This window comes from Dryobates pubescens, chromosome 21, assembly GCF_014839835.1.
Source record: "Dryobates pubescens isolate bDryPub1 chromosome 21, bDryPub1.pri, whole genome shotgun sequence".
NCBI lineage: Eukaryota > Metazoa > Chordata > Aves > Piciformes > Picidae > Dryobates > Dryobates pubescens.
In genome coordinates, this window is record NC_071632.1 from 1,814,877 (window position 1) to 1,953,913 (window position 139,037).

The following is a 139,037-nucleotide window of genomic DNA, read 5'->3' on the forward strand; positions in this document are numbered from 1 at the left end:
TGTGTGCAGGCTCAGTGTGTGTGTGCAGGCTCAGTGTGTGTGTGCAGGCTCAGTGTGTGTGTGCAGGCTCAGTGTGTGTGTGCAGGCTCAGTGTGTGTGCAGGCTCAGTGTGTGTGTGTGCAGGCTCAGTGTGTGTGTGTGCAGGCTCAGTGTGTGTGTGCAGGCTCAGTGTGTGTGCAGGCTCAGTGTGTGTGTGCAGGCTCAGTGTGTGTGTGTGCAGGCTCAGTGTGTGTGTGTGCAGGCTCAGTGTGTGTGCAGGCTCAGTGTGTGTGTGCAGGCTCAGTGTGTGTGTGTGCAGGCTCAGTGTGTGTGTGCAGGCTCAGTGTGTGTGCAGGCTCAGTGTGTGTGTGTGCAGGCTCAGTGTGTGTGCAGGCTCAGTGTGTGTGTGCAGGCTCAGTGTGTGTGCAGGCTCAGTGTGTGTGCAGGCGCAGTGTGTGGTGTGCAGGCTCAGTGTGTGTGTGCAGGCTCAGTGTGTGTGTGCAGGCTCAGTGTGTGTGTGCAGGCTCAGTGTGTGTGTGTGCAGGCTCAGTGTGTGTGCAGGCTCAGTGTGTGTGTGCAGGCTCAGTGTGTGTGTGTGCAGGCTCAGTGTGTGTGTGCAGGCTCAGTGTGTGTGCAGGCTCAGTGTGTGTGTGCAGGCTCAGTGTGTGTGTGTGCAGGCTCAGTGTGTGTGTGCAGGCTCAGTGTGTGTGTGTGCAGGCTCAGTGTGTGTGCAGGCTCAGTGTGTGTGTGCAGGCTCAGTGTGTGTGCAGGCTCAGTGTGTGTGTGCAGGCTCAGTGTGTGTGTGCAGGCTCAGTGTGTGTGTGCAGGCTCAGTGTGTGTGTGCAGGCTCAGTGTGTGTGTGCAGGCTCAGTGTGTGTGTGCAGGCTCAGTGTGTGTGTGCAGGCTCAGTGTGTGTGTGCAGGCTCAGTGTGTGTGTGCAGGCTCAGTGTGTGTGTGCAGGCTCTGTGTGTGTGTGTGCAGGCTCAGTGTGTGTGCAGGCTCAGTGTGTGTGTGTGCAGGCTCAGTGTGTGTGTGTGCAGGCTCAGTGTGTGTGTGCAGGCTCAGTGTGTGTGCAGGCTCTGTGTGTGTGTGTGCAGGCTCAGTGTGTGTGTGTGCAGGCTCAGTGTGTGTGTGCAGGCTCAGTGTGTGTGTGTGCAGGCTCAGTGTGTGTGCAGGCTCAGTGTGTGTGTGTGCAGGCTCAGTGTGTGTGCAGGCTCAGTGTGTGTGCAGGCTCAGTGTGTGTGTGTGCAGGCTCAGTGTGTGTGTGCAGGCTCAGTGTGTGTGCAGGCTCAGTGTGTGTGTGTGCAGGCTCAGTGTGTGTGCAGGCTCAGTGTGTGTGTGCAGGCTCAGTGTGTGTGTGCAGGCTCAGTGTGTGTGCAGGCTCAGTGTGTGTGCAGGCTCAGTGTGTGTGTGTGCAGGCTCAGTGTGTGTGTGTGCAGGCTCAGTGTGTGTGTGTGCAGTCTCAGTGTGTGTGCAGGCTCAGTGTGTGTGTGTGCAGGCTCAGTGTGTGTGTGTGCAGGCTCAGTGTGTGTGTGCAGGCTCAGTGTGTGTGCAGGCTCAGTGTGTGTGTGCAGGCTCAGTGTGTGTGCAGGCTCAGTGTGTGTGTGCAGGCTCAGTGTGTGTGCAGGCTCTGTGTGTGTGTGCAGGCTCAGTGTGTGTGCAGGCTCAGTGTGTGTGTGTGCAGGCTCAGTGTGTGTGCAGGCTCAGTGTGTGTGTGTGCAGGCTCAGTGTGTGTGTGTGCAGGCTCAGTGTGTGTGTGCAGGCTCAGTGTGTGTGCAGGCTCTGTGTGTGTGTGTGCAGGCTCAGTGTGTGTGCAGGCTCAGTGTGTGTGTGTGCAGGCTCAGTGTGTGTGTGTGCAGGCTCAGTGTGTGTGTGCAGGCTCAGTGTGTGTGCAGGCTCTGTGTGTGTGTGTGCAGGCTCAGTGTGTGTGTGTGCAGGCTCAGTGTGTGTGTGCAGGCTCAGTGTGTGTGTGTGCAGGCTCAGTGTGTGTGCAGGCTCAGTGTGTGTGTGTGCAGGCTCAGTGTGTGTGCAGGCTCAGTGTGTGTGCAGGCTCAGTGTGTGTGTGTGCAGGCTCAGTGTGTGTGTGCAGGCTCAGTGTGTGTGCAGGCTCAGTGTGTGTGTGTGCAGGCTCAGTGTGTGTGCAGGCTCAGTGTGTGTGTGCAGGCTCAGTGTGTGTGTGCAGGCTCAGTGTGTGTGCAGGCTCAGTGTGTGTGTGTGCAGGCTCAGTGTGTGTGTGTGCAGGCTCAGTGTGTGTGTGTGCAGGCTCAGTGTGTGTGTGTGCAGTCTCAGTGTGTGTGCAGGCTCAGTGTGTGTGTGTGCAGGCTCAGTGTGTGTGTGTGCAGGCTCAGTGTGTGTGTGCAGGCTCAGTGTGTGTGCAGGCTCAGTGTGTGTGTGCAGGCTCAGTGTGTGTGCAGGCTCTGTGTGTGTGTGTGCAGGCTCAGTGTGTGTGTGCAGGCTCAGTGTGTGTGCAGGCTCAGTGTGTGTGTGTGCAGGCTCAGTGTGTGTGCAGGCTCAGTGTGTGTGCAGGCTCAGTGTGTGTGTGTGCAGGCTCAGTGTGTGTGTGCAGGCTCAGTGTGTGTGCAGGCTCAGTGTGTGTGCAGGCTCTGTGTGTGTGTGTGCAGGCTCAGTGTGTGTGTGTGCAGGCTCAGTGTGTGTGTGCAGGCTCAGTGTGTGTGTGTGCAGGCTCAGTGTGTGTGCAGGCTCAGTGTGTGTGCAGGCTCAGTGTGTGTGTGTGCAGGCTCAGTGTGTGTGCAGGCTCAGTGTGTGTGCAGGCTCAGTGTGTGTGTGCAGGCTCAGTGTGTGTGTGCAGGCTCAGTGTGTGTGCAGGCTCAGTGTGTGTGTGTGCAGGCTCAGTGTGTGTGCAGGCTCAGTGTGTGTGTGTGCAGGCTCAGTGTGTGTGTGTGCAGGCTCAGTGTGTGTGTGCAGGCTCAGTGTGTGTGCAGGCTCTGTGTGTGTGTGTGCAGGCTCAGTGTGTGTGTGTGCAGGCTCAGTGTGTGTGTGCAGGCTCAGTGTGTGTGTGTGCAGGCTCAGTGTGTGTGCAGGCTCAGTGTGTGTGTGTGCAGGCTCAGTGTGTGTGCAGGCTCAGTGTGTGTGTGTGCAGGCTCAGTGTGTGTGTGCAGGCTCAGTGTGTGTGTGCAGGCTCAGTGTGTGTGTGTGCAGGCTCAGTGTGTGTGCAGGCTCAGTGTGTGTGCAGGCTCAGTGTGTGTGTGTGCAGGCTCAGTGTGTGTGTGCAGGCTCAGTGTGTGTGTGTGCAGGCTCAGTGTGTGTGTGCAGGCTCAGTGTGTGTGCAGGCTCAGTGTGTGTGTGTGCAGGCTCAGTGTGTGTGCAGGCTCAGTGTGTGTGTGTGCAGGCTCAGTGTGTGTGTGCAGGCTCAGTGTGTGTGTGCATGTGTGAGCTTGTCTGCAGCAGATACTTGGGTTTGGAAGGATTGTCTGCCATGGAAGATTTCAGATCCCACCAGCTGATGGCCCAGCTTGGACCACCAGAGAGCACCACCGAATCAGAGAAAAGACTTCAGAGTTCATCAAGTCCAAACTTGTACCTAATACCCAACACCTCCTGACAACTAAACCATGGCTCCAAGTGCCACATCCAGTCCCCTCTTGAACACCTCCAGGGATGAGGACTCCACCACCTCCCTGGGCAGCACATTCCAATGATGAATGACTCTCCCAGTGAAGAGCTTTCTCCTCACCTCCAGCCTAAACCTCCCCTGGCACAGCCGGAGACTGTGCCCTCTTGTTCTGGTGCTGGCTGCCTGGGAGAAGAGACCAACCCCCACCTGGCTACAACCTCCCTGCAGGGAGTTGGAGAGAGCAATGAGGTCTCCCCTGAGCCTCCTCTTCTCCAGGCTAAGCAACCCCAGCTCCCTCAGCCTCTCCTCACAGGGCTGTGCTCCAGACCCCTCCCCAGCTTTGTTGCCCTTCTCTGGACACCTTCAAGTCTCTCAATGTCCTTCTTAAACTGAGGAGCCCAGAACCAGACACAGGACTCAAGGTGTGGCCTAACCAGTGCTGAGCACAGGGCAGGATGACCTCGCTGCTCCTGCTGGCCACACTCTTCCTGATATCCCAAGGACCACATCCAAAACACTTTAAAACACATCCAGGGTTGTTGACTCCAGCACCTCCCTGGGCAGCACATTCCAGTGCCTGACCACTCTTGGCATGAACAGATGTTTCCTACTGTCCAGTCTAAACCTCCCCAGTTGCAGCCTGAGGCCATTCCCTCTTGTTGTGTCACTCATTACCTGGGAGAAGAGACCAGCACCAAGCTCTCCACAGCCTCCTTTCAGGGAGTTGTTCTCCTCTTCTCCTGGTTTGTGTGTGTGTGTTGGCTCTGGCTGGCAGGGGACATTCCAGCTGTGTCACAGGCTCACAGGATGTAAGGATTTGGAAGGGATCTCTGAAGATCATTGAGTCCAACCTCCCTGCCAGAGCAGGATCATGGAATCCAGCACAGGGCACACAGGAACACATCCAGGCAGGGCTGCAGTGTCTCCAGAGAAGGAGACTCCACAGCCTCTCTGGGCAGCCTGCTCCAGGGCTCTGGGACCCTCACAGTCAAGAAGTTCTTCCTCATATCGAGGTGGAACCTCCTGTGCTATAGTTTATATCCATTGACCCTCATCCTATCCCAGGGTGCACCTGAGCAGAGCCTGTCCCCTCCTTCCTGACCCCCAGCCCTCTACCTCCCTCTACCTGAATGCCTTCTGTATGTCTATCTGTGAATAGGATCTCCATTTAAACTTGCACTCCAGCTGTGCTGAGTGTTCATTTTACTCCCCTGAACAGGAGACAAATCTCTTTTCTGTCCTCTGGTCCTGAGCAGCTCGTGGCTTGACACCAGGACAGGCACAGCTGTGGAGACATTGCCTCCAAAGCTGAGGTCAGGTAATGTATTCATCATGGTCTCCTGCACCTCTCCTGGGACTGTCTGCTAATGACCAAGACAAATGTGTTGGCTGAGTGCTTTAGAAGCACAGAATGTTAGGGTCTGGAAGGGACCTCCAGAGATCATCCAGTCCAACCCCCACTGCCAGAGCAGGAGCACCCAGGGCAGGGCACACAGGAACACATCCAGGTGGGGTTGGAAAGTCTCCAGAGCAGGAGACTCCACAACCTCCCTGGGCAGCAACAGAAGTTTCTCCTCATCTTGAGGTGGAACCTCCTGGGTTCCACCCTGTACCTGTTGGTCCTTGTCCTATCCCTGGGCACCACCAAACAGAGCCTGGCCCCTTCACCCTGACCCCCAGCCCTCAGCTATTGATAGACATTGATCAGATCCCTCTCAGCCTTCTCCTCTGCAGCCTGAACAGCCCCAGGGCTCTCAGTCTCTCTTCGCAGCAGAGCTCTTCCAGCCCCTTCATCATCCTCACAGCTCTCTGTTGGACTCTCTCCAGCAGATCCCTGCCTCTCTTGAACTGGGGGCCTGCAAACTGGATACAGGAGCCCCAAAATATGACCATCTTGAATCACACAGGTGTGTAGGTAAGATGAAAGGGGAATTTCCCCTGGACCTGCTTTTCTCTGGCTCTGTTCCCTTTCTCCCAGTTATTTCCTTGATTCCAGCTGGGTTCTCCCCAGAGTCTGCTCTGAATTCCTGGGCACCAGCCCAGCACAGGGTTGGTTTCTGGGCTCTGAGTGCACTTTGCTGACTCATGCTCAGCTTCTCCTCACCCAGCACCCCCAAGTCCTTCTCCTTGGCACTGCTCTCCAGCCCTTCTCTGCCCAGCCTGGATTCGTGTTTGGGATTGCCCTGGCCCAGGTGCAGGACCTTGCCCTTGGCTTTGTTGAATTTCATGGGTCAGCATAAGTGATGGATGGGAAGGCAGAGGAAGCTTTTTCCTGATCACCAATAACTTGCATCCATAGTTGTGCCCAGGTTTCTTGCAGCTCATCTTGGCACTTTGGAGAGACAAATGGAAAACCTCTACTGGTTATGCACCATGACAAGACAAAGGGAAAGTGCAGGCTGCCTTCTGTTGGCCTTTCAGCACTGTCCTGATCCTTGTCTGGAGGAGTGTGAAGGCTGCTCACGCCCTGGGTTCTTTTACACTGCAGTGTCTCTGCTGAGGTTTGGAGCTTGGCTTTCTTCTTTCAGGTGGAAACTCTGATCTTGGGACGTGGGGATTCTGGGTTGAAATCTAGCATCAGCTTATGGCAGGCTAAATGATCACAGAATTCCTTTCAGATTCCAATAGCAGTGTTCCTAGAGAATGAATTATTTTAACTTCTGTAGGCAAAGAACCAGCTGGAGCTGGATGGAGTCACCTCTGTGTCTCCTTGGGCAGCTGAGGGGTGGCTGGATGGTGATATCACAGAATCACAGAATGGTCTGGGCTGGAAGGGACCTCCAAAGCTCATCCAGCCCAACACCTCTGCACTCAGCAGGGACATCCTCCACTGGATCAGGTTGCCCAGAGCCCTGTCCAGCCTCACCTTGAATACCTCCAGGGATGGAGCCTCAACCACCTCCCTGGGCAACCTGTCCTGATAGGCTCTAAAGGTTTGTCTGCACATTGCTGTGTTTTTTGATGCCTTTGTGCTAAGTTTCTGTTTCCCCTTTCCTCCAGAGGAGTTCAGACTCCAGGGGGGAGGTGATGAATCTGCAGGCTGTGAGCATCACTTCCTGCCTGGGGGCAGAGCGCTGCGGGAACAGCGCTGACTCAGCACAAACCCAGCAGCCCTCCTTGCACCACACTTGGAAAGACTCAGGCTGTTGCCCTACCCTGCAAGGTGCTGCAGTAATTCTCAGCAAGCTCCTGGTTTTCTTCCCCAGTTAGTGGGCTGTGATGGGGTCTGCTCCAACAAACACATCAACAAGGTGGGGGGTTGAGCTGGATGAGCTTTCAAGGTCCCTTCCAACCCCTAACACTCTGTGATACTGTGATGATGAGGTGAAGGGCCAGGAGAATGATCAGAGGCCTGGCAGCCCTGCCCTGGGAGGAAAGGCTGAGGGCTGGGCTTGCTCAGCCTTCAGAAGAGCAGGCTGAGGGCAGACCTTATTGCCATGGATACAGGACATAAAGGGTGGCTGCCAGGAGCGTGGAGACTCCCTTGGTGCAAGGAGTGCCATGGAGCAGACAAGGGCTGATGGGGACAAGGTACTGCTGGGGAGGTTCCCTTTGGACTGCAGGGGGAAATGGTTCCCCAGGAGCACAGTCAGAGACTGGAATCATCTCCCCAGGGCAGCAGAGCAGTCCCCTGCACTGGCCAGTGTAAGACTCAGCCTGCCAGGCTGCTGGGCCAGCTCACTGCAACTGCAGCATCACCTGGACAGCTTGGAGCAGCTGAGCCTTGGGGTCCCTTCCAGCCTGGCATGCTGGGATTCTGTCAATCCTTGAAGCTGACCTTAGCCTGCTCTACTCTTTTCCAGCCTGTGTCAGCAGAAGGTCAGTAGCAGCCCTTCACCAAGCACCAACTTCTTCAGAGCAGAATTGGTTTCCTTTCCCCTGTTGCAACTCCTGGCAGCTTTGTTGCTGCTGGGGTGTTGCCTAGAGCAGCATCACAAGAAGTTACACTTCTCCTGCCTGAATACCAGGAATGTTTTCTCCATGTGCACATCTGAACACGGGAGCAAGGAGAGGTGGGAAGTCAGGCTTCAGACTGAAGCAATCCCATGCTGGGGAGCAGCAGAATCATTGAACCACAGAATTGTCAGAGCTGGAAGGGACCTCAAAGATCATTCAGTTCCAACCCTCCCTGCCATGGGCAGGGACATTCTCCACCAGGTCAGGTTGCTCAGAGCCACATCTATCCTAGCCTTAAAAGCTTCCAGGGATGAGACTTCTGCCACTGCTTTACTCCTGCCCCAGTGCAGCTATCTGGTGCAGAGTCCCTGACCATCTGATGCTGCGTTGAGGCAGCTCTCTCTTTCCTCCCTCTCTCCCCAGGTCTCAGTGTTGTTCTCAAGCTCCCATTCTCTCCATGAATGTGATCTTGCTGTACTTGCTGGCCTTCAGTTCCTGCTGCTTTCTCTGGGTGTTGCCAGGCTGGTTCTGCTCCAATTCCTTGTGTACCTTTTTAGACTGAGCGAGTTGTCCATCTGTGTCTGAGCCAGAACTGTACGATCAGGATGCCACACATGCAGGTCTCTAGGCTGATCATTGCCTGCAGCAGCAGCAGCTTCCAGGGAAAGCCCCTAAGGAGCATTTGCTGCAAATACAACATTGGAGAGGTCATCCCAAACCAGCCTTCACAGAAGGTGTGGGAACTGAAACTTTTCAAATGCTGTAAGAAAAGAGGGATGCAAAGGGTCCACAGGCGAGCCTCTGCACAGCTTCCAGAGGAGAGCCTCTGCACAGCATCCACAGGAGACCCCCTGCACAGCATCCACAGGAGACCCCCTGCACAGCTTCCAGAGGAGACCCCCTGCACAGCTTCCAGAGGAGAGTCTCTGCACAGCTTCCACGGGAGAGCCTCTGCACAGCATCCACAGGAGGGCCTCTGCACAGCTTCCACAGGAGACCCCCTGCACAGCATCCAGAGGAGACCCCCTGCACAGCTTCCACAGGAGAGCCTCTGCACAGCTTCCAGAGGAGAGCCTCTGCACAGCTTCCACAGGAGAGCCTCTGCACAGCTTCCACAGGAGGGCCTCTGCACAGCATCCAGAGGAGACCCCCTGCACAGCTTCCAGAGGAGAGCCTCTGCACAGCTTCCACGGGAGAGCCTCTGCACAGCTTCCACAGGAGGGCCTCTGCACAGCATCCAGAGGAGAGCCTCTGCACAGCATCCAGAGGAGAGCCTCTGCACATCTTCCACAGGAGGGCCTCTGCACAGCATCCAGAGGAGAGCCTCTGCACAGCTTCCAGAGGAGAGCCTCTGCACAGCTTCCACGGGAGAGCCTCTGCACAGCTTCCACAGGAGAGCCTCTGCACAGCATCCAGAGGAGAGCCTCTGCACAGCTTCCACGGGAGAGCCTCTGCACAGCTTCCACAGGAGAGCCTCTGCACAGCATCCAGAGGAGAGCCTCTGCACAGCTTCCACAGGAGGGCCTCTGCACAGCATCCAGAGGAGAGCCTCTGCACATCTTCCACAGGAGGGCCTCTGCACAGCATCCAGAGGAGAGCCTCTGCACAGCTTCCAGAGGAGAGCCTCTGCACAGCTTCCACGGGAGAGCCTCTGCACAGCTTCCACAGGAGAGCCTCTGCACAGCATCCAGAGGAGAGCCTCTGCACAGCTTCCACGGGAGAGCCTCTGCACAGCTTCCACAGGAGAGCCTCTGCACAGCTTCCACAGGAGACCCCCTGCACAGCTTCCACAGGAGACCCCCTGCACAGCTTCCAGAGGAGAGCCTCTGCACAGCATCCACGGGAGAGCCTCTGCACAGCTTCCACAGGAGAGCCTCTGCACAGCTTCCACAGGAGACCCCCTGCACAGCATCCAGAGGAGACCCCCTGCACAGCTTCCAGAGGAGAGCCTCTGCACAGCATCCAGAGGAGAGCCTCTGCACAGCTTCCAGAGGAGAGCCTCTGCACAGCTTCCACAGGAGAGCCTCTGCACAGCTTCCACAGGAGACCCCCTGCACAGCTTCCACAGGAGAGCCTCTGCGCAGCTTCCAGAGGAGAGCCTCTGCACAGCTTCCAGAGGAGAGCCTCTGCACAGCTTCCACAGGAGAGCCTCTGCACAGCATCCAGAGGAGAGCCTCTGCACAGCATCCAGAGGAGAGCCTCTGCACAGCTTCCACAGGAGAGCCTCTGCACAGCTTCCAGAGGAGAGCCTCTGCACAGCTTCCACAGGAGAGCCTCTGCACAGCTTCCAGAGGAGAGCCTCTGCACAGCATCCAGAGGAGAGCCTCTGCACAGCATCCAGAGGAGAGCCTCTGCACAGCATCCACAGGAGAGCCTCTGCACAGCATCCACGGGAGAGCCTCTGCACAGCATCCACAGGAGAGCCTCTGCACAGCATCCACGGGAGAGCCTCTGCACAGCATCCACGGCAGAGCCTCTGCACAGCTTCCATGGAATAGCCTCTGCACAGCTTCCATGTAATAGCCTCTGCACAGCTTCCATGGGATAGCTTTGTCTCTTCCCTACCCTCTAATTTCCTATATTTTTCCCTGCCATGAAGGAGAGCTGTGAGAAAATTGACCCCAGGAGCTAGCCAGAATGCCTGGGGAGAGGAGGATGTGCTTTAGGGGGTGCCAAGCTCCACAAGCTAGGTGATGGATGATGTGACAGTGTCCCTTCTCGGTGTAGTTTCCCTTTCTGGCAGTGGCTGCAGAGTCTCTGCTGTCCAGTTTCAGGCTCTCTTCTTCCTGGAGCTGTGTGGTTGCTGTTCAGAATGTCTTCAGCTGTCATTGTCTTTGGTTGCATTGCTCCTGGAGATCTCCATCAATGGAGCAAGAGCCAGGGGCCTCCTGAACACACAGGGCCTCTACAGCCCTGCTCTTTCCCGTCCAGCTGCAGCCATGGCAAATCCTGCTCCTGTCTGATGGCAATGTCATAGCTACCTGATTCACATCATTCCCTAGCCCTGCACTGATTGTGCTCAGGCTTTTTTTCATCATTTAGTGGCACAGACAAATCTTCCTCTTCTTTTTTACCTCCTCTTCTTTTTAACCTCCTCTTCTATTTTACCTCTCCCCTTTATCTTTGCTAGAGACACATTTTGTGCCACCCTTGCATCAAGGCAGCGATCCTGAACTGGAATCTCTGCCTCCAGAAACCCTCACTAAGAGCTTACCTCTTGGTTCTTGCTTTCCCATGGAACAGAAAACTTCTACAGAGCAGGGAAACCAGGTCAGAAAGCCAAGCTGATCCACTACAGGCATATTTGAAAGGGACTCACGTGACACAGTGCAGTTCCCTATTTGCAGCTCAGAACTTCCCTGTATCTGCTGCCTCTTAAAAACCCCAAAGGATTTGTCTGTCTGGTTCACCTCAGAAGGGGTTGCTGGCAAGGCACAGATGGGGTCTTCAGCATCACTTTGAGGAGTAGGGGGTGAGATATTTGGCCATGGCTGACTACCTGCTGCTGGTTTTTCTCTTTTCCTTCAGTGCCTCTCTTCAGATGCCCGGTAAGTCCTTGTCCTCTGCTGAGCAGGGAGGACTGCAAGCTCTTTCTCCTGCTTTTCTGATGGCCTCCTGGGCACACAGCGAGTTTAGAGCAGTCACAGAGTGTCATTTGGAACAGGTTGGCTCAGTCCTTGACACTGGTGGTATCTGTAGAGGCATTCAGTTTCCTTACCCCACTTTTCGAGGTGGGGTATGAGTGAAAGAAAAGGGCCAATGTGTGCGGGCACAGCACAGTGCTGAATCTTATCCAGGCAGCTGAATGCAGGTAACAGGTGGTTTGAAATGACACCAGTGGAGGCTAGAACTTCTGAGGAGTGCTTGGCAGTGTGCTCTCAGAATGCACAGAGCACTGCCTGAGGTGTGCTTGGCAGTGTGCTCTCAGCATGCACAGAGCACTGCCTGAGGTGTGCTTGGCAGTGTGCTTTCAGCATGCACAGAGCACTGCCTGAGGTGTGCTGGGCAGTGTGCTCTCAGCATGCACAGAGCACTGCCTGAGGTGTGCTGGGCAGTGTGCTCTCAGCATGCACAGAGCACTGCCTGAGGTGTGCTGGGCAGTGTGCTCAGGATGCACAGAGCATTGCCTGAGGTGTGCTGGCAGTGTGCTCTCAGCATGCACAGAGCACTGCCTGAGGTGTGCTGGGCAGTGTGCTCTCAGCATGCACAGAGCACTGCCTGAGGTGTGCTTGGCAGTGTGCTCAGCATGCACAGAGCAGTACCTGAGGTGTGCTTGGCAGTGTGCTCTCAGCATGCACAGAGCACTGCCTGAGGTGTGCTTGGCAGTGTGCTCTCAGCATGCACAGAGCACTGCCTGAGGTGTGCTTGGCAGTGTGCTCAGCATGCACAGAGCAGTACCTGAGGTGTGCTTGGCAGTGTGCTCTCAGCATGCACAGAGCACTGCCTGAGGTGTGCTTGGCAGTGTGCTCTCAGCATGCACAGAGCACTGCCTGAGGTGTGCTTGGCAGTGTGCTCTCAGCATGCACAGAGCACTGCCTGAGGTGTGCTTGGCAGTGTGCTCTCAGCATGCACAGAGCACTGCCTGAGGTGTGCTTGGCAGTGTGCTCAGCATGCACAGAGCACTGCCTGAGGTGTGCTGGGCAGTGTGCTCTCAGCATGCACAGAGCACTGCCTGAGGTGTGCTGGGCAGTGTGCTCTCAGCATGCACAGAGCACTGCCTGAGGTGTGCTTGGCAGTGTGCTCTCAGCATGCACAGAGCACTGCCTGAGGTGTGCTGGGCAGTGTGCTCAGCATGCACAGAGCACTGCCTGAGGTGTGCTGGCAGTGTGCTCTCAGCATGCACAGAGCACTGCCTGAGGTGTGCTTGGCAGTGTGCTCTCAGAATGCACAGAGCACTGCCTGAGGTGTGCTTGGCAGTGTGCTCTCAGCATGCACAGAGCACTGCCTGAGGTGTGCTGGGCAGTGTGCTCTCAGAATGCACAGAGCACTGAGGTGTGCTGGGCAGTGTGCTCTCAGCATGCACAGAGCACTGCCTGAGGTATGCTTGGCAGTGTGCTCTCAGCATGCACAGAGCACTGCCTGAGGTGTGCTTGGCAGTGTGCTCTCAGCATGCACAGAGCACTGCCTGAGGTGTGCTGGGCAGTGTGCTCTCAGCATGCACAGAGCACTGCCTGAGGTGTGCTTGGCAGTGTGCTCTCAGAATGCGCTGAGCACTGCCTGAGATGTGCTTGGCAGTGTGCTCTCATAATGCACTGAGCACTGCCTGAGGTGTTATCCCAGTCTTAAGGCAGATCCTCCCTTGCCTCCCACCAGGGCAGGAAACAATGAGACTCAGACAAACAGATTGCAGAAGTGTTGTAAAGTTTAAATGGAAAAGCAGTAAAGTGTTTCACAGAAAGGTGAATGTGCAGTGGCAAGAGAGATCCCAAACATACCCAGAAGCATCGCAGCACTCCCCTGTCCCCACCTGAGGGTATACCCAAAACCCCCTGGGCTTTCTTCCCCCGCTCCAATGTTAGGCTGATCTCAGCTGGCCATATCTGAGCTTGCCCTTCCCCCTTCTCCTCCTTGCCTTAGGCCTAGCCATGCCAAAGAGGCCTTGAGATAACTCCCCTTCCATTACCAGATATGCAGCATCTCCCACAGGAGCAGTGAGGGGAGAAAGAGGAAGTGAGAGACTTTGCTGATAGATATATAGGGAGCAGAACATTATGGGTATGAAATGCACAACTTCCTGTGTCCACCCACCAGGCTGGACACCCAGGGCACCGGAGGTGCGTCTTGTGTGGTAGCAGCAGGAGGCACCTGGCCTAAACTACCACACGCCACCCCTTATTTCATACCATAATTCCTGCACCCAAAACACATCATCAATTTAGAACTCTTCTGATGACATGTCTAGCAAAACTCCATGTCTTCATCTGGTGTCCTTCCAACCAGTCTCTCATTCAGGCCCTAGTATCAGCCAATTCCAGTTCTTCTTCCTCATCTGACGGAGCCTCCCAGCGATGCAGAATCATTTCTCTGCAGTGCAGGCTCTTCATGGACTTGATGCACATCCTGGTCACCTGGAAGCACCTCACAACTTCTCAGCCAAACCTTTATTTTCATCTACATCTCCCCAGTGGCATATTTCCACCCCTGGGGCAAGCCAGTCAGAACAATCAGGCTACACAACTGCTTTTCCACCCCTCCAGGACGCAGCACGCTGAGCCTCTCACAAACCTGCACGGACCTATCCCAAGCCCGGTGCTGACCGCTTCCAGCCGCGGCCCGAGGCTATGCGGACGCGTATCGCAGGCACACCGCTGCCCCGCTGAGCATTCGCGCACCGAGCCATGACAGCATCCGGCTACACAGCCCTCCCCCAAACGAGGCAGTGGCTGCACCACAACCCGCCGGGAAGAGAGGTGGAGCCAGGTGCTAGGTTCAGAGCACCTCCGAAAATGGGGGAAGAGATTACAGCTGCTGCCGCCTGAGCGCACGGCAGGGCTGCCGCTGGCTCCGACCCCGCGGTACAGGATCCAAGTCACCCCCACCCCTCGGGCACACACGCGGCTTTTCCAGCCAGAGACATGGATGCGTTTCCAGAGCCCTTGAGAACGGCTTTCCAGATGAAGTCCCCGCTCGCCTTCCCGGGTTTCGGCACCAAAACGACTGTGGTGGTTTGGCCCTGGCCTGGAGGCCAGCTGCCCACCAAAGCTGCTCTATCACTCCCCCTCTTAAGTGAACAGGGGGAGAGGGGGGAAAAATATAAGAGAAGCCAGGAATAGGGTGGGAGCAATTTAATAACAGCAACAAGCAAGCAGCAACAGACAGCAGAGAAGCACAAAGCAGAGAGAGAGCTGTTGGTCTCTACTGCCCAGCAGCAGGATGATGGTGGGTCTCAGGCAGCAGGGCTCTCTAAGCTTGGTGGTTACCTGGGAGGACAGATGCCATGGATGAATTCCCCACTTCCTTCTTTCACTTCATTCTTATACCTGAGCTGACCTCATGTGGTATGGAATACCTCTTTGGCCAGACTGGGTCAGCTGGCTCAGCTGTGTCCCCTCCCAAGACCTTGCCCACCCCTCAATGTACTCTTGAGCAGGGAAATGTTGAAAGCACACAGCCTGGATACTCATTCAACAGTAACCAAAACTCTGCTGTGATACCAACTACTGCTGCAAAACACAGCACTGGAAAGATGCTGTGAGGAGAATTAACTCCAGCTCAGTCCAAGCCAATACAATCTCCACCCCTTATTCCATACCATGGGCATCACGCTCAGGCTCTACACAGTCCCATACGTTTCACCATCTCATTTGATTCTTACACTAAACCAACAAAAATGTTTCTTGCTTACACTCACAACCTGATCTACATACTTAAACTTTCTCAATATCCAACATCTAGAGACTTAGATCAATGTCTCAGTCCTCTGCTCCTCCAGATGTTCCTTGGGAGTGTTCAGGATGGGAGAAGCAGGATGTTCTGTTCTTGGACACCAACTCCAGCTGGTCCCAGCCACTGGGTCGCTCTTGCTCCTTGCAAACCTTCATCAGGCTGGGTTCTCCTTTCTGCAACATGCAACTCACATTACTCACATTCCAAATTACCTTTCCCCCAGTGTTAGATCCCTTTGAGGCACACACTGAGTCTTCCCATCTTTTTTCATTGCCCACCAAGTACATCCAGGCACCTGAATAGAATAGAATAGCGTAGCATAGCGTAGCGTAGCATAGCATAGCATAGCATAGCATAGCATAGCATAGCATAGCATAGCATAGCATAGCATAGCATAGCATAGAATAGAATAGAATAGAATAAACCAGGTTGGAAGAGACATTTAAGATCATCAAGTCCAAGATATCATCCAACATCACCTAATCAACTAAACCATGGCAACAAGCACCCTATCAAGTCTCCTTCTAAACACCTCCAGGGATGGTGACTCCACCACCTCCCTGGGCAGCACATTCCAATGGCCAATCTCTCTCTCTATGAAGAGCTTTCTCCTCACCTCCAGCCTAAACCTCCCCTGGCACAGCTTGAGACTGTGTCCTCTTGTTCTGGTGCTGGTTGCCTGGGAGAAGAGACCCCAGCTGTCTACAACCTCCCTTCAGGGAGTTGTAGAGAGCAATGAGGTCACCCCTGATCCTTCTCTTCTCCAGGCTAAGCAACCCCAGCTCCCTCAGCCTCTCCTCACAGGGCTGTGCTCCAAACCCCTCACCAACTTTGTCGCCCAAGCAAAGAGATCTCTGAAATGGGTTTGCCTTTCCCCACAGGAGGAGCAACCCACACTGCCTTTCCTAGCCACTTTCCCATGTGTACTACAGGGACTTTACCTTCCCCCACAGCGTGCAAGGTTCTGTTTGGGCAGAGCCAGGATGGTTAGCAGATCCTTTACATCCCAGTGCCTCCATGCCCCATTACCCAATGCTTTCAGCATAGTCTCTAACAGTCCATTGCATCTTTCAACCTTCCCAGAGGCTTGTGGGTGGCAGGGAATGTGATACACCCATTCAATGCCATGCTTCTTGGCCCAGGAGCTGACGACATTGCTCCTGCAATGAGTCCCATTGTCAGACTCGATCCATTCAGGGGTGCCATGCTGCCACAGGATTGGCCTCCCAAGGCCTGTGGTGGTGTTCCTGGCAGTGGCATGATTTACAGGATACGTCTCCAACCAGCCTGTAGTTGCCTCTGCCATGGTGAGGATGTAGTGCTTGCCTTGGAGTGTTTTTGGCAGTGATCCAATGTAGTCAATCTGCCAGGCCTCACCATAGCAAACACCCAGCCCCCACCCTCTGTTCCAGGGAGACTTGGCTCTGGTGCAGCACAGGTTTCATGGTCATGTGTGACCTGTGTGATGGCTTCCATGGTCAAGTCCACCCCTCGGTCACGAGCCCACCTGTACACAGCATCTCTGCCTAGATGTCCTGATGTTTCATGGCCACATTGAGCTACAAACAGTTCACCTCCCAGTCTAGATCCACCTGAGCTACATCAATGCTGGCAGCCTTGTCTGCATGCCCGTTGCTTTGATGTTCTTCATTAGCATGACTTTTAGGTACGTGAGCATCACCATGACGTACCCTCGGAGTCACGTTCTCCACCCGAGCAGCAATGTCCTGCCACAATGAGGCAGCCCAAACAGCCCTGCATTGCCAATTGGTCTTCTTCCACTGCTGTAGCCATCCCCACAAGGCCTAGGAAGGATTGAGTCTCTTTCTTGTTGGATGGTGGAGACATGGCTGCTATCTTGTTGACCACATCCATAGGTACATGACGGTGTCCATCCTGCCACTTTATTCCCAAGGACTGAATTTCTTGTGGAGGTCTTTTGACTTTGCTCTTCTTTAGAGCAAATCCAGCCTTCAGGAGTATCTGAATAATTTTTTCTCCCTTCTTGAACACTTTCTTTGCTTGATTGCCCCACACAATGATATCATCAATGTGCTGTAGATGTTCAGGGGCCTCACCGTTTTCCAGTTCACGCTGGATTAGTCCATAACAAATGGTGGAGCTATGCTTCCACCCCTGGGGCAATTGACTCCAGCCTAAACTACCACAGGTGTGCTCAGCATGCACAGAGCACTGCCTGAGGTGTGCTTGGCAGTGTGCTCTCAGCATGCACAAAGCACTGCCTGAGGTGTGCTGGGCAGTGTGCTCTCAGCATGCACAGAGCACTGCCTGAGGTGTGCTGGGCAGTGTGCTCTCAGCATGCACAGAGCACTGCCTGAGGTGTGCTTGGCAGTGTGCTCTCAGCATGCACAAAGCACTGCCTGAGGTGTGCATGGCAGTGTGCTCTCAGCATGCACAAAGCACTGCCTGAGGTGTGCTGGGCAGTGTGCTCTCAGCATGCACAAAGCACTGCCTGAGGTGTGCTTGGCAGTGTGCTCTCAGCATGCACAAAGCACTGCCTGAGGTGTGCTGGGCAGTGTGCTCTCAGCATGCACAAAGCACTGCCTGAGGTGTGCTTGGCAGTGTGCTCTCAGCATGCACAGAGCACTGCCTGAGGTGTGCTTGGCAGTGTGCTCTCAGCATGCACAGAGCACTGCCTGAGGTGTGCTTGGCAGTGTGCTCTCAGCATGCACAGAGCACTGCCTGAGGTGTGCTTGGCAGTGTGCTCTCAGCATGCACAGAGCACTGCCTGAGGTGTGCTTGGCAGTGTGCTCTCAGCATGCACAGAGCACTGCCTGAGCTGTGCTTGGCAGTGTGCTCTCAGCATGCACAGAGCACTGCCTGAGGTGTGCTTGGCAGTGTGCTCTCAGCATGCACAGAGCACTGCCTGAGGTGTGCTGGGCAGTGTGCTCAGCATGCACAGAGCACTGCCTGAGGTGTGCTTGGCAGTGTGCTCTCAGCATGCACAGAGCACTGCCTGAGGTGTGCTGGGCAGTGTGCTCAGCATGCACAGAGCACTGCCTGAGGTGTGCTTGGCAGTGTGCTCTCAGCATGCACAGAGCACTGCCTGAGGTGTGCTTGGCAGTGTGCTCTCAGCATGCACAGAGCACTGCCTGAGGTGTGCTGGGCAGTGTGCTCAGCATGCACAGAGCACTGCCTGAGGTGTGCTGGGCAGTGTGCTCTCAGCATGCACAGGGCACTGCCTGAGGTGTGCTGGGCAGTGTGCTCTCAGCATGCACAAAGCACTGAGTTGTGCTTGGCAGTGTGCTCTCAGCATGCACAGAGATCTGCCTAAGGTCTGCTTTGGGTTTCTTTCACCATGGCTTGGTGCTGGTTGCATATTGGAATCTTGTGTCCAAGAAATGACATTAGGAAGGACCTTAAAAGTTTCTGTTTGTTGGATTTCAAAGGCTCTTGAAAGGAAAAGCAATGCTGCCATGCCTGAGGCTCTTTCCTGCAGGAAGCTTCCAGCTGTTCCAGTGCTGTTGCTTGAGTGGCAGCAGGGTCTGGCCAGTGCTGTTGTAATCCACACAGCACCCCAGAATCAACCAGCTTGGAAAAGACCTTTGGGATTATCAAGTCCAACTCCACTACAGGACTGTCCCCTGTGTGTGTTTTTGGGTGAGACCAAGCTGGCTCTTGGAGAGTTACCCTCTGCTAAACCCTCTCAAGTACCACTGCAGCAGGGGGCTTTTGCCTTGTTCAGGTCGCAGCCTTCCAGCAAAACATCACCGAGGCTGTTCCACTGCTCCCTGGCAGCTCTGGGATGGGTCGGGGTGGGATGGAGCTGCAGTTAACTGCTCCAATCCCTGCTGAGGAAGCTTGGCTGCCACTAAATCAGCACAGCAGAGCGCCCTGGGCGAGGTTGCTGTTGTTTGGGGGGAGCTAAGGGCTGCAAGGTGAGCAGCAGGAAGGGTCAGCGTTCGGGGCAGGCTGGAGTTTCGCTCCCTTTGTGAAGCTGCTCAAACCAACCCCTGCTGTGCAGGGGCTCACATTGCTGTTTACCACCGCCCCTGGGATACTCAGATCAGCTGAGCTGGGAACAGAAGTAATGACGCTGCAAGCTGTGGCTTCCTCCCCCGGAAACAAGTGGATCTCTAAAGAAATGACCTCTTGCAGTAGCCACAGATTGCTGAAATAATTAACCAGAGACAACACAAAAGCCCCAAGCTGCAAACCAACCTGCCTGCCTGTGGAGCTGGCAGTCACAATGCCCCTCTGGGCTGAACTCCGAGGGTGTAACCCATCTCTAATAGCTCTAGAGTCGAGAAAGTGCCTTTGCCTTTGAGAATGAGAGCCTGTTTGACATGCTGTGTAGTGGTGCAGCTCAGGGAATGCAGCACAGGTCATTTCTGAATGGCATTTTGAGAGCAGGGCACTTTAAGGAGCAACTTCTGTTTTCAGCTTCTGTGTTGCTTGCATGTTAAGAACATTTTGATGAATGCCCTTCACAGTGGTGATTAACATCCCTTGATTTCTTTGTCTGTGGACTATATTCATCCTACACTCGTGGTTTTGGTGTGCTAGACTGTCAAATAGCAAGTGACTGCACTGGCAGCCCAGAGAGCCAAGCAGAGCCTAGGCTGCACCAAGGAGGTGTGGCCAGCAGGGCAGGGAGGGGATTCTGCCCCTCTGCTCCACTCTGCTGAGACCACAGCTGGAGCTCTGGGGCCAGTTCTGGAGCCTCTGTGCCAGGAAGGCTCTGGAGGTGCTGGAAGGTGTCCAGAGAAGGGCCACGAGGAGGAGCAGAGGGCTGGAGCTGCTCTGCTGAGGGCAGACTGAGAGAGTTGGGGTTGTGCAGGCTGGAGAGAAGGCTCTGAGAAGACCTTCTTGTGGCCTTCCAGGATCTGCAGGGGGCTCCAAGAAAGCTGGGGAGGGACTTTTGAGGAAGTGATAGGACTGGGGGGGAATGGAGCAAAAGTAGAAGTGGGGAGATTGAGATTGGATGTGAGGAAGAAGTTGTTCCCCATGAGGGTGGTGAGAGCCTGGCACAGGCTGCCCAGGGAGGTGGTGGAAGCCTCCTGCCTGGAGGTGTTTGCAGCCAGGCTGGAGGTGGCTGTGAGCAACCTGCTGTAGTGTGAGGTGTCCCTGGCCATGGCAGGGGGTTGGAGCTGGCTGAGCCTTGGGGTCCCTTCCAGCCCTGACAATTCTGGGGTTCTATGACTCACCTCCTACACCACCTCTCCTCAGATGTTCGCATCCTCATTTTATTTTACAGACAGTGGAGTATTTTCACTCTACAATGAAGACAGCAAGCTCTGTGCTGAAGCTCAGAACTCCAGCTCAGTCATCACCACCACCTGTGATGAGCACAACGCGTTTCAGAAGTTCAGATGGGTCTCTGCTGTACAGCTACTGAGCGTGGCCCTCAAGCTGTGCCTGGGGGTCTTCACCAAGGAGGAGGAGGCTGCCATTACTTTGGAATCCTGTAACAGAACCAACGAGCTCCAGTGGTGGGAATGCAGAAATGAGATGCTTACAACCCATGGCAAGGATTTATTCTTCAATTATGGCAAAGGAAAGGGGAAGAAAATCAGACTGTCCAAAGGCTCAGGCAGAGGGAGCAGGTGGAAGATCCGGGGGACTGGAGAGAGTGTGTGCTCTCAGCGCTATGAGGGTGAGTACTGAGCACTGAACATGGGCAATCTATTTCTAGGGAGCTTGGCTGCCCCTCTTTACATAGAATACATAGAATAAACCAGGTTGGAGGAGACTGTCAAGATCATTGAGTCCAACCCATCAACCAATCCAACACCACCCAAACAACTAACCCATGGCACCAAGCACCCCATCAAGTCTCCTCCTGAACACCTCCAATGATGGTGACTCCACCACCTCCCCAGGCAGCCCATTCCAATGGGCAATCACTCTCTCTGTGTAGAACTTCTTCCTAACATCCAGCTTAAACCTCCCTTGGCACAGCCTGAGACTGTGTCCTCTTGTTCTAGTACTGGCTGCCTGGGAGAAGGGACCAACATCCGTCTGTCTACAACCTCCCTTCAGGTAGTTGTAGAGAGCAATAAGGTCACCCCTGAGTCTCCTCTTCTCCAGGCTAAGCAACCCCAGCTCCCTCAGCCTCTCCTCACAGGGCTGTGTTCCAAACCCCTCCCCAGCTTTGTTGCCCTTCTCTGGACTCGTTCCAGCAGCTCAACCTCCTTCCTAAACTGAGGGGCCCAGAACTGGACACAGGACTCAAGGTGTGGCCTAAGCAGTGCAGTGTACAGGGGCAGAATGACCTCCCTGCTCCTGCTGGCCACACTCTTCCTGATGCAGGCCTGGATGCCCTTAGCCCTCTTGGCCCCCTGGGCACACTGCTGGCTCCTGTTCAGCCTACCATCAACCAGTACCCCCAGGTCCCTCTCTGCCTGGCTGCTCTCAGCCACTCTGACCCCAGCCTGTAGCACTGCCTGGGGTTGCTGTGGCCAATGTGCAGAACCTGGCACTTGGATGTGTTCAATCTCCTGCCCTTGGCCTCTGCTCATCTGTCCAGCCTGTCCAGGTCCCTCTGCAGAGCCTCTCTACCCTCCAGCAGATCAACTCCTGCCCCCAGCTTGGTGTTGTCAGCAAATTTACAAAGCATTCCAATGCCTGGCTGTCACACAGCAGCCTCTTCCCTCCTGTGACCTCAGCAGCAGAGATGGCCACAGAGAGGATGTAAAGATGCATGGCCAGCAGGACTGTAAATGAAACCTGCAAAGTGCAGCTCTGTCACAGAGTCACAGTCTGCATTGTCTTGGAAGGGACCCTCCAAGGTCATCTTATCCAAGCCCCCTGCTGGCAGCAGGGACAGCTCCAGCTAGAGCAGACTGCCTGGTGCCACATGAAGACTGATCTTTGGGGATGGGGCCTCAAACACATCCCTGAGCAGCCTCTTCCAGTGTCTCACCACCCTCCCTGCACAGAACTTCCTCCTGATGTCCAACCTAACTCTGCCCTGCTCCAGTTTCAAACCACTGTCCCTTGTTCTATCCCCACAGCCCTTTCTGAACAGTCCCTCCGCAGCCTGCCTGTAAGTCCCCTGCAGATATTGAAATGCAGCTCTAAGGCCTCCCTGGAACTTCCTACTCTCCATGCTGAACAGCCCCAACTCTCCCAGCCTGTCCTCATGGTGCCCATTGCTGCCTCCTGTCCAGCTTCTCCCCTACCAGCACCCCCAAGTCCTTCCCTGCAGGGCTGCTCTTAGTTTCAAGTGGCAGAGGCCTATGGTGTGGCCATAAGGGAGAGGGAGGATTCTGTTTGGAGAGCAGCAGTGGGAGGAAATCTATGGCTCCTTCCCAACATGTCCAATTAAGTTGTGGAAGAGGAGGTGATTGCTGTATTTCACTCCTTACTGTGGCAGCCTCTTGGTTTGACAATGAACCCTCTCTGAGCAGGTGATTCCTGGTTCACAGAGCTGTAATCCCCTTTCTCCAGTGTCTGTGTGGTGTTTCCCAGGCCTGGCAAGAAGAGTAGTAGAAAAGCAAAAGGGAAATGGTGCAGGATGGTTGGGGGTGCAGCAAGCCCTGGCACTGGAGAGTCAGAACTCCTTTTCCTGCATCATTATCCCTCTCAGGCTGTGCAAAGTGCTCATCCAGGCTCAGGTGTTCAATCTCCTTTCTACTGTGGCACTGCTAGAGTGGAAAGTTGAATAACAAAGGATGATATTTTTTCCCCCCCTCTGTGCCCCACGAGTGAAATTTGTCATCATTTTGTTCAGAGAGGAGCAAATCAGGCTGAGTAGGGCTGGGTGGGTCACTTCCCAGCAGAGTCACTTCCACATTTAAGATATAAATTCCTCTCCTGAAGATGACTAAAAATATTCTGACATCTCCTTTCCAAGCCTTTTCAGTCAGACAGGGCAAAAAAACCCCACCCTAAACATCATCCAAGGATGCAAGAGTGAGAAGCTGAACCCTGAGGCCTCTGAGGAGATCTGGAGACCATGAGATTTACAGCTAAGAACAGGAGAAGAAAAAAATCTAACTGCTCCTGCCAGGCTGAATCATGAGATTGCTAACTAAGAAGTGAGGCAGAGATCAGTCTGAGGAGCAGTTAAGGCTTCAGGGTTGTTTTGAGAGTCTTCTTTCTTGTTTAGTCACACCTGGTTGGCACACCACCTTTGGAAGGCTGTGTGATAATCACAGACTCACAGAACACATCTGGTTGGATGTGGCTGTGAGCAACCTGCTGTAGTGGGAGGTGTCCCTGCCCATGGCAGGGGGTTGGAACTGGAGCATCCTCGAGGTCCCTTCCAACCCTGACAGTTCTGTGATTCCATGACCTTCAATGTCCCATCCAACATAAACCATTCTATGAATCTATGACTGATGTGTGAAAACTAAAAAGCTGAGCAGTAGCCAACTGGTCAGTCTAAGAGAACAGAATCACAGAATAGCTCTGGCTGGAAAAGACCTCCAGGCTCAGCCAGTCCAACCCCCACCCAGCACTGCAGGCTCAGCACCAAACCATGGCCCTAAGCACCAGCTCCACACACTGCTTCAACACCTCCAGGGATGGGGACTCCAGCACTGCCCTGGGCACAACATTCCAAGGCCTCAGAACCCTTCCAGGCAAGAAAGATTTCCTAGCAGCCAGCCTGAACCTCCCCTGGGGCAGCTTGCAGCCATTGCCTCTGCTCCTGGCCCTTGCCACCAAGGAGCAGAGGCTGTCCCCTCCTCACTGCAACCTCCCTGCAGGGAGCTGCAGAGAGCAAGGAGGTCTCCCTCAGCCTCCTCTTCTCCAGCCTCAACACCCCCAGCTCCCTCAGCCCCTCCTCCAGCCCAGGGGCTCCAGGCCCTTCTCCAGCCTGCCTGCCCTGCTCTGCACAGGCTCCAGCCCCTCAGTGTCCTTCCTGCAGGGAGGGCCCAGAGCTGAACACAGCCCTCCAGGGGTGGCCTCCCCAGTGCTGAGCACAGGGGGATGATCCCCTCCCTGGCCCTGCTGCCCACCCTGCTTCTGCCCCAGGCCAGGATGCCTTTGGCTTTCTTGGCCCCCTGGGCACTGCTGCCTCATGCTCAGTGACTGCCACCCAACACCCCCAGGTCCCTCTCCCAGCTGCAGCTTTCCAGCCACACATCCCCAGGTCTGGAGCTCCCCATGGGGTTGCTGTGAGCCAGGTGCAGGACCTGGCCCTTGGCCTTGTTGAACTTCCTCCAATGAGCCTTGGCCCATGGCTCTCACCTGCCCAGGTCCTGCTGTAATGATGAACAGAATCACAGCATTGTCAGGGTTGGAAGGGACCTCAAGGATCAGCCAGTCCCAACCCCCTGCCATGGCCAGAGACACCTCACACCACAGCAGGTTGCTCACAGCCACCTCCAGCCTGGCTGCAAACACCTCCAGGCAGGAGGCTTCCACCACCTCCCTGGGCAGCCTGTGCCAGGCTCTCACCACCCTCATGGCAAAATCTGGGTGCTTGGAGCTCTTGCACAAATCTGTCTGTGGGGAGCTGCCCATGAGCAGATGCTGTGGTGAACATCTGCTGGAGGCTGACTGCTGCTGTGTGTCTGTCTCTGCAGATATCTTCACGCTGGGGGGAAATGCCTTCGGTGCTCCTTGCGTCTTCCCTTTCAAGTTCAACGGCCGGTGGCATGCGGAGTGCCTCCCTCGGGCTGGGGATGCAGGCTCCCTCTGGTGTGCAACCACTTCAGACTTTGATAAGGACCAAGTGTTTGGAAGTTGCCCCCTAAAAGGTAATTTATTTATTGATAAAGGTTTCAGGGAAGACATTCAGCAAAAGCTGAATCCACTCTCGGTGTCACAACTCCTGGAAGCATCCACGGGCAAGCATCTGGGCTGCAGGCAGCCTCGCTCCCTGCTGAGCCATGCCGTGGCAGGGAGGCTCCTGCTCTTCCCTCTCTGCTGCTCCAGCAGAGGTGAGGATTGGCCCTGCTGTGCTCCCAAGCCTGGCACACACGTGGAGTTGTCTGAGAGTGCTGATTGGAGCTGATGGGAAGAGGAAAAGAAAACCCCTCAGAGCAGGGGAGAAGAACGTCAGGGCAAGAGTGGATGAGGCAGTGGATGAGGAAGGTGAGATACAGGGAAGCAGGAGCCAGAGGATGGAACAGAGAACAGTAGGACTGGAGCAAATGGAAGGGGGCAGGACACAGAGTGCCCTTCACCTGCCTGCAGTGCTGCTTACACCAACAAGCCACTGCAATAAGCCAGCATGAATTCCCTGCCCCTTCACACCCCCTGCACATCTGACTGACTGCAAGCTAGCATTTGTGCTCTGGGAGGCTGTAGGAGGCACCCAGCATAAGACACGGGCTGGAAGCCCAGGATTTGTGGCCTGGGGAATCACAACCAGGAGTGCACAGGTAGAATTGATCAGTGAGTGGGTGAATGTGGGCTGAACTGGGAGAGGTGTAGCTGAGTTACAGCAATAAGCAAGGCCAGTGTAGAAAAAAAGGAGGGTTGTAAGGAGAAATAATTCAGCATGGGATGAATATAGAATTAATCACAGACTCACAGAGTGTCAGGGGCTGGAAGGGACCTTGAAAGCTCATCCAGTCCAAGCCCCTGCCAGAGCAGGAGGACCCAGGCCAGGTCACACAGGAACACATCCAGGTGGGGTTTGAATATCTCCAGAGAGGAAGACTCCACAACCCCCCTGGGCAGCCTGCTCCAGGCCTCTGTCACCCTCACAGGGACAAAATTCTTCCTCCTGTTTCCATGGCACTTCCTCTGCCTCAGCTTCCACCACTGCCCCTTGTGCTGGCACTGGGCAGCACCCAGCAGAGCCTGGCTCCAGCCTCTGGGCACTCCCCCTGCACATCTTGAGCAACAGCAAGGAGCTCACCCTCAGGCTCCTCCTCTCCAAGCCACAGAGCCCTCAGCTCCCTCAGGCTCTCCTCCTGAGGAAGATCTTCCACTGCCTGCAGCAGCTCTGTGGCTCTGTGCTGGACTCTCTCAATCAGTTCCCTGAGGTCCTTCTTGAGCTGAGGAGCCCAGAACTGGACACAAGATTCCAGCTGTGGCTTGAGCAGGGTAGAGTAGAGGGGGAGGAGAACCTCTCTGACCTACTGACCACAGCCCTTCAAATCCCCCCCAGGATGCCCTTGGTGTTCTTGGCCACCAGAGCACACTGCTGGCTCATGGTCAACCTCCCATCCACCAGGACCCCCAGGTCCCTTTCCCATGCACTACTGTCCATCAGCTCAGTCCCCAACCTATCCTGCTCCATGGGGTTGTTCTTTCCCAGGTGCCAGACTCTACCCTTGCCCTTGTTGAACTTCATTCAGCTTTTCCCTGCCCTGCTCTCAGCCTCTCAGTCTCACTGGAGACACTGAAGAAAGCACACTTAAGGAGGGTGAATTTTAGGTGAAAAATCAGCCAGTGAAGGTTTCCTTCTCTGTATTCTCTTGTCTGTTGTTATGTTTTTGTAGACATCATCCACAACAAGCTCTGGAAAACCAATCCTGTGACACAGAACCACTACCAGATCAATGCAGGGGCACTTTTGACCTGGCATCAAGCAAGGAAAAGCTGCCAGCAGCAGAATGCAGAACTGCTGAGTGTCACAGACCCTCGGGAGGAGATGTATCTGTTAGGTAAAGCAGGGGAAACCCAAACAAATGAATGCCTGTGTTTGAAATGTGGGTCAGCTCCAGGAGCTTTAGTGTGGAATCATCAAATCAATTTAGATGGAAAAGACCTTCCAGCTCATCCAGCCCAACCATTCTCTACCTCTGCCAAGGCTGGGGCTGAACCATGGCCCTCAGCACCACAGCTCTGCCTCTGTGAAACACCTCCAGGGATGGGCATTCAACCTCCTCCCTGGGCAGCCTGTGCCAGGCTTTGAGAACCCTTTCAGGGAAGAAGTTTCTTCTAATGTCCAACCTAAACCTCCCCTGGGGCAACCTGAGGCCATTTCCTCTCATCCTGTCACTTGTTACTAGGGAGAAGAGACCAACCCCCACCTGGCTCCAGCTTCCTTTCAGGGAGCTGTAGAGAGCAATGAGGTCTCCCCTCAGCCTCCTCCACACTCAACACCCCCAGCTCCCTCAGCTGCTCCTCCCCAGCCCTGCTCTCCAGACCCCTCACCAGCTTCATTGCCCTTCCCTGGACACACTGCAGTGCCTCAATGTCCACCTCGGACTGAGCACCCCCAAAATGAGCTCAGTACTCAAGGTGTGGCCTCACCAGTGCTGTGCCCATGGGGACAGTCACTTCCCTGGCCCTGCTGGCCACACCATTGCTGATCCAGGCCAGGAAGCAGGTGGCCTTCTGGACCCCCTGGTCAGAAGCTGGCTCATCCTCAACCACTGCTGTTCAACACCCCCAGGTCTTTCTCTGCTGGGCAGTCTCTGCCCCAAGCCAAGAGTGCTCATGGGGTTGTGACCTAAGTGCAGGACCCAGCACTTGGCCTCATTGAATCTCATTGGCCTCAGCTCATCAATACAACCTGTCCAGATCCCCCTGCAGAGCCTTCCTACCCCCAGGCAGATCAACACTCTCTCCTGGCTTAGTGTCCCCTGCAGACCTACCAAGGGGATGTGGATACCTTTTAGCAGAGCTTCTTCCTTTCTCCCAGAAAGTACTAAAACAGTGGGGGCAAATCTAACCTATGTTGTACAAAAGAGATCTGCTGTGACCTTCTTTTGCTGTCTTCCATGTTTTTATTTCAAGTTTCACTGACTCCCTTGCCTGGTTGTTTCTCTGGGCCATGTAGGGCTCACCAGTGACCTGGGTGTCAATGCCAACCTCTGGATTGGCCTTTTCAATGCCCTAGACAGTGGCTGGAGGTGGACAGGGGGCAGTCCCTTCAGATACCTAAACTGGGCTCCAGGTAAGTGAAACAGTGGTCAGTGTCTGGCTCAAAATGCTCTTCTCTGTCCCAATTCCTTTTACCTAATGACTTTGGTTTCATAGAGTTTGCACAGGTTCCAGGGGACAATGGGAAAGGTAGGAGGGGGGTCAGGAGGGAGGGGACAGGCTCTGCTCACTTGCTCCCTGGGATAGGACAAGGAGAAGAGAGTACAGTAGAGTAGAATAGAACAGAATAGAATAGAACAGAACAGAACAGAACAGAATGGAATATTAACTAGGTAAGATAAGACCTTTGAGATCATCCAGTCCAACCTGTCACCCAGCACCATCTAATCAACCAAACCATGGCACCAAGTGCCTCATCCAGGCTCTTCCTGAACACCTCCAGGGATGGTGACTCCACCACCTCCCTGGCAGCACATCCCAATGGCCAATCTCTCTTGCTGGGAAGAATTTCTTCCTCACCTCCAGCCTAAACCTCCCCTGGCACAGCTTGAGACTGTGTCCTCTTGTTCTGGTGCTGCTTGCCTGGGAGAAGAGACCAACCCCCACCTGGCTCCAACCTCCCTTCAGCATCACCAAGTCCAACCACTGAGCCTACTCTACAAGGGTCACCCCTAAACCATAGCCCCAAGCACCACATCCAAAACACCTTTAAACACCTCCTGGGTTGGTGACTCCCCCACCTCCCAGGGCAGCCTGTGCCAGTGTCTGACCACCAGCACCACCCCAGTGGCTTTGCAGCTGGGACACTTGTGTGTTCCCTCCTGTGAGGGTGAAACTCCTCAGAGTTACCAGAGGGGTTCTGCAACTCTCTCCCCAGGAAGTCCCTCTGTGGAATCAGTGAAAGTGTGTGGGACCTTCCAAGGCAGGAATGGCAAATGGGAGAACCTGGCATGCAACCGGAAACTGGGCTACATCTGCCAGAAGAGGAACTCCTCCTGGGATTCCTCCACCATTGCCTCAGGTAAGCTGCTAAGGAAATCTGACTGTTGCAGTGAGAGAGAGGGCCTGGGAGAATGCCAGAGGTGAAAGCACCATGTCCTGTCAAAGCCAAAGGGTTGCACTTGTTGGCCTGGGTCAGACAAGAAGACTTTAATTTGCTGTCTCACCTTCAAGCTGAGGTCAGGATGTTGTTCACTCTGAATAAGGTACAAGGTTCTGCACCTAGGTTGGGGCAACCCTCAATATCAACCCAGGCTGGGGGTTGATGAGATGGAGAGCAGCCCTGCAGAGAAGGACTTGGGGGTGCTGGTGGGGGGAGAAGCTGGGCAGGAGCCAGCAATGGGCACTGGCAGCACAGGAGGCCAAGGGCAGCCTGGGCTGCATCCAAAGCAGTGTGGCCAGAGATGGAGAGAGAGGATCCTGCCCCTCTGCTCTGCTCTGGGGAGACCTCACCTGCAGGGCTGGGGCCAGCTCTGGGACCCTCAACATAAGAGAGACCTGGACCTGATGGAGTGGATCCAGAGAAAGGCAACAAAGGTGATCAAAGGGCTTCAGAACCTCTGCTATGGGGACAGGCTGAGACAGCTCAGGCTCCAGGGGGACCTTAGAGCTGCATTTCAGTATCTGCAGGGGACCTCCAGGCAGGCTGGGGAGGGACTGTTCAGAAGGGGCTGTGGGGATAGGGTGAGAGGCAATGGTTTGAAACTGGAGCAGGGCAGAGTTAGGTTGGACACCAGGAGGAAGTTCTGCACAGCGAGGGTGGTGAGACACTGGAACAGGTTGCACAGGGAGGTGGTTGAGGCTTTGTCCCTGGAGACATTCAAGCTCAGCCTGGCTGTGTCCCTGGGCTGCCTGCTCTAGCTGGAGCTGTCCCTGCTGCCTACATGATGTTGGACAAGATGCCCTTTGAGGGCATCTAATGCAATCTGTGAGTCTGTGACTCTGTGCATAGACCCCAAGGTGCTAAAGAAGGCAGGATTCTGAGTTTAGTTCTGGTATCCAAACCACAAAACCAGGACAAACATCCTGGGGTCCAACATCTCTACTGAAGATGTGCACTGCTAGAAGATCTCACTGTACTCAGCACTGGTTAGGCCACACCTTGAGTCCTGTGTCCAGTTCTGGGCTCCTCAGGTTAGGAAGGAGGTTGGGATGCTGGAAGGTGTCCAGAGAAGGGCAACAAAGCTGGGGAGGGGTCTGGAGCACAGCCCTGTGAGGAGAGGCTGAGGGAGCTGGGGTTGCTTAGCCTGGAGAAGAGGAGGCTCAGGGGAGACCTTCTTGCTCTCTACAACTGCTTGAAGAGGAGATTGTAGCCAGGTGGGGGTTGGTCTCTTCTCCCAGGCAGCTGATGCAGGCAGCTGAACACATTGGCCCAAGCTGAAGTCCCAGTGTAGGAGAAGAGGCTCTTTGGTGTAGGGAATGGCTGCACCTAGAGCCTCACTGAGGGATTTGAGCTGCAGTTGTGCTTGCACTCTGCATGCCACATTGCTCAGTATTTGTTTAATCCTGCCAGGGCTTCAGTGGGGGCTCCCAGCACAAGTGGGATGGAAAGATCTGCTTTGTATTCTCTGTGCTCCTCAGCCTTCTGCTTCTCTCCTCTGCCAGGACGTGCTCCAATATGTCAAACTCACTGCAGTACACACCATTTTCTTTTGGATTTAAAAGAAAGCACTGGGCAGGGCAGCTCATTAATTGTTGGAAATCATTATTCTTTTAGGTGACTTAAAGCCTGTAAAGTGCCCCAGGGGATGGGTGGCCTATGCAGGTCATTGCTACAGACTTTACAGAACACCCAAAATATGGAAAGAAGCCCAAACCTCCTGTAGGAAAGAAGATGGAGAGCTGGCAAGTATCCACAATGTTGAGGAGCAGAGTTTTACAGTCTCCCAGCTTGGCTACAGTGAGTATTCCTGCAGGTCACTCCTCTGTCTGCCTTTAGATTGCTGCTATTGTGATCTTGATCCTCACTGGTTTTCACAAAGTCTTCTTCACTCAGAAGTGGACATGAGCTGTGCCTTCCCTTTAGGCCAAGAAAGCCAAAGGCATCCTGGCCTGGGTCAGAAGCAGGGTGGGCAGCAGGGCCAGGGAGGGGATCATCCCCCTGTGCTCAGCACTGGGGAGGCCACCCCTGGAGGGCTGTGTTCAGCTCTGGGCCCTCCCTGCAGGAAGGACACTGAGGGGCTGGAGCCTGTGCAGAGCAGGGCAGGCAGGCTGGAGAAGGGCCTGGAGCCCCTGGGCTAGAGGAGGGGCTGAGGGAGCTGGGGGTGTTGAGGCTGGAGAAGAGGAGGCTGAGGGAGACCTCCTTGCTCTCTGCAGCTCCCTGCAGGGAGGTTGCAGTGAGGAGGGGACAGCCTCTGCTCCTTGGTGGCAAGGGCCAGGAGCAGAAGCAATGGTTGCAAGCTGCCCCAGGGGAGGTTCAGGCTGGCTGCTAGGAAATCTTTCTTGCCTGGAAGGGTTCTGAGGCCTTGGAATGCTGTGCCCAGGGCAGTGCTGGAGTCCCCATCCCTGGAGGTGTGGAGCTGGTGCTTAGGGCCATGGTTTGGTGCTGAGCCTGCAGTGCTGGGTGGAGATTGGACTGGCTGAGCATGGAGGCTTCTTCCAGCCTGATGTGTTCTGTGATTCTGTGGCTGTTCTGTTTGAAGCCATCCCCACACCTTTGTGTTCCCAGAGCCAGATGATAAGCTGTGGATTGGTCTCAGTGACTTCAGGGTTCCAATGTACTTTGAATGGAGTGATGGAACACCTGTGACTTACACCAAGTGGCACCACAGAGAGCCAGCCCACACAGGGGACAAGGCAGACTGCATCCTCATGAAGGGACAGGTACAAACCCCTCTCCCATGTCCACATTCTTCTGCCCTTTGTGCCACACAAAAGGAAAACATCTGACAAATAAACAAGTAAAACCCCACAAACCCCAACCCCCCCAAAATGAACCCAAAAGATAAGAAGTGAAAAGAAAGAAGGCTTTGAAGGTTTTCCTGAGCTGGGTTTAATTCAGAGGGTTTCAGGGTGGAGGGAGAATGGAGTCCAGGTTTTGAAGGTGTATGGTGGAGCAAGAGAAGTGCACTGAGCTGAGCCTTGGTCTGCTCTGCAGCAGTTATGCTACATCTCCATCTCAGATTGGTTGAAGTAACTCAGCATCCACACTCAATGTGGTTATGACAGCCCTTGGAGCAGGGACTTGCTAATCTATCCTGGGCTGCAGCCAGAGCAGTGTGGGCAGCAGGGCAGCAGAGGGGATTCTGCCCCTTGGCTCTGCTCTGCTCAGACCTCACCTCCCATCCTGCCTCCAGTTCTGGTGTCCCCAACAGAAGGACACAGAGCTGTGGAGTGAGTCCAGAGGAGGCCACAAAGATGATCCAAGGGCTGGAGCAGCTCTGCTGTGAGCACAGGCTGAGGGAGCTGGGGGTGTTCAGCCTGGAGAAGAGGACTGCAGGGGGACCTTAGAGCTGCCTGCCAGGACCTGAAGGGATCCTACAGGAAGGCTGCAGAGAGACTTTACCTGAGGGTGTCTGGAGTCAGGACAAGGGGGAATGGTTTGAAGCTGAGGGAGAGAAGGGATAGAGTGGAGCTGAGGAAGAAATTCTTCCCCAGGAGAGTGGTGAGACTCCAGAATAGGTTGCCCAGGGAGGCTGTGGCTGCCTCCTCCCTGGAGGTGCTTAAGGCCAGGTTGGATGAGACCTGAGCAGCCAAGTCTAGTTGAGAGGTGTCCTTGCCCATGGCAGGGTGGGGTTGGAGTAGATCTCTCTAAGGTCCCTTCCAACCTGAGCCATCCTATGATCCTGATGCTGTTTCCCCACACCACCTAGGTACAGGTTTGTTAGAGGTACTTCGCAGCCTCATACTACTGGGGACAGAAATAAAGAGGCAGAGAAAATTCACCCTTGTTTTATACTCCACATGAGATGACAGCCTGTAGTAGCATGGAGCAAAGAATGAGGCAGTGTTTCATGTTTTGTGTTTAGCTGCCCCAGCATTTTCTTGTTGTTGTCTTCTTGTTATGTGACCCTTACAAATCCTCTGCTGGTGAGGGCAGAGCGGGACAGCATCTTCCTGCTCTCACCACTCGCCGAGCCTGTAATGCAAGCAGCCCTCATTCCCACACCTCTGAGGAAACACAGCCCTCTCTGGCTTCATTGTGATGTCTGTTTGGAGTTCTGGACAGAGCAGGAAGGCAAGGCAGAGAGCCCAGAGAACTGTAGGAAGAGAGGAGGAAGGCTTCTCTCTGAGGGGGTGAAGATTCCTGTTGGCGCTGGATTTTCCCTCGGTTTCACTTCTCTCCTCTGTTTCTTCTCACCACGCACAGGACGGCTCCTGGGCTGACAGTCCTTGTGAGATGAAACTGGGTTACCTCTGTAAAAGGAAACCTTTGGCAGGAGAATCAGGGGCAGGTGAAGTTACCTACCCAGGCTGCCAGAAAGTAAGTGCAAACCAAAGCAGTGAGAGCTGCCGGGGTCTTGCTTTCCATCGCGGTGAGGCTCACAGAAGCCAATTACGCTGACTGCCTTTGGTGCAGCCCTGGACAAGTGGTGGTTTTGTTAGTTTGATGTGTACTGGGGCTTCTTAGAGGACTAAGGCCATTCTTTCTTTCTTTAACACAAATGGGGGCTGAACCTTTTTTTTTCCTATCTCCTTACCTCACTTCTCCTAATGCAGAGCTGCTCTCTTCACCCAGGAAAGCCTCTCCCTGCAGCCCACCCCGGGGCTGCTGCATGCTGTAACTCCACTGGTCTTGGGTTGCACACAGCCTTCTCAGAGGAGCTACTCCAGCAGAGGAGGCAGCAATATCTGAGCTGGCTGTTCTGCAGAGTGTTTGTAGCCTCTTGCAGCATCTACCCAAGGAGGGGGCAGGGCAGGCTTGGCACCAGGAGCTGCAAAGCGGCCGTGAGCGTGTGCGCCAGATCCAAGCCATAACCACTTCTGTGTCCTTCATCAAGGGGCAAGGCACAGAGCTGTGGTTACAAAAGCTTTGTTTGATTATCCTCTTCGTGTCTTCTGAGACAAATGTTGCCTTGGGGTGTGGTGTGAGTGTGGTATTGGGAAGTGCACTGCGTGGTGCTGCCCCACAGCTCCTCCCTGCCTCTCGGTGCCAACAGGGCTGGGTGAAGCATGGCTTTTACTGCTACTCCCTGGGGCAGCTACCAGCAACATTCTCAGAAGCAAAGAAAATCTGTGAAGAGAACAAAGGTTACCTGGCTACTGTGAGAGACAGGTATGGAAACATCCTTCTTGTCCTTATTGATGTGCAACCAGGATGGAAGAGCCCAACAGAAGCCTCTTGTTGGGCAGTTACTCCTGGTGTCTGCTCTGACACCTCTCCTGCGGTGGGAAACCTGTGGTGGGACTGAAGGAGCATCTGAAAATACACCAGGAGCTTTGTCTGTCATTGACACAAACATCCAGCTCCTTGCTGTGGTTCATGGGCACTGTTGTTGGCTCCAGGAGTTACACAATTGAATTAGCTCCCCAACAGCTCCGGGTTGCCAGCCTGTTCTCAAACATCTGGCATTAAAAACAAAGAGGTGAACACAAACCTTTTGACTTCTCCTGCACTGGAGCTTTCCAGCCTTTTCTTTGCAACAGGCAGGTCTGGAATCTTACCCTTTTTGCCCCTCAAAGTAACAAGATTTAAAGATGCAAAGCTCACCATAAAGCTCAGCAGGATGCTGCAGCAGTTATTTGTCCCCAGTGAGTAACAGCTCTGCACTAACACAAGGACTGCTTGGCTGCTCACTGAGCACTCCAGAGGGAGAATGGAATCACTCTGAGTTCTAAACATCATTTCCATTGCCACCAGGCCAAACAAAACTTGAGGTATTTGACAATTGGAACCACAAAAGTAAGATCATTACCCTTCCTTCCACCCATATTTACAGGCTGGGCTCAGAGTGGCTGAGAGCAGTCAGGCTGAGAGGGACCTGGGGGTGCTGGTTGATGGTAGGCTGAACATGAGCCTGCAGTGTGCCCAGGCAGCCAGGAGGGCCAATGGCATCCTGGCCTGCATCAGGAACAGTGTGGCCAGCAGGAGCAGGGAGGTCATTCTGCCCCTGTACACTGCACTGGTTAGGCCACACCTTGAGTCCTGTGTCCAGTTCTGGGCCCCTCAGTTTAGGAAGGAGGTTGACTTGCTGGAACGAGTCCAGAGAAGGGCAACAAAGTTGGTGAGGGGCTTGGAGCACAGCCCTGTGAGGAGAGGCTGAGGGAGCTGGGGTTGCTTAGCCTGGAGAAGAGGAGGCTCAGGGGTGACCTTATTGCTCTCTACAACTCTTCTCCCAGGCACCCAGCACCAGGACAAGAGGACACAGTCTCAAGCTGTGCCAGGGGAGGTTTAGGCTGGAGGTTAGGAAGAAGTTCTACACAGAGAGAGTGATTGCCCATTGGGATGGGCTGCCCAGGGAGGTGGTGGAGTCACCATCACTGGAGGTGTTCAGGAGGAGACTTGCTGGGGTGCTTGGTGCCATGGGTTAGCTGATTAGATAGTGTTGGGTGATAGGTTGGACTTGATGATCTTGAAGGTCTCTTCCAACCTGGTTAATTCTATCCTATTCTATTCTATTCTCTTTACCTCTTCCTACCTAATTAACAAATCCCCTTGGTTTTACCTGATGCTCTGAAATAAACTGTTGGAGGAAATTAAGCAATGGAGCTGGCTGGAGTCTGATGCTTATTCTTCACAGATATGAACAAGCTTTTTTGACTTCTGTAATTGGATTCAATCCAGCAAAGTATTTTTGGATTGGTCTCTCAGACACAGAGGAGCAGGGGACGTTCAGCTGGGCCAATGGGGATGTGGTCATCTTCACTCACTGGAACTTGGGAATGCCAGGTATGTGCCACAGGGAGGGATTCCACACTGAAAAGTGCTCTGGCATAAAGCAGCAGATGACAGAGTGACATTCTGGGGATGCTCCAGGGATGAAATCAGGATTGTGGTAACTCCCTCCAGGAAACCACCTGGGACTGCGTCATACCATCATAGAATGGTTTAGGTTGGAAGTGCCCTTAAAGATCATCCAGTTCCAACCCCCCTCCCAAGGGCAGGGACACCTTCCACTAGACCAGGTTGCTCAAGGCTCCATCCAACCCAGCCAGGGAAAACCTGCAGGGTTGGAGCCTCCACCTCCTCTTTAGGCAACCTCTTCCAGTGTCCCTTAGGGTGAAGACCTTCTTCCTGATGCCTGATCTCAATCTCCCCTCCTCTATCTTGGATCTACTACCCCCATTCCTGTCACTCGAAAGTCCCTCCCCAGCTTTCTTGGAGCCCCCTCCAGATCCTGGAAGGCCACAAGAAGGTCTCCTGGGAGCCTTCTCCTCTCCAGCCTGCACAACCCCAACTCCTTCAGTCTGTCCTCATAGCGGAGCAGCTCCAGCCCTCTGCTCATCCTCGTGGCCCTTCTCTGGACACCTTCCAGCAAGCCCAACTATGCTCTCCAGGTTCTTGCTTGTCTTTTCTCCAGCAGGTCTGTGTCTCTCTTGTGCTGGGGGCTCCTCTTGGCCTCATGCTGCAGGAGCTCCACAAAAAACTCCTTCCCAATGTGTCCTCTAAACCTACCCTGCTGTAGTTTAAAACCACTGCCCCTTGTCCTGTCACCACATACCCTTATAAACAGTCTCTCTCCAGCTCTCCTGTGGCACCATTCTGCTACTGTAAGGCCTTGATGAGGTCTCCCTGGAGCCTTCCCTTCTCCAGGCTGATCAGCCCCTGGAGTGTCTCCTGGCATCCTTTGCTCTCTGCTGCTTTTGAGAGGTGACCGATGGAGCAATGTGAGAGGCATTTGATGACATTTCCTTTTCTGCTGGAATTGCAATGCCTGTGAGCTCTCTGGGGCCAGGTTCCTCTGAAGGAAGCAGTGTGTTCTTTGAGAAGATGCAGCCACTTCCCAATGACCTGTAAACATGTTGTGTTTCATGAAGGAGGGGAGCCAGGCTGCGTGGCCATGGTCACAGGATCCTCAGCTGGGCTGTGGGATGTCATGAACTGTGAGGAAACAAACATGTTTGTCTGCAAGCAGCTGGTGGAGGGAGTGACACCCCCACCTCCTCCAACACTGCCCTCTCTCCCACCATGCCCAGAGGGATGGAAAAGTGTTCATTCAAGCAGCTTCTGCTTCAAGGTAGGTGTTTGATATCTGCAGGCAAGTCCAAGGAGAAAGCTTCTGCGGGTGCATGGGAGGTGGATTTTGCCCTGCCTGCATGGGAGGTAATCTTTGGTAACAAGTCTCCAGCCCATCCCCAGTGGTGTGGCTGGGAAATGCTGGAAAAGGCTGTATGGGGGTTGAACTGAAGTTTGGAGCCACAGGGACTTTGGGATGATCATAGAATACTAGGAGCTGGAAGGGACCTCTAGAAAGCATCCAGTCCAGCCCCCCTGCCAAAGCAGGAGCACCTAGGGCAGGTCACACAGGTTCCTGTGTAGGTTTGGAAAGTCTGCAGAGCAGGAGACTCCACAACCTCTCTGGGCAGCCTGCTCCAGGCTCCAGCACCCTCACACCAAAGAAGTTTCTCCTCATCTTGAGGTGGAATCTCCTGGGATTGTGTTTATGTCCATTGCCCCTCATCCTATCACTGGGTATCACTGACAAGAGCCTGGCTCCATCCTCCTGACAGCCACCCTTCAGCTATTGATAGACATTGATCAGATGCCCTCCCAGCCTTCTCTTCTCCAGGCTAACCAGCCCCAGGCCACTCAGCCTCTCTTCTTAAGAGAGATGCTCCAGGCCCTTCAGCATCCTTGTAGCCCTCTGTTGAATTCTCTCCAAGCAGTTCCCTGTCCCTCTTGAACTGGGGAACCCAGAGCTGGACACACCATTCCAGAGGTGCTCTAACTGGACACACCATTCCAGAGGTGCTCTAACTGGACACACCATTCCAGAGGTGCTGTAACTGGACACACCATTCCAGAGGTGCTCTAACTGGACACACCAATCCAGAGGTGCTCTAACTATTGCCATAATCAGATTTGATGGATGACCACAGGCTTATGGTTGCAGCATTAAACAGTGTGTGATAGAACAGGAGAGCAGAAGGAAGGGGGCAGCCCCGAGCATTGTCTCTTCTGTAACAGCCAGCAGAGTCCTTCACTGCCCTCTTGCAGATTTTTCGGGGAGTGAGGGAGAAAATGCAAACATGGTTTGGTGCAAGAGATTTTTGCAGAGCCATTGGAGGAGACCTGGCATGCATCCACAGTGAAGAAGAGCAAAAGCTCATAGCTGACTTGTAAGTATCTGCACATCACTTACAGATTGGGGGGTGGGGCGGGAGGGGGAGGAACCCCAACCCTCCCAAGCATTCAAGACTTTACCTTTCTAAAAGACAGAAAGGGCTTCTGGTGATCAGTTTCTGCTCTGCAAAGACAGGGACTGCCAGTGCAGCCTGGCAGAAGGGCATGGGCAGGAAGAGGAGAGCAAGAGGGCTTTCTGTGCAGGCCCCTGGGAAGCCAGTGGCTACACACTGGAGTAACCTGGACAGAGATAAACTGAATTCAGCTGAGTTTAATTCTGTCTTAGTTTAGAGCCAGACAGATGCTCTTTCGCCTCTTCCAGAAGGGGCAAAAGAGAATCACTCACCCACAGGATGGGATTGGATGGGGAAGGTGAAATGGAAAGGCCATTCACAACTACACACAGCAGTACAAAGCAGCTCAAACACACAGAATCCATAGGCTGGGCTTAACACAGAGCCACATTAAGCCAAAGCTTCACCCAAACCTCCCTTTAAACCAGGCCAACCAACCCAGGCGGTTGTGCCCCCAGCCCTATCCCCTCCTCCCCCATGCCTCTCTACCTTCCATACCAAACCATTGTGACACAGCTAAAATACCTCTTGTCAGCTCCAGGTCCCAATTAGGCAGCTCCAGGTCCCAATTAGGCAGCTCCAGGTCCCAATTAGGCAGCTCCAAGCCCCAATTAGGCAGCTCCAGGTCCCAATTAGACAGCTCCAGGTCCCAATTAGGCAGCTCCAGGTCCCAATTAGGCAGCTCCAGGTCCCAATTAGGCAGTTCCAGGTCCCAATTAGACAGCTCCAAGCCCCAATTAGACAGCTCCAGGTCCCAATTAGGCAGCTCCAAGCCCCAATTAGACAGCTCCAGGTCCCAATTAGACAGCTCCAGGTCCAATTAGACAGCTCCAGGTCCCAATTAGACAGCTCCAGGTCCCAATTAGTCAGCTCCAGGCCCAATTGGCAGCATTGCCAAGGCTGACACCAGGCCTCCCCCTCAAGAGATAACAGCCTGGGTGTCCTCCCAGGGGAAGAGAGGGAGGGGGAAAAAGGCAGAACCCTGACTCTGCAAGCAGTTTTATAGGGATGCAGGGCTTAAGGGAATGAAATACAGCTCCTGGTCCAGCTCCTGCAGGTCTGTATCTTCGTGGTTGTTAAAGGCACCTAACATCTGAACCATCACAAGTTCAAAGAGATAAAATGGATGCTTTTAAATAATGTACAGCTGACCAGCAGATGAGATACTCAGAGAATCAGAGAGTCAAGAAGGTTGGAAAAGACCTCAAAGATCAACTCCAACCTGCCACCCCAGACCTCATGACTACTAAATCATGGCACCAAGTGCCACATCCAAGCCTTTTTTGAACACCTCCAGGGATGGGGACTCCACCACCTCCCTGGGCAGCACATCCCAATGGCCAATCTCTCTTGCTGGGAAGAACTTTCTCCTCACCTCCAGCCTAAACCTCCCCTGGCACAGCTTGAGACTGTGTCCTCTTGTTCTGCTGTTGATTGCCTGGGAAAAGAAGGGCTTGTGCTGCTTTGCTGCCCCTTCCTGAGGGGAAAAAAGGGAGACTCTGGAGAGCCTGGCACAGTGATGTGCTATTGTGCCATACTGTGTTTCAGCAAAGCCTGTGAGCACAGACAGGGCTAATTGTGGGTGCCTAAGCTGCTGGGGGGAGCCCAGCCCTTCCCATCCCATTTCCTGTAAGTCAGTCCTTGTGCACCTTTCCCATGTAGCTCTGTGTTTCACTGCTTCCTGCCACATGCACTGCCAGGATGCTTTTCCCCCCATGGCAGCTGAAGGCTTGCTATGTATGATTGTCTCAAGTGATACTCCAAGCATCAGACCAGTGAGACTAAGGCACTGCAGGCTTTCTCCTTCTGTGTTTCACTGTGGCTGACTGTCTGCATTTATAATCACTCAGAGACAGAGATTATCTTCACACCTCTTTCTGGATGGGTTTAAGTGCCTTGGACTCCAGTGGTGGCTTTGTCTGGAGTGATGGCTCCCCAGTGAGTAAATAATTTTGTGTTCCAGCTTTTCCTCTGTTTTTCCACCTGTATCTTTCAGGAACTCTCACAGCTCCTCCTGTAAATGCCACGAGTGACATCCAGTCTTTACTACCCAATTTGTTTCCATGGAATCACTGAATGCTCTGGGTTGGAAGGGACCTCCAAAGCTCATCTAGTCCAACCCCTCTGCACTCAGCAGGGACATCCTCCACTGGATCAGGTTGCCCAGAGCCCTGTCCAGCCTCACCTGGAATATCTCCAGGCATGGAGCCTCAACCACCTCCCTGGGCAACCTGTGCCAGTGTTCCACCACCCTCCTGGTGCAGAACTTGTTCCTCACATCCAATCTCAATCTGCTCTGCTCTAGTTTGAAGCCATTGCCCCTGGTCCTGTCCCTGAAGGCCTTTGCCAACAGTCCCTCTGCAGCCTTCTTGTAGCCCCTTCAGGTCCTGGCAGGCTGCTCTTAGGTCTCCCTGGAGCCTTTTCTTCTCCAGGCTGCACACCCCCAGCTCCCTCAGTCTGTCCTCACAGCAGAGCTGCTCCAACCCCCTGAGCATTTTCGTGGCCTTCTCTAGACCCTCTCCATCAGCTCCAGGTCCTTCCTGTGTTGAGGGCTCCAGAGCTGGACACAGCCCTGCAGGTGAGGTCTCACAGAGCAGAGCTGAGGGGCAGGATCCTCTCTCTCCATCTCTGGCCACACTGCTTTGGATGCAGCCCAGGCTGCCTCTGGCCTTCTGGACTGCAAGCACCACCAGCACCCCCAAGTCCTTTTCCTCAGGGCTGCTTTCTATCACCTCCTTCCCCAGCCTGTACTGATGGTGAGAATTGTCCAGCCCAGCTGCAGAGCCCTGCACTTGTTGAACCTCATGAGGTTCCCCTGGGCCACCTCTCCAGCTTGTCCATGTTCCTCTGGATGCCATCCCCTCCCTCGAGCATATCAACAGCACCACTCAGCTTGGTGCCATACCCTTTGATCTCATTTGATAGTTCACAATGATGGATGCCAGTATGACATCTGATTGCACTATTTTCTTTCTTCCCATCTGTAACTCAGTCAGAAATAACTCTGTATGTTTCCACAAGCTGCAGAAGTCATTCTGTAAGTCCACACAAGGCAGATTTTGTTGCCTCTCTTGTCTTGAGTAGGTTCATGCCTGCAATGACCATGTACATGTGGCAGCACTGGTGGTTTGCCTCTGGTGGAAATATCAGAGCAGGACAAACAACCTGAGGGCCTGAGGAAGATACTTAGATATTTATTTCTAGAACTTGAGAGAAGAACTTAATCTCTGATGATAACCAAGAGTCAGTTGTCTGCCCAATGTGGTTTCCCTTCCCTTCCCTTCCCTTCCCTTCCCTTCCCTTCCCTTCCCTTCCCTTCCCTTCCCTTCCCTTCCCTTCCCTTCCCTTCCCTTCCCTTCCCTTCCCTTCCCTTCCCTTCCCTTCCCTTCCCTTCCCTTCCCTTCCCTTCCCTTCCCTTCCCTTCCCTTCCCTTCCCTTCCCTTCCCTTCCCTTCCCTTCCCTTCCCTTCCCTTCCCTTCCCTTCCCTTCCCTTCCCTTCCCTTCCCTTCCCTTCCCTTCCCTTCCCTTCCCTTCCCTTCCCTTCCCTCCCCTCCCCTCCCCTCCCCTCCCCTCCCCTCCCCTCCCCTCCCCTCCCCTCCCCTCCCCTCCCCTCCCCTCCCCAGTGTAGTTTTGCCTGTAAATACAGCTTGCATTTGCTTCCAGCTGAGCTGCTCTGGCAAAGTTCATGTTTGGGGAGGGGTGAAACTTCAACCCACCACATTAGTAGTTCTATTTAACCTCCAATTCTCTGTGTGTTTGTTTGCTCCTTTGGGGTAAATTCATTCTGTCCCCAGTCTGGAGCTGTTTCAGCTCAAACCAAGGCACCATGAAGCCCAGGGGAGGCCATTCTTCCTTAACAGGGTCCTAGCAGTGTGTTTCACTTCAAAAAGAAGAGAGTCACAAAGCTGTGTTCTGACTGCAGGTGAATTTTCAGAAGTGGTCAAGTGGAGAGCCCAACAATTACGATGGGAATGAGAAATGTGGAGTGTTCAATGGCTATGACAACATGGACTGGAATGATCTCTTCTGTGAGCACATGGGGGACTATGTCTGCCAAATAAAAAAAGGTGAGACTGCTGCCTTGCTTGGGCCACGTTCAGAGGGAGCTGAGAGCACCCTTGGCAGCTGAGAGCACCCTTGGCAGCTCAGAGCACAGCCTGCACATATTAGAATAGAGTAGAATAGAATAGAATAAACCTGGTTGGAAATAGACCTTTGAGATCATCAAGTCCAACCTATCACCCAGCACCATCTGATCAACTAAACCATGGCACCAAGTGCCTCATCCAGGCTCTTCCTAAACACCTCCAGTGATGGTGACTCCACCACCTCCCTGGGCAGCACATCCCAATGGCCATTTTGTCTTGCTGGGAAGAACTTTCTCCTCACCTCCAGCCTAAACCTCCCCTGGCACAGCTTGAGACTGTGTCCTCTTATTCTGCTGCTGGCTGCCTGGGAGAAGAGACCAACCCCCACCTGCCTACAACCTCCAGTCAGGAAGTTGGAGAGAGCAAGAAGGTCTCCCCTGAGCCTCCTCTTCTGCAGGCTAAGCAACCCCAGCTCCCTCAGCCTCTCCTCCCAGGGCTGTGCTCCAGACCCCTCCCCAGCTTTGTTGCCCTTCTCTGGACACCTTCCAACAGCTCAACCTCTTTCCTGACCTGAGGAGCCCAGAGCTGGACACAGGACTCCAGGTGTGGCCTCAGCAGTGCTGAGCACAGGGCACAATGACTTCCCTGCTCCTGCTGGCCACACTGTTCCTGATGCAGGCCAGGATGCTCTTGGCCTTCTTGGCCCCCTGGACATACTGCAGGCTCATGTTCAGCTGCTGTCTACCACTACCCCCAGGTCCCTCTCTGCCTGGCTGCTCTCAGCCACTCTGCCCCCAGCCTGCAGCACTGCCTGGGGTTGCTGTGGCCAAAGTGCAGAACCTGGCACTTGGATGTGTTCAATCTCACAGCCATCTGTGCCTTGAAGCACAATGAAACACTGATTAATTTAAATAAAATCAGTTGGAACTACAAGTTCCTCCATGAGCTGCATGTGTGAGTTTCTGATGTGGTTCAAAGATGTCAATAAAGTGACACACAGCAGCCCAAAGCTGGGCATGGTTTCTGTAAGCTTAACTTGTGGTCAGCTTTGCCCTGGTATTTGGCTGCGTGCAACACTTTGTTTGTCACAGTACCAGAGCACATTAGAGGTTGGAAGGGACCTCAAGAGAACATAGGGTCCAATCCCCTGCCAAAGCAGCATCACCTAAGGTAGTCTGCACAGGAACACATCCAGGTGGGGTTGGGAAGTCTCCAGAGGAGACTCCACAACCTCTCAGGGCAGCCTGCTCCAGGCCTCCAGCGCCCTCACACCAAAGAAGTTTCTCCTTCCCTGGAGGGGTTCAAGAGGGGATTGGATGTGGCACTTGGTGCCATGGTCTAGTCATGAGGTCTGTGGTGACAGGTTGGACTTGATGATCCTTGGGGTCTCTTCCAACCTTGGTGATACTGTGAGACTGTGAAATCTTCTCTGTTTAAGCCTGTATCCATTGTCCTTTGTCTTATCCCTGTGCACCACCCAAAAGAGCTTGGCCCCCTCCACTTGCCCCCCAGCTATTGATAGACATTGATCAGATCCCTCTCAGCCTTCTCTTCTCCAGACTGAACAGCCCCAGGGCTCTCAGTCTCTCTTCCCAGGGGAGATGCTCAAGTCCCCTAAGCATCCTCCTGGCTCTCCCTTGGACTCTCTCCAGCAGCTCTCTGTCTCTCTGGAACTGGGGAGCCCAGAGCTGGGCACAGGATTGCAGCTGTGGTCTCAGCAGGGCAGAGCAGAGGGGCAGCAGAACCTCCCCAGCCCTGCTGGCCACACTTTTCCTGCTGCAGCCCAGGATGCCATTGGCTCTCTTGGCCCCCAGGGCACATTGCTGTCCCATGCAGAACTTGCTGCCCAGCAGCACTCCAAGGTCTCTCTCCCTGGAGCTGCTCTCCAGCAGGGCAGCCTCTAACCTGTCCTGGTGCCTGCTGTTGTTCCTGCCCAGCTGCAGGACTCTGCACTTGTCCTCATTGAGCTTCCTGCCTGTGCCCAGCTCTCAGCCTGTCCAGCTCTGGTTGGATGGCATCTTGAGGTGAAATCTTCTATGTTCAGCTTTGAACCTGTTGTTCCTTGGTTTATTCCTGTGCACCACCAAGAAGAGCTTGGCCCCCTCCACTTGCCCCCCAGATATCCTGAGACACACAGGTGGCCTGGCAGCCATCCTGAGACATTCCATGACAAACATCAGCATATTGAGTAACCCTTCAGGGTGATTTCATGACTTGGAATTAAACTGCTAAGAGCTGGATAAATATGTTCAGTGGGGAGGTGTCTGGGAGGTGCAATCCACTCAGATCTTGATTTGTCTTGCAGGAGCACAGCTGAAACCAGAGCCCAATTCCACCTTCAGTAAGTCTTGCTCTCCCAGGGACAGAAATGACTCAGCATGTAAAGGTGGGAATTGCTGTGACAGACTGCCCACTGCTCTCCCTTGCAGATGATGAATATGTTCTTACTGAGGATGACTGGATCATACACAAACACAAGGAGTACTACTTCAGCAAGGAGTCAATGCCTATGGAAAAAGCCAGGGACTTTTGCAGGAGGAATGGTGGTGATCTTGCTGTCATTGAGGGGGAAAGTGAAAGAATTTTCCTCTGGAAATATGTAAGAAATGTGATTTACTTCCAAAATGCACCCAGAATGCACCCAGAATGCACCCAGAATGCACCCAGACACCTGTTCCAGGTGGCCAGTGAGATGCTTGAATGTGGGCCCCATCATAAAAACCAAAATGCCAGTGCCACCTCTCACAGAATCATAGAACCATAGAATGGGCTGAGTTGGAAGGGAGCTTCAAAGCTCACCCAGTCCAGCCCCTCTGCACTCAGCAGGGACATCCTCCACTGGATCAGGTTGCCCAGAGCCCTGTCCAGCCTCACCTGGAATATCTCCAACCACCTCCCTGGGCAACCTGTGCCAGTGTTCCACCACCCTCCTGGTGCAGAACTTGTTCCTCACATCCAATCTCAATCTGCTCTGCTCTAGTTTGAAGCCATTGCCCCTGGTCCTGTTCCTGCAGGCCTTTGCAAACAGTCTCTCTGTAGCCTTCTTGAAGCCCTTTCAGTTCCTGGCAGGCTGTTACTAGGTCTTCCTGGAGCCTTCTCTTCTCCAGGCTGCACACCCCCAGCTCCCTCTGCCTGTCCTTGTAGCAGAGCTGCTCCAACCCCCTGAGTATTTTTGTGACCCTCCTCTGGATCCTCTCCTTCCTATGCTGAGGGCTCCACAGCTGGACACAGCCCTGCAGGTGAGGTCTCACAGAGCAGAGCAGAGGGGCAGGATCCTCTCTCTCCATCTCTGGCCACACTGCTTTGGATGCAGCCCAGGCTGCCCTTGGCCTCCTGTGCTGCAGGCTCACACTGCCTGCTCCTGCCCAGCTTCTCATTACCTGGAGAGAGGAACCAGATGATGTCAGACTCTTTTGGATCAGTTTGAGATGATTCCATCCTTCCCTCCATGCAGCCAATCACTAAGCCTCACCACTTACTTGCAGCCTGTTGGCAAATTCTCACTCTGCTTTCCTCCCTTCTCACTCTGCTCTTACTCTTTATTTGTCTTATTTTATAGCCTGCTTAAAAGTTCATCCTTAGCTTCACATTGCTCTTGCTCCCTTTCTTCTCATCCCATCTGAGGTTCAGTTTTGTTTGGGTAATGTTTTTCCTGGGGGGGGGATGGGGTGGGTGGGTTGCTGTGGTTTGCTTATTTTTATTGTTTTGTTTTGTTTTCCTTTCTTTTGTTTTGTTTCTAAATGAAATGAAATGCTGGCAACTGGAGGAAAAAGCCTGAGGTTTGCCACTCAGACACACAGCTCCCTGCTCACTGACTGCCCTGCAGCTGAAGCTAAAGCAGTTTCTGAGGCCTTGCTCATTTTATTTGGACTCTTCTTTCCTTACAGCTCATGAAAATGATTCTGGTTTGGAGGCCAAATCTGCATTTCCAATCCAGACACACAGCTCCCTGCTCACTCACTGCACTGCAGCTCTACAGCTGAAGCTGAAGCAGTTACTGAGGCCTTGCTCCTTGTGTTTGCAGTCTTCTTTCCTTACAGATCATTGCAATTACTCTTTTGGGGAGGCAAATTCTGCATTTTTAGAGTGGAATGGAATGGAATGGAATGGAATGGAATGGAATGGAATGGAATAGAATAGAATAGAATAGAATTAGAATAGAATAGAATAGAATGGGATGGAATGGAATTAAATAGAATAGAAACAGAAATAGAATAGAATAGAATAGAATAGAATAGAATGGAATGGAATGGAATGGAATGGAATAGAATAGAATGGAATGGAATGGAATGGAATGAAATTAGAATAGAATAGAATAGAATAGAATAGAATAGAATAGAATAGAATGGAATGGAATTAAATTAGAATAGAATAGAATAGAATAGAATAGAATGGAATGCAATGGAATAGAATAGAATAGAATGGAATGGAATGGAATGAAATTAGAATAGAATAGAATAGAATAGAATAGAATAGAATAGAATAGAATAGAATAGAATAGAATGGAATTAAATAGAATAGAAACAGAAATAGAATAGAATGGAATGGAATGGAATGGAATAGAATGAAATTAGAATAGAATAGAATAGAATAGAATAGAATAGAATAGAATAGAATAGAATAGAATAGAATAGAATAGAATAGAATAGAATGGAATGAAATAGAATGAAATTAGAATGGAATGGAATGGAATGGAATGGAATGGAATGGAATGGAATGGAATGGAATGGAATGGAATGGAATGGAATGGAATGGAATGGAATTAACCAGGTTGGAAGAGACCTTTTCAATCCAGACACAAGCTCCCTGCTCACTGAATGTGATGCAACTCTAGAGCTGAAGCTAAAGCAGTCTTGGGGGCCTTGCTCTTTCTCTTTGGACTCTTCTTTCCTTACAGATCATTAAAATGATTCTGTTTTGGAGGCCAGTTCTGCTTTGTGGGTGCCATGGACAGTGGCACTGAGTGCAGCCTCAGCAGGGTTGCTGATGACACCACGCTGTGTGGTGCAGCTGACAGCTGGAGGGAAGGGATCCATCCAGAGGGGCCTTTACAGGCTGGAGAGGTGGGCACAAGCCAGCCTCAGGAGGTTCAACAAGACCAAGGGCATGGTCCTGCAGCTGGGTGGAGGCAATCCAGGCTGGGCAGGGACTGGCTGGAAAGCAGCCCTGAGGAGAGAGCCTTGGGGGTGCTGGGGGAGGAGAAGCTCACCAGGAGCTCTCAGTGTGCACTTGCAGCCCAGAAAGCCAACCAGAGCCTGGGCTGCAGCAAGAGAAGTGTGGCCAGCAGGGCCAGGGAGGGGATTCTCCCCCTCTGCTCAGCTCTGGGGAGACCCCACCTGGAGTACTGCCTCCAGTTCTGGAGCCCCTATTGCAAGAGGGATCTGGAGGTGCTGGAAGGTGTCCAGAGAAGGGCCAGGAGGATGAGCAGAGGGCTGGAGCACCTCTCCTGTGAGGACAGACTGAAGGAGTTGGGGCTGTTCAGTCTGGGGAAGAAAAGGCTCCCAGGTGACCTCATTGTGGCCTTCCAGTATCTGAAGGGGGCTCCAAGAAGGCTGGGGAGGGACTGCTCAGGATCTCAGGCAGTGATAGGACTGGGGGGAATGGAATGGAGCTGGAGGTGGGGAGATTCAGGCTGGAGGGGAGGAGGAAGTTCTTCCCCACGAGAGTGGTGAAGCCCTGGAATGGGTTGTCCAGGGAGGTGGTTGGGGCCCTGTCCCTGGAGGTGTTTAAGCCCAGGCTGGATGAGGCTGTGGCCAGGCTGATCTAGTGTGGGGTGTCCCTGCCCATGGCAGGGGGGTTGGAACTGGTTGATCCTTGTGGCCCCTTCCAACCCTGACTGATACTATGATACTATGATTTCCAATCCAGACACACAGCTCCCTGCTCACTCACTGCACTGCAGCTCTACAGCTGAAGCTGAAGCAGTTACTGAGGCCTTGCTCCTTGTGTTTGCAGTCTTCTTTCCTTACAGATCATTGCAATTACTCTTTTGGGGAGGCAAATTCTGCATTTTTAGAGTGGAATGGAATGGAATGGTATAGAGTAGAGTAGAATAGAATAGAATGGAATGGAATGGAATGGAATGAAATTGAATGGAATGGAATGGAATAGAGTAGAGTAGAGTAGAGTAGAGTAGAATAGAATAGAACAGAATGGAATGGAATGGAATGGAATAGAGTAGAGTAGAATAGAATAGAATAGAATGGAATGGAATGGAATGGAATGGAATAGAGTAGAGTAGAGTAGAGTAGAGTAGAATAGAATGGAATGGAATGGAATGGAATGGAATCGAATAGAGTAGAGTAGAGTAGAATAGAATAGAATGGAATGGAATGGAATGGAGTAGAGTAGAGTAGAGTAGAATAGAATGGAATGGAATGGAGTAGAGTAGAGTAGAGTAGAATGGAATGGAATAGAATAGAATAGAATAGAATAGAATGGAATGGAATGGAGTAGAGTAGAGTAGAGTAGAGTAGAGTAGAATGGAATGGAATGGAATGGAAAGGAATGGAATGGAATGGAATGGAATAGAGTAGAGTAGAGTAGAGTAGACTAGAATGGAATGGAATGGAGTAGAGTAGAGTAGAGTGGAATGGAATGGAATGGAATGGAATAGAATAGAATGGAATGGAATGGAATGGAATGGAATGGAATGGAATGGAGTAGAGTGGAATGGAATGGAATGGAATGGAATGGAATGGAATGGAATGGAATGGAATGGAATGGAATGGAATAGAGTAGAGTAGAGTAGAATGGAATGGAATGGAATAGAATAGAATAGAATAGAATAGAATAGAATAGAATAGAATAGAATAGAATAGAATAGAATAGAATAGAATAGACCAGGCTGGAAGAGACCTTTTCAATCCAGAGACACAGCTCCCTGCTCTCTGAATATGATGCAACCCAACAGTTGAAAGTAAAGCAGTTCCTGAGGCCTTGCTCCTTGTATTGTGAGTCTTGTTTTCTTACAGCTCACCAAATTTTTGTTTGTTTGTTTGTTTGTTTTGTTTAGATCTTCTATAAAATCCAGGATGGTGCCTTCTACATTGGCTTAAGTGTGAGCCTGGACAGGACCTTCCGGTGAGTACAGACCACAGAGCCTGGTCAGGGTTACAGGGTGAGGCTTTGACAGGAACACTGAAGGTCAGTGACTGGCACAAGCTGTCAGCAGCCTGGACAGGCAGCACAGCTCGACCCAAGCCAGCCTCAGAAGGTTCAACAAGACCAAGGGCAAGGTCCTGCAGCTGGCTCAGGGCAATCCCAGGCACCGATCCAGGCTGGGCAGGGACTGGCTGGAGAGCAGCCCTGAAGAAAAGGCCTTGGGGGTGCTGGGGGAGGAGAAGCTCAACAGGAGCCAGCAGGGAGCACTTGCAGCCCAGAGAGCCAAGCAGAGGCTGGGCTGCAGCAAGAGAAGTGTGGCCAGCAGGGCCAGGGAGGGGATTCTGCCCCTCTGCTCCACTCTGCTGAGACCACAGCTGGAGCTCTGGGGCCAGTTCTGGAGCCTCTGTGCCAGGAAGGCTCTGGAGGGGCTGGAAGGTGTCCAGAGAAGGGCCATGAGGAGGAGCAGAGGCCTAGAGCTGCTCTGCCATGGAGACAGACTGAGAGAGTTGGGATTGTGCAGGCTGGAGAGGAGAAGGCTTCAAGGAGACCTTCTTGTGGCCTTCCAGGATCTGCAGGGGGCTCCAAGAAAGCTGGGGAGGGACTTTTGAGTGAGTGATAGGACTGGGGGGGAATGGAGCAAAAGTAGAAGTGGGGAGATTGAGATTGGCTGCGAGGAAGAAGTTGTTCCCCATGAGGGTGGTGAGAGCCTGGCACAGGTTGCCCAGGGAGGTGGTGGAAGCCTCCTGCCTGGAGGTGTTTGCAGCCAGGCTGGATGTGGCTGCTCTAGTGTGAGGTGTCCCTGCCCATGGAACTGGCTGATCCTTGAGGTCCTTTCCAATCCTAACAATTCTATGATTGTAAGTCTTGATATATATTCAGATTATTCTTCTCAGGGGAGCAGTTCTCCCATCATATTTTCACTCTCTCCTCCCTCTTCTTTTGACTCTGTACTCTGCTTTTGTATTGTGAGGCAGAGATGTTCACTCATGGTCAGTGAGGGGTTCTCCTCTTGCCCTTCTCAGAGGAAAGGTAAAAGTGGTTGGTAGTCTCTGGGATGTTCTATGCCTTTGTGAGGCCACATCTGGAATATTGTGTCCAGTTCTGGGCCCCTCGGGTCAAGAAAGACCTCAGGGAACTGCTTGAGAGAGTCCATCCCAGAGGCACAGAGCTGCTGCAGGCAGTGGAGCATCTCCCTGGGAGGCCAGGCTGAGGGAGCTGGGGCTTGGAGCAGAGGAGCCTGAGGGCTGCCCTCATGTCTGGGGATAAAGATGTGCAGGGCTGGAGCCAGGCTATGCTCAGGGATGGCCAAGGACAGCACAAAGGGCACTGGGGGCAAGCTGGAGCAGAGGAGGTGCCATGGGAACAGGAGGGAAAACTTTGTCCCTGTGAGGGTGCTGGAGCCTGGAGCAGGCTGCCCAGAGAGGCTGTGGAGTCTCCTGCTCTGGAGCCTTTCCAACCCCACCTGGATGTGTTCTGTGTGCCCTGCCCTGGGTGCTCCTGCTCTGGCAGGGGGTTGGACTGGATGATCTCTGGAGGTCCCTTCCAACCCCTAACCTTCTGTGATTGTGTGATCACTGCTTTACAAGTGCCTTTGGAAACTAAGTGCCCTGGGAATGTCCTAACTCTCCTGTGGAGCCTTAGATAAGTCCCAGACACGTTTCTCCACTTGCAGTTACCCCCTCCCTCCCTCCTGCCTTTTTCTAGTGCCTTCTGCTGGGATTTGAAGCTTGGTCAGTTGAATCTCAGCCTCTTCATTTCAGCCTTTCTTCTGTTACCTCAGGATGTCTTTCTTGGCCACAAGCCTTAGAGTCTGGATAGTGTCATCCCCTGGAGCTCCTGCTTTCTGCATCACATCCTCTGCTCAGAGCACGCTTGTTTGTCCCATCCATCCATCCTTGCTCCCTCACTAGTTTCACCCTTCCTGCCACTATTTATGTTTAGATTCTTTTCCCCCATTGATAATCTACTGTTTTTTTCCCTGCTTGGCTCAGGAGCTTTGCAGGTGGGAGCAGGTAGGTGTCCTGGTGAAGTCCTGACTTGTAGTTTGCTTGCAAAATCAATTGCTTGGTCTCCAAGCCTGGCAAAACACTGCTTTGCCCTGGGGGTCATGGCCAAAGCCTCTCTCCCAGCCTTGGCAGATTCCCCACCTGACTTTTTCCAGCACACTCTGACTTTTACACTTTTTCCTTGGCTTTTACACTTTTTCCTTGTGGCTGACCAAACTGGGAAAGGATTCTTGCACAACTGAGAGCAATAGCTACAGAGCAGGAAAGGTTTCCTCTGTTTAACCCCAGAGCGTGGCTCGAGGCTCTCTTTTGCCCTACAGGATCTGCTGTGGTTGCTTTTGGATGCAGGAAATTACTGCTGTAGGCTCTGGCTTCTGTTTCTGTGCTCCAGAGAAAGTCCAGGCCAGTGAGATGCTGGTGTGTGTCCTGCAGGCTATCAATACCTGGAGGCCAAGAAAGACTGGGACCATCAGTTTGGATGATCAGTTGAGACTTAAGCCCAAGTCAACAGAGCAGGCAGCAGGAGTAAGGAGATGTTTTACTGATTCCAAGTGGAAGTCTTGGCTTTGCTTCACAGAGGACACATGATTGGAAGTTAGGACATAGGGAACCTACAATGCAAAGCTCTGTCCTGTCCTTTATCATGAAGCACTAATTCAACTAAGCATTGTTCTTCCCCCACGTTGCTTCTTTCAGGTGGATGGATGGAAGTCCAGTGAACTATGTTGCTTGGGCTCCCAATGAACCCAACTTTGCAAACAATGATGAAAACTGTGTGGTCATGTACACCCAGACAGGTGGGTGCTCCAACAACATCCAGCCTGCATGGTGTGGTAAAAGCTTGGGAGGGCTGCATGTGCACCAGCTCCACACACTGCTTCAACACCTCCAGGGATGGGGACTCCAGCACTGCCCTGGGCACAACATTCCAAGGCCTCAGAACCCTTCCAGGCAAGAAAGATTTCCTAACATCCAGCCTGGAGAACCTCTCCTGTGGGGACAGGCTGAGAGAGTTGGGGTTTTTCAGCCTGGAGAAGAGGAGGCTCCAGGGAGACCTTAGAGCTGCATTTCAGTACCTGCAGGGGACCTAGAGGAAGGCTGGGGAGGGACTGTTCAGAAGGGGCTGTGGGGATAGGACAAGGGGCAATGGTTTGAAACTGGAGCAGGGCAGAGTTAGGTTGGACATCAGGAGGAAGTTCTGCACAGTGAGGGAGGTGAGACACTGGAACAGGTTGCACAGGGAGGTGGCTGAGCCCTGTCCCTGGAGACATTCAAGCTCAGCCTTGCTGGGTCCCTGGGCAGCCTGCTCTAGCTGGAGGTGTCCCTGGACAAGGTGACCTTTGAGGGTCCTCTCCAACTTGATGCAGTCTGTGACTGTGAATCACAATGACACACATAAGGTGTGATTAGCCCTGCTGAAGGTCACTACCTTGGAGCTGGCTGTACCTTATGAAATGAATCCCTTTTGCTTATTCACTCCTGATCCATACAGTGGGGATGATGAGCTTAATGTTATGTTCTTCCATCACACCCCCACAGGGGGAAAAGACACCCAGAAGCTTCTAAGACTGTTTGAAGCTGAGGTAGTGATGTGACAAGTGCCCCTTACACAGGCAGAGTGATCCTGGGGACTGTCCAGAAGCGAGAGAGGTGAACTGAGTGTTTGAAATAAACCTTCCCTTGAGCTCTGGTTTTGCCCTGTTGAAGTATTTCTCTTCTCAGACAAGATATGAATCAGCTGAATGTTGCTGGAGACCTGAATAGTCCTAAGGGACACACAAAGAAATTACATCTTCATTTCCAGGGGAGAGAAAAGCAACTGGACCTCAGCAAGGCCTTTGACACCATCCCCCACAGCAAACTCCTGGCCAAGCTGTCAGCCCCTGGCTTGGATGGGAGCACACTGCGATGGGTTAGGAACTGGCTGGAGGCTGAGCCCAGAGAGTGGTGGTGAATGGTGCCACAGCCAGCTGGCAGCCAGGCACCAGTGGTGTGCCCCAGGGAGCAGTGCTGGGCCCTGTGCTCTTTAACATCTTTATTGATGATCTGGAGGAGGGCATTGAGTCCATCAGCAGTAAATTTGCTGATGACACCAAGCTGGGGGCAGGAGTTGATCTGCTGGAGGGTAGAGAGGCTCTGCAGAGGGACCTGGACAGGCTGGGCAGATGGGCAGAGGCCAAGGGCAGGAGATTGAACACATCCAAGTGCCAGGTTCTGCACATTGGCCACAGCAACCCCAGGCAGTGCTACAGGCTGGGGTCAGAGTGGCTGGAGAGCAGTCAGGCTGAGAGGGACCTGGGGGTGCTGGTTGATGGTAGGCTGAACATGAGCCTGCAGTGTGCCCAGGCAGCCAGGAGGGCCAGTGGCATCCTGTCCTGCATCAGGAACAGTGTGGCCAGCAGGAGCAGGGAGGTCATTCTGCCCCTGTACACTGCACTGGTTAGGCCACACCTTGAGTCCTGTGTCCAGTTCTGGGCTCCTCAGTTTAGGAAGGAGGTTGACTTGCTGGAACGAGTCCAGAGAAGGGCAACAAAGTTGGTGAGGGGCTTGGAACACAGCCCTATGAGGAGAGGCTGAGGGAGCTGGGGTTGCTTAGCCTGGAGAAGAGGAGACTCAGGGGTGACCTTATTACTCTCTCCAACTCCCTGAAGGGAGGTTGTAGCCAGGTGGGGGTTGGTCTCTTCTCCCAGGCACCCAGCACCAGAACAAGAGGACACAGTCTCAGGCTGCACCAGGGGAGGTTCAGGCTGAATGTTAGGAAGAAGCTCTATACAGAGAGAGTGATTGCACATTGGAATGGGCTGCCTGGGGAGGTGGTGGAGTCACCATCACTGAAGGTGTTCAGGAGAAGACTTGATGGGGTGCTTGGTGCCATGGGTTAGTTGTTTGGGTGGTGTTGGATTGGTTGCTGGGTTGGACTTGATGATCTTGAAGGTCTCTTCCAACCTGGTTTATTCTATGTATGTATTCCATGTATGTAACCCCTGTGATTAGTTCTACTTGATCTGACAGGTTTGCTTGCCATCTGCCTTTCAGCTGTTGTCCTTCTGTTCTGATGTGCTTTCAGGCACGTGGAATGATATCAACTGTGGCAGAGTTGAGTCATTCATCTGTGAAAGGCTCAACGCTACAGTCAGGCCAACTGCTGTTCCCACTTCAGCACCACCGAAGGGTGGCTGTCCTGAAGACTGGCTCCTCTTGGATAACAAGGTGCAGTATGCAATGCCAATGCTTTCCCCTTCAGAAAGAGCAGAATGAAAACTACCCTTGCTTCAGCTTTTCAGCTGCAGCTGAGTTTTCAGCTGCCACAACTATGTTCTGATCATGTCTAGTTAACTGTGATCGCTGAAATAAGAGCTACAGCCTCTGTCGGGCTCACAGCAGTTGTGAAGGAGGAGACATGCAAGAGGAAAACTTCAGCTTGTATTTCTGCTGGTGTTTGTGGTGCCCTGGCTGGCTGAGCAGCTTCCCCTGTCTGCAGTTCCTTATGCACCCTCAGTGAGGCTGCAGATGACAGCAGGCTGGCTGGCTGTGTCCAGCTGCTAGAGGCTGGGGAAGCTTCACAGCAGGACCTGGGCAGGTGAGAGCCATGGGCCAAGGCTCATTGGAGGAAGTTCAACAAGGCCAAGGGCCAGGTCCTGCACCTGGCTCACAGCAACCCCATGGGGAGCTCCAGACCTGGGGATGTATGGCTGGAAAGCTGCAGCTGGGAGAGGGACCTGGGGGTGTTGGGTGGCAGTCACTGAGCATGAGGCAGCAGTGCCCAGGGGGCCAAGAAAGCCAAAGGCATCCTGGCCTGGGTCAGAAGCAGGGTGGGCAGCAGGGCCAGGGAGGGGATCATCCCCCTGTGCTCAGCACTGGGGAGGCCACCCCTGGAGGGCTGTGTTCAGCTCTGGGCCCTCCCTGCAGGAAGGACACTGAGGGGCTGGAGCCTGTGCAGAGCAGGGCAGGCAGGCTGGAGAAGGGCCTGGAGCCCCTGGGCTAGAGGAGGGGCTGAGGGAGCTGGGGGGGTTGAGGCTGGAGAAGAGGAGGCTGAGGGAGACCTCCTTGCTCTCTGCAGCTCCCTGCAGGGAGGTTGCAGTGAGGAGGGGACAGCCTCTGCTCCTTGGTGCCAAGGGCCAGGAGCAGAGGCAATGGTTGCAAGCTGCCCCAGGGGAGGTTCAGGCTGGCTGCTAGGAAATCTTTCTTGCCTGGAAGGGTTCTGAGGCCTTGGAATGTTGTGCCCAGGGCAGTGCTGGAGTCCCCATCCCTGGAGGTGTTGAAGCAGTGTGTGGAGCTGGTGCTTAGGGCCATGGTTTGGTGCTGAGCCTGCAGTGCTGGGTGGAGGGTTGGAGTAGATGAGCTTGGAGTTCTCTTCAGGCAGATGTGTTCTGTGATTCTGTGTGAGCCCAGGGCAGTGTGAGTCTGTACCAGGAGGTATCTCTGATGCTGCTCAGCTGTGAATACATGTAAATATCCTTGTATGTGTCTATTGCCTTTTAGACTTTGATATTCAGAATCATAGAATCAATAAGGTTGGAAAAGAACTCGGTGATCATCAAGTCCAACCTGTCACCAAACACCTCATGACTACTAAACTATGGCACCAAGTGCCTCACCCAATCCTTGCTTGAACATCTCCAGGGATGATGATTCCACCACCTCCCTGAGCAGCACATTGCAGTGGCTCTAGCTGGGAAGAACTTTCTCCTCACCTCCAGCCTGATCCTCCCCTGGCACAGCTAGAGACTGTGTCCTCTTGTTCTGGTGATGAGTGCCTGGGAGAAGAGACCAACCCCCACCTGGCTACAACCTCCCTTCAGGGAGTTGTAGACAGCAATGAGGTCTCCCCTGAGCCTCCTCTTCTGCAGGCTAAGCAACCCCAGCTCCCTCAGCCTCTCCTCACAGGGCTGTGCTCCAGACCCCTCCCCAGCTTTGTTGCCCTTCTCTGGACACCTTCCAGCAGCTCAACCTCCTTCCTAGACTGAGGAGCCCAGAACTGGACACAGGACTCAAGGTGTGGCATAAGCAGTGCTGAGCACAGGGCACAATGACCTCCCTGCTGCTGCTGGCCACACTGTTCCTGATGCAGGCCAGGATGTCCTTGGCCTTCTTGGCCCCCTGGACACACTGCTGGCTCGTATTCAGCTGCTGTCAACCACTACCCCCAGGTCCCTTTCTGCCTGGCTGCTCTCAGCCACACTGTCCCCAGCCTGTAGCCCTGCCTGGGGTTGCTGTGGCCTGTGCCAGTTTTAAGCTGTGCCTTTAAGAAAGAGACAGCTACAGAATTCTCTAGCTGAAATGTTTAGGTGTAAAAAAGGAAAACAAAGCTAATTCTAAACAAATTTCATTGGCAGATCAGTAGAACTGATCTGCAGTGTAGTGACTTTAAGAGCTTAGTCTGAGTTCAGTCTGTTCTGCTTTTCTCTTCTGCTCTGGGCTGGGGTGCATGCTGCTGACCTTGGACAGAAGCTTCTCTAACAACTGCTTTGAACTGTACACTGCTCTGGTTAGGCCACACCTTGAGTCCTGTGTCCAGTTCTAGGCCACTCAGTTTAGGAAGGAGGTTGACTTGCTGGAAGGTGTCCAGAGAAGGGCAACAAAGCTGGTGAGGGGCTTGGAGCACAGCCCTGTGAGGAGAGGCTGAGGGAGCTGGGGTTGCTTAGCCTGGAGAAGAGGCTCAGGGGAGACCTTCTTGCTCATTACAACTACCTGAAGGGAGGTTGTAGCCAGGTGGGGGTTGGTCTCTTCTCCTAGGCACCCAGCACCAGAACAAGAGGACACAGTCTCAAGCTGTGCCAGGGGAGGTTTAGGCCGGAGGTTAGGAAGAAGTTCTACACAGAGAGAGTGATTGCCCATTGGAATGTGCTGCCCAGGGAGGTGGTGGAGTCACCATCCCTGGAGGTGTTCAGGAGGAGGCTTGATAGGGTGCTTGGTGCCATGGGTTAGATGTTTAGGTGGTGTTGGATGATAGGTTGGACTTGATGATCTTGAAGGTCTCTTCCAACCTGGTCTGGTCTGGTCTATTCTATTCTATTCTATTCTATTCTAACCAACTTTTTCCCCTTAATATCCACTTCTCTCTTTAATCCTTTTTCACCCAGTTAACTACTAGGGGAAAAGGGAGGAAGTGGGGAAAGGGCTTTTGGGGGTACCTGGGGGGATTCTCCTCGGGAGGGTGTTTCTGTGTCACGTTCCTTCCTGCATATTTTTGCATGTACTGTAAGTCCTGTACATTGTGGATATATTCTTTGCATTTCATCCTGCCTGTAAAATATAGCTTTCCATTTGCTCCTCTGAGTGAGTTCAGCTCTGCTTTGTGTGGTGGGAGGATTAAACCTTCACACTACCACACGGCCAAAGTGCAGCCCCTGGCACTTGACTTGTTGAATGCCATACTGTTGGCCTCTGCCCATCTGTCCAGCCTGGCAAGGTCCCTCTGCAGAGCTCTGCTACCCTCTAACAGATCAACTCCTGCCCCCAACTTGCTGTCATCTGCAAACTTGCTGATGACTGACTCAATCCCCTGCTCCAGATCATCAATGAAGATGTTAAAGAGGCAGGGGCCCAGCACTGATCCCTGGGGCACACCACTGGTGCCTGGCTGCCAGCTGGCTGTGGCACCATTCAGCACCACTCTCTGGGCTCAGCCTCCAGCCAGTTCCTAACCCAGCTCAGAGAGCTGCTGTCCCAGCCAGGGGCTGACAGCTTGGCCAGCAGTTTGCTGTGGGGGATGGTGGCAAAGGCCACTTTTGATTTTAGTCACTTTGCTTCCAGAATTCTGAGCTCGTGTGGCAAATTTACTCCAGGGGCAGGGTTCCAGTTTGTTGGGGTGCCAATCCAAGGCACAGCAGCCCTCACCAGGAATTGAAACACTTCTTATTTTCTTTTTCCCCCCCAGTGTTTCAAGCTGTTTGGCCTTACTGACAACGACACCTTGACGTGGCATGCTGCCAGGAATGAGTGCATTAGTCTTGGAGGGAACCTGGCTACCATCTCCAGGGAGGAAACACAAGGTATGAAGCACTGAGATTTTGAGAGTGAGTAATTCCTGACAGCCAGGTGAAGGCAGATGGTGCAGCTTCTGCATGGTCTGGTGGTAGTTCTGACACAGGAGCATAAAGCTGTGCTGGATGTGAAGCTGCAGCTTTGGAAAGAGGCTTGCACAGGCCTCCCTGCCTGGTGGATGTGGGGCAGGCTGTGGATGGAGTCTACCTGGACTGCAGCAGGGCCTTTGACACTGTCCCCCACAGTAAACTGCTGGCCAAGCTGTCAGCCCCTGGCTTGGACAGCAGCTCTCTGAGTTGGGTTAGGAACTGGCTGGAGGCTGAGCCCAGAGAGTGGTGGTGAATGGTGCCACAGCCAGCTGGCAGCCAGGCACCAGTGGTGTGCCCCAGGGATCAGTGCTGGGCCCTGTGCTCTTTAACAACTTCATTGATGATCTGGATGAGGGCATTGAGTCAGTCATCAGCAAATGTGCAGATGACACCAAGCTGGGAGCAGATGTTGGTCAGTTAGAGGGCAGAAGGGCTCTGCAGAGGGACCTCGACCCACTGGACAGATGGGCAGAGGCCAACAGGATGGCATTCAACAAGTCCAAGTGCCAGGGGCTGCACTTTGGCCACAGCAACCCCAGGCAGAGCTACAGGCTGGGGTCAGAGTGGCTGAGAGCTGCCAAACAGAGAGGGACCTGGGGGTGCTGATTGACAGCTGCCTAAACATGAGCCAGCAGTGTGCCCAGGGGGCCAAGAAGGCCAAGGGCATCCTGGCCTGCAGCAGGAAGAGTGTGGCCAGCAGGAGCAGGGAGGTCATTGTGCCCTGTGCTCTGCATTGGTTAGGCCACACCTTGAGTCCTGTGTCCAGTTCTGGGCTCCTCAGTTTAAGAAGGACATTGAGAGACTTGAAGGTGTCCAGAGAAGGGCAACAAGGCTGGGGAGAGGCCTTGAGCACAGCCCTGTGAGGAGAGGCTGAGGGAGCTGGGGTTGCTTAGCCTGGAGAAGAGAAGGATCAGAGGTGACCTCATTGCCCTCTACAACTACCTGAAGGGAGGTTGTAGACAGGAAGGGTTTGGTCTCTTCTCCCAAGCAACCAGCAGCAGAACAAGGGGACACAGTCTCAAGCTGTGCCAGGGGAGGTTTAGACTCGAGGTGAGGAAAAAGTTCTTCACCGAGCGAGTCGTTCGTCATTGGAATGTGCTGCCCAGGGAGGTGGTGGAGTCCCCATCCCTGGAGGTGTTCAAGAGGGGATTGGATGTGGCACTTGGTGCCATGGTCTAGTCGTGAGGTCTGTCAAGACAGGTTGGACTTGATGATCCTTGGGGTCTCTTCCAACCTTAGTTATACTGTGAGACTGTGAGACTGTGACTCAGTGCCTTGACTGACTGTTGGAATAGCTTTGGGATCAAAGCAGGCTGTACAGAGGGGTTCAAATACAAAAGGTTTTCCATTAGGGGTTGGCCATACAGTGAAATATCCAGAGTTCAATATTCTCTTTAAGGGTGCATGTAAAAAGAACACCCACAGGGAGTCATATGCACATCAAATCACCATGCACATACCTGCCTGGGTGTCAGTGGAGGACACATCCTCATGCAGCAGCAGGTCTGATGCCGGAGTCCCCTTCCCCTTCTTGCCCTTGCTCTGCTGGGCTCAGGCTGTGGGCCTTGCTCAGCATGTGACAGGTGGTTTTAGTGAGCCCTCCTCTTTGCTCAGGAAATGTGTCATCCCAGGTGGTGAGAGCTGCACATGGACCATCTCCCAGCTCACTCCATGGAATCACAGAATCACAGAATGGTCTGGACTGGAAGGGACCTCCAAAGCTCATCCAGTCCAACCCCTCTGCACTCAGCAGGGACATCCTCCACTAGATCAGGCTGCCCAGAGCCCTCTCCAGCCTCACCTTGAATATCTCCAGGCATGGAGCCCCAGTGCCAGCTGGCTGTGGCACCATTCACCACCACCCTCTGGGCTCAGCCTCCAGCCAGTTCCTAACCCAGCTCAGAGAGCTGCTGTCCAAGCCATGGGCTGACAGCTTGGCCAAGAGTTTGCTGTGGGGGACTGTGGCAAAGGCTCAACCACCTCCCAGGGCAACCTGTGCCAGTGTTCCAGCAGCCTCCTGGTGCAGAACTTGTTCCTCACATCCAATCTCAATCTGCTCTGCTCTAGTCTGAAGCCATTGCCCCTGGTCCTGTCCCTGCAGGCCTTTGCAGTCTCTCTGCAGTCTTCCTGTAGCCCCTTCAGGTGCTGGCAGGCTGCTGTTAGGGTTTCCCTGGACCATCAGTGCTTGTGGTTCCTATAGCAGAGAAAGGACAACTTTATTGTAAAGAGTGGTGGTCTAGGCAGGAGCTAAAGCAAACAGCATCTGGCCTTCCAGAAAGCTGAGCTCTCAGTGCATGCACTCTTGGCTATTGAGTAGTCTTGTGTTATGCCTGTTTGGAAATGAAGCTGTTACATTTGGGTAGCAGAGAAGCTGGACAGGAGCCAGCAATGGGCACAGGCAGCCCACAAGGCCAAGGGCAGCCTGGGCTGCATCCAAAGCAGATTGACCAGAGATGGAGAGAGGGGATCCTGCCCCTCTGCTTTGCTCTGCAGAGACCTCACCTGCAGAGCTGTGTCCACCTGTGGGGCCAACTACACAAGAGAGACCTGGACCAGATGGAGAGGGTCCAGAGAATGCCATAAAGAAGATCAGAGGGCTGGAGAACCTTTGCTGTGGGGACAGGCTGGAAGAACTGGGGCTGTTCAGACTGGAGAAGAGAAGGTGCTGGGGAGACTATAGGGCTGCATTTCAGTATCTCAAGAGGACCTCCAGGCAGGCTGGGGAGGGACTGTTCAGAAGGGGCTGTGGGGATAGGGTGAGAGGCAATGGTTTGAAACTGGAGCAGGGCAGAGTTAGGTTGGACACCAGGATGAAGTTCTGCACAGTGAGGCTGGGGAGACACTGGAAGAGGCTGCCCTGGGATGGGGTTGAGGCTCTGCAGACATTGAAGCTCAGCCTGGCTGTGTCCCTGGGCAGCCTGCTCTAGCTGGAGCTGTCCCTGCTGCCTGCAGGGGGGTTGGGCAAGATGCCCTTGGAGGCTCCCTTCCAGTCTGTGAACGAGATAGCAGAGCAGATGAGAGAATGCACACCGTGCAGGCATTGCCCAGGAGTCAGGCTCCGGTGTCCTCATGCTGAGGTCAGGAATACCACCCAAACACCCTCCCTTCTTCCCCAGGGGAGGAGCAACAGGCTTTAGTATAGTATTTAATTGTTATTATTTCAGTACATGATTTTATTCCTAATATTTCATTCCTCCCTCCGTGCTGCCTTTGCCTTTGCCTTGCCTCCAGCCTCGCTGATGGCGCTGCTGCGCCGGGCCGCCACGGACGCCTGGATCGGGCTGAACGACATCAACTGGGAGCACAGCTTCCTGTGGACGGACGGCAGCCCTGTCCACTACACCAACTGGGCCAAAGGCTCCCGCACCTACTACAGCCACGTAAGCACCACCAGGGGGCGGCTGACACCCAGGCTGCCTTTGCTAGGAAGCGTGGAGTAACCTCGCTCCTCGCATGCAGAGCAGGCAGCTTGGACATCAGCCCTCGCACAGCCTCTCTAGCTGCTTCCCTGGGCATCCAGGCACAGGGTTTGGAGCATCATGTGAAAATCAAGCACATATGGCCAGCAGGGCTGGGGAGGTTCTGCTCCCCCTCTGCTCTGCCCTGCTGAGACCACAGCTGCAATCCTGTGTCCAGTTCTGGGCTCCCCAGCTCAAGAGAGACAGAGACCTGCTGGAGAGAGTCCAGGGGAGAGCTGTGGGGATGCTGAAGGGACTGGAACAGCTCTGCTGTGAAGAGAGACTGAGAGCCCTGGGGCTGTTTAGTCTGGAGAAGAGAAGGCTGAGAGGGATCTGAACAATGTCTATCCATAGCTGAGGGCTGGGGGTCAGGATGAAGGGGCCAGGCTCTGTTTGGTGGTGCCCAGTGACAGGACAAGGACCAAGAGGTACAAGCTGGGACCCAGGAGGTTCCACCTCAAGATGAGGTGAGGGTGCTGGAGGCCTGGAGCAGGCTGCCCAGAGAGGTTGTGGAGTCTCCTTCTCTGGAGACTTTCCAAACCACCTTAATATGTTCCTGTGTGAGCTGCCCTGGGGGATCCTTCCAAGACAGGGGGTTGGACTGGATGATCACTCAATGATCTTTGAGGTCTCTTCCAACCTTGGTGATACTGTGAGACTGTGATCTCTGGAGGTTCCTTCCAACCCCTAATTCTCTCTTGAACTGGGGAGCCCCACAGTACTGCAGATGCAGTCTCACCAAGGCAGCCTGAGGTTATGTGGATATGAGATGGGGAGAGCTGCTGGCTCCTGCTTCTTATGCTGAGGGAGGAAAAGGAGGAAGCTAAAGAGCCCAAATTGCAGTGGGGAGATGTCTCCAGCACGAGGTTGTGCCTGATCACGGCTTCTGCATTACTGCACTGTGGTGACAACATTGGTTCCTAGTGCTGAAGTGGGGCAAGGAGGAGATTTCAGCTCTCCAGGCAAGCTTCAGAGCTGAAGGAGAGTTTCCCAATAACCTCCAGGAAAGCAGCAACAGCTGAAATGTCCTGTGGGGTAAAGCCAGCACAGGCTGACACACATACATCCAGGGGGATGCCCAGGGATTCCACACATCCCACACTTCTTCCTGCCTCTCTCCTGCACTTTGCCTCTCCTTCCATCATCCAGGTGCTGGGACTGAGCTGTCAATGCTTATTGCCATGTTGCTGCTCCTAGCCATTGCCTGTGTGAGTTCCCTTGGATGTGGCCTGGAAGGTGTCCAGAGAAGGGCCATGGGGATGAGCAGAGGGCTGGAGCTGCTCTGCTATGAGGACAGACTGAGGGAGTTGGGGTTGTGCAGGCTGGAGAGAAGGCTCCCAGGAGACCTTCTGGTGGCCTTCCAGGATCTGGAGGGGGCTCCAAGAAAGCTGGGGAGGGACTTTTGGGGGTGTCAGGGAGTGATAGGACTGGGGGGGATGGAGCAAAAGTAGAAGTGGGGAGATTGAGATTGGCTGTGAGGAAGAAGTTGTTCCCCAGGAGGGTGGTGAGAGCCTGGCACAGGCTGCCCAGGGAGGTGGTGGAAGCCTCCTGCCTGGAGGTGTTTGCAGCCAGGCTGGAGGTGGCTGTGAGCAACCTGCTGTGGTGTGAGGTGTCCCTGGCCATGGCAGGGGTTTGGGACTGGCTGAGCCTTGAGGTCCCTTCCCAGCCCTGACAATTCTGCTATTCTGTGACCTTCATGATTCACCTGTGTGTGGCAGGAAGGTTCCCTTGACTCTCCACAGCGTTTCCTTGTTCATCTCCTCTCCTCTGCAGGGTGACTGTGTCTCTCTGATAAAGAACCCCATTGAACAGGCAGGGAAATGGAAAGATGAAGAGTGCAAAACAAGCAGGAGCTACATATGCCAGAAAAAATCTGGTGAGTTTTCTTGCACTGCTTCCTGGTGCAGCTGATTTGTTGTGGCAGTGTCAAAGTGGAGTAGAAGGTGACTTTGCCAACCTCAATCCTGTCTGTAACTGGAAGTAAACTGTCAGATTGAAGGAGGTTCTCCTCCCCCTCTACTCTGCCCTAGTCAGGCCCCACCTGGAATATTGCATCCAGGTCTGGGCTCCCCAGCTCAGGAGGGACAGGGATCTGCTGGAGAGAGTCCAAGGGAGGGCTGCAAGGATGCTGCAGGAACTGCAGCACTGCCTGGGGAGGAGAGGCTGAGAGCCCTGGGGCTGTTCAGTCTGGAGAGGAGAAGGCTGAGAGGGATCTGATCAATGTCTATCAATAGCTGAGGGCTGGGGGTCAGGAAGGAAGGGACAGGGACAGCCTCTGCTCACTGTGCCCTGGGATAGGACAAGGAGCAATGGATACAAACTGCAGCACAGGAGGTTCCAGCTCAGCATGAGGAGGAACTTCTTGACTGTGAGGGTCCCAGAGGCCTGGAGCAGGCTGCCCAGAGAGGTTGTGGAGTCTCCTGCTCTGGAGCATTTCCATCCCTGTCTGGATGTGTTCCTGTGTGACCTGTTCTGGATTCTCTGCTCCTGCTCTGGCAGGGGGGTGGACTGGAAGCTCTTGAGAGGTGCCTTCCAACCCCTGGCATCCTGTAGCCTGTCAGTACCAGGTGGCCCATGCACCATTTCAACCAAAGGAGCACAGTGTACTTTTCAAAGAACAACTCTTCACCTTTGCTGCAGTGAGGCCTAGGCCAGTAAGTACATAAATAAAGCTCTGAACCATCATGTGTTCCACTGCTCTTGGCAAGCAGGTGGAGGAGAGAGAGAACAGCTCTTTGTCTTTACACAGGCAAATTCCTCCACACTGAAATTCTGCTGCTAAGAGAGCCACACCGTCTGTGTTTTGAAACAGGCTCTTCCAGGGGATGCCCAGTGCCAGCACAAGGGGCAGTGGTGGAAGCTGAGGAACTTCCATGGGAACAGGAGGAAGAATTTGTTCCCTGTGAGGGTTCTAGAGCCCTGGAGCAGGCTGCCCAGGGGGGTTGTGGAGTCTCCCTCTCTGGAGATATTCAACACCTGCCTGGATGTGTTCCTGTGTGAGCTGCCCTGGGTGCTCCTGCTCTGGCAGGGGGTTGGGCTGGATGAGCTTTTGAGGTCCCTTCCAAGCCCCTAACATCCTGTGGCTCTGTGATGCTGTGAAGCACAGCTCTGCCTGACTTCCTTGACAGCCTTACCCAGGCCCCTGCAGCAGCAGCAGCTGCATCCCTCTGCCTGCTCACAGGCTGCTTGCTGCACCTTCTGCCTTGTCAGAACTACAGCAAATGCTAACACAGCAGAGGAAAAGTGGAGGAATTGCTCCCTTTAATGCCCCACATCATCTCAGTATGCTTTGGGAAGTCCTAGAGCTTACAAGGCCTGTCCCTGCAGGTGATAGAGTTATTAGTGCTCAAAGGCCCTTCTGAGAAGGGTGAGAAAATGAAGCACAGAGCATGGCAGGAGAGCTTTCATCACTGCAGTCACGGCTGGGACACATCCTGATCTGCTCTTCCAGCCTTCCTTAACTGCTTGACTGCTCCAGCAGACCAGCCCTCCCCTCTCTCTGTCTAGCCCACCCCAAGTGTTTGACCTCCCTTTCTTGCTGGTTCCAGACCCCGGGCTGCCCAGCTCCCCAGCCCCGGCGCCGCTGTTCGGCTTCAACAGTTACGGCAACGAGCGCTACGCGGTCGTCAGCTACAAAATGTCCTGGCAAGAGGCAGAGAGGAACTGCAGGCAGCAATTTGCAGAGCTTGCCAGCGTGCTGGATCCTTATGCTGGAGCTTACCTCTGGCTGCAACTCCTAAAGCATGGGGAACCTGCCTGGATTGGTCTCAGCAGCAACACGGTGAGTCCAGCAAATGCTTGTGGCAACCTACTGCTCCTCCAGCGCAGCACAGGCCGGCCAGAGACAGCTCAGAGGTTGACAGAATCCACTGCCATGGCTGCTGCCTGCTCCCACCTCAGTCTAAGTAAATACAATGAGATCATTTACTATGGAAGCAAGGGATGGAATTTAGGGGATGGAATTTCAGGAAGTTAGGGATGGAATTTAGGGAAGCACAGCCAGCATGGCCAGGGAGGGGATTCTGCCCCTCTGCTCCGCTCTGCTGAGACCACAGCTGCAGCTCTGGGGCCAGTTCTGGAGCCTCTGTGCCAGGAAGGATCTGGAGGGGCTGGAAGGTGTCCAGAGAAGGGCCAGGAGGAGGAGCAGAGGGCTGGAGCTGCTCTGCTCTGGAGACAGCCTGAGAGAGCTGGGGTTGTGCAGGCTGGAGAGGAGAAGGCTCCCAGGAGACCTTCTTGTGGCCTTCCAGGATCTGCAGGGGGCTCCAAGAAAGCTGGGGAGGGACTTTTGAGGGTGTCAGGGAGTGATAGGACTGGGGGGGATGGAGCAAACTAGAAGTGGGGAGATTGAGATTGGCTGTGAGGAAGAAGTTGTTCCCCATGAGGGTGGTGAGAGCCTGGCACAGGCTGCCCAGGGAGGTGGTGGAAGCCTCCTGCCTGGAGGTGTTTGCAGCCAGGCTGGATGTGGCTGTGAGCAACCTGCTGTAGTGTGAGGTGTCCCTGGCCATGGCAGGGGGGGTTGGGACTGGCTGAGCCTTGAGGTCCCTTCCAGCCCTGCCAGCTCTGTGATTCCATGATAATTAATGCTGTGTCAGAAGCTGTGATCCTGATTTTCCCATGTTTTGACATCCCCCCAAGTGCCAGCTGGGTGTTCTTCCCATCTGATGCTTGGCAATAAGCTTTGTGGCATTTTTCTTTCAGTCTCCTGGTCATTATGCATGGTCAGACAGGAGGAGGAGCAGGTACTACAACTGGGCCAGTGGGGAGCCAAACAAGAACACAGCCTGTGTCTACTTAGATCTGGATGGGTTTTGGAAGACAGCCTCTTGCAATGAGAGCTTTTTCTCTCTCTGTAAGCAATCTGATGGTAAGTTGCCCATGGCAGAAGTTGGGTTTGGGAGACTGGAGTTTAACCTGGTGGCTGTGTATGAAGTTAGCCACAGATGCCAGGATTGTGATTTGTCTTGTATGTCCTGGGAACCTGGGAGCTCCCAGGTGACAGCAATGTTCCTTCCCTTGTGGCCAAGAAGGCCAATGGGATCCTGGGGTGAATTCAGAGTGTGTTCAGCAGATCCAGGGAGGTTCTCCTCCCCCTCTACATTGTCTTAGTGAGGCCACACCTGGAATATTGCATCCAGCTCTGGGCTGCCCAGTTCAGGAGGGACAGGGATCTGCTGGAGAGAGCCCAAGGGAGGGCTACAAGGATGCTGCAGGGACTGCAGCACTGCCTGGGGAGGAGAGGCTGAGAGCCCTGGGGCTGTTCAGTCTGGGGAGGAGAAGGCTGAGAGGGATCTGATCAATGTCTATCAATAGCTGAGGGCTGGGGGTCAGGAAGGAAGGGACAGGGACAGCCTCTGCTCACTGTGCCCTGGGATAGGACAAGGGGCAATGGATATAATCTGCAGCACAGGAGGTTCCAGCTCAGCATGAGGAGGAACTTCTTGACTGTGAGGGTCCCAGAGCCCTGGAGCAGGCTGCCCAGAGAGGTTGTGGAGTCTCCTTCTCTGGAGCCTTTGCAGCCCTGTCTGGATGTGTTCTGTGTGCCCTGTGCTGGATTCTATGGTCCTGCTCTGGCAGGGGGTTGGACTGGAAGCTCTTGAGAGGTCCCTTCCAACCCCTGACATCCTGAGATCCTGTGATCCAGGTTCAGTAGATGTTGTGTTTCAGAAGCCACTCAGCACACACACATCACAGAGACAGCAGCAATAGCTCCTGCCATGTGCAGCAACCCTTTTCTGCACCTTTTCTTTTGGTCAAGAGGTGCAGAATGGATCCAATTTGGGCTAACTATTGATATACTAATGATCTATTATTATTTGTAGAAGTATCTTTTGTGATATTGGGGGATAAACTTTGTCAGTGTAGCAGCCAAAGTGATTAACTTAGATTAGTCACAAGTATAAGATCCTGGGAGGCTTCTGCTGCCATGCTTTAAAGCTCGTGTCTGGTGCTCAAGGCCAGGCTGGATGTGGCTGTGAGCAGCTTGCTCCAGTGTGAGGTGTCTCTGCCCATGGCAGGGGGGTTGGAACTGGCTGAGCCATGAGGTCCCTTCCAACCCTATGATTCTGTGCTTCCCTTGGGTTCTTAAAGCTTGTGTCTTCTGAACAGAGTTAATCCCTACTGAGCTACCTCAGCTGCCTGGCAAGTGTCCTGAACCGAAGCGCGGCAGAGCTTGGGTTCCCTTCCGTGGTCACTGCTACTACGTGCACACCACCTCTGAGGAAAGCTGGCCTGATGCTTCCATGACCTGCATCCAGATGGGTAAGGGCCTTCTTGTACCAGGCTGCTGCACAGGCTGGTTGTGGGTTTGGGTTTTTAATCCAGAACTGAGACTATGGCCAGCAGGAGGAGGGCAGTGATGGTCACCCTGTACGGGGCCCTGCTGAGGCCACAGCTTGAGTCCTGGGCTCAGGTCTGGTGCCACAGGGTAAGAAAGACATTGAGGGGCTGGAGGGTGTCCAGAGAAGGGCACTGAGGCTGCTGAGGGCTTTGGAGACCAGAGCTGGTGAGGAGCAGCTGAGGGAGCTGGGGTTGTGTAGTGTGCAGAAGAGAAGGCTGAGGGAGAGCTCATTGCTCTCCACAGCTCCCTGAGAGGAGGCTGGGGTGAGGCTGGGGTTGGTCTCTTCTGCCAAGCAAGCAGAGCTAGGAGGAGAGGAAATGTGCTGAAGCTGTGCCAGGGGAGGGGTAGGTTGGAGAGGAGGAAAGATTTCTTTGCTGGAAGAGTGGTGAGGGGTTGGGCCAGGCTGCCCAGGGAGGTGGTGGAGTCCCCAGGCCAGGAGGTGTTGTAGAAGCTGCAGAGGTGGTGCTGCAGGGTAGAGTTTGGTGGTCATGGCAGCTGGGTTGTGGTTGGACTTGATGATCTTAAAGGTCTTTTCCAGCCTTAATGACTCTGTGTGTGTATGTGTAGCAGTTCTAAGCTCCAGCTAACTCCAGTTCAAGCTCTTCTACCCTGTGAAAAACCTGAGCACAAAACATCCTGAATGTTCACTGAGGGAATTCATTTTCAATGGCCAATCTTGCTGGAATGGTGTGTAATATTGACTTGATTTTCTTTAGGTGCCTCTCTGGTCTCCATAGAAGACTCTGCTGAGATGAACTTTCTCCTCATTTATTTGTCTACACTTTCAAATGACTTCAGGAAATTTTGGATAGGACTCTTCCAAAACTTTGATGGTAATCATCTCACAGTGCACACCCAGATGCACACACTGAGGCCAGTTAATCAAACACCAAACAGCATTAACATGGCACATATTGACACCAAGTACTAAAGACACAATCAGAGGTGAACCAGCTGCTAAATGTTTAACAGGCTGCAGAGCTGGGCCCAGGACAGCCTCAGGAGGTTCAACAAGACCAAGGGCAAGGTCCTGCAGCTGACTCAGGGCAATCCCAGGCACCAATCCAGGCTGGGCAGGGACTGGCTGGAGAGCAGCCCTGAAGAAAAGGCCTTGGGGGTGCTGGGGGAGGAGAAGCTCAACAGGAGCCAGCAGTAAGACCTTGCAGCCCAGAGAGCCAAGCAGAGGCTGGGCTGCAGCAAGAGAAGTGTGGCCAGCAGGGCCAGGGAGGGGATTCTGCCCCTCTGCTCCACTCTGCTGGAGATATTCAACACCTGCCTGGAGGTGTTCCTGTGTGACCTGCTCCAGGTACTCCTGCTCTGGCTCTGGATGAGCCTTCAAGGTGCCTTCCAGCTCCTACCATTCTGTGATTCCATGTTTCTGAGTTATTATTAAAGAGAGCTGATTCTGCCTGCAAAGAGAATTGATTCAGCTCTCATCTTCACTGATCTTGGATTCACAGGTGAAGAAAAGCTGAGCAGTCCCTGGAGTCCAGCATGTGGCTAGCACAGATGCTCTGCTTTTTAACAAAGCTCCCAGGCAGGGGTGGGTCCTGGGCACAGGCTTCAGCTAAAAGCCCTTGGGTAGCCTGGGCATGTCTTCTGTTCATCTCTGACACCATGGCCCTGATGGTATCCAAGTTCTGAGCCAGGGGCTGCCCAGCTCCAAAGGCCAGGGAAGATCTTTCAGCCCTGCCCAAGGAGTAAAGAAAAATGCTCCACACTGGTTGGAAGCTGGGATGGAAATTCTGTTCACAAAGACACACAGAAGGCATTCAGGTAGTAGGAACACACCTGAGCCTGCCAGGCCAGAGCCTGCCAGAAGCCTCTACCCCCCTCAGCCTCACAGCCCAGGAGCAGCCAAACTGCTGCCCCCAGCCCCAGGCTTCCCCAGGCCCTGGGCTGGGGCTGGAAATTCACTGCCAGCCAAGGCCAGGAGAAAGCCTCTGCCCCACACACCATAAGATAACAGCACAGGGCCTGAGAGGGAGAGAAGAGAGAGAGCTTTGGCTGTGCACTGCCTGCAACAGAGAGAGAGGGAAACAGAGCAGAAGGACAGATTGCAATGTCCTGGGACAAGCTGCCTGTGCCCCTGGGGCTCTCCAGCCTCTGGAGGCCTTTTCCTTGTGGCTGTACCAATGAACTCTTGGTTTCCCTCAATGCACAACAGACAGCTTAGGAAGTTAATCTTTGAGTGCTTAGATTTGGCACACTCCCATCTCAACTCCTCTGGCTGCTCAAAGAGTGAGAAATGAGCCCTCTGTGCTGCTAATGTAATGACCTAACACATTCCATGACCAATGCCACTGTGCCTGGCTGCCCAGAAAGGCTTCCCCACTTCCCTCACCTAACAGGCACCACTTCTAATTTCAGGGGAGTGGCTGTGGACAGACAGGAGTGAGATAGAGTTTGTCAACTGGGAGAAAGGGCAGCCTACAACCATCTTTAATGAGCACTGTGTAGACATGGATGTCTCAAGTGGAACCTGGAGGAATTACTTCTGCTCTGTTGACCAGAATTTCATTTGCAAGATCCCCAAAAGTAAGTCCTGGATTTCCATGCCCTGGGTTGTTTGAGGAGCAGTGGTTAATACACATCAAGCCTAACTAATTATGCACTGGGTGCACTTTAGGCCTTGGTGAATAAATGGAGCTCAGGTAGTTCCACCAGGCCAAGTGCAAGGTCCTGCACCTGGGCTAGGGCAACCCCAAGGACAAATCCACTTGAGAGCAGTTTGGGAGAGAAGGCCTTGGGGGGTATCAGTTGGTCACAGAGTCCCCAGGAGGCAGCAGTGGTCCCTGGCAGCCCAGCAGGCAGCTGTGTGCTGAGCTGCAGCCAGAGCAGGGAGAGCAGCAGCACAGGGAGGGGATTCTGCCCCTCTGCTCTGCTCTGCTCAGACCACACCTGCAGCACTGCCTCCAGTCCTGGGGCCCCAGCACAAGAAGGACCTGGAGCTGCTGGAGAGGCTCCAGAGGAGGCCATGAGGATGATCAGAGTGCTGAGAACCTCCCCTGTGGGGTCAGGCTGAGAGAGTTGGGGCTGTGCAGCCTGGAGAAGAGAAGGCTCCAGGGAGACCTTGGAGCAGCCTTCCAGTACCTGAAGGGGGCTCCAGGGGAGCTGGGAAGGGAGCTTTAATCAGGGAGTGCAGTGACAGGATGAATGGTAAGAGCTTTAGAATGAAAGAGGGGAGATTTAGGCTAGATACTAGAAATTCTTGACAGGGAGGGTGGTGAGACACTGGCACAGGATGCCCAGGGAGGTGGTGGGTGTCCCCTCCCTGCAAGTGCTCAAAGCCAGGTTGGACAAAGCCTTGAGCACCCTGGGCTGGTGGGAGGTGTCCCTGCCCATGGCAGGGGGCTGGAACTCAGTGATCTGTATGGTCTCTTCCAACCCAAACCACTCAAGGACTCTGTGGTGCTTTTAAATTGGATTGGAACCCAGAGCAAAAGTCCTTTCTGCAGTCTGCATTTAATCTTTGCTCCCTTGCAAACTGTGCCTAACATAAACCTCTCTTCATTTGCCAGTTGTGGAAGAGGAGCCAAGCCACGACTCCCATGCCAATAAAGGTAAGCTGGGCTCTCAGAAACCCACTGAAAAGAAAGGTCAACGACTCTATGGACAGCTACTGCCCACACTGCCTCCAGAAAAAGGCTCATTAAGTGCTCAGTTAGCAGTCACAGATGATTTCATTTTATATCCAAGAGGAGAGCTCTTCCCTCAGCCTGGTTGCCTTATTGATACTGCTTTTCCTTCTTTTTGGTGGCTTTTGCTTCACTAGTGCTATACTGCAGTACAATACAATGCCCTGGAAGGGAACAGAGATGAGTCTGACTCCATCTTTGCTCTCTCTGTCCAACACATGCAGCAGTTTTACCTGCTCTCCTGGTGCTTCAGTACTTTGGCAGTCACCAATGGTGTGCCCCAGGGCTCAGCACTGGGACCTGCCCTCTTCAATGCTTTTGTCGATGATCTGGGTGAGGGCACTGAGGCTCCCTCAGTGAGTCTGCAGATGACAGCAGGCTGGGTGGCTGTGTCCAGCTTCTAGAGGCTGGGGAAGCTTCACAGCAGGACCTGGGCAGGTGAGAGCCATGGGCCAAGGCTCATTGGAAGTTCAACAAGGCCAGGGGCCAGGTCCTGCACCTGGCTCACAGCAACCCCCTGGGGAGCTCCAGACCTGGGGATGTGTGGCTGGAAAGCTGCAGCTGGGAGAGGGACCTGGGGGTGTTGGGTGGCAGTCACTGAGCATGAGGCAGCAGTGCCCAGGGGGCCAAGAAAGCCAAAGGCATCCTGGCCTGGGTCAGAAGCAGGGTGGGCAGCAGGGCCAGGGAGGGGATCATCCCCCTGTGCTCAGCACTGGGGAGGCCACCCCTGGAGGGCTGTGTTCAGCTCTGGGCCCTCCCTGCAGGAAGGACACTGAGGGGCTGGAGCCTGTGCAGAGCAGGGCAGGCAGGCTGGAGAAGGGCCTGGAGCCCCTGGGCTAGAGGAGGGGCTGAGGCAGCTGGGGGTGTTGAGGCTGGAGAAGAGGAGGCTGAGGGAGACCTCCTTGCTCTCTGCAGCTCCCTGCAGGGAGGTTGCAGTGAGGAGGGGACAGCCTCTGCTCCTTGGTGGCAAGGGCCAGGAGCAGAGGCAATGGTTGCAAGCTGCCCCAGGGGAGGTTCAGGCTGGCTGCTAGGAAATCTTTCTTGCCTGGAAGGGTTCTGAGGCCTTGGAATGTTGTGCCCAGGGCAGTGCTGGAGTCCCCATCCCTGGAGGTGTTGAAGCAGTGTGTGGAGCTGGTGCTTAGGGCCATGGTTTGGTGCTGAGCCTGCAGTGCTGGGTGGGGGTTGGACTGGCTGAGCCTGGAGGTCTCTTCCAGCCAGCTGTGCTCTGTGTTGCTGTCACTGTGAGCTCAGGCTCTCTAATGAGCTATTGGTTGCAGGCAGCAGCAGTCTCTGCCCCCCTGCAGCAGCCACTCTGTTTTCCCTTTCACAGCATCCCAACAGGACGCTGCTGCTTCGTCTGCGAACAGCCTGGGAGGGATGATTGTGATCCTGCTGTTCCTGCTGCTCACCGGCACGGGGCTGACCTTCTACTTCTTCTACAAGCGGAGGCGGGACCGACAAAGGCCCGGCGGCTTCGACAATGCCATCTACCGCGGCGGCTCTGACCTGGGCACGCAGGAATCCAACTGCCTGGTGACCAACATCGAGGAAAACGAGCGGGCCACAGTTTAACCTGCAGGGTGATGCCGAGCCTGGCTTCGGGAGGAGCTGGAGCAGTGGCATGCAAGAACTCTGCTGCCACGGCAGTTTTCTCCTCTGGACATTCCTGTTAGCTTTGCATAGGATGCTTCTTGCTCTCTGTAGCAGCAGGAGCAAGCAGTCTTGCAAGGCAGGGCCGGAGGTCTGTTCACAGGCTGTAGGACCTGGGAGGAGTGTTGAGCATTAGCTGTAGAGCTGGAGCTAGGCTGTGTAAGGGAACTCTCTGGGAGTTCCAGTCTCTGCAGGGTCCAGCATCACTGGGCCAGTTTAGGCACAAGGAGAGCTATGAGAATGCTGTAAGCTTAGCCTGCTCCATAAAGCATATCCAGATCTGTACATATCCTGAATCTTCTACCCTGATCTCCAGCACCGACTGTCAGAACTGCACAGCTTGGATGGGACCTCCAGGCTCCGCTGGCACAGGTCTCTCTGAGGCAGGACCAGCTCCCTGGCTCAGCCAGGCAGCCTGATTCACTGCTGTGGCTCCACATCTCCCTTTGGCTGCTGAGGAAGCCACAGAAACCCTTCCTGTTGCTTGTGATATCTGAATTAACACATTTTCCTCCTCTGATAAAAAGAGAAGTGTAAACTGTTTCTCTGCTGCTGTAATTCTGTAATGCAAGCATTGCAAGATGAGCTGCAGCAGGAGTGTGGGAGGGACGGGGAGCAGAAATGCTTTGTGGCTTCAGTGATGCAGCAGGAATCCCCTAGGGTTCTGCAAAAGGGAGGAATTAAACTCAATTCATACCTGAACAAATTACTCAGAATTATTATTGACATTTCCAACACTGGTGAGGATTTCAGAGTCACAGACTGGGCTGGGCTGGAAGGGAGCTCCAAAGCTCATCCAGCCCAACCCCTCTGCACTCAGCAGGGACATCCTCCACCAGATCAGGTTGCCTAGAGCCCTGTCCAGCCTCACCTGGAATATCTCCAGGCATGGAGCCTCAGCCACCTCCCTGGGCAACCTGTGCCAGTGTTCCACCACCCTCCTGGTGCAGAACTTGTTCCTCACATCCAATCTCAATCTGCTCTGCTCTAGTCTGAAGCCATTGCCCCTGGTCCTGTCCCTGCAGGCCTTTGCCAACAGTCTCTCTGCAGCCTTCTTGTAGCCTCCTTCAGGCACTGGCAGGTGACAATTTCCTACCTTCTTTAGACCATTTAGTTTTGTCCAAGGCTTAATGAGACTTCCCATGAGGAATCCTTCTCTGATTGCTATCCAAACCCCCCCTGTCCAGGTCTGGTTTAATTCTTTGAGCATTGATCCACACTTGCATGGTGACAGACCTGAGAGCACTGGATGTCAGACTGCTCTACTGAGATATTCTCTGGCTTCATAAGCCCTACAAAATGAAAGCTGGGCTCAGAGAGAGGGAGTTGTGTTTCTTTTCCAGTGCTTTTTATACCAGGCATAATCAAATGACTCAAAGCTCTCAGGCTAGAGAAGGTCCTTATTTCATTGGGTATTTTTCTCAATCTTGGACAGATTTTAATGGTGTTTACATTGAACTATTTTGCCTGTCTATGAAGGCCATGTAAATAACTTCTTATTCTCTGTTGGCTCACCCAAATGGGCATTAAAAGGCTGGCTCCAAGGAAAAGGTTTTTGTGTCTTCTTAAAGAGAGCAATTTATTCACACAGGGGGAAAGAGCAGGAAGGAGGCCTGAGGTACTTCAGTGTCTGTACACAAATGAGCAGCTGCTTCTCCTGGGTTAAGTCCTGGTTTAAACCATGGTTCTTATATGGCAGCAGTGATTTGTCCTTCTCATCCTCTAAACCAGTGTCTCTCACTGCTTCTTCAGCCCCAGCACTGGGAAGCTGGCCCTGGGAGATGTTTAATAAGGGTTTTGTAATTTAAGAATCACAGGATACTCTGGGCTGGAAGGGACCTCCAAAGTCATCCAGCCCAACCCCTCTGCACTCAGCAGGGACATCCCCAGCTAGATCAGGTTGCCCAGAGCCCTGTCCAGCCTCACCTTGAACATCTCCAGGGATGGAGCCTCAACCACCTCCCTGGGCAACCTGTGCCAGTGCTCCACCACCCTGGTGGTAAAGAACCTGTAATTAACACCCAAAAAGACTGACGATGGTACAGAACTGGGGTGGAGGGGTGACAGCCTCCAGGCTGTGCTGCCATCCAGTGAGATCTGGACAGGCTGAGAGCTGCCTGCAGGCAAACCTCAGGAAGGTCAATAAGGACAAGTGCAGAGTCCTGAATGTTGGGAGGCACCAGCACAGCTTAGGAGCCACCCTGCTGGAGAGCAGCTCCATGGAGAGAGACCTTGAAGTGCTGCTGGGCAGCAAGTTCTGCATGGGACAGCAATGTGCCCTGGGGGCCAAGAGAGCCAATGGCATCCTGGGCTGCAGCAGGAAAAGTGTGGCCAGCAGGGCTGGGGAGGTTCTGCTGCCCCTCTGCTCTGCCCTGCTGAGCCCACAGCTGCAATCCTGTGTCCAGCTCTGGGCTCCCCAGTTCCAGAGAGACAGAGACCTGCTGGAGAGAGGCCAACAGAGAGCTGTGAGGATGATGAAGGGACTGGAACAGCTCTGCTGATAAGAGAGACTGAGAGCCCTGGGGCTGTTTAGTCTGGAGAAGAGAAGGCTGAGAGGGATCTGATCAATGTCTATCCATAGCTGAGGGCTGGGGGTCAGGATGAAGGGGCCAGGCTCTGTTTGGTGGTGCCCAGTCACAGGACAAGGAACAAGAGGTACAAGCTGGAACCCAGGCAGTTGCACCTCAAGATGAGGAAAAACCACTTTGGTGTGAGGCTGCTGGAGGCCTGGAGCAGGCTGCCCAGAGAGGTTGTGGAGTCTCCTGCTCTGGAGACCTGGATGTGTTCCTGTGTGACCTGCCCTGGGTGACCCTACTCTGGCAGGGGGCTTGGACTGGGTGATCTCTGGAGCTCTCTCTCCTAACATTCTCTGGGTCTCTGATTAGGTTCTATGCTGCTCCAGCAGTGTCTGAGACAGATGCACCCAGATCCGATAGCTCTTGTCGCATCTCCTCCCCTGTTTTCTGACAGCAGCACTGGGTCTTCCCATTTCACTTCACTGTCTGCCTTCTAGGTCTCTAATACTGTTTGCTGTTCCCTTCTAGACACTGCCAGGGCTTTGATGAACTGCCAGCTCCAGAAGGAGCGGTGCTGGTGGGAATGCAAAGCAGCTTCTGTGACTCCAGCAGCAGTGGTGCTGGTGGGAATGCAAAGCAGCTTCTGTGACTCCAGCAGCAGTGGTGCTGGTGGGAATGCAAAGCAGCTTCTGTGACTCCAGCAGAGGTGCTGGTGGGAATGCAAAGCAGCTTCTGTGACTCCAGGAGCAGTGGTGCTGGTGGGAATGCAAAGCAGCTTCTGTAACTCCAGGAGCAGTGGTGCTGGTGGGAATGCAAAGCAGCTTCTGTGACTCCAGGAGCAGTGGTGCTGGTGGGAATGCAAAGCAGCTTCTGTAACTCCAGGAGCAGTGGTGCTGGTGGGAATGCAAAGCAGCTTCTGTGACTCCAGCAGCAGAGGTGCTGGTGGGAATGCAAAGCAGCTTCTGTGATTCCAGCAGCTTCTGTGACTCCAGCAGCAGTGGTGCTGGTGGGAATGCAAAGCACCTTCTGTGACTCCAGCAGCAGAGGTGCTGGTGGGAATGCAAAACAGCTTCTGTGACTCCAGGAGCAGTGGTGCTGGTGGGAATGCAAAGCAGCTTCTGTGACTCCAGCAGCAGAGGTGCTGGTGGGAATGCAAAGCAGCTTCTGTGACTGCAGGAGCAGTGGTGCTGGTGGGAATGCAAAGCAGCTTCTGTGATTCCAGCAGCTTCTGTGACTCCAGCAGCAGTGGTGCTGGTGGGAATGCTAAGCAGTTTCTGTGACTCCAGGAGCAGAGGTGCTGGTGGGAATGCAAAGCAGCTTCTGTGACTCCAGCAGCAGTGGTGCTGGTGGGAATGCAAAGCAGCTTTTCTGAGTCCAGGGGGCTATGGCTAGAAATTATGGAGCTGTGGCTCCTTGGCAGCAAAAAGGAATTAGAACTTTAGGCCATCTTTGGGACTTCAAAATATCTTCAGGACATCAGGAGTGATGGTTGCTCACAGCTCCCTGCCATCACCAGAGGAAAGGGGAGATTAGACTCCTTAGTTAGGCATCAGGAGGAAGTTCTTCACAATGAGAGTGCTGAAATACTGGAACAGGCTGCCCAGGGAGGTGGCTGAGGCCCCATCCCTGGCAACATTCAAGGTCAGACTGGTTGTGGCCCTGAGCAGCCTGCTGTAGTTGGAGGTGTCCCTGCTGCCTGCAGGGGGTTGGTCAAGTTGACCTTTGAGGGTCCCTTCCAACCCAATGCAGTCTGTGGTGTGCAGGTCCTTCTGGCAGCACAGTGCAGCAGTGGCTAAGATTTCAGGTGAGATTCTGACAGCTCTGAGCAGATCAAGAAGGTGAATCCACTGCTGCAAGCCTTGCCATGAAATGCCCTTCTGTCTGAATTCTCTAATCTGGTTTTGCAGGTCCCAGAGCTTGGGTAGGGAAATGGTTAGCAGAAAACAATAGGCCAAAGACAGGAAAGCTGCCTAATGAGCACCGAGCGTGGGGAAGCTTCCAAGGACTGATAAGTAGGCATGGAACATCCTCCTCCTCTAGAACAATATCAGCCTGCAGATAAACTCCTTGCTAATATCAGCAGCAGGAACTTGGAACAGAAAACTTTAGCTGCAGCTCCTTGGCTGCAGCAGGGATGTAGGAAATTGTAAGTGGAGGTGTCTCTGAAACTGGGAAATGGAGAAAGGAAGCGAAGAGGAATTAGGAACAAGCTGGCAGAAAGCTCTGTGGGTGCAAAGGGACCAGGCAAACAGTTGTGGAATGCACCAGTGACATCAGGGCAGATTCCAGCAGGCAGGAGCCAGCCTCTCTGGGGTCAATGGGAACAGAGAACTGCTCCACAAGCACAAAGTCGTCCCCACGTCCCCACATCCGGACACAGGAAGGCTTCGTTGTGTCCCTTCTCAGCTGTGTCCTTATCTGACACATTCAGCTTTCTACCTTCCAGTGACACTCTGCAGGCCACAGCTCCTCAAGCACTGCCTGGGCATTGGAAGGCCAGGGGTGGTGGCTCTGGTTCCTCTCAGGAAATGGTTGCTCTCCCTTCTGGAAAGTGCACCCAGGGCAATTGCTTTACTGCCCTTTAATCACAGGATCACAGACTGGGCTGGGTTGGAAGGGACCTGCAAAAGTCATCCAGTCCAACCCCTCTGCACTCAGCAGGGACCTCCTCCACCAGATCAGGTTGCCCAGAGCCCTGTCCAGCCTCACCTTGAATATCTCCAGGCATGGTGCCTCACAGAATCACAGAATCAACCAGGTTGGAAGAGACCTCCAAGGTCATCCAGTCCAACCTCTCACCCAGCCCTATCCAGTCAACCAGACCATGGCACCAAGTGCCTCATCCAGGCCCATCTTAAACACCTCCAGGGATGGTGACTCCACCACCTCCCTGCGCAGCACATCCCAATGCCCAATCTCTCTTGCTGGGAAGAACTTTCTCCTCACCTCCAGCCTAAACCTCCCCTGGCACAGCTGGAGACTGTGTCCTCTTGTTCTGGTGCTGGATGCCTGGGAGAAGAGACCAACCCCCTCCTGGCTACAACCTCCCTTCAGGGAGTTGGAGAGAGCAATGAGGTCTCCCCTGAGCCTCCTCCTCTCCAGGCTAAGCAACCCCAGCTCCCTCAGCCTCTCCTCACAGGGCTGTGCTCCAGACCCCTCCCCAGCTTTGTTGCCCTTCTCTGGACACCTTCCAGCAACTCAACATCTTTCCTAACCTGAGGAGCCCAGAACTGGACACAGGAGGTTGGGGGCTGGAACTAGATGATCCATGTGGTCCCTTCCAACCCTGACTGATACTATGATACTATGACTCAAGGTGTGGCCTAACCAGTGCTGAGCACAGGGCACAATGACTTCCCTGCTCCTGCTGGCCACACACTTCCTGATGCAGGCCAGGATGCCCTTGGCCTTTTTGGCCACCTGGGCACACTGCTGGCTCATGTTCAGCTGCTGTCAACCAGCACCCCCAGGTCCCTCTCTGCCTGACTGCTCTCAGCCACTCTGACCCCAGCCTGTAGCTCTGCCTGGGGTTGCTGTGGCCAATATGCAGAACCTGGCACTTGGATGTGTTCAATCTCCTGCCCTTGGCCTCTGCCCTTCTGTCCAGCCTGTCCAGGTCCCTCTGCAGAGCTCTCCTACCCTCTAATAGACCAACCCCTGCCCCCAGCTTGCTGTCATCTGCACATTTACTGATGATGGACTCCATCCCCTCCTCCAGATCATTGATAAAAATATTGAACAGGCTGGGGCCCAGCACTGATCCCTGGGGCACACCACTGGTGCCTGGCTGCCAGCTGGCTGTGGCACCATTCACCACCACTCTCTGGGCTCAGCCTCCAGCCAGTTCCTAACCCAGCTCAGAGAGCTGCTGTCCAAGCCAGGGGCTGACAGCTTGGCCAGGAGTTTGCTGTGGGGGACGGTGTCAAAGGCTCAACCACCTCCCTGGGCAACCTGTGCCAGTGTTCCACCACCCTCCTGGTGCAGAACTTGTTCCTCACATCCAATCTCAATCTGCTCTGCTCTAGTCTGAAGCCATTGCCCCTGGTTGGTTGAGTCAGTCATCAGCAAGTTTGCAGATGACACCAAGTTGGGAACAGATGTTGGTCAGTTAGAGGGCAGAAGGGCTCTGCAGAGGGACCTTGACCGACTGGACAGCTGGGCAGAGTCCAATGGGATGGCATTTAATAAGTCCAAGTGCCAGGTGCTGCACTTTGGCCAAGGCAACCCCATGCAGAGCTACAGGCTGGGGTCAGAGTGGCTGAGAGCTGCCAAACAGAGAGGGACATGGGGGTGCTGATTGACAGCTGCCTAAATATGAGCCAGCAGTGTGCCCAGGGGGCCAAGAGGGCCAAGGGCATCCTGGCCTGCATCAGGAACAGTGTGGCCCGCAGGAGCAGGGAGGTCATTGTGCCCTGTGCTCAGCATTGGTTAGGCCACACCTTGAGTCCTGTGTCCAGTTCTGGGCTCCTCAGTTTAAGAAGGACATTGAGAGACTTGAAGGTGTCCAGAGAAGGGCAACAAGGCTGGGGAGAGGCCTTGAGCACAGCCCTGTGAGGAGAGGCTGAGGGAGCTGGGGTTGCTTAGCCTGGAGAAGAGAAGGATCAGAGGTGACCTCATTGCCCTCTACAACTACCTGAAAGGTGGTTGGAGACAGGAGGGGGTTGGTCTCTTCTCCCAGGCACCCAGCAGCAGAACAAGAGGACACAGTCTCAAGCTGTGCCAGGGGAGGTTTAGACTCGAGGTGAGGAGAAAGTTCTTCACTGAGCGAGTCGTTCGTCATTGGGATGTGCTGCCCAGGGAGGTGGTGGAGTCCCCATCCCTGGAGGTGTTCAAGAGGGGATTGGATGTGGCACTTGGTGCCATGGTCTAGTTGTGAGGTCTGTTGGAACAGGTTGGACTTGATGATCCTTGGGGTCTCTTCCAACCTTACTGTGATACTGTGATACTGTGATACTGTGGTCCTGTCCCTGCAGGCCTTTGCAAACAGTCTCTCTGCAGGCTGCTCTTAGGTCTCCCTGGAGCCTTCTCTTCTCCAGGCTGCACACCCCCAGCTCCCTCTGCCTGTTCCTCATAGCAGAGCTGCTCCAACCCCCTGCTCATTTTCATGGCCTCTTCTGGACCCTCTCCATCAGGTCCAGGTCCTTCCTGTGTTGAGGGTTCCATAGCTGCACACAACACTGCAGCTGAGGTCTCCCCAGAGCACAGCAGAGGGGCAGGATCCTCTCTCTCCATCTCTGGCAATGCTGCTTCGGATGCAGCCCAGGCTGCCCCTGGTCTTCTGTGCTGCAAGCTCACACTGATGGTTTCTTGCTTAAGAGTTGTGAGCATTTGTCAGGGAGAAGGATGCTTTGGAGCCTTGTTCTGCAGTGCAGAGAATGGGAGGGAAGCCAAGGAGGTTTCATAGGAGGAACAGGAAATACTTGTGGGGGAGACTCTGTGGTGATGGGAGGAAAGGTTTTCTCCTAAAGAGGTACAGAGGAACTGTGTGGGGCTGGTTTGCCACCCCAGAAGCCACTGAGGGAGAGCTCATGGCCAAGCACCTTCTCTGCAGAGGCACTGTGGGAAGTGGTGGCATTTGTTTTGAACAATCTTATAGAGAGCAAAACCCCTTGGTATTGCTCCCACACCTGGAGATGATCACACAACCACAGAATCACAGTCACAGAGTGACTTGAAAGCTCACCAGCCCAACCCCCCTGCCAGAGCAGGAGTACCTAGGACAGGTCACCCAGGAACACATCCAGGCAGGTCTTGAATACCTCCACAGGAGGAGACTCCACAACCCCCCTGGGCAGCCTGCTCCAGGGCTCTAGAACCCTCACAAGGAACAAATTCTTCCTCCTGTTTCCATGGCACTTCCTCTGCCTCAGCTTCCACCACTGCCCCTGGTGCTGGCCTTGGGCAGCACCCAGCAGAGCCTGGCTCCAGCCTCTGGGCACTCCCCCTGCACATCTTGAGCAACAGCAAGGAGCTCCTCAGGCTCCTCCTCTCCAAACTAAAGAGACCCAGGCCATGCACAAGAGAGATCAATTCTCTCATTGATAAGAAAGATGCTGGGATTTAGTGCATATGGAAGTGAAGCTCTTCACTCTTATTTAGATGGAGAATGAAGGGCAATTGATGATGCCACTAAAAACCCAGCTCCAGCCTAATTACTTCCCTGCAGATGTGAAATGTAAGGCTGTAAATGCTCACAACGGTGACAGCAAACAAGAAAGGGATTTTAACTATGTGAGGAAGCTGGAAATGAGATAAAAAGGAAGGCAGGAAATCCTTACAGTTTGCATGAAAGCTGTTTGCACTCAGCTGAAGAATCACCAGAGGCCAGCACAGCCTAGGAACTGTCCTCATTTCACTGTTTCCCATTGCTGCTGCTCCTGCAGTCCAGTTGCACCAAACACCAGAATGATTTCAATGCCAGAGACTGAATAGCTTATCATAACTCACTCCAGCTATTCATATTCATATAGGAAGAAGTTCTACACAGAGAGAGTGATTGCCCATTGGGATGGGCTGCCTGGGGAGGTGGTGGAGTCCCCATCACTGGAGGTGTTCAGGAGGAGACTTGATAGGGTGCTTGGTGCCATGGGTTAGCTGTTTAGGTAGGTTGGATTGGTTGGTGGGTTGGACACGATGATCTTGAAGGTCTCTTCCAACCTGGTCTATTCTGTTATTCTGTTATTCTGTTATAAGGTTGTTTCTTACTTAATTATTCACAGAATCATAGAACTGTCAGGGTTGGAAGGGACCTCAAGGCTCAGCCAGTCCCAACCCCCCTGCCATGGCCAGGGACACCTCACACCACAGCAGGTTGCTCACAGCCACCTCCAGCCTGGCTGCAAACACCTCCAGGCAGGAGGCTTCCACCACCTCCCTGGGCAACCTGTGCCAGGCTCTCACCACCCTCATGGGGAATACTTCTTCCTAAGGTCTGATCTAAATCTCCCTTCCTCTAGCCTGGATCCATCCTCCCACAAGTCCTATCACTCCTGACAAGCTAAAAAGTCCCTCCCCAGCTTTCCCCAAGCAGATGTATTCTGTGAGCCTGTGACTGCTGTTCCTGATGAACTTGATGTGCAGGCACACTCAGCAAGTGCCCATTAGCTGCAGGCCTCTGCAAAAGCAAATGGCTGTGGAGGAACACACATGGATCCAGGCTTTTCCTTCACATCATTCCTGTCTGTGTAGAGAGACAGGGACGAGGCAAGAAAAGCACAGAGGGTGCTTTACCTGGAATGTGAGAAGTAGGTGATGGTGCTGCAGATGGCTGAGCTGTCACCCAACCATTCCAGCCTGCATACAGCAGCAGTATCACCAAGAGATACTCCAGTGTGATGGTCAGCAAGGTAGTGGGGGCCTGGATCAGCTCTGCTATGGAGACTGGGCTGTTCAGCCTGGAGAAGAGAAGGCTCCAGAGACACCTTAGAGCTGCAGTTCAGTATCTGCAGGGGATCTACAGGCAGGATGGGGAGGGACTGTTCTGAAGGGGCTGTGGGGATAGGACGAGAGGCAATGGTTTGAAACTGGAGCAGGGCAGAGTTAGGTTGGACACCAGGAGGAAGTTCTGCACAGTGAGGCTGGGGAGACACTGGAACAGGCTGCCCTGGGATGTAATTGAGGCCCCATCCCTGGAGACATTCAAGCTCAGCCTGGCTGTGTCCCTGGGCAGCCTGCTCTAGCTGGAGCTGTCCCTGCTGCCTGCAGGGGCTTGGACAAGATGCCCTTTGAGGGTCCTTTCCAACTTGATGCACTCTGTGGCTCTGTACTTGCCCAAATGCCAGTTCCAGTTCCTCATCTCAGTAAAGCTGCTGTGTTGCTGCAGAGGGCAAGCTGTTAGCTGACAGAGTTGCATTGTCCTCCAGAGCTTCTCATAAACAGGCAGTACACAGAGCTTCAGCACAGACACGTCGTGTTCTGCCGGGCTGGGTCACTCCCCTCTCCCACTGGCTGTGCTGCAAAAGCAAGTGTCAGCACGGTGGTAAGAGCTTCTATTTCTGAATGTAGGAAGGATTTCAATCATGCCTGAATCAGCAGATTCTCTTGGGTTCTTACACCAACAAAAGAAGGGAAGCACGAAGTGCAGCCTGCTGCTCTCAGAAAAGTGCAAGCAGAGTTTCTCTCTTCTAATGCTAAAGGCAGAATCAGAGAATCACTGAATGGGCTGGGCAGGAAGGGACCTCCAAAGCTGTAATGCAAGCATTGCAAGAGGAGCTGCAGCAGGAGTGTGGGAGGGACTGGGAGCAGAAATGCTTTGTGGCTTCAATGATGCAGTAGGAATCCCCTAGGGTTCTGCAAAAGGGAAGAATTAAACTCAATTCATACCTGAACAAATTACTCAGAATTGTTATTGACATTTCCAACACTGGTGAGGATTTCAGAGTCACAGAACGGGCTGGGTTGGAAGGGAGCTCCAAAGCTCATCCAGTCCAACCCCTCTGCACTCAGCAGGGACATCCCCAGCTAGATCAGGTTGCCCAGAGCCCTGTCCAGCCTCACCTGGAATATCTCCAGGGATGGAGCCTCAAACACCTCCCTGGGCAACCTGTGCCAGTGTTCCACCACCCTCCTGGTGCAGAACTTGTTCCTCACATCCAATCTCAATCTGCTCTGCTCTAGTTTGAAGCCATTGCCCCTGGTCCTGTCCCTGCAGGCCTTTGCAAACAGTCTCTCTGCAGCCTTTTTGTAGCCCCCTTCAGTTCCTGGCAGGCTGCTCTTAGGTCTCCCTGGATCCTTCTCTTCTCCAGGCTGCACACCCCCAGCCCCCTCAGCCTGTGTTCATAGCAGAGCTGCTCCAACCCCCTGCTCATTTTCATGGCCTCCTCTGGACCCTCTCCAGCTTGTCCATGTCCTTCCTGTATTGAGGGCTCCAGAGCTGGATGCAGTGCTCCAGAAATAGAGGGCATGATGCATCTACAGACCTTAGACCTTCGGCTCTTACACATCCTGGAACTAGCATGGTACGTTTATTTATAAACATACCCGAAACAGGGAACTGGAAAGGTCCTCCCTGGAAGTGTCAGCTAAAACTAAGCAGCTGCTGGCAGAACCTCTGAGGAGGTTCCCAACATTGAGGATAACTTCACTGCATCCCTTGGCAAGCTCTGCAAAGCTTCTGTACTGCTGTCAGAGTCCTTAGCAATGCTGTCAGCTCCTCAGGCCAGCTGGGCTGCAGTGGCCCCAGGCTGTGCTCTTGGTTGCCCCAGAGCAGCCTGGCTGTGGCTGTGTCCAAGCTGCTTCGTGGGAATGTGCCCCTGGAAGCTGGAAGTGCTAAAGCAGACCCTAGAAACCCCCTCAGGAACTGCACCTGGGCCTCTCCCTGGGCACTGAGTTTGCTTGAAAGGGTTTGACAGCTTGCTAAGCACAGCTCGTGCCATTACCTGAGCTGTAAGCATGCAGTCACACCAGAGCCTCCCAGAAAACCCTGCCATGGGGTCATGGAATCACAGAATTGCTTTGGCTGGAAGAGACCTTTAAACTCATCCACTGCAGCCATTCTCTAACTCTACCCAGGCTGAGGCTACCCCATGGCCCCCAGCACCACAGCTCTGCCTCTTGGAAACACCTCCAGGGATGGGCATTCAACCACCTCCCTGGGCAGCCTGTGCCAGGCTTTGAGAACCCTTTCAGGGAAGAAGTTTCTTCTAACCTCCAACCTAAACCTCCCCTGGTGCTACTTGGGGCCATTTGTTCTTGTCCTATTGTATTGGGTTGGACTGAGCTGGAGTCAATTCTCCTCCCAGCATCTTTCCAGTGCTGTGTTGTGCAGCAGTAGTTGATATCACAGCAGAGTTTTGGCTACTGTTGAATGAGTATCCAGGCTGTGTGCTTTCAACATTTCCCTGCCCCAAGAGTACATTAAGGGGTGGGCAAGGTCTTTGGCAGGAAAAGACCTCTAAACTCATGCACTCCAGCCTATGTCTACCTCTGCCCAGGCCGGTGCTAACCCATGGCCCTCAGCACCACAGCTCTGCCTCTGGGAAGCACCTCCCGGGATGGGCATTCAACCACCTCCCTGGGCAGCCTGTGCCAGGCTTTGAGAGCCCTTTCAGGGAAGAAATTCCCTTGAATCTCCAACTTAAACCTCCTCTGGGGCAACGTGAGGCCATTTCCTCTGGTCCTGTCACTTGTTACTAGGGAGAAGAGACCAACTCCCACCTGGCTCCTACCTCCTTTCAGGGAGCTGTAGAGAGCAATGAGGTCTTCCTCAGGCTCCTCTTCTCCAGACTAAACACCCCCAGCTCCCTCAGCTGCTCCTCCCCAGCCCTGTTCTCCAGGCCCTTACCCAGCTTTGTTGCCCTTCTCTGGACCTGCTCCAGCCCTCAATGTCCACCTTGTAGTGAGAGACCCCAAAACTGAACCCAGAGCCGAAGATGTGATCTCACCAGTGCCCAGCACAGAGGGACAATCAGTGCCCTGGTCCTCCTGGTCAGCCCACTGCTGATCCAGGCCAGGGGAAGCTGGTGGCCTTCTTGCTCTACTCCTTTCCTCAGTACACCTTCCAGTTCAGCATATGCTATTAATTACCTCTCTTAGGGACTGATTCTGATTCCTATGACTTCATGATTAACAATTTGTACCATTTTTTCTTCCACCTTGCCAGGAATTCAAGGTAGTCTGCCTGGTCCCCCCCTTTTTTCCCCCTTTTCTCATACTCTTTGTTGTTTTCTGATCTGCTCAAGCCCTGTCTCACTTTCATCAGTGTTGACTGAAAATATTGTGTACTGTAAATCTCCCCAAGTCCTCCAGTCAGCCTCCAAGTGTTACAGCTTCATTTGATGAGAGAAGCTCTACAAAGTAGATTAAAATTGGGTGCAACCCAAACATCACATTTGGCTTTGGGCCCTGTTGTTTTAGGCCAAGTTGGGCAGGATTTGTGCAGAACTAATTGATGTTCATGGTTCTGACTGACAAGCAGCTGAAGAGGAGCCAGCAGTGTGCCCAGGGGCCAAGAAAGCCAAAGGCCTCCTGGCTGGGATCAGCAATGCTGTGTCCAGCAGCAGCAGGGAGGGGATTGTCCCCTGGGACTCAGCTCTGGGCAGGCCACAGCTGGAGTATTGTGTCCAGGGTTGGGCAGCTCAATGCCAGAGAGATGTGGAGGTGCTGGAGCCAGGGCAGAGGAGGGCAAGGAAGCTGGGAAGGGCCTGGAGAAGAAATCTTGTGAGGAGTGACTGAAGGAGCTGGGGATGGTTAGTGTGAAAGAGAGGAGGCTGAGGGGAGACCTCCTGGCTGTCTACAGCTCCCTGAAAGGAGGTTGTGGAGAGCTTGGTGCTGGTCTCTTCTCCCAGGTAATCAGTGACAGAACAAGAGGGAATGGCCTCAAGCTGCAGCAGGGCAGGGTTAGACTGGGCAGTAGGAAACATTTGTTCCCAGCCAGAGTGGTCAGAGATTGGCAGAGGCTGCCCAGGGAGGTGGTGGAGTCCCCAAGCCTGGCTGTGTTTGAAGGTGGTTTGGATGTGGTGCTTGGGGCTATGGTTTAGGGATCACCCTTGTAGAGCAGGGTCAGTAGTTGGACTTGGTGACTCTGAGTGTCCTTTCCAACCTGAATGATTCTGTGACTCTGTCTAGGGAGTGATCTTGTCAATATTGAGTCATCTTCTGCTGTTTGCATGCCTCCTGATGCATTGCCTGGGAAAACACAGCTGCAATGAAGAGCTTACCTTGAACAGTGAATGGCTGGGTTTGCAGAAACAAGCTGATGAATGCAGTGGAACTGCCTCATACCAAGGAACAACAACAGAGCACTGAGGCTTTCCAGAACAGATTGCTAGAAAAGAATAGATTGCTAGAAAAGAAAAAGAGTGAGAAGGTGTGAGCAGGAGCCTAAACTTACTGCAGATGCACATCAGCTTCATCACTATGAGAAGTCAGGTGAACAGAGAGCACCCTCTGCATGCAGTGCTGTGAAGAGCATCCACAGCAGTGCCCTTTGATGGATGATGCTACTTGAATGCTTAGAGGTAAATGTTAGCTGAAAACAGTGTGACACTGGCTGCAGAGAATCAGGCCTTCAGTAGGAACAGGCTGAGCCTTGAAGTCTTGACCAGGGCTTACCAGCTCTCTACCAGGAGATGCAGATCATCCCACCACCTCCCTGGGCAGCCTGTTCCAGTGTCTTACTTATTCCTAACATCTAATCTAAATCTCCCCTCCTCTAGCTTGGATCTTTCCTCTTCCCTGAGGAGGCAGAACTCACCACAGAGCACCAGATGCCTTCAGCAGTTTGTGCTCAGGTCTGCTGAAGTCCTCTTTAAAGATGGTTGCAAGGTGCTAGCAGTGGCTGCAGATTATGCCTTGCTTGTAACAGTCAAGGTGTTTGTGGAATACCAGAAGTGGGTAACAAGAGTTGAACCTTAAGTTCCAAGTTCTCTACCTGTGGTGCCTGGCTTGTTCAAGGTGAGGATGCTCCCTTGGGTCCATGCAGCCAGAGGTAGGTGAGTCAGAGAGAGGAGAGAGGAGAAAGGAGAGAGAAGAGAGAAGAGAGAAGAGAGCAGAGAGAGAAAAGAGAACAGAGCAAAGAGAGAAGAGAGGAGAAGAGAGAAGAGAGGAGAAGAGAGAAGAGAGGAGAAGAGGGAAGAGAGAAGAGGAAGAGGGAGGATGCTCTGGCTGCATGCTCCTGACTGGTGGCTGGGCTAAAGCAGAGCTGGAGCCCTGGCCACAGTTTCCCGTGGCATATGTGGTTTGCACTGCCAGCACAAACCAGCTAAACAAAAGGTGTTCTGCAAAAGGCATCCCAGCCACAGACCCCAGCCAGGACCATCAGCCTCTTACAGAACTGTCATAGAGTTGTCAGGGTTGGAAGGGACCTCAAGGCTCAGCCAGTCCCAACCCCCCTGCTATGGGCAGGGACACCTTACACTGCAGCAGGTTGCTCACAGCCACCTCCAGCCTGGCTGCAAACACCTCCAGGCAGGAGGTTTCCACCACCTCCCTGGGCAGCCTGTGCCAGGCTCTCACCACCCTCATGGGGAACAACTTCTTCCTAATGTCTGACCTAAATCTCCCCTCGTCCAGCTTGGATCCATCCCCCCCAGTCCTATCACTGCCTGACACCCTCGAAAGTCCCTCCCCAGATTTCTTGAAGCCCCCTGCAGATCCTGGAAGGCCACAATGTTCATAGAATCAGAGAATCAATAAGGCTGGAAAAGACCTCAGAGATCATGAAGTCCAACCTATTACTTAATACCCAATGCCTCCTGACAACTAAACCATGGCTCCAAGTGCCACATCCAAGCCTTTCCTGAACACCTCCAGGGACAGTGACTCCACCACCTCCCTGGGCAGCACATCCCAATGGCCAATTACTCTCTCTGAGAAGAACTTTCTCCTCACCCCCAGCCTAAACCTCCCCTGGCACAGCTTGAGGCTGTGTCCTCCTGTTCTGGTGCTGGCTGCCTAGGAGAAGAGACCAACCCCCACGTGGCTACAACCTCCCTTCAGGTAGTTGTAGAGAGCAACAAGATCTCCCCTGAGCCTCCTCGTCCCCAGGATAAATGGAATATAGAATATCCTCAGCTGGAATGGAGCAACTCACTGCTTCTCACAGGCCTAAGCCATATGACCAGGAGCATCATCCAGATGCTCCTTGAAGTGTTAGCCCATGGGAAATACTTTGAAGGGCTTCTTTCTGGAAAGGGCTATCTTATAATTAGTGTTTTTCTCTAAGGAAGGAAATAGTGATAACGCAGAGGAAGCAAACAATGACTCATCAGAGAGATAATACAAAGAGCAGGCATTTCCCCAGTTATTATTATAACCATATCATCTTGTCCAGGAAGTAAGGCTGGACCAGTTCTTTCTTTTCCTTACAGAATCCATCATTGAAACAATAGCCCAAAGATGCAGGTTGATTATTTCCAGTGATTACTGAGGCTCAGCTAACGAGAAGCAGCTAGAGGGTAGTACACAAGGGTGATGAGGACATCTCTAAGTCAAGAGGCATGGAGCAGACACTGCTCTGCTGTGCCAAAATCATAGCATCATAGAATCAGTAAGGTTGGAAAAGACCTCAGAGATCATCCAGTCCAACCTGCCACCCAACACCTCCTGACAACTAAACCATGGCTCCAAGTGCCACATCCAATCCCCTCCTGAACACCTCCAGGGATGGGGACTCCACCACCTCCCTGGGCAGCACATCCCAATGGGCAAGAACTTTCTCCTCACCTCCAGCCTAAACCTCCCCTGGCACAGCTTGAGACTGTGTCCTCTTGTTCTGGTGCTGGGTGCCTGGGAGAAGAGGCCAACCCCCACCTGGCTACAACCTCCCTTCAGGGAGTTGGAGAGAGCAATGAGGTCTCCCCTGAGCCTCCTCTTCTGCAGGCTAAGCAACCCCAGCTCCCTCAGCCTCTCCTCGCAGGGCTGTGCTCCAGACCCCTCCCCAGCTTCATTGCCCTTCTCTGGACACATTCAAGTGTCTCAATGTCCTTCTTAAACTGAGGAGCCCAGAACTGGACACAGGACTCAAGGTGTGGCTCAGCTTCAGTGCTGAGCACAGGGCAGAGTGACTTCCCTGCTCCTGCTGGACATATTGATGTTCAAAGGCTCCTGGGTCATCAGGCAGGGCTAGGCAATGGCTGTGTCTGTGCCATGACCCCTCAGGTGCTGTCTCTCAGGTGGAAGCCCCTTCCCCCCTGGCTCAGCCTTGGGCACATGTGGCCAGCCTGTTCCTGTGCCTTTAGGACTTCCCTCTGGGCTATGTGCAGCGTTTCTGGAGTCCTTGGCCCCTCGCTGCTGCCTCCCAAGGGACCGTGTCCCCCAGTCTCTGAAAGAGGCCAAAGTCTGCCCACTTGGCAGAGATGTGTGCTGAGGGGCATGGCTAAGCCCCAGCCTTGGCAGAGTTAGAGACTGGTTGGACTGGGTGAGCTGAAAGGCTTTTCCCAAGAGAAACAGTTCTGTGATTGTGTGATGCCATGAGGAAGGCTGTGCCACCCCTGCCTGGCACTAGCACAGGTGAGTGTCTGGTGGCTCACAGGGGTTAGGAGCCCTCAGCTCCAGGTGACATAGTGAGATTTACTCTTCTGGCCTTGCTTTTCCTCAGAGCCTGGCCTCAGACACTCTGAGAGCCTTGAGCAGCCATCCCTTTCCAGGAACCAGCACAGCACTCCTTAATTCCCAGTAATAGCCACACAAGGGAAGGTGCAAGAGCCCAAGGTGTAGTAGGTCGAGAGAGGTTCTCCTCCTGCTGTGCTCTGCCCTGCTCAGGCCACAGCTGGAATCTTGTGTCCAGTTCTGGGCTCCTCAGCTCAAGAAGGACCTCAGGGAACTGCTTGAGAGAGTCCAGCACAGAGGCACAGAGCTGCTGCAGGCAGTGGAAGATCTTCCTCATGAGGAGAGCCTGAGGGAGCTGAGGGCTCTTAGGCTTGGAGAGGAGGAGCCTGAGGGTGAGCTCCTTGCTGTTGCTCAAGATGTGCAGGGGGAGTGCCCAGAGGCTGGAGCCAGGCTCTGCTGGGTGCTGCCCAATGCCAGCACCAGGGGCAGTGGTGGAAGCTGAGGCAGAGGAAGTGCCATGGAAACAGGAGGAAGAATTCTGTCACTATGAGAGTGCTGGAGCCCTGGAGCAGGCTGCCCAGGGGGGTTGTGGAGTCTCCTTCTCTGGAGGTATTCAAAGCCTGCCTGGATGTGTTCCTGTGTGCCCTGCCCTGGGTGCTCCTGCTCTGGCAGGGGGCTTGGAGTGGATGATCTCCAGAGGTCCCTTCCAGCCCCTAACACTCTGTGATTCTGTGTGCTTGGAGCACCAAACCACAAAAAATGCTCAGATTTTTATTCCTGAGACTGGGCTGCAACCTGGCTGAGGGGATTCCTGTCAGCTGCTTGCCTTTTCTTCACAAGCCACTGATTGCTCTCCTGCAGGCTGCAGCTGCCTCTGGTGTGGCTGGAAGGAGCAGAAGAAGGGGAAGAAAAGGGACCACTCCTTTGTTGTTCCATTGCTATTGCACAATGTCCAACTGAGAAGAAAGCACAACTCAGAATCACAGTGTCAGGGCTGGAAGGGACCTCAAGGCTCAGCCAGTTCCAACCCCCTGCCATGGCCAGGGACACCTCACACTGCAGCAGGTTGCTCACAGCCACATCCAGCCTGGCTGCAAACACCTCCAGGCAGGAGGCTTCCACCACCTCCCTGGGCAGCCTGTGCCAGGCTCTCACCACCCTCATGGGGGACAACTTCTTCCTCACATCCAATCTCAATCTCCCCACTTCTAGTTTTGCTCCATCCCCCCCAGTCCTATCCCTCCCTGACAAGCTCAGAAGTCCCTCCCCAACTTTCTTGTAGCCCCCTTCAGATCCTGGAAGGTGTGCTGGGTTAACCCCTTCCTAGGGGAGGGCTGCCAGAGCCCTGCCTCCCCTGGGGTCACAAGGAACATGATCCAGGTGAACAGAGAGGGACTTGGTTTCCCCCTCCCAGCAGGAGGGGTCCCCTGGGTGGTCTATTGCACTCTCCAGCAAACCTTTAAACAGGAGAACACTGCTGCCATTTGCCCTCTTTCTTCTGCCCCTCCTGCTCGAGAGGACAGCAGCTGCAGCCAGGCTCCTGGCTCTGCCTCGTGGCCAGGCCTGGCCTCTCCCTGCTGCATCCACACTTCTCTAAGGGACTGAGATCCACACATCCAGGTTAAGGCCATCCAGGCTTATTCCTTACCCCTGTAACCCCTCCCTGGTACTGCTGTGTATCTCATTTGTTAAAAGATTCACCTCTCTGACTTCCAAACCCACTCCAGGTTATTTTTTTGGTAGATTTACCTCCTCCTCTTTTCCCCTACCCCTTTTTTTCCTTTCTCTCCCTTTTTCCTTACCAGGGAAAAGAAGAGGGGGGAAGCAGGGGAGGAACTCTTGGTTTGCTACCATCTGAGCTCTTGAAGTGAGTTAAGGCTCAAACCACTACAGAAGACCACAATTAGGTCTCCTGGGAGCCTTCTCCTCTCCAGCCTGCACAACCCCAACTCTCTCTGTCTGTCTGCATAGCAGAGCAGCTCCAGCCCTCTACTCATCCTCCTGGCCCTGCTCTGGACTCCTGGCCCTGCTCTGGACACCTTCCAGCAAGTCACAGTATCACAGCCTCACAGTACCACCATGGTTGGAAGAGACCTCAAAGATCATCAAGTCCAACCTGTCACCACAGACCTCATGACTAGACAGCCCAACTATGTTCTCCAGGTTCTTGCTTGCCCTTTCTCCAGCAGGTCTGTGTCCCTCTTGTGCTGGGGGCTCCTCTTGCCCTCATGCTGTAGGAGCTCCAGAATCAAACCTGGAGTCAGCTCTTCTATGATCAGGCCACTTGCTGGAAGGAAGTCTGCTCAGTCCAAGACAAAATAGCTCAGGCCAAACAAAACTTCTGCTCCTTCAGGCAAGGCCATGGGCAGCTGATTAAGAAGCATTTATTGTGTGTTTGGAGAGAACCAAAGTCGTTCTAGAAATGTCTTTCCCAGAGGGGAAAAAGCAAATAGAAGCTTTTGCTTTGTGAGTGTGAGTGTGCTTGCTGCATGCCAGGGTACTCTGAAAGACAAAATGAACTGAGCAACAGCTGACTTCCCACCATCTGTGCAGGCATTTCCTTGGCATTTCTCATTTCACAAGCCAGGTTCTCCTTTTTATTTTAATCCTGGGGACTTTGTCAGGGACCTAACTCTCTTTTTTTGCATTACCTTGCTATTTACACACCCACACCCACACACACTGAGCAGCTTCTCTAAACAGAACAAAACATTTGCATGGTAAAAAAATCTGCTGAGCTAAAGTATCACACAGGATCACAGTGCTTGAGAGGCTGGAAGGGACCTGCAGGGATCATCCAGTCCAACCCCCCCCTGCCAGAGCAGCACCACCTAGGGAAGTCCACACAGGAGTGCATCCAGGTGGGTTTTGAAGGCCTCCAGGGCAGGAGACTCCACAACCTCCCTGGGCAGCCTGCTCCAGGCCTCCAGCAGCCTCACACCAAAGAAGTTTCTCCTCATCTTGAGCTGAAACCTTCCCTGTTCAAGTTTGTCTCCATTGCTCCTTGGCTTATCACTGTGCACCGCCCAAAAGAGCTTGGCCCCCTCCCCTTGCCCCCCAGCCCTCAGGTATTGATAGACATTGATCAGATCCCTCTCAGCCTTCTCCTCTCCAGCCCCAGGGCTCTCAGTCTCTCTTCCCAGGGGAGATGCTCAAGTCCCCTAAGCATCCTCCTGGCTCTCCCTTGGACTCTCCCCAGCAGGTCTCTGTCTCTCTGGAACTGGGGAGCCCAGAGCTGGACACAGGATTGCAGCTGTGGTCTCAGCAGGGCAGAGCAGAGGGGCAGCAGAACCTCCCCAGCCCTGCTGGCCACACTTCCTGCTGCACCCCAGGATGCCATTGGCTCTCTTGGCCCCCAGGGCACATTGCTGTCCCATGCAGAACTTGCTGCCCAGCAGCACTCCAAGGTCTCTCTTCCTGGAGCTGCTCTCCAGCAGGGTGGCTCCTAAGCTGTGCTGGTGCCTCCCAACATTCAGGACTCTGCACTTGTCCTTATTGACCTTCCTGAGGTTTGCCTGCAGGCAGCTCTCATCCTGTCCAGATCTCACTGGATGGCAGCACAGCCTGGAGGCTGTCACCCCTCCACCCCAGTTCTGTACCATCATCAGTCTTTTTGGGTGTTAATTTGGGTGCTGACTCTGTGCCTCTGATCACAACCCTCTGAACTCTGTTGTGGAGCCAGGTTGCAATGCACCTCACAGCCCAAGAAAAATGCAAATTGTTGTCAAGAGGAGCCATTTTCAGGCATCTTTGTGTGCTGGCATCCCAGTTCCATTTGTGCAGAGTCAGTGACAACCTGACTTAGAAGGGAAGAAACTGTGTTCTGCACAGTGAATTTCCCTGGAATCCTCTAAAATTGCACCCATCCACACAGATGGGTCTGGCACGTTCTCCTGATGGGATGTTTTCACTGTGGAATTAAGGTGGGAGATTGAAAAGCTGAGGCTGAATTTCTGTCTGGGATTTCACTGCTTCTTTGATACCATGAGCTCCCTACAAGTCTCTTTGGGAGAGGCAGCAGGAAGGCACTGAGATATAGAATCAGAGAATCACAGAATGCTCTGGGTTGGAAGGCACCTCCAAAGCTCATCCAGCCCAACCCCTCTGCACTCAGCAGGGACATCCTCCACTAGATCAGGTTGCCCAGAGCCCTCTCCAGCATGGCCTGGAGTATCTCCAGGGGTGAGGACCCAGCCACCTCTCTGGGCAGTCTGCATGCCAGCTGCTGTCCCAAGGCAGCATGGTTTGCCCTCAGGGAGAAGTCCTCCCTTTTTTTTTGACAGCCAAATCTGTGCTGTGTGGTCTTGGTTTGTCTGTGGCATGTGACAGAACATTTCCTCATTTGGCACTCAGAGCTTTCTCTCCACCCCCCCGGCCTTCAAACCCCGAGGAGCAGCGCTTGCTGTCATCTCTTCCTCTGCACTTCACCACCTGCAGCTCTCATCACCCAGCTTTGGATGAAGGGCAGAGAAGAAAACCTCTTTTACAACTATGTACTCCAGGTTCTGGCTTGTCCTTTCTCTTGTCCACAGCACCTGGCAGCTGGCAGGTGAGTGCCTCCTTCTTGCCTCCTGTCAAAGTGTCTGCAGAAGTGATTCACAGAATCACCAGGGCTGGAAGTGCCCTCAAGGATCATCTAACTCCAACGTCCTTGCCATGAGCAGGGACACTTTTCACCAGGTCAGGTTGCCCAGAGTCACATTTCTGGGTGGTTTGTGAGTCTGTGGCAGTGCCTAAACGTACATTAGTAGTTTGGGGGGGGGAACTTCCTTGCAGTTTCTTACTCCCCATATAGGTGTCACAAACTGATAGCAGTAGGCAAGAGGCTAGGGGGCAGAATCTAACAGGAGAAAAACAACTGAGAGAGAAGAAGGAAGCTAAGATGGAGTTCTTAGTGGCTTTATTAATATATAGGGGCACTGTAATTTTAATAAGCCCAGGAGAATGGACTTAGAAAAAGATTGAAACTGATTTAAATGTATTTATTTATTTATTATTACAATTATCATTATAAGTATTATTGATGTATTATTCATTTTATTATTATTGGTATGGGTTAGGAACTGGCTGGAGGCTGAGCCCAGAGAGTGGTGGTGAATGGTGCCACAGCCAGCTGGCAGCCAGGCACCAGTGGTGTGCCCCAGGGAGCAGTGCTGGGCCCCAGCCTCTTCAATATCTTTATTGATGATCTGGATGAGGACATTGAGTCCATCAGCAGTAAGTTTGCTGATGACACCAAGCTGGGGGCAGGAGTTGATCTGTTAGAGGGTAGGAGAGCTCTGCAGAGGGACCTCGACAGGCTGGGCAGATGGGCAGAGTCCAAGGGCAGGAGATTGAACACATCCAAGTGCCAGGTTCTGCACATTGGCCACAGCAACCCCAGGCAGTGCTACAGGCTGGGGTCAGAGTGGCTGAGAGGGACCTGGGGCTAGTGGTTGACAGCAGTGTGCCCAGGGGGCCAAGAAGGCCAAGGGCATCCTGGCCTGCATCAGGAAGAGTGTGGCCAGCAGGAGCAGGGAAGTCATTGTGCCCTGTGCTCAGCAATGGTTAGGCCACACCTTGAGTCCTGTGTCCAGTTCTGGGCCCCTCAGTTTAGGAAAGATGTTGAGCTGCTGGAAGGTGTCCAGAGAAGGGCAACAAAGCTGGGGAGGGGTCTGGAGCACAGGGCTGATGAGGAGCAGCTGAGGGAGCTGGGGGTGTTCAGCCTGGAGAAGGAGGCTGAGGGAAGAGACCTTCTGCCTCATTATAACTCTCTAAAAGGCAGTTGGAGTGAGGTGGGGGTTGGTCTCTTCTCCTTAATATCAGGTGATAGTATAAGAGGGACCTGTTTTAATGGCCATGGTGATGTTGGGTTGATGGTTGGACTCAGTGACCTTGGAGGTGCCTTCCAACCCAAACAATTCTATCACTCTATGACATAGAATGCTTCAGGAGACCTGAATATTTAAGGCTAAATCCTTTTAGCTTTGTCAGCTGTGAGAGCTCTGAGTAACGTTGTGATCAGTTCCCTGAGGGTATCTGATGGATTTTTTTTACATCCCCCATGGTTATTGGAGCAGGCCAGAATAATCATTATTCTATGCATCGAAGAATCTGTTAATCTATGAATCTATGGATGTGTGAATCTATGTATCTATGACTCTGTGAGTCTGTGGATGTGTGAATCTATGTATCTATGAATCTATGGATGTGTGAATCCATGTATCTATGACTCTTTGTCTATGGATGTATGAATCTATGTATCTATGAATCTATGTATCTATGAATCTATGGATGTGTGAATCTATGTATCTATAACTCTGTGAGTCTGTGGATGTGTGAATCTATGTATCTATGAATCTATGGATGTGTGAATCTATGTATCTATGAATCTATGTATCTATGAATCCATGGATGTGTGAATCTATGTATCTATGAATCTATGGATGTGTGAATCTATGTATCTATGAATCTATGTATCTATGAATCCATGGATGTGTGAATCTATGTATCTATGAATCTGTGAGTCTGTGGATGTGTGAATCTATGTATCTATGACTCTTTATCTATGGATGTATGAATCTATGTATCTATGAATCTATGGATGTGTGAATCTATGTATCTATGACTCTTTATCTATGGATGTATGAATCTATGTATCTATGAATCTATGGATGTGTGAATCTATGTATCTATGAATCTGTGAGTCTGTGGATCTGTGAATCTCTGTATCTATGAATCTATGGATGTGTGAATCTATGTATCTATTTATCTATGAATCCATGGATGTGTGAATCTGTGTATCTATGACTCTGTGAGTCTGTGGATGTGTGAATCTATGTATCTATGAATCTGTGAGTCTATGGATGTGTGAATCTATGTATCTATGAATCTATGGATGTGTGAATCTCTGTATCTATGAATCTATGAGTCTGTGGATGTGTGAATCTATGTATCTATGACTCTTTATCTATGGATGTATGAATCTCTGTATCTATGAATCTATGGATGTGTGAATCTATGTATCTATGAATCTGTGAGTCTATGGATCTGTGAATCTCTGTATCTATGAATCTATGGATGTGTGAATCTATGTATCTATGAATCTATGAGTCCATGGATGTGTGAATCTATGTATCTATGAATCTGTGAGTCAATGGATGTATGAATCTATGTATCTATGAATCTGTAAGTCTGTGGATCTATGAATCTATGTAGCAATGAATCTGTGAGTCTGTGGATGTGTGAATCTATGTATCTATGAATCTATGTATCAATGAATCTGTGAGTCTGTGGATGTGTGAATCTATGTATCTATGAATCTATGTATCTATGAATCTATGGATGTGTGAATCTATGCATCTATGAATCTGTGAGTCTGTGGATGTATGCCTGGGAAGCAGAGTCCTGTCACACATGCACTGTGGTTGTGCTCTGTACTAACCATTTCCTCTGTGTGTTTTGGTTTGCAGACAGGGAAACATTTTTAATATACAACACATTCCACAAGCTCTGCCTGCAGGCATCCGTCACTGGGGCAGTCAGAACTGCCACTTGCCATCAGGACAACGAAGCACAACAATTCAGGTGGATCACTGACCATCAGCTTATGAACGTGTGGCTGAACCTGTGCCTAGGGGTGCCAGCAAAGCAGGACCAGGCTGTGACCAGCCTGGCCCCGTGTAGCCCAAGCAGTGAGCTGCAGTGGTGGGAATGCAGGAATGAAAGCCTTCTGGCAATCCAAGGAGAAGACTTGTTTTTGGGGCCTGGCAGAGAAGAGCATGATCAAGTTTTGTTAAGTGAGGGGTTAAGTGTGAAGAAGAACTGGAAGATCTACGGGCCCACGGGTGGATTATGTTCCCAGGGATATGAAGGTACAGAAAATTGATGCTGTCATCCTTTGCACTGATTTCTTTGTTTGGATCCTTGCTTCTGATTCTTGCTGTGACCCTCAGAGTTTTAGAAAATTAGTGAGGGAGTTATCCTTGGATTTAATGCCATGTTTGTGGCCAAGTCTCTACGATCATAGAATCATAGAATCAATAAGGTTGGAAAAGACCTCGAAGATCATCAAGTCCTATATACATACATGTATAAATACACACATATCATAAAAGCATTTTGGTTGGAAAAGACCTTTAAGATCATCCAGTTCAGCCATAATCTAACTCTACCAAGAGTGGGAGAGGAGGAGGCTGAGTGAAGCCCTCCTCAGTTTCTACAACTGCCTGAAAGGAGCTGGTGGTGAGGTGGGTGTTGATCTCTTCTCCCTACTAGCAAGTGAGAGAGTGAGAGGAAATGGCTTCAGGTTGCACCTGAAGATTGGATGTTAAAAGGAATTTCTTCCCTGAAGTTGTTCTCAACCACTGACACAGGCTGCCCAGGGAGGTGGTTGAATCCCTGGAGGTGTTTGAAGTCACATAGCTGCGTTGCTAAGGGCCATGGTTTAGCACCAGAGGTAGAGAATGGTTGGACTCAATGATCTTAAAGATCTTTTCCAACTGAAATGATTCTTTGATTCTTGATTTTCAAACTGGGGCTAAGCCATGTCCCTCAGCAGCAGATCTCTGCCTCTTGGAAACACCTCCAGGGATGGAGATCCAACCACCTCCCTGGGCAGCCTCTGCCAGTGCTTCAGAACCCTTTCAGGGAAGATGTTTCTTCTAAGATCCAACCTAAGCCTTGCCTGGGGCAGCTTGAGGCCATTTCCTCTTTTCCTAGGACTCATTACTAGGGAGAAGAGCTCAAACTCCACCTGGCTCCAAAGCTCCTTTCATCAATGTGTTTATGTATTGCACAACATGCACACAGTTTTACTACAGGTATTAGAGGTTACTACAGGTATTAGAGGTTACTACTTCAACTAACAGAAATATGAAATCTACTCTACAGTCTCTAAATATATATCATAAACTGCTATATAATTGCTCTTATACTGTATGCAAACACTCTCTGAAGTCACTATTGCTCACCATCCTGTGCCAGTCCTTTGCTAATTAAGAGTATAAACACTGAGAAGGGTTTTCTGCAGCAAGGTGCAAATCAAATTCCATCCTGAAGAATGAAGCACCCCATGGGCGGGCTAAGAAGTGGCTGTAAGTGGCAGGGTAGGCAGTGTGCCTTTTGTGCAGTGTGCCTTTGTGATCAGCTGGAGGCTGAGTGTCAGGAATGGCTTTCCTACCTCCAGAATCAATGTGCTGAAATTCCCCTCACAGCACGTTTGGAGTATGAAACTCTGAGCCTTGAGCGCTGGAGCTGCTGCGCTGTGTGGGAAACACTGCTGGAGTGAATCCAGAGGAGGGCCACAAATGATTCAAGGGCTATGATCCCTCTGCTATGGGAACAGGCTGAGGGAGCTGGAGTTGTTCAGCCTGGAGAAGAGAAGGCTCTTGGGGCACTTCAGAGCTTCCATCCAATACCTGAAGGGATCCCACAGGAAGGCTGGAAAGGCACTTTTCATGAGGGTGTCTACGGATGGCTTGAAGCTGAAGGAGAGCAGGGTTAGACTGGAGCTGAGGAAGTTCTTCAGTACAAGGGTGGTGAGACTCTGGAATGGGTTGCCTTCAGTGGATGAGGATGCCTCCTTCTGGAGGTGTTTAAGGCCAGGTTGGATGAGCAACCAAATCTAGTGGAATGCATCCCTACCCATGGCAGGGATATTGGAGCAGATGGTCTCTGAGGTCCCTTCCAGCATGAGCCATTCAGTGATTCTTAGATGGTCCCTGGGATGAAAACAGATCTGGCTTCTCTAGCCCAAGAGATCCTGCTTTTGCATTTAACATTTTAATTCCTCCTCCTGCATATTTTATAGAAGCCTTTGTATTGTTTAAAAGAACACTAGGTTAGGGTAGAGCTCTGCAGCCTCATTCACGTTTGTAGCAGCACCATAACCAGAGCACAAATCCAGCTGCAGATCTCATCTATGCAGTGCTGCTTCGCACCAGAGTAGAACTGCTCTAAGACACTTTCAGCAGCTGAGATGTGGAAACGGAGTGCAGCAGGAAAAGTGTGGCCAGCAGGGCTGGGGAGGTTCTGCTGCCCCTCTGCTCTGCTCTGCTGAGACCACAGCTGCAATCCTGTGTCCAGCTCTGGGCTCCCCAGTTCCAGAGAGACAGAGACCTGCTGGAGAGAGTCCAACAGAGAGCTGTGAGGATGATGAAGGGACTGAAACAGCTCTGCTGTGAGACTGAGAGCCCTGGGGCTGTTTAGTCTGGACAAGAGAAGGCTGAGAGGGATCTGATCAATGTCTATCAATAGCTGAGGGCTGGGGGGCAAGTGGAGGGGGCCAAGCTCTTGTCAGTAATAAGACAAGGAACAGCAGGTACAAGCTTGTAAATAGAGCTGCATTCATGTTTATAGAATCACAGAATGCAAAGGGTTGGAAGGGGCCCCTAGAGGTCATCTAGTCCAACACCCACAGTAAACAGCGACATCACTATCTAGATTAGGTTGTTCTGAGCCCTATCAAGCCTGACCTTGAATATCTCCAGGGAAGGGGCCTCAACCACATCCATGGGCAACCTGTTCCAGTGCTCCACCACCCTCATAGGAAAGGTCCTACCCTCATAATATAAATTGGTGAGTTCCCAGAGCTGGAGCCAGGCTCTGCTGGGTGCTGCCCAATGCCAGCACAAGGGGCAGTGGTGGAAGCTGAGGTAGAGGAAGCTCCATGGAAACAAGAGGAGGAATTTTTTCCCTTTGAGGGTGACAGAGCCCTGGAACAGGCTGCCCAGCATGGTTGTGGAGTCTCCCTCTCCAGAGATATTCTGAACCCAGCTGGGTGTGTTCCCGTGTGAGCTGCCCTGGGTGCTCCTGCTCTGGCAGGGGGTTGGGCTGGGTGATCTCTGGAGGTTCCTTCCCACCCCTAACACTCTGTGATTCTGTGATTCATTTGCTTTCAGCTGGCCTGGCAATGTTATGTTGGGGGGCGGGGGTGAATTTCACCCCTCCACACCCAGCAATCGTTTTGTCTTCTCAGAGACCTTCACGCTGCTGGGCAATGCTTTCGGGGCCCCCTGCGTGTTCCCCTTCCTGTACCAGGGGCGGTGGCTGGCGACGTGCACGGCTGGGGGCCCGGGGGCCGGCCGCCGCTGGTGCGCCACCACCCCCGACTACGACCGCCACCAGCGCTACGGCCTCTGCCCACACACAGGTGAGCTGCCCCTGCCCACGCACAGCTGAGCTGCCCCTGCCCAAGCACAGCTGAGCTGCCCCTGCCCACGCACAGCTGAGCTGCCCCTGCCCACACACAGCTGAGCTGCCTCTGCCCACACACAGGTGAGCTGCCCCTGCCCACACACAGCTGAGCTGCCTCTACCCACACACAGGTGAGCTGCCCCTGCCCACGCACAGCTGAGCTGCCCCTGCCCACGCACAGGTGAGCTGCCCCTGCCCACACACAGCTGAGCTGCCCCTGCCCACGCACAGGTGAGCTGCCCCTGCCCACACACAGCTGAGCTGCCCCTGCCCAAGCACAGGTGAGCTGCCTCTGCCCACGCACAGCTGAGCTGCCCCTGCCCACGCACAGCTGAGCTGCCTCTGCCCATACACAGCTGAGCTGCCCCTGCCCACGCACAGCTGAGCTGCCCCTGCCCACGCACAGCTGAGCTGCCTCTGCCCACGCACAGGTGAGCTGCCCCTGCCCACGCACAGCTGAGCTTCCCCTGCCCACACACAGGTGAGCTGCCCCTGCCCACGCACAGCTGAGCTGCCCCTGCCCACACACAGCTGATCTGCCCCTGCCCACGCACAGCTGAGCTGCCTCTGCCCACACACAGGTGAGCTGCCCCTGCCCACGCACAGCTGAGCTGCCCCTGCCCACACACAGCTGAGCTGCCCCTGCCCACGCACAGCTGAGCTGCCTCTGCCCAAGCACAGCTGAGCTGCCCCTGCCCACACACAGCTGAGCTGCCCCTGCCCACACACAGGTGAGCTGCCCCTGCCCACGCACAGCTGAGCTGCCCCTGCCCACGCACAGGTGAGCTGCCCCTGCCCACGCACAGCTGAGCTGCCCCTGCACACACACAGCTGAGCTGCCTCTGCCCACGCACAGCTGAGCTGCCCCTGCCCACACACAGCTGAGCTGCCTCTGCCCACGCACAGCTGAGCTGCCCCTGCCCACACACAGCTGAGCTGCCTCTGCCCACGCACAGCTCCTCTCAGCCTGCTGACCCGTGCAGTCCCCACCTCCTGCAGCTCTCTGCTCCAGCCAATAGTGCTTTGCATAGTGGTCTGAGAAGGATGATGGAGGGGCTGGGTCATCTCTGCTATGAAGAAAGGCTGAGAGCCCAGGGACTGTTTGGTCTGAAGAAGAGAAGGCTGATAGGGATCTGATCAATGTCTATCAATAGCTGAGGGGTGGGGGTCAGGGTGAAGGGGCCAAGCTCTGTTTGTTTGGTGCCCAGGGATAGGACAAGGAACAAGAGGTACAAGCTGGAACCCAGGTGGTTCCACCTCAACATGAAGAGAAACTTCTTTGGTGTGAGGGTGCTGGAGGTCTGGGGCAGGCTGCCCAGGGAGGTTGTGGAGTCTCCTGCTCTGGGGACTTTCCAACCCTACCTGGATGTGTTCTCTGTGACCTGCCCTGGGTGATGCTGCTCTGGCAGGGGGGTTGGACTGGATGATCTCTGGAGGTCCCTGCCAAGCCCTGTGATTCTGTGTGGAGACAGGTGTGAGTGAAGAGCAAAGCACTACTGACTGGGGTGGTGTTGCCAGCTGCATGAGAACTTTGAGCTTGTCCCTGTTTCCCAGGCAGTCTGTGTGCTGTCACTGTCGTTCAACCCTTCTCTGAGGACCACAGTTGTGATGGATGTGGGCACAAAGTGCTGTAGAAAGATTAATGATGAGAGCAGCATTTCAGCCTGCATGATTCTCGTGTGGCTGTGACTGATTTAGGTGCTCTTAAGCCCTATTCATACTGCCTGGGAAGCACACAGGGTGCCTGGCACAAGCCTCCAAGCAACATGTTTTTCTGTGCAGTCATGGAATCACAGAATCAGTTTGGCTGGAAAAGCCCTTTCAGCTCATCCAGTCCAACCATTCTCTGACTCTACCCAGGCTGGGGCTAAACCATGGCCCCCAGCACCACAGCTCTGCCTCTTGGAAACACCTCCAGGGATGGGCATTCAACCACCTCCCTGGGCAACCTGTGCCAGGCTTTAAGAACCCTTTCAGGGAAGAAGTTTCTTCTAACCTCCAACCTAAACCTCCCCTGGTGCTACCTGGGGCCATTTGTTCTTGTCCTATTGTATTGGGTTGGACTGAGCTGGAGTCAATTCTCCTCCCAGCATCTTTCCAGTGCTGTGTTGTGCAGCAGTAGTTGATATCACAGCAGAGTTTTGGCTACTGTTGAATGAGTATCCAGGCTGTGTGCTTTCAACTGCTCTAGAGTACATTGAGGGGTGGGCAAGATCTTGGGAGGGGACACAGCTGAGCCAGCTGACCCAGACTGGCCAAAGAGGTATTCCACGCCACATGAGGTCAGCTCAGGTATAAGAATGAAGTGAAAGAAGGAAGTGGGGAATTCACCCATGGCATCTGTCCTCCCAGGTAACCACCAAGCTTAGAGAGTCCTGCTGCCTGAGACCCACCATCATCCTGCTGCTGGGCAGTAGAGACCAACAGCTCTCTCTCTGCTTTGTGCTTCTCTGCTGTCTGTTGCTGCTTGCTTGTTGCTGTTATTAAATTGCTCCTATCCTATTCCTGGCTTCTCTTATATTTTTTCCCCTCTCCCCCTGTTCACTTAAGAGCAGGGGTGATAGAGTGGCTTTGGTGGGCATATGGCCTTCAGGCCAGGGCCAAACCACCACACCTATCACTTGTTACAGAGAGAAGAGACCAACCCCCACCCAGCTTCAGCCTCTTTTCAGGGAGTTCTAGAGCACAATGAGGTCTCCCCTGAGCCTCCTCTTCTCCATGCTAAACACCTCCCCAGCCCTGCTCCCCAGACCCTTCCCCAGCTTGGTTGCCCTTCTCAGGACCTGCTCCAGCACCTCAGTGTCTTCCTTTTATGTGTTTCCTGAACATCTTCAATCGCTTCCCTTGCAGCAGCTCCTGAATTGTGTCTCCTTGCAGAAGGGAAGGCAAGATTTGCCAGCTCTGCCTCTCACTTTGCAGGGCATTGCTTCCTCCTTCCCCATCCTGGTTGTATAATTTCAGTGGCACAGGTGACACTTACTGAGAATGCCAAGCATAGTAAGAACCTGCAACTCATTCCTTTTATGAGTGAGTTACTATCACCCTTAAAACAATCATCTTCTCCACAGACATAGACAGCACCTGGACTACAGATCCAGCAACAAATACCCACTACCAAATCAACTCTGAAGCAGCTCTCACGTGGCACCAAGCCAGGAAGAGCTGCAGGCAGCAAGGTGCAGAACTGTTGAGTGTCACAGACATCCATGAACAGATACTCCTGAAAGGTAAGGATCTGCTCAGTCCAGCATCTGCTCAGTGTGGCCAGTTTGGGTTAATTGGTATGGGTTTGCTGATTTAGGCTGGAGGTGAGGAGAAAGTTCTTGCCAGCAAGAGAGATTGGGCATTGGAATGTGCTGCCCAGGGAAGTGGTGGAGTCCCCATCCCTGGAGGTGTTCAAGAGGGGATTGGATGTGGCACTTGGAGCCATGGCTGAGTTGTCAGGAGGTGTTAGGTAATAGGTTGGACTTGATGAGCTGTGAGGTCTTTTCCAGCCTGGTTGAGTCTGTGATTCTATGATTTAATGTGTAGATGCATGAGTGAGGAAAGAAAGCCTTTTAGTATTTGCAAGTTGATACCAAAATCACTGCCTGAGTTGAACAGAATTCAAAGTACTGCAGCATCCCAGGAGTGGAACAATTTCACTTCCTAGTGAAGAATGTGATTTTATAGGACACTTTCTCTCTTTTTCCCCCCTTGCTTCCTTTTTTTCCCCTTTGATTTTTTTACCCTTTTTTTTCTTTTTTTTTCTTTCCCCCATTGTGTTTCCCTTTTTCTTTCCCCCCTTTTTTCCTCCCCCCTTCTTTTCCTTTTATTATTTTTATTTAATTTTCCCTTTTTTACTTGTTTTTGTTTTTCATTTCCTCATTTTTACTTTTTATTCTTTTTCTTTTCTTTTTTTCTTTTCTTTCTTTTCTTTTTTCTTTTTCTTTTTCTCTTTTTTTTTAACTTTTTACTTTTTCCTTTCTTCTTTTTCCTTTCTTCTTTTTCCTTTCTTCTTTTTCCTTTCTTCTTTTTCCTTTTTTCCTTTTTCCTTTTTTCTTTTTCCTTTCTTCTTTTTCCTTTCTTCTTTTTCCTTTCTTCTTTTTCCTTTCTTCTTTTTCCTTTCTTCTTTTTCCTTTCTTCTTTTTCCTTTTTCCTTTTTCCTTTTTCCTTTTTCCTTTTTCCTTTTTTTCTTTTTCCTTTTTTCTTTTTCCTTTTTCCTTTTTCCTTTTTTCCTTTTTTCCTTTTTCCTTTTTCCTTTTTCCTTTTTCCTTTTTCCTTTTTACTTTTTCCTTTTTCCTTTTTCCTTTTTCCTTTTTCCTTTTTCCTTTTTCCTTTTTCTTTTTTCTTTTTTATTTTTTTCATTTTTTCTTTTTTTTCTATTTTCTTCTTTCTTTTTTCTTAATTTTCCTTTTTTGTTTTTCCTTTTTTTTTTTTCTTTTTTCTTTTGTTTTCCTTTTTTTTTCTTTTTCCTTTTTCCTTTATTATTATTTTTTTCAAATTTTTCTTCCCCGTTTTTTCTTTTTTCCTTTTTTCCCTTTTATTATTCTTTCCCCCTATTTTCCTTTTAAATGGCTTTCCCTTCTTTGCCTTTTACTCTTTCCCCCCTAATTTTCATTTTAAACAGTTTTCCCTTCTTTTCCTTTTATTCTTTTTCTTTCCTTTTGTTTTTTCCTAGTTTAAATAGTATCATAGTATCAGGCAGGGTTGGAAGGGACCACAAGGATCATCTAGTTCCAAGCCCCCTGTCATGGGCAGGGACACCCCACACTAGATCAGGCTAGTATAATAGTAGTAAAAATGTGCTTAATAGTAGTCTGAAGTATAGTTTAAGTAGTAGTTTAATAGCTTAAATGTATTTAATAGCAGTTTTAAGAGTAGTTTAATAGTAGTTTAATAGTTTAAGTGTATTTAATACTAGTTTGAATAGTAGGTTAATTGTAGTTTAAATGTGTTTAGTAGTAGTTTAAATAGTAGTATAATAGTAGTTTGAATAGTAGTTCAAACAGTAGTGGAATAGTTTTAATGTGTTTAATAGTAGTTTAAAAGTGTTTAATAGTAGGTTAATTATAGTTTAAATGTGGTTAATTGTAGTTTAAATGGGGTTAATAGTAATTTAAATAGTAGGTTAATAGTAGTTCAAATGTGGTTAATAGCAGTTTAAAAATCTTTAATAGTAGTTGATTAGTAGGTTGATAGTAGTTTGAATAGTAGGTTGATAGTAGTTTAAATGTATTTACTACTAGTTTGGATAGCAGTTTAATAGTAGTTTAAATAGTAGCTTAATAGCAGTTTAAATGTGTTTAACAGCAGTGTAATAGTAGTTGAATAGTAGTAGTTGAATAGTAGTTTAATAGCCACTAAAATGTGTCTAACAGTAGTTTAAATTTGTTTAATAGTAGTTTGAATAGTAGGTTGATAGTAGTTTAAATGTGTTTACTACTACTTTGAATAGTAGTTTAATAGTACTTTAAATATGTTTAATAGTAGTTTAATAGTAGTTTGATAGTTGAATACTCGTTTAATAGCCATTAAAATGTCTAACAGTAGTTTAAATTTAATAGTAGTTTGATTAATAGGTTGATAGTAGTTTAAAAGTGTTTACTACTACTTTGAATAGTAGTTTAATAGTGCTTTAAATGTGTTTCATAGTAGTTTAATAGTAGTTTAAATAGCAGGTTGATAGTACTTTAAATGTGTTTAACACTAGTTTGAGTAGTACTTTAATAGTGCTTTAAATGTATTTAATAGTAGTTTAATAGTACTTTAAATATGTGTAATAGTAGCTGAAATATGTTTAATAGCAGTTTACATGTGTTTAATAGCAGTGTAATAGCAGTTTACATGTGTTTAATAGTAGTGTAATAGCAGTTTACATGTGTTTAATAGCAGTGTAATAGCAGTTTCCATGTGTTTAGTAGCAGTGTAATAGCAGTTTCCATGTGTTTAGTAGCAGTGTAATAGCAGTTTCCATGTGTTTAATAGTAGATTAAATGTGTTTAATAATAGTTCAAAGATCTTTAACAGCAGATTATGTGAATATGACCTTGTTAAAGTTCTATTCAAGGAGGAACCAAAGGGTGTATGTCCTGTACCTCATGTGTGGTGCTGAGGGCCATGGCTAATGCTTGGACTTGATGACCTTCAAGGTCCTCCACCCAAAACAAGCCAATGATTCTGCATCCCTGTGTATCTCGACTTCTAAAGGCATCTGCTGTTGGTAGCTGAGCACTGCAAGCCTCCTGGAGACATGCTTGGAGGCTACTGCTAATGAGAAAGAAAACAAATGATTTCTGGATTAATTTCTCTTCTTTTGGTCGATCAGAGCTGACAGAAGACACAGACTCTGCCCTGTGGATGGGGCTCAACAGGCTAGACTTGAGGAGTGGCTGGGAGTGGATTGGAGGCAGCCCTCTGCGGTACTTGAACTGGGCTCCAGGTAGCTGTGACTCTGAGGCTGCATTGAGTATGCAGCCCTCAAACACTCCTTTAACTGCTGCAGTCAGCCAGGCTTGCCAGCAGCTCTGTATTTCAACTTTGCTTTGCTTTCACTTCTTAAATATCCTTATATCTTAATATCCTTCTTAAATTGAGGGGCCCAGAACTGAGTCCTGTGTCCAGTTCTGGACTACTCAGTTTAGGAAGGACATCGAGACACTTGAAGGTGTCCAGAGAAGGGCAACAAAGCTGGGGAGGGGTCTGGAGCACAGCCCTGTGAGGAGAGGCTGAGGGAGCTGGGGTTGCTTAGCCTGGAGAAGAGGAGGCTCAGGGGAGACCTTCTTGCTCTCTCCAACTCCCTGAAGGGAGGTTGTAGCCAGGTGGGGGTTGGTCTCTTCTCCCAGGCAGCCAGCACCAGAACAAGAGGACACAGTCTCAAGCTGTGCCAGCGGAGGTTTAGGCTGGAGGTGAGGAGAAAGTTCTCCCCAGCAAGAGAGATTGGCCACTGGGATGTGCTGCCCAGGGAGGTGGTGGAGTCCCCATCCCTGGAGGTGTTCAAGAGGGGATTGGATGTGGCACTTGGAGCCACGGTTTGGTTGTCAGGAGGTGTTGGGTGATAGGTTGGACTTGATGATTTTTGAGGTCTTTTCCAACCCTATTAATTCTATGAACTTCAGAAAAAGCTCATCCATGTTCATTTCTACAGCAATAGCAGGCAAAAACCTTTCTATATTACAAAAATATTTTAGCTTTAAAGCGATGCTGTGTTTCCCCAGAATAGATGGGCTTCCAGTTCTTAAAGTCATGGAGTTTTCAGGCTTGGAAGGGACCTCAAGTCCTTCCCCAGCTTTCTTGGAGCCCCCTTCAAATACTGCAAGGCCACAATTAGGTCTCCTGGAAGCCTTCTCCTCTCCAGCCTGCACAACCCCAGCTCTCTCAGGCTGTCTCCAGTGCAGAGCAGCTCCAGCCCTCTGCTCCTCCTCCTGGCCCTTCTCTGGACACCTTCCAGCCCCTCTAGAGCCTTCCTGGCACAGAGGCTCCAGCACTGGCCCCAGAGCTGCAGCTGTGGTCTCAGCAGAGTGGAGCAGAGGGGCAGAATCCCCTCCCTGGCCCTGCTGGCCACACTTCTCTTGCTGCAGCCCAGGCTCTGCTTGGCTCTCTGGGCTGCAAGGTCTCACTGCTGGCTCCTGTTGAGCTTCTCCTCCCCCAGCCCCACCAAGGCCTTTTCTTCAGGGCTGCTCTCCAGCCAGTCCCTGCCCAGCCTGTATCGGTGCCTGGGATTGCCCTGAGCCAGCTGCAGGACCTTGCCCTTGGTCTTGTTGAACCTCCTGAGGTTGGTTTGGGCCCAGCTCTGCAGCCTGTGCAGGTCCCTCTGGATGGATCCTTCCCTTCAGCTGTCAGCAGCACCACACAGCCTGGTGCTGAGGGAGCCTCAATGCCACTGTCCCTGTCACCAGTGAAGATGAAGAACAGGACTGGTCCCAGTACTGACCCCTGAGGGGTCCCTGGCCTCCATTTGGACATGGACCATGGACAGGCACTCTTTGGGTGCAGCAGTCAAGCCAGTTCTGTATCCACTGAGTTGTCCTTCCATCAAACCTGTATTTTACCAGCCTGGAGACCAGGATGTGTCCAGCCACAGAACCACGAGGGGTTAAATGTTCATCTCCACTGAAATGGCCATTCCCAGTTTCAGACCCTGAGCACAGCTCCTGCCAAGGCTGGGGAAGAGGCCACCCTTGGGGCCTTCACTTCAGCCAGCAGTTAAACTTCTTCTCCTGTGCCTCTCCCAAAGGAAGTCCCTCACCAGAATCTGGAAAACTCTGTGGAGTTTTGAATCCTGAAACGAAAGGCCAATGGCAGAACTGGGAATGTGATCAGAAGCTTGGTTACATCTGTAAGAAGAGAAACTTTCCCTTGGCTCCCTCAGGTATGTTGATGCATGTTGAAAATGAAAGGAATCACAGAGTGCCTTAGGTTGGGGAGGACTTTAGACAGCATGGCAGGGATGCCTCTCAGCTGCACTTGGTTGCCCAAGGCCTCAACCAACCTGGCCTTGAACCGCCCCCCCAGGAAGGGGACATCCACAACCTCCCTGGGCAACCTTCTCAGAGTCTCACCACCCTCATATTGAAGAACCTTTTCTTAAGACCCAGTCTAAAGCTACTCTTCCTCATCTTAAACACTAGTCTCTGACTTGCTCAGCATTAACAATGACAAAGATCACCAGGAGTACTTCATTACAAATAGAAACTATTCATTGCTTATCTGGTGTAACTCTTGCAACCCCTGCACCCTTCCTGGGCTGAGCTCCAGGCCCATAACACAGGACAGAAGAAACAGGGAAAAGCAAACAAGTCTGTGGTTGCCCAGTCAGGTCTCCTCCTTGCACACACACAGAACAAACCAAAAAGCATTTGGCAGAGGAAGGCTGCTGCTGTGAACAGCTAAGGGAAGAAACACCAACACAATGCAAAGAGAAAAGATGGGGAAAGAACATCCCCAGGGAGCAGGAGAGGATGGGGAGTGAGCTGTTGGTGAAGGGGAAAAGGACCTGGGGGTCCTGGTGGATGGGAGGTTGACCATGAGCCAGAAATGTGCTCTGGTGGCCAAGAAGGCCAAGGGCGTCCTGGGAGGCATTAGAAGGGCTGTGGTCAGTAGGTCAGAGAGGTTCTCCTCCCCCTCTACTCTGCCCTGGTGAGGCCACAGCTGGAATATTGTGTCCAGTTCTGGGCCCCTCAGCTCAAGAAGGACCTCAGGGAACTGCTTGAGAGAGTCCAGCACAGAGGCACAGAGCTGCTGCAGGCAGTGGAAGATCTTCCTCATGAGGAGAGCCTGAGGGAGCTGAGGGCTCTCAGGCTTGGAGAGGAGGAGCCTGAGGGTGAGCTCCTTGCTGTTGCTCAAGATGTGCAGGGGGAGTGCCCAGAGGCTGGAGCCAGGCTCTGCTGGGTGCTGCCCAATGCCAGCACAAGGGGCAGTGGTGGAAGAGGAGGCAGAGGAAGTGCCAAGGAAACACTGTGAGGGTGACAGAGGCTTGGAGCAGGCTGCCCAGAGGGGTTGTGGAGTCTCCTTCTCTGGAGATATTCAAAACCTACCTGGATGTGTTCCTGTGTGATGTGCTTTAAGTGACCCTGCTCTGGCAGGGAGCTTGGACTGGATGAGCTTTTGAGGTCCCTTCCAGCCCCTAACACTCTGATTCTGTGATCTGAAGTGTATGAAGATTTCCCCCTTGGTGTTCCCCTGTCTGTAGTTCTAGCTGTAGACCTGTCTAGATCAGCTGGAGACCACCACTCTATCTACTTTATCTTTGAAATTGTTAGGTGCAGGTCAGTTCTGGTTCCTCCTGTCTGACAAATGCAGAAGCTGTTCACATTAATGCCTCACTTCATCTCTTGCAGACATCTGACTGTATGATAACCTTAACATTTGGTAATGCTTGAAGGGAAAAGCTTTCCTCTTCCAAGGTAAAACTTGCCAGATTTACCAATTCCTTGCAATGAGAACTTCCAGAGAAGTTTATTTGTGTAGAGCTTTGGCAAAGGAGAATGTTTTCAGTGCCACTTCCCTTGGTCAGCCTTTGCACTCCTCTAAAAGACCAATCCCTGTTCCTAGGTGACACTGGGGCTGTGACTTGCCCAGATGGATGGGTACCATACACAGAGCACTGTTACAAGATCTTCAGGGAGAACAAAGGATGGGAAGAAGCTCTGAGCTCTTGTCAGAGGGAGAGGAGTCACCTGGCCAGCATTCAGAGCCTTGAGGAGCACAGCTTTATCGTGTCTCGCCTTGGGTACAGTGAGTGTTCCTGGGCTGGGGGTGGCCTTCAGCAGCATGCAAGAAGCACCAGTGAGCTAAACTGAGCCAGAATCACAGAGCATCTGCAGTTGGAAGAGCCCTCCAAGCTCATCCAGTCCAACCTTTGAGGCAGCACTGCATGCTCAACACCAAACCATGGCCCTAAGCACCAGCTCCACACACTGCTTCAACACCTCCAGGGATGGGGACTCCAGCACTGCCCTGGGCACAACATTCCAAGGCCTCAGAACCCTTCCAGGCAAGAAAGATTTCCTAGCAGCCAGCCTGAACCTCCCCTGGGGCAGCTTGCAACCATTGCCTCTGCTCCTGGCCCTTGCCACCAAGGAGCAGAGGCTGTCCCCTCCTCACTGCAACCTCCCTGCAGGGAGCTGCAGAGAGCAAGGAGGTCTCCCTCAGCCTCCTCTTCTCCAGCCTCAACACCCCCAGCTCCCTCAGCCCCTCCTCTAGCCCAGGGGCTCCAGGCCCTTCTCCAGCCTGCCTGCCCTGCTCTGCACAGGCTCCAGCCCCTCAGTGTCCTTCCTGCAGGGAGGGCCCAGAGCTGAACACAGCCCTCCAGGGGTGGCCTCCCCAGTGCTGAGCACAGGGGGATGATCCCCTCCCTGGCCCTGCTGCCCACCCTGCTTCTGCCCCAAGCCAGGATGCCTTTGGCTTTCTTGGCCCCCTGCCCCCTGCTGTGTAGCAGTTTTATTAGCAGGGAGCACTGCAGCCAGACAGGCAAGGAGCCAGAGGCTGGGTGGTGTTAGGGGGAGTGGTGCCTGCCTTTGTGCTTCAAACCACATGGTACCTCCTGTGCTGCAAGTTGCAGGCTTACCCAAAGAGCTTGACTTGTGCTTTGCTTTGCACAAGGGCAGAAGGACATCAGTCACCCCACTGAGAAGCTTCCTTAGGGATAGGTTTTTGTGGGAAAACCTCTTGGTGCTGCTCCTGCTGCATGTGGGCAGCCTGCAGGGTGGCTGTAGATCATTCTCTGCATCTTGTGTGCAACCAGCACCCAGATCAGCAAGGCCACAGCTCTCTGCAGAAGCAGCAGCACAGGAAAGAAATGTTTAGCACTGCCAGCCAGAAATGGTAGCAGAGTGGTGTCCAGGACCCCAGCCAGCTCACTGGCTCTGACCACTGTTGTCTCACCATGGCTTATTAATTACCTGACAGAAATGTGAGGAGTCTGTAGACCTGGGGACACTTTTTGTGTCTGGGAACTGTTGGCTCCTTTGGTTTTGGTGCTTAGAAGTAGTGATAGCCTTAATTAACTGCTGAGAAAATGAAAGACATTCAAGACAAATAACTCTCTTTGGAATGAGCAATTTAGCTGCTCAGAGGCCACCAACACACAGAGGTGCTTTTGTTTTCTTATGCTTTTTGATTCTGGAATCATAGCTCACTTGAGTGACTGCTGAAGGGATTGTGAATTCCCTTCCCTTCCCTTCCCTTCCCTTCCCTTCCCTTCCCTTCCCTTCCCTTCCCTTCCCTTCCCTTCCCTTCCCTTCCCTTCCCTTCCCTTCCCTTCCCTTCCCTTCCCTTCCCTTCCCTTCCCTTCCCTTCCCTTCCCTTCCCTTCCCTTCCCTTCCCTTCCCTTCCCTTCCCTTCCCTTCCCTTCCCTTCCCTTCCCTTCCCTTCCCTTCCCTTCCCTTCCCTTCCCTTCCCTTCCCTTCCCTTCCCTTCCCTTCCCTTCCCTTCCCTTCCCTTCCCTTCCCTTCCCTTCCCTTCCCTTCCCTTCCCTTCCCTTCCCTTCCCTTCCCTTCCCTTCCCTTCCCTTCCCTTCCCTTCCCTTCCCTTCCCTTCCCTTCCCTTCCCTTCCCTTCCCTTCCCCTATTGCCATTCTTTTTCTCCCCTCCCCTCCCCTCTGTTCCCCTGCCCTTGCAGAGGATGGAGTGGCACAGCTCTGTGCCTGCATGCTTCCAGAGCCTACAGACAAGCTGTGGATTGGGCTGCACGATCAGAGGGTCCCAATGTACTTTGAATGGAGCGATGGCAGCCCTGTGACCTACACCAAGTGGCAGCTGGGAGAGCCATCCAGCACACAGAGCAGGCCAGAAGGCTGTGTGCTCCTCAGGGGCAAGGTAGCATTGGTCAAAACATATTTTGTGTTACTATTGGAACTAACTTCTTCCTAAGACCCTCTGACCCACTAGTTCAGCAGCTGCTGTGGCCAGGGAAGGGGCTGTGGGCACAAAGGATGAGGCTGAGCAGGACCCTTCTTGAAAGAGTAAAACCAGCAAATGAAGTCATAGAATGGAATCATAGAGTCAATAAGGTTGGAAGAGACCTCAAAGATCATCAAGTCCAACCTGTCACCCAACACCTCCTGACTACTAGACCATGGCTCCAAGTGCCACATCCAATCCCCTCTTGAACACCTCCAGGGATGGGGACTCCACCACCTCCCTGGGCAGCACATCCCAATGGCTAACAACTCTCTCTGGGAAGAACTTTCTCCTCACCTCCAGCCTAAACCTCCCCTGGCACAGCTTGAGACTGTGTCTTCTTGTTCTGCTGCTGGCTGCCTGGGAGAAGAGACCAACCCCCACCTGGCTACAACCTCCCTTCAGGGAGTTCTAGAGATCAAGAAGGTCTCCCCTGAGCCTCCTCTTCTCCAGGCTAAGCAACCCCAGCTCCCTCAGCCTCTCCTCCCAGGGCTGTGCTCCAGACCCCTCCCCAGCTTTGTTGCCCTTCTCTGGACACCTTCCAGCAGCTCAACATCTTTCCTAACCTGAGGAGCCCAGAACTGGACACAGGACTCAAGGTGTGGCCTAAGCAGTGCTGAGCACAGGGCACAATGACTTCCCTGCTCCTGCTGGCCACACTGTTCCTGATGCAGGCCAGGATGCCCTTGGCCTTCTTGGCCTCCTGGGCACACTGCTGGCTCATGTTCAGCTGTTGTCAACCACTACCCCCAGGTCCCTCTCTGTTTGGCAGCTCTCAGCCACTCTGCCCCCAGCCTGTAGCTCTGCCTGGGGTTGCTGTGGCCAAAGTGCAGCCCCTGGCACTTGGACTTGTTGAATGCCATCCTGTTGGCCTCTGCCCAGCTGTCCAGCCTGGCAAGTCATGACTGCAGCTCTGATGAAAAGTTCCCATTAAGCACTAATGAAATGATTAGGGCTATGAAACAGGTCTCTGAATGTAGTCTGAGGACATTCTCCTACTCCCTTTCCTCCAGGGGTAGTGGTGGCATGTGGGGGTCCCTGCTGCCTGTCTGCCTGCTCATTTGCCCCTTCCTGCTTGGCACAGGATCCTGTGCAGCGCCCTGCAGAACAGGCTGGGGCCCAGCTCCCTACAACCTCATCCCTTCTTCCCCTGACCACTCTTAGCTGTGCTACTGGAGCCCCATTGAGCAGTTCACTGAAAGGGAGCAGATTATTTTTTGTTACCAACCAGGGGAGCTGGATAAGGGGGGGGAAGGAAATCTGTTTCAAAATGGAAGAAGAAGGAAAGTGAAGAATTTTCATTGTAAAGAAAGAAAACACTGAACAGTTTTAGATTACCAGCCTTCATCTCAGTGCTATTTCATTCTTTCTCCTGCCACAGGATGGCTACTGGGCAGACCATGGCTGTGAGCAAAAAGCTGGCTACATCTGTAAGAAAGGACCTGCAGCAGAAATGGCTGGGGAAAAGGAAACCTCTGAGGAAGGCTGCAAAAAAGTAAGGAGAAAAGCATTTCCCAGATCAGAACCTCTCTGACCTACTCCCCACTCCTCCTGTGTCCATGGAGCTTCCTCTGCCTCAGCTTCCACCACTGCCCCTTGTGCTGGCATTGGGCAGCACCCAGCAGAGCCTGGCTCCAGCCTCTGGGCACTCCCCCTGCACATCTTGAGCAACAGCAAGGAGCTCACCCTCAGGCTCTTCCTCTCCAAGCCACAGAGCCCTCAGCTCCCTCAGGCTCTCCTCATGAGGAAGATCTTCCACTGCCTGCAGCAGCTCTGTGCCTCTGTGCTGGACTCTCTCAAGCAGTTCCCTGAGGTCCTTCTTGAGCTGAGGGGCCCAGAACTGGACACAATATTCCAGCTGTGGCCTGAGCAGGCTCCCACAGCCCTTCTAATGCCCCCCAGGATGCCCTTGGCCTTCTTGGCCAGCAGAGCACATTGCTGGCTCATGGTCAACCTCCCATCCCCCAGGACCCCCAGGTCCTTTTGCCCTTTACTGTTCTCCAACAGCTCGGTCCCCAACCTCTCCTGCTCCATGAGGTTGTTCTTTCTCACTGCAGGACTCTGCCTTTGTCCTTACTGAATTTCATTACATTTCTCTCTGCCCAGCTCTCAGCCTCAGTGGTGGAACCTCCATCTCTGGAGGGCTTTCAGAGCTGGGGAGGTGTGATGCTGAGAGACATAGTTTGGTGGTAACCTGGCAGTGCTGGGTTAAGGGTTGGACTTGATGACCTTAAAAGGTCTTTCCAGCCCAAATGCTGACTCTCTGCTCCTGTGGCTCTCTGCTCCTGTGGCTCTCTCCTCCTCTGACTCTTCTAGGATGGGTCCTGGAAGAAAGCTGGGGACAGACTTTTGAGCTGGGCCTGCTGTGACAGGACAAGGGGTGATGGTTTGAACTAAAGGAGGGAAACTCAGTCCAGAGAGAAGGGAAAAATGTTTTACAGCAAGGGTGGTCTGACCCTATCCCAGGTTGCCCAGAGAGGTGGGAGATGCCCCATCCTTGGCACCATTCCAGGTCAGGATGTTTGGGGCTCTGAGCAACCAGCTCCCAGTGCAGACATCCCTGCTGACTGCAGGGGCAGGTTGGACTGGATGACCTTTGGGAGTCCATTCCAACCCAAAGCAGTCTGGGATTCTGTGGTGCTGTGAAGTCCTAACATCCTGTTACAGGGCTGGAGCAGGTACAGCACCTACTGCTATTTCATTGGACATGATTCAGCAAGGTTTGCAGAAGCACAAGCCACTTGCCAAGGAGAAGAAGGTCACTTAGCCACGGTTGAAAGCAGGTATGAGAAAGACTCTCTCTTACTTTTAAACAGGCAAAGGGCAACAAAGCTGGGGAGGGGTCTGGAGCACAGCCCTGGGAGGAGAGACTGAGGGAGCTGGGGTTGCTTAGCCTGGAGAAGAGGAGGCTCAGGAGAGACCTTCTTGCTCTCTCCAACTCCCTGAAGGGAGGTTGGAGCCAGGTGGGGGTTGGTCTCTTCTCCCAGGCATCCAGCACCAGAACAAGAGGACACAGTCTCAAGCTGTGCCAGGGGAAGTTTAGGCTGGATGTTAGAAAGAAGTGCTTCCCAGCAAGAGAGATTGGCCATTGGAATGTGCTGCCCAGGGAGGTGGTGGAGTCCCCATCCCTGGAGGTGTTTAGGAAGAGCCTGGATGAGGCACTTGGAGCCATGGTTTAGTTGATCAGATGGTGCTGGGTGATGGGCTGGACTTGGTGATCTGAAAGGTCTTTTCCAACCTGGTTAGTTCTATTCTAAATGTTGTATGTTCTGGAACATTCCTGGAGGTCCAACAGCAAAGTGTCTGAGTTACATCCCAGGGTTCTCATTGAGCAGCAAAAAAGTCTCACTTTTGTCTGCTGGCCTATAGAGTCTGAATGCATCACAAGGTCCTCCCCCTCAGTCTGAAGCAAGGGAAAGCAGGAAAGGATTCATCATCACATCAGACAATTGCTTTGTTTTCACTTGGGCCATTCTGCTCCCTTGCACAGGTATGAACAAGCTTACCTGACCAGCCTGGTTGGGCTGAGGCCTGACAAATATTTCTGGCTTGGTTTGTCTGACACAGAGGAACAAGGCACTTTCAAGTGGGCCAGTGGAGAAGCTGTCTCCTTCACACACTGGGATGCAGCAATGCCTGGTAGGTACTCTCTGAGGTCCCTATTTGACTTAGCCTTTGCAGCATCCTCTCACCAGCAGGACAAGGGAAGAGATTGTCCTCTCATGATGAGAGTGCTGTGTCCAGTTCTGGAACCCTCAGCATAAGAAGGTCCTGGAAGTGGTGGAGTGGACCCAGAGGAGAGCTGCTTTGTGAGGGTGTGATCAGAGAATCTGTTTCAAGCTGAAATAGCAGGAGAATAGCTTATGAGAACAGGCTGCCCAGGGGAGTTGTGGAGTCTCCCTCTGTGGAAATACTCACAACCCACCTGGATGCACTCCTGTGTAAGCTGCTCTGGCAGGGGGCTTGGACTGGATGAGCTTTTGAGGTCCCTTCCAACCCCCAACATTCTGTGAGTCTGTGAAATTGCTGACCTGAAGAACAGGAAGTCAGATGCAAAGGCATGCACGAAGCTGTAGATGTGGTGCTTCAGGACATCATTTAGTGGTCATGGGAGCTGGGTTATGCTTGGACTCCAGCATCCTAAAGGTTTTCTCCCACCTTAACAGTTCTGTGGTTCTATGACCCAGACATGATGATGATCTCCTCAGACAGGAAATGTCACTCTTCTCTTGTATGAACAACACCTAAACCATAACTCTGTCATGCCAGTGTTTTCACAGAACCACACAGAATCACAGAATCACAGAGTGTTAGAGGCTGGAAGGGACCTCTGGAGATCATCCACTCCAAGCCCCTGCCAGAGCAGGAGCACCTAGAACAGGTCACACAGGAGCACATCCCAGTGGATATTGAATATCTCCAGAGAGGGAGGTTCCACAACCCCTCTGGGCAGCCTGTGCCAGGGCTCTAGAACCCTCACAGTGACAAAATCCTTCCTCCTGTGTCCATGGCACTTCCTCTGCCTCAGCTTCCACCACTGCCCCTTGTGCTGGCCTTGGGCAGCACCCAGCAGAGCCTGGCTCCAGCCTCTGGGCACTCCCCCTGCACATCTTGAGCAACAGCAAGGAGCTCACCCTCAGGCTGCTCCTCTCCAAGCCTAAGAGCCCTCAGCTCCCTCAGGCTCTCCTCCTGAGGAAGATCTTCCACTGCCTGCAGCAGCTCTGTGCCTCTGTGCTGGACTCTCTCAAGCAGTTCCCTGAGGTCCTTCTTGAGCTGAGGGGCCCAGAACTGGACACAAGATTCCAGCTGTGGACTGAGCAGGGCAGAGTAGAGAGGGAGGAGAACCTCTGTGACCTACTGACCACAGCCCTTCTAATGCCCCCCAGGGTGCCCTTGGCCTTCTTGGCCACTATGGTGTGGGAAGAAGTGAGAGGCTGCTGCTCCAAGGGGCTCAGAGGGAATGAAACCATTTAGACTCCACATGTGTTTTTCTTTCTTAAAAAGGGAATAACCCAGGATGTGTAGCCATGAGAACTGGGACTGCAGCTGGGTTGTGGCATGTTCTGGACTGTGAGACAAAGCAAAAGTACATCTGCAAACAGTGGGCAAAGAGTGCAACAGCTCCTCCTCTTCCAGCTACTGCTCCTGCCCCTACGTGCCCTGAGGGCTGGAGCTCAAACCACCACAGCAGCTCCTGCTTGAAAGTAAGCACCTAAAGGGTTAAAAGAACAGGGAGGGCTTTGAATTGCTCTGCTGGGGGGGAGTGGGGGGGGAGCTGAAGGGGGGAAAAAAGGAAGTGGCATCTTCATTTTGCAGTCTCTGAGACTGGAATAGAGAATAATGCTGATGATAATGATAAGAGTGATGAAGATTATAATAATGACTATAATGATAAAGATGATGATGATGATGATGATGATGATGATGATGATGATGATGATGATGATAAAAACAACACCATCCACACTAAACCAAACCAACAAAACCCCAACGACCCCAAACATCTCAGGGAATTGTCCTTACAAGGGTTGAAACTAAGGGGGGAAGAGGAGGTTGAAAGGACTTGGAACACAAGGGAAGGGAGGAGGGCACAGGAAAGGAAATTAAGAAGTTTCTGCCCCAAGGGCTGAAGTAATTGGAGCAGAGAATGGAAGGAAAGAATATAACCATACAGAACCTTGAAATGCATGAGGAAAAGAGGAAAAAAATGAAGAGAAGAAACATGAAACAGCTTAGTATTTGCAACATGATCACAGAATCACAGAATTCTTGAAGCTGAAATAGACCTCTGAAATCATCAAGTCCAGCCTGTGACCCAACACCATGACATCAGCTAAGCCATGCCACCAAGTGCACATCCAGGCTTTTCTTAAAGACCTTCAGTGATGGTGACTCCACCACCTCCCTGGGCAGCCCATGCCAGTGTCTGATTCCCTGTCCCTGAGGAAGTGCTTCCCAGCATCCAACCTAACCCTCCCCTGGCACAGCTCCAGGCCATGCCCTCTCCTCTTGTCACCAGGTGCCTGGGAGCAGAGCCTGACCCCCAGCTGACTGCAGCTTCCCTTCAGGTAGTTGTAGAGTGTGGTAAGGTCCCCCCTGAGCCTCCTCTCCTCCAGGCTGCACACCCCCAGCTCCCTCAGCCTCTCCTCCTCAGCCTTTGCCTCCAGTCCCTTCCCCAGGCTGGTTGCTCTCCTCTGGACCTGCTGCAGCACCTCAAGATCTTTCCTGCAGTGAGGGCCCAGAGCTGCACACAGAGCTCCAGGTGAGGCCTCAGCAGTGCCCAGCACAGGGCAGAATCCATCCCTGGTGCTGCTGCCACACTGTTCCTGACACAAGCCAGGATGCCCTTGGCCTTCTATGCCCCTGGGCACACTGCTGGCTCCTGTTCAGCTGCTGTCCCCCGGCCCTGCCAGGTCCCTCCCTGCCAGCTGCTCTCCAGCCACTCATCCCCAGTCTGTAGCCTGCATGGGGCTGTTGTGGCCAAAGTGTAGGAGCCTGCACAGAGCCCTGGAGCAGGCTGCCCAGAGAGGTTGTGGAGTCTCCTTCTCTGGAGACTTTCAAGACCCCCCTGGATGTGCTCCTGTGTGACCTGCCCTGGGTGATGCTGCTCTGACAGAGGGGCTGGGCTCAATGTCCTGTAGAAGCACATTCCAACCCCTAACATGCTGGGATTGTGAACTGCAAATGTAAGGTGAGAGTTGTTGTCACCACAAGGTCATTCCTTTGCCTATATCTTCAGACTCCTTCCAGACCCCATTGCCTCTCCAACACAGTCACTCTCCCTTCATTTGGAAGGTGGACTGGGACATCCACCTGATGAAGAAGCTGCAGGGAATTGTATTCCCTCCTAGCAGTTCCTTCCCTTTGTTTGCCACCACTAGGCTAATACCAGGTTAGGCAACTCCAGAGCAAAAACTTGAGGGGCAGTGTATCACAGTATCACTGGATATTAGGGGTTGGAAGGGACCTCCAGAGATCCTCCACTCCAACCCCCCTGCCAAAAGCAGGACCACCTAGGGTAGTCGGCACAGGAATGCATCCAGGTGGGGTTGGAAAATCTCCCCAAAACCTCTGTGGGCAGCCTGCTCCAGGCCTCCAGCACCCTCACACCAAAGAAGTTTCTCCTCATTGTTTCAAAGATAGGTAGAATAACTTTTCTTCTTAGAATAGAATGGAATGGAATAGAATAGAATAGAATAGAATAGAATAAACCAGGTTGGAAGAGACCTTCAAGATCATCGACTCCAACCTATCATCCAACACCACCTAATCAACTAACCCATGGCACCAAGCATCCTCTCAAGCCTTGTCCTGAACACCCCCAGTGACGGTGACCCCACCACCTCCCTGGGCAGCACATCCCAATGTGCAATCACTCTCTCTGTGTAAAGCTTCCTTCTAACCTCCAGCCTAACCCTCCCCTGGCACAGCTTGAGACTGTGTCCTCTTGTTCTGGTGCTGGGTGCCTGGGAGAAGAGATCAACCCTCTGCCTGTCTACAACCTCCCTTCAGGGAGTTGCAGAGAGCAATAAGGTCTCCCCTGAGCCTCCTCTTCTCCAGGCTAAGCAACCCCAGCTCCCTCAGCCTCTCCTCACAGGGCTGTGCTCCAGACCCCTCACCAACTTTGTTGCCCTTCTCTGGACACCTTCCAGCAGCTCAACATCTTTCCTAACCTGAGGAGCCCAGAACTGGACACAGGACTCAAGGTGTGGCCTAAGCAGTGCTGAGCACAGGGCACAATGACTTCCCTGCTCCTGCTGGCCACACTGTTCCTGATGCAGGCCAGGATGCCATTGGCCCTCCTGGCTGCCTGGGCACACTGCAGGCTCATGTTCAGCCTACCATCAACCAGCACCCCCAGGTCCCTCTCTGCCTGGCTGCTCTCAGCCACTCTGACCCCAGCCTGTAGCTCTGCCTGGGGTTGCTGTGGCCAATGTGCAGAACCTGGCACTTGGATGTGTTCAGTCTCCTGCCCTTGGCCTCTGCCCATCTGTCCAGCCTGTCCAGGTCCCTCTGCAGAGCCTCTCTGCCCTCCAGCAGATCAACTCCTGCCCCCCAGCTTGCTGTCATCTGCACATTTACTGATGATGGACTCAATGCCCTCATCCAGATCATCAATGAAGATGTTAAAGAGGATGGGGCCCAGCACTGCTCCCTGGGGCACACCACTGGTGCCTGGCTGCCAGCTGGCTGTGGCACCATTCACCACCACTCTCTGGGCTCAGCCTCCAGCCAGTTCCTCACCCAGCTCAGAGAGCTGCTGTCCAAGCCAGGGGCTGACAGCTTGGCCAGCAGTTTGCTGTGGGGGATGGTGGCAAAGGCCTTGCTGAGGTCCAGGCAGACCACATCCACAGCCTGCCCCATGTCCACCAGGCAGTCACCTGGGCATGGAAGGAGATCAGGTTGGAGAGGCAGGACCTGCCCTGCCTAAATCCATGCTGGCTGGGCCTGAGCCCTTGGCCATCCTCTATGTGCTGATCCTGATCTTGAGGTCAAATCTTCTCTGTTCCACTTTCTCTCCATTGTTCCTTGGCTTATTGCTGTGCACCACCCAAAAGAGCTTGGCCCCCTCCACTTGATCCCCAACCCTCAGCTATTGATAGACATTGATCAGAGCCCTCTCAGCCTTCTCCTCTCCAGACTAAACAGCCCCAGGGCTCTCAGTCTCTCTTCACAGGGGAGATGCTCAAGTCCCCTAAGCATCCTCCTGATTCTCTGTTGTTTTCTCTCCAGCAGCTCTCTGTCTCTCTTGAACTGGGGAGATTAATTAGCACCATTAGTAATTAGCACCATTCCTTTTAAGGGCTTTAAAAGACTTCCTGTATGGGTGAAGGGGTGACTCTTGGTTTTACCATTCCAGCTATCAGATGCTTCAACATCATTTCTCCACAGATTTTTTGCAGGTCGGCCACGAGAAGGAAATCCTGGCTCGAAGCTCGGGACTTCTGTCGGCACATGGGAGGGGATCTGGCCACCACCAACAGCAAAGAGGAGGCACTGGTACTGAAGCAAGCAATGCAGTGAGTACCTGCTGCACTCCTGGCTCACCACAGCTTAGGCAAGCTTCATGTGAACTGCTGTGAGTGCTCTGAGATGGTTCCAGAAGCATCGCAGTCTCACAGTATCACCAAGGTTGGAAGAGACCTCAAAGCTCATCAAGTCCAGCCTGTCACCACAGACCTCATGACTAGACCATGGCACCAAGTGCCACATCCAATCCCCTCTTGAACACCTCCAGGGATGGGGACTCCACCACCTCCCTGGGCAGCACATTCCAACACCTAACAGCTCTCTCTGGGAAGAACTTTCTCCTCACATTGAGCCTAAACCTCCCCTGGCACAGCTTGAGACTGTGTCCTCTTGTTCTGGTGCTGGCTGCCTGGGAGAAGAGACCAACCCCCACCTGGCTACAACCTCCCTTCAGGGAGTTGGAGAGGGCAATGAGGTCTCCCCTGAGCCTCCTCTTCTGCAGGCTAAGCAACCCCAGCTCCCTCAGCCTCTCCTCACAGGGCTGTGCTCCAGACCCCTCCTCAACTTTGATGCCCTTCTCTGGACACCTTCCAGCAACTCAACCTCCTTCTTAAACTGAGGGGCCCAGAACTGGACACAGGACTCAAGGTGTGGCCTAAGCAGTGCTGAGCACAGGGCAGAATGACCTCCCTGCTCCTGCTGGCCACACTGTTCCTGATGCAGGCCAGGATGCCATTGGCCTTCTTGGCCCCCTGGGCACACTGCTGGCTCATGTTTAGGCAGCTGTCAATCAGCACCCCTAGGTCCCTTTCTCTTTGGCAGCTCTCAGCCACTCTGACCCCAGCCTGTAGCTCTGCAGGGGGTTTCTGTGGCTCCAAAAGCCAAAAAAAACACCCAGCCCACCTCTGCTCCTTTGCAATTTCAGCTGCTCCTCACTGTCTCTGACTTGTGTGTGAAAGGAGTTGTGCATCCAGGAAACTGGGGGTGTGTGGAGGGGGAAGATATGTGTTGTAACTTCTAGCTAGGATTTAGAGGTAAATGAGAATGTGGGGGGTGGTGCTTGTAGGTGGTGAATGGTGCCACAGCCAGCTGGCAGCCAGGCACCAGTGGTGTGCCCCAGGGATCAGGGCTGGGCCCCAGCCTGTTCAGTATCTTTATTGATGATCTGGACGAGGGCATTGAGTCCATCATCAGTAAATTTGCAGATGACACCAAGCTGGGGGCAGGAGTTGATCTGCTGGACGGTAGAGAGACTCTGCAGAGGGACCTGGACAGGCTGGGCAGATGGGCAGAGGCCAAGGGCAGGAGATTGAACACATCCAAGTGCCAGGTGCTGCACATTGGCCACAGCAACCCCAGGCAGAGATACAGGCTGGGGTCAGAGTGGCTGAGAGCAGCCAGGCAGAGAGGGACCTGGGGGTGCTGGTTGATGGTAGGCTGAACATGAGCCAGCAGTGTGCACAGGCATCCAAGAGGGCCAATGGCATCCTGGCCTGCATCAGGAACAGTGTGGCCAGCAGGAGCAGGGAGGTCATTCTGCCCCTGTACACTGCACTGGTTAGGCCTCACCTTGAGTCCTGTGTCCAGTTCTGGGCTCCTCAGTTTAGAGGTTGAGCTGCTGGAAGGTGTCCAGAGAAGGGCAACAAAGCTGGGGAGGGGTCTGGAGCACAGCCCTGTGAGGAGAGGCTGAGGGAGCTGGGGTTGCTTAGCCTGGAGAAGAGGAGGCTCAGGGGAGACCTTCTTGCTCTCTCTGACTCCCTGAAGGGAGGTTGTAGCCAGGTGGGGGTTGGTCTCTTCTCCCAGGCAGCCAGCACCAGAACAAGAGGACACAGTCACAAGCTGTGCAGGGGAGGTTTAGGCTGGATGTTAGGAGGAAGTTCTATACAGAGAGAGTGATTGCCCTTTGGGATGTGCTGCCCAGGGAGGTGGTGCAGTCACCATCCCTGGAGGTGTTCAGGGGAGACTTGATAGGGTGCTTGGTGCCATGGGTTAGTTGATTAGGTGGTGTTGGATTGGTTGATGGGTTGGACTTGATGATCTTGAAGGTCTCTTCCAACCTGGTCTGGTCTATTCTATTCTATTCTATTCTGTTCTATTCTATTCTATTCTAAAACTAGAATGGTTTGGGTTGGAAAGGACTTTCAAAGGTCATCCAGTCCAACCTGGATGGTGGGAGGTGTCCCTGCCCATGGCAGGGGGCTGGAACTGGATGATCTTTAAGCTCCCTCCCAACCCAAAGCATCCTGTGACTCTATGAACGCCATCTGCCCTTGCCCAGAGGTGGCAGGGTAACTATTGCAGCTTCATTGCATGGTCTGCTGTGCTCTGGAAAGCTGAAGGCTGTATTGGTGGAAGGGTCTGGGTTTGGATGCTCACACACTGCTCTGCTTGTTCATTTTTGTCAGGGATGGTCACTGTAAATATGAAATAGCTTGGCTGGGTCTGTATTCCCTGAATCCAGAGGAAGGATTTGCCTGGAGTGATGGCTCTCCAGTGAGTAACTTTTCATCAAGTTCATTTGCTTCAGCTGCTTTGGGGGCTGTACTTGGGTGGGGTTTTTTTTGCTGTTATGCTCATCAAGGAGCACACTAATCCTGCAAGCATTTCCATGGCTGTCAGCTTTCATGACTGTGAGTAAGATCACAGCAACACCTTTGAATGCATGGAAATCATCTGTGTCTCCCCAGCTTCTCTACCTTTCTGCACAGCACTCCCACATATTTTCTTTCCCAAGAATACAACACCAGGACATGAAGATCTGCCACACCTGTGTCCTGTGTCTGCCAGTGCCTGGAATCATCTAACAGCTCATTAAGCAGCAAGCAGAATTCCCAGCATAAGCCTCCATCCTCCAGGAAGTGATGTGTAATGATGGGGGCTGGAACAGAGCTCTGAGGTCATCAAGTCCAGCCCATGACCCAACACCACCACACCAACCAGGACACAGCACTCAGCCAAACCATGGCCACATCCACTCTTGCCTTAAACACCTCCTGGGACAGTGACTCCACCATCTCCCAGGGCAGCCCATGCCAGTGTCTGATTCCCTGTCCCTGAGGAAGTGCTTCCTAGCATCCAACCTAACCCTCCCCTGGCACAGCTCCAGGCCATGCCCTCTCCTCTTGTCACCAGGTGCCTGGGAGCAGAGCCTGACCCCCAGCTGACTGCAGCTTCCCTTCAGGTAGCTGTAGAGTGTGGTAATCCTAGAATCATAGAATAAATAAGGCTGGAAAAGACCTCAGAGATCATCAAGTCCAGCCTGGCACCCAACACCTCATGACTAACTAAACCATGGCACCAAGTGCCACATCAATCCCCTCTTGAACACCTCCAGGGATGGGGACTCCACCACCTCCCTGGGCAGCACATCCCAGTGGCCAATCTCTCTTGCTGGGAAGAATTTCTTCCTAACATCCAGCCTGAACCTCCCCTGGCACAGCTTGAGACTGTGTCCTCTTGTTCTGGTGCTGCTTGCCTGGGAGAAGAGACCAACCCCCACCTGGCTACAACCTCCCTACAGGTAGTTGTAGAGAGCAATGAGGTCTCCCCTGAGCCTCCTCTTCTCCAGGCTAAGCAACCCCAGCTCCCTCAGCCTCTCCTCACAGGGCTGTGCTCAAGGCCTCTCCCCAGCCTTGTTGCCCTTCTCTGGACACCTTCAAGTCTCTCAATGTCCTTCTTAAACTGAGGGGCCCAGAACTTGGGACAGGACTCAAGGTGTGGCCTAACCAGTGCTGAGCACAGGGCACAAGGACTTCCCTGCTCCTGCTGGCCACACTCTTCCTGATGCAGGCCAGGATGCCCTTGGCCTTCTTGGCCCCCTGGGCACACTGCTGGCTCCTGTTCAATCAGTACCCCCAGGTCCCTTTCTGCCTGGTCCCCCCTGAGCCTCCTCTCCTCCAGGCTGCACACCCCCAGCTCCCTCAGCCTCTCCTCCTCAGCCTTTCCCTCCAGCCCCTTCCCCAGGCTGGTTGCTCTCCTCTGGACCTGCTGCTTTCTTGCAGTGAGGGCCCAGAGCTGCAGGCAGTGCTCCAGGTGAGGCCTCAGCAGTGCCTCAGGATCTCTCAGAATTGCAGCTCTCACCTATCATCCTAATTTATTAATTTCCATGAAGTTTTGCAGGCACCTCTGGAGCCCACACAGGTATTCACCGATGTATGAACAGTTTCTGCAGGACACCACTGCTCTACTTTGACTCCTACTCTATTCCCTATTTCTTAACCCAAGCAAGGACCTTGTCCTTTGCTGCACAGAAGTTCTGGAGGCATTCATAACAGGAATATTTTGACAATCCAAAGTAGGTTGTAGCAATTGGCTCTCCCTTCCCATCTGGATGTTCTTTCTGTGCAGATGCAACTCCACTAGGTCTGCGGGACATGACTGCCCTGCCCAAGGCCATGGTCCCATCCTCATTAACCACAGGGAGGGGAAGAACATTGAATTGATGCACAATATGGTCATGGCCACCATACAGCTGCTGGGAAATGTGAGTTTGAAGCAGGTCATAGATCACAGACTCACTAAGTGTTAGGAGTTGGAAGGGACCTCTGGAGCTCATCCAGTCCAAGGCCCCTGCCAGAGCAACCAGGGCAGGTCACACAGGAACACATCCCAGTGGATTCTGAATATCTCCAGAGAGGGAGACTCCACAACCCCCTGGGCAGCCTGTGCCAGGGCTCTACCCTCACAGGGAACAAATTCTTCCTCCTGTTTCCATGGCACTTCCTCTGCCTCAGCTTCCACCACTGCCCCTGGTGCTGGCATTGGGCAGCACCCAGCAGAGCCTGGCTCCAGCCTCTGGGCACTCCCCCTGCACATCTTGAGCAACAGCAAGGAGCTCACCCTCAGGCTGCTCCTCTCCAAGCTACAGAGCCCTCAGCTCCCTCAGGCTCTCCTCCTGAGGAAGATCTTCCACTGCCTGCAGCAGCTCTGTGCCTCTGGGATGGACTCTCTCAAGCAGTTCCCTGAGGTCCTTCTTGAGCTGAGGAGCCCAGAGCTGTACACAATATTCCAGATGTGGCCTGAGCAGGCTCCCACAGCCCTTCTAATGCCCCCCAGGATGCCCTTGGCCTTCTTGGCCAGCAGAGCACATTGCTGGCTCATGGTCAACCTCCCATCCCCCAGGACCCCCAGGTCCTTTTGCCCTTTACTGTTCTCCAACAGCTCGGTCCCCAACCTCTCCTGCTCCATGAGGTTGTTCTTTCTCACTGCAGGACTCTGCCTTTGTCCTTACTGAATTTCATTACATTTCTCTCTGCCCAGCTCTCAGCCTCAGTGGTGGAACCTCCATCTTAGCACTGAGAGACTGGAGCTTCTGGGCAAAACCAGCTTGCTAATGCAGAATCAACACTATTAACACTAAAAAGAATTAACAACACTAACACTAAAAAGAAGGGCAAGAAGAACCTGCACTCCTTATTGGACCTGGAGGGGAACTCTGTGACTGAAGACGAGGCAAAGGCTGAGGTCCTGAACACCTTCTTTGCCTCAGTGTTTAACAACAAGGCAGGAGTTCAGGACCAGTGGCCTCCTGAGCTGGGTAATAGGGCTGAGTAGCAGCTGACACCAAGCTGGGAGCAGATGTTGGGCAGTTAGAGGACAGGAAGGCTCTGCAGAGGGACCTCGACCGACTGGACAGCTGGGCAGAGGCCAACAGGATGGCATTCAACAAGTCCAAGTGCCAGGGGCTGCACTTTGGCCACAGCAACCCCAGGCAGAGCTACAGGCTGGGGTCAGAGTGGCTGAGAGCTGCCAAACAGAGAGGGACCTGGGGGTGCTGATTGACAGCTGCCTAAACATGAGCCAGCAGTGTGCCCAGGGGGCCAAGAAGGCCAATGGCATCCTGGCCTGCATCAGGAAGAGTGTGGCCAGCAGGAGCAGGGAGGTCATTGTGCCCTGTGCTCAGCATTGGTTAGGCCACACCTTGAGTACTGTGTCCAGTTCTGGGCCCCTCAGTTTAGGAAGGACATTGAGAGACTTGAAGGTGTCCAGAGAAGGGCAACAAGGCTGGGGAGAGGCCTTGAGCACAGCCCTGTGAGGAGAGGCTGAGGGAGCTGGGGTTGCTTAGCCTGGAGAAGAGAAGGATCAGGGGAGACCTCATTGCTCTCTACAACTATCTGAAGGGTAGTTGTGGCCAGGTGGGGGTTGGTCTCTTCTCCTAGGCACCCAGCACCAGAACAAGAGGACACAGTCTCAAGCTGTGCCAGGGAAGGTTTAGACTCTAGGTGAGGAGAAAGTTCTTCCCAGAGAAAGTCATTCACCATTGGAATGTGCTGCCCAGGGAGGTGGTGGAGTCCCCATCCCTGGAGGTGTTCAAGAGGGGATTGGATGTGGCACTTGGTGCCATGGTCTAATCATGAGGTCTGTGGTGACAGCTTGGACTCGATGATCCTCGAGGTCTCTTCCAACTTTAGTTATACTGTGATACTGTGTGATACTGTGAATACTGATCCCAGGAGTGACCAGGATGCTTTCCTCTGCAGGTGAAGTACATCAGCTGGGAAGACAGCCCCAGAAGTTCAGGGGGAGGCAAGTCCTGTGGTGCCTACAAGCACAGCTGGGATTATGTTCAGCGATGGTCCTTCTCGCTCTGTGAAGCACAGCTCAGCTGGGTCTGCCAGGTGAAAAAAGGTGCATTTATTCTTCTCCTTCAAACAAGAAGCTGCAAAAACTTCACAAGAGGTTGGGTTTTACTATAAGCTGCTGGAGAACAGCAGCAAATTGTGCAAAACTCCATGTGTCCAAAGGGAGGTTTAAGAGCGCTGGGTAAGACACCGTCAGGGATAGAGGGTGAGAATAAACACACTGATGTCTTCAGGTGAGTTGGGATGCACCACTGATCCAGGCCTCTGCAAGGCTTCCATGGGTTGCAAGCTTTTCAAATATTAAGGAGCTTTGGCTTGTATTTGTGCTGGAAGGTGTCCAGAGAAGGGCCAGGAGGATGAGCAGAGGGCTGGAGCTGCTCTGCTATGAGCACAGACTGAGGGAGCTGGGGGTGTTCAGCCTAGAGAAGAGAAGGCTCCAGGGACACCTTAGACCAGCCTGCCAATACCTGAAGGAGGCTACAAGAAGGCTGCAAAGGCCTGCAGGGACAGGACCAGGGGCAATGGCTTCAGACTAGAGCAGAGCAGATTGAGATTGGATGTGAGGGACAAGTTCTGCACCAGGAGGGTGGTGGAGCACTGGCACAGGTTGCCCAGGAAGGTGGTTGAGGCTCCATGCCTGGAGATATTCCAGGTGAGGCTGGCCAGGGCTGTGGGCAACCTGATCCAGTGGAGGAAGTCCCTGCTGAGTGCAGAGGGGTTGGACTGGATGAGCTCTGGAGGTCCCTTCCAGCCCAGCCCAGTCTGTGATTCAGCCATTCCCAAGCCGTGTCACAACAGACGCTGCAGCGCTGTCTGACACATTGCCTTGCTTTGCAGGAGTGCCATTAAGACCTGAACCACCTGACACATATGGTAAGCTTTTGCACACACTTCTTCATCCTGCTCAGTATGTTTTTTTGTCCAACTCCTGCTGTTAAAATGAGCTTTTGTGTTCTACAGCTATGGGGTTTAAGGCTACCTCCTCTGTTTTCCAGTGTACGAAACCACAGCGGATGGCTGGGTGATATATGAGGACAAGCTGTATTACATCAGCAGGGAATCTGTCCCCATGGACAAAGCCCAAGAGTTCTGCAGGAGCAATTCTGCTGACCTGGCTGTTGTGAGCAGTAACAGTGAGAGAAGGTTCCTGCAGAGAGCACTCAAAGAAAGTGTAAGGAGTGTGGCAAATGATAGTCTGAAGTAGAAATGCTTGTGATGGTCTGATCAAGATATGAGGGTGCTGAAGGGACTGGAGCACTGCCTGGGGAGGAGAGGCTGAGAGCCCTGGGGCTGTTCAGTCTGGAGAGGAGAAGGCTGAGAGGGTCTGATCAATGTCTGTCAATAGCTGAGGGCTGGGGGCCAGGAAGGAAGGGACAGGGACAGCCTCTGCTCACTGTGCCCTGGCAATGGATGGAAACTGCAGCACAGGAGGTTCCACCTCAACATGAGGAGGAACTTCTTGACTGTGAGGGTCCCAGAGGCCTGGAGCAGGCTGCCCAGAGAGGTTGTGGAGTCTCCTTCTCTGAAGCCTTTCCAGCCCTGTCTGGATGTGTTCCTGTGTGACCTGTGCTGGGTTCTCTGCTCCTGCTCTGGTAGGGGGGTTGGACTGGAAGGTCTCCGTAGTTCTCTACCAACCCCTGACATCCTGTGAGCCTGTGATCTGCTTGCTGAGCTGCCTCAGAGGCAGGGCCATCAGCACTGCTGCTAACAACATCCACCTGAGGGCAGATCTGGGAAACTTCCCCCCCATATGTCCTTTGGTACCTCAGCACTCCAGGTTTTCCAGCAGGTTTTCCCAGCAGTGGTATTTCAAGAGAGAGCTCCTAGAAGAGCTCAGGTCCTCAAATCCTTGGAAAAAAAAGAGGGAATTCCAAGCCTGCCTTTGCTAGCACCACCAAAACCAATCCAAATGGCCCTGGCACCACTCAGCCCTGCCCCAAAATTCCTCCTTTTCCCCAAACCCTGGTTGTCCTCCAGGAAAAGTCAAGTTGGAAATGTCCTTCCAGAGCCTTTCTCCAGGTCTTTGCCAAATTCCCACCTGGTGCCACCCAGCAAAGAACTAGGAAGTAAAAATCCAGCTTATGATGGAGAAGTGGGATGTAAGGGATGGATCCTGGCTAAAAATGGGAGTGACTGGGTCCAAAAATGGCTTAAAGGCAGGAAAATGATCCCGGCTCTGACCATCACAGGAGAATCCTCACCCCAGGAATTGTCCAAGGAGCTGAGCATGGAAAATTTGGGATTGATTAAAGGGAGGGATTGGGGATGCTGGGATAAGGTTCTCTGGGGGTTGGTCTCTCTTGGGAAGTAGTTGGTGGGAGAGGAAGACTCGAGATGGGCATGAGATGGTGCTGCAGCCCTAGAGGGAGAATGCAAGGAGGGCTACCAGTGTCTGATCAAGATTTACTTTTCTCCTACCTACCCTAGGAGCCCTCAGTGCCACAGCACTCAGCCCTGATGATCCAAATCAAAGCCTGGCCTCTGTGCCTGGGTGTGTGTGCATTGCTCTCCTTAGCTGGCACCTTGTGCTTTACTGGGAGTGTCTCCAGGAGCTAACCAATGGCCCAGCCATTTCTGCTTGGTTTACATCAAAGACTATTAAAAGGACAACAACAGAACAACACCTAAAATAGCATCTTTGTGTTTTAGGAGAGCTCCTGGGGTCAGAGAAGAGGATACTTTATTGGTCTGCAAGTGAGTCTGGATAAAAAGTTTAGGTAAGTCAAGATGCCCTCTGCAGCTCTTCACATGCAGATGCAAATATTTTATGCAGCTGGAGGTACCAAAGGTGTTTTCAAGGGCTGAAGGCAGTTGTATGTAGAAAGCAGAACAGAATGGTCCTACCAGGGGAGGTTTAGGCTGGAGGTGAGGAGAAAGTTCTTCCCAGAAAGAGGAATTGGCCATTGGGATGTGCTGCCCAGGGAGGTGGTGGAGTCACCATCCCTGGAGGTGTTCAGAAAAGGACTGGATGTGGCACTTGGAGCCATGGTTTAGTTGTCAGGAGGTGTTAGGTATTAGGTAATAGGTTGGGTTGATGATCTCTGAGGTCTTTTCTATCCTGGTTGATACTATGATTCTATGGTCTGGGCTGGAAGGGACCTCCAGAGCTCATCCAGTCCAACCCCCTGCACTCAGCAGGGACATCCTCCACTAGATCAGGTTGCCCAGAGCCCTGTCCAGCCTCACCTTGAGTATCTCCAGGAATGGAGCCTCAACCACCTCCCTGGGCAACCTGTGCCAGTGTTCCAGCACCCTCCTGGTGCAGAACTTGTTCCTCACATCCAATCTCAATCTGCTCTGCTCTAGTCTGAAGCCATTGCCCCTGGTCCTGTCCCTGCAGGCCTTTGTCTCTCTGCAGCCTTCTTGCAGCCCCCTTCAGGTACTGGCAGGCTGCTCTTAGGTCTCCCTGGAGCTTTCTCTTCTCCAGGCTGCACACCCCCAGCTCCCTCAGCCTATTCTCATAGCAGAGCTGCTCCAACCCCCTGAGCATTTTTGTTGCCTCCTCCGGATCCTCTCCATCAGGTCCAGGTCCTTCCTGTGTTGAGGGCTCCACAGCTGGACACAGCCCTGCAGGTGAGGTCTCCCCAGAGCAGAGCAGAGGGCAGGATCCTCTCTCTCCAGCTCTGGCCACACTGCTTTGGATGCAGCCCAGGCTGCCATTGATCTTTTGGGAGATTTGGGTCCAGTGAGCATCTCCTTCAGATGAAGTGTATGAGCAGCAGCAAGAGGTGAAGCAGGGAGATGAATTCATTTCCCCCCTCTGGCTGAGTGACCTAGATTCTGAAGGAGCAGTTCTCGTGCCAACCTCCTCTTTCTTCAACAGCAGTGTACTAAGAAGCAGAAGTTAGCTTTGCTACTTCAGGAAGGGTGCTTTTGAAGTGACAGGATGGTCATTACCATCACCTGACTTGATAATAATAAGCAATGCACATAGCTTATTTCAGTGGGAAAACAGAACACTGTGGTTTTGTCCTTGTTTACATCCCTGGAAAGGTCAGGGGTGCTCAGACAGAGAAGCCTAACAGGGACTAGGTTAAGAGAAAGAAAACTTCTTCCCTCTCTTACATCTTCTGGATAAGTGAGAGGAGTTTCTGTTGGGCAATGCCTGTCAGTGAAAAACAGGGAATCACAGAATCACTTAGACTGGAAAAGACCGTTAAGGCCAGCAAGTTCAACCTTTCACCCAACACTGCCAAGGCTGGGGCTAACCCATGGCCCTCAGCACCACATCTCTGCCTCTTGGAAACACCTCCAGGGATGGGGATTGAACCACCTCCCTGGACAGCCCGTGCCAGGCTTTGGGAACCCTGTCAGGGAAGATTTTTCTGATCTCTAACCTAAACCTCCCCTGGGACAACCTGAGGCCTCTCATCCTATCATTACTAGGGAGAAGAGACCAACTCCCACCTGGCTCTGACTTCCTTTCAGGGAGCTGTAGAGAGCAATGAGGTCTCCCTCAGCCTCCTCTTCTCCACACTAACCACCCCCAGCTCCCTCAGCTGCTCCTCCCCAGCCCTCTTTTCCAGACCTTTACCCATCTTCATTGCCCTTCTCAGGACCTGCTCCAGCTCCTCAGTGTCCTTCTGGTATTGAGAGCCCCAAAACTGAAGGCAGTTCTCAAGGTGTGGCCAGCAGGAGCAGGGCAGTCACTGTGCCCCCATGCTGATCCAGGCCAGGCTGCTCTTGACCTTACCCATGTGGGCACACCCTGGCTCATCTTCACCTGGCTGCTGACCAGCACCCCCAAGTCCTTCTCTGCCAGGCAGTCCCCAGCCACCCTGCCCCAAGCCTGGAGTGCTCATGGGGTTGTTCTGGCCCAAGTGCAGGACCCAGCACTTGGCCTTGTTGAACCTCACACAATTGCCTCAATCCAGCCTGTCCAGGTGCCTCTGCAGAGCCTTCCTACCCTCAAGCAGATCAAGATTCCCTCCCCTTCTGCAAGCCTCCTGAGGGTGCTCTCCCTCCCCTCATGCAGATCACTGCTAGGTTTTGTATCTCAGTTTCTCTTTAGCAGACAACAAGAGGTTTTGCAAGGTAGACTAACCAGGAGAGAAAACCCTTCCAGTGTAGCCAGTTCCTGTGAATGCCCATGGACCTTCTTAATTGTCAGCTGCTAATTAGGATTCTCCTCTCACAATTGAAAAGTGTTAATTAATGACTAACTACTTGTGCATCTTCCCTTCAAGCTGGACAGATGGGACTCCAGTGACCTATGTGGCCTGGGCTCCCAATCAGCCCAACTTTGCCAACAATGAGGAAAACTGTGTGGTGATGTTTGCAGAGGAAGGTAAGCAGCAAGGCCAAACTTCTGCTTCTCTCTGCTTGGCTGTGGACCTGCCCAGCTTCTGCTTGCAGCTCTCACACAACCTTTTGTGCTTCTTTGCTGCCACCTCTTTGCAGTGCCAAACTAACCACATGCTGCAGCCACTGCTCATGGAAGAAGCTAAGTGCTTAGAATGGGGACACTGCAGCAATTTAATGCAGTCCTTCTGCAAGTGAGCAGCTGAGTGCAGTCAGGCTTTTCTCCTAAGAACTGACTAAAACATTTACAACACAACTGAGGAGTTGGCTGACAGCCCTCAGGCTGTGCTGCCATCCAACCAGAGCTGGACAGGCTGAGAGCTGGGCACAGGCAGGAAGTTCAACGAGGACAAGAGCAGGATCCTGCAGCTAGGGAGGAACAACAGCAGGCACCAGGACAGGTTAGAGGCTGCCCTGCTGGAGAGCAGCTCCATGGAGAAAGGCCTTGGAGTGCTGCTGGGCAGCAAGTTCTGCATGGGACAGCAAGGTGCCCTGGGGGCCAAGAGAGCCAATGGCATCCTGGGGTGCAGCAAGAGAAGTGTGGCCAGCAGGGCTGGGGAGGTTCTGCTGCCCCTTTACTCTGCCCAGCTGAGACCACAGCTGCAATCCTGTGTCCAGTGCTGGGCTCCCCAGTTCCAGAGAGACAGAGACCTGCTGGAGAAAGTCCAAGGGAAAGCCAGGAGGATGCTTAGGGGACTTGAGCATCTCCCCTGGGAAGAGAGACTGAGAGCCCTGGGGCTGGAGAGGAGAAGGCTGAGAGGCATCTGATCAATGCCTATCAATAGCTGAGGGGTGGGGGGCAAGTGGAGGGGCCAAGCTCTGTTGGGTGGTGCACAGTGATAAGCCAAGGAACAAAGGAGACAAACCTGAATGTAGAAGGTTTGACCTCAACCTGAGGAGAAACTTCTTCACTGTGAGGGTGCTGGGGGCCTGGAGCAGGCTGCACAGAGAGGTTGTGGAGTCTCCTTCTCTGGAGTCTTTCCAAACCCTGAATGTGTTCCTGTGTGCCCTGCCCTGGGTGTTCCTGCTCTGGCAGGGGGGTTCAGCTCCTCTGCTGTGGGACTGGCTGAGAGAGTTGGGGCTGCTCAACCTGGAGAAGAGAAGGCTCCAGAGAGACAATGGAGGGCATGAATGTGTGTGGCTCGCTCACTTGCTTTAATGCTCTAAAGAGCAGAGATCAGCCTCTTACTAACTCAGAAGGGATAAGTTATTGTTACAAATCCTACATGATCTTGAGCTGCTTTTCCAATCTAATTGTTTTTAGGCCTGTGGCATGATTTAAACTGTGGGGTCCCCAATCGATTCATCTGTGAAAAACACAACAGCTCTGTTAACTCAACCTTTGCTTCCCCACTGCCTACTGGAGGATGCCCAGACAGCTGGGGTTTCTTTAACTACAAGGTACGTCAGCAGCTAGCCTGGGCACATTGTGTAAAGGAGGAGAGATGGGGAAGAGTATTCTGTGATTCTGAAGTAAATCTGGAGAGTAATCAACCAGTCAGAACCTGCTGGCTGCATGGCAAGGCTGAGTGCTGGAGGGGGCTGCAGGTGGAGGTGGCAGCGGGTGGAGGAGGCTGCGGGTGGAGGCGGCGGCGGGTGGAGGCGGCTGCGGGTGGAGGAGGCTGCGGGTGGAGGAGGCGGCGGGTGGAGGAGGCGGCGGGCGGAGGCGGCGGCGGGCGGAGGTGGCGGCTGTGGGTGGAGGAGGCGGTGGGTGGAGGAAGCTGCGGGTGGAGGTGGCGGCGGGTGGAGGTGGCGGCGGGTGGAGGCGGCGGCTGCGGGTGGAGGAGGCAGCTGCGGGTGGAGGTGGCGGAGGGTGGAGGAGGAGGCGGCGGGTGGAGGAGGCGGCGGCGGGTGGAGGAGGCGGCGGGTGGAGGAGGCGGCTGCGGGTGGAGGAGGCTGCGGGTGGAGGAGGCTGCGGGTGGAGGAGGCGGCGGCGGGTGGAGGAGGCGGCGGGTGGAGGAGGCCGCGGCGGGAGGAGGCGGCTGCGGGTGGAGGAGGCCGCGGGCGGAGGAGGCCGCGGCGGGAGGAGGCGGCTGCGGGTGGAGGAGGCGGCGGGTGGAGGAGGAGGCGGGCAGAGGCGGCGGGTGGAGGAGGCGGCGGGCGGAGGAGGAGGCGGGCGGAGGAGGCCGCGGCGGGAGGAGGCGGCGGCGGGCGGAGGAGGCTGCGGGTGGAGGAGGCGGCGGGCAGAGGCGGCGGGTGGAGGAGGAGGCGGGTGGAGGAGGAGGCGGCGGGTGGAGGAGGCGGCGGGCAGAGGCGGCGGCGGGCGGAGCTGACTCTAGCCATTGAACTTCACAGAGAAATGCAGGGAAAGTAGATCCAGCCCTTGGATCATCTTTGTGGCCTGCAGCTGTGCCACAGACAGCCACAGCTTGCTGCTTTTAAACGGCCACTCTCGCTGCAGGCAGCAGGGACATGAAAATGTGCAAAGGGATTTGATGCTAGACATCATCACAGTCAGCTCAGGTGGTACTGCTCTCCTGCCTTACACCTTGTCCTGTGCGGGGAGCAGAGGATCTTCCTGTTTAGACCTACACAGTGTGTACTCTTGAGTGCTCATTGTAGCCCTGGTTTCTTTATAGAGCTGACTGATCCCAGAGCTAATTGATGTTAGCCCCATTCAGCAGTTCCTGTCTTTGCTGGGTGGAACCAAATGCCTCTTTGTTCTTTTCTTTCCTCAGTGTTTCAAAGTATTTGCTTCCAATGCCACCAGCAGGCTCCCCTGGCATGCTGCACGAGATGCCTGTACCCAGCTGGGAGGCAACCTGGCCAGCATTCCAAACCAGCAAGTGCAAGGTACCTCTGGAGCTTCTGCTAAAGGGGAAAGCAAGTTAGCTGCCAACACCAAGCTGTGTGGTGCAGCTGACAGCTGGAGGGAAGGATCCATCCAGAGGGACCTGCACAGGCTGCAGAGCTGGGCCCAGGACAGCCTCAGGAGGTTCAACAAGACCAAGGGCAAGGTCCTGCAGCTGGCTCAGGGCAATCCCAGGCACCAACGCAGGCTGGGCAGGGACTGGCTGGAGAGCAGCCTTGAAGAAAAGGCCTTGGGGGTGCTGGGGGAGGAGAAGCTCAACAGGAGCCAGCAGTGAGACCTTGCAGCCCAGAGAGCCAAGCAGAGGCTGGGCTGCAGCAAGAGAAGTGTGGCCAGCAGGGCCAGGGAGGGGATTCTGCCCCTCTGCTCCACTCTGCTGAGACCACAGCTGGAGCTCTGGGGCCAGTTCTGGAGCCTCTGTGCCAGGAAGGATCTGGAGGTGCTGGAAGGTGTCCAGCAAAGGGCCAGGAGGAGGAGCTGAGTGCTGGACACACTCTTCCTCATGCACCCATATGGGCTCACCTCTGGAGCCTGTTTTGGGCAGGTTGTGAGGGGCTTTCCCTCATGAGAAACCTTTACTTCCTTCCAGCTTTCCTGCTCTATCACTTAAAGGCGGCCACGACTGATGTGTGGATTGGGATGAATGACATCAACAGGGAGCTGACATTTCTCTGGACAGATGGCAGCAGTGTTTCCTACACCAACTGGGCTCCTGGTGCCCCAGAGAAGAAACAAAGCTACTTTAACCATTATGACTTGGAAATGCTGACTGACTTCAGTATAGAGGTACAGGAGAGCTGCGTGACCTGTGGCTCCTGGGCAGCCAGATGCCTTTCCTGAAAGGGAAGTTGCAGCAGCAAGCAGGTGTTGAAACAAGTCCTTTAGTGAGCAGAATGGGGCTTAGCAAATCACCTGAGAGCAGCACAAATACACCAAAAATACCTGGCAGAGGCTCTGGAGAAGAGGAACTTTGTACTTTCCATTTGGCCTCGCCTCCCCTCGCCTCCCCTCGCCTCCCCTCCTCTCCCCTCCCCCATCAGGCCAGCACCAGGGATACAGGGGCTTCATCTCCTTCCCTCCTGACACCTTTGGTAACAGCCCTGCCTCTTGCCCTCTCCTCCAGACAGATTGT

The 139,037-nt window shown here is 53.0% G+C and overlaps 2 protein-coding genes across 2 annotated transcripts in view; both read left to right on the top strand.

Moving 5' to 3' along the window:
* The first annotated feature begins 10,881 nt into the window (after positions 1-10,881).
* On the top strand, positions 10,882-73,572 carry LOC104302610 (macrophage mannose receptor 1). The gene is made up of 30 exons (XM_054171157.1): positions 10,882-11,002; positions 20,059-20,453; positions 24,334-24,507; positions 26,203-26,367; positions 27,489-27,605; positions 28,410-28,553; positions 30,249-30,431; positions 31,200-31,354; positions 32,841-32,954; positions 33,631-33,746; positions 35,212-35,360; positions 36,449-36,648; positions 37,629-37,750; positions 39,679-39,766; positions 41,751-41,895; positions 44,222-44,257; positions 44,346-44,515; positions 48,932-48,999; positions 51,723-51,823; positions 54,094-54,236; positions 57,907-58,021; positions 61,334-61,482; positions 63,334-63,436; positions 65,109-65,341; positions 66,259-66,424; positions 67,666-67,818; positions 68,614-68,730; positions 70,268-70,435; positions 71,419-71,460; positions 72,866-73,572. Exons 1-30 carry the CDS (start codon positions 10,938-10,940, stop codon positions 73,105-73,107), a joined length of 4,338 nt encoding a protein of 1,445 aa, XP_054027132.1. The 5' UTR covers positions 10,882-10,937; the 3' UTR covers positions 73,108-73,572.
* A 21,502-nt stretch (positions 73,573-95,074) lies between these two features.
* The window catches only part of LOC104310167 (macrophage mannose receptor 1), a 57,400-nt gene continuing 13,437 nt past the window's right edge, over positions 95,075-139,037 (top strand). The window contains exons 1-23 of the mRNA XM_054171272.1: positions 95,075-95,238; positions 98,141-98,542; positions 101,647-101,820; positions 104,933-105,091; positions 108,172-108,285; positions 110,080-110,214; positions 111,897-112,079; positions 114,003-114,160; positions 115,626-115,739; positions 116,912-117,027; positions 117,735-117,883; positions 119,249-119,448; positions 123,137-123,264; positions 125,620-125,707; positions 129,694-129,841; positions 130,633-130,668; positions 130,791-130,966; positions 132,448-132,512; positions 134,982-135,082; positions 136,361-136,497; positions 137,775-137,889; positions 138,495-138,691; positions 139,029-139,037. The exon at positions 139,029-139,037 is cut by the window's right edge and continues 82 nt beyond it. Coding sequence (XP_054027247.1) covers positions 95,181-95,238; positions 98,141-98,542; positions 101,647-101,820; positions 104,933-105,091; positions 108,172-108,285; positions 110,080-110,214; positions 111,897-112,079; positions 114,003-114,160; positions 115,626-115,739; positions 116,912-117,027; positions 117,735-117,883; positions 119,249-119,448; positions 123,137-123,264; positions 125,620-125,707; positions 129,694-129,841; positions 130,633-130,668; positions 130,791-130,966; positions 132,448-132,512; positions 134,982-135,082; positions 136,361-136,497; positions 137,775-137,889; positions 138,495-138,691; positions 139,029-139,037 — 3,162 coding nt within the window. The 5' untranslated portion in view covers positions 95,075-95,180. The remainder of the gene's footprint in view (positions 95,239-98,140; positions 98,543-101,646; positions 101,821-104,932; positions 105,092-108,171; positions 108,286-110,079; positions 110,215-111,896; positions 112,080-114,002; positions 114,161-115,625; positions 115,740-116,911; positions 117,028-117,734; positions 117,884-119,248; positions 119,449-123,136; positions 123,265-125,619; positions 125,708-129,693; positions 129,842-130,632; positions 130,669-130,790; positions 130,967-132,447; positions 132,513-134,981; positions 135,083-136,360; positions 136,498-137,774; positions 137,890-138,494; positions 138,692-139,028) is intronic.

Bases quoted from the DNA above. Each gene is read 5' to 3' on its own strand.
- LOC104302610 (XM_054171157.1), top strand. From the start codon at position 10,938: ATGGCTGACTACCTGCTGCTGGTTTTTCTCTTTTCCTTCAGTGCCTCT. The intron at 20,454-24,333 runs GTGAGTACTGAG...CTGTCTCTGCAG, and splicing joins GTGCTCTCAGCGCTATGAGG to ATATCTTCACGCTGGGGGGA. The intron at 49,000-51,722 runs GTGAGTACAGAC...TGCTTCTTTCAG, and splicing joins AGCCTGGACAGGACCTTCCG to GTGGATGGATGGAAGTCCAG.